This window comes from Apus apus, chromosome 3 (genome assembly GCF_020740795.1).
Source record: "Apus apus isolate bApuApu2 chromosome 3, bApuApu2.pri.cur, whole genome shotgun sequence".
Classification (NCBI taxonomy): domain Eukaryota; kingdom Metazoa; phylum Chordata; class Aves; order Apodiformes; family Apodidae; genus Apus; species Apus apus.
In genome coordinates this window covers 48,126,750-48,248,645 of record NC_067284.1, presented here as the reverse complement: position 1 = coordinate 48,248,645, position 121,896 = coordinate 48,126,750, and the positions used below count along the sequence as shown (strand labels likewise).

Below are 121,896 nucleotides of genomic sequence, written 5' to 3'. Positions count from 1 at the left end.
GACCCCTGCCCAGGTGAAGACCCTTCCCCTGAGCATGTATGATAGTAGAAATAGTGATGTAACCATATTATAGCTATATGGAAATCACCAATAAGGAGGATGGACTTGGAAACATACTAACTCTATTGTTTTATGTATAAATATGTCATGAAAAATCTTGTTTAGTGTGCTTGATTTATGGGTAGGCACCAAGCATCGAGCTTTGCACAAACCTGCAATAAATAGCAATGTCTCCTTCCTAAACCTAGTCTCTTTGTCTGTGTTTTGGGGAGCTGTCTTAAAACAGTAACATTGAGAAGTAGCAAATGAGGAAAATTGCTCTCACTGTTTCATTTCTGCTTAGTGTGAATGGTGCTATGGGAAGCCCTGTCTCCCTCCTCACTCAGTATTGGAGAAGCAGTGAAAGCCCATAGCTGCTGCTAAACTCCTCCTGACTAGGAGTGATATTGTGCTAATGCTGAGTCCACTTCAGTGTCAATAAATAAAGGCCAGACTTACACTCAGGCTTTAAGGAATGGTTTGATCAAAACCCAGATTCCTCGGGAGAAATATGGGAGTAATGTAAAGAGCCTCATAAGACAAAGTGGCAAAGTGTAACAAAATCCAGGGGTGGGAAGTCCTACTGTTTCCCCTACTGGGGGGGCAAGGAGGGTGGGGAGTGTGTAAATGTTTTAACAACAGGCCTTATTAACTTTTGGAGTAAATATTAGAAAACTCTTCATCCCAAGTTACTTCCAAACCAAGATAGTCTTCAGAAAATAAGAACTAATTTCCATATCACACAGGAAGGCAGCTTTGACCTGTCCAGTGATCTCTTCTTACTTATTCTGGTCAATTTATAAGGTTAACTAAGGAAGCTGACTGTCCTAACTGCTATTAATTGAGAGTGCAGTCATTCAGAGGGACCTGGACAAGCCAAAGGAATGGAGCTCACAGGAGTTTCATTGAAGTCAAGGAAAAGCACTAAGTTCTGTGTCTGAGATGTGCAAAACAATGCATTGGGATAGACGGTCTTTCTGGCTGGGGCAGACAGTCTCCTGGGGCCCTGGTGGACACTTGATTAAACATGAGTGCAGCCTGACAGGGCTGGTGGTTAGCAGCATCCCAGTGGACTGAGTATTGCTTCTTTGATGAGGGTGATTAAGGGAGTGGAACACCTGCCTTATGAGGAAAGGCTGAGAGGCTTGGGGTTGTTTAGACAAGACTGAGAGGGAATCTTATTAAGGTATATAAATATCTGAAGGGTGGGTGTCAAGAAGGTAGGGCCAGCCTCTTTTCCAGTCACATCCTGTGACAAAACGAGGGGCGATGGATGCAAGCTAGAGCACCTTAAGTTCCACCTCAACATGAGGAAGAACTTTAAGGGTTACAGAGCACTGGAGCAGGCTGCGCAGAGAGGCTGAGGAGTCTCCTGCTCTGGGGGCCTACAAGACCCGCCTGGATGCGTTTCTGAGTGACCTGCCCTAGACTCTGTGCTGGTCCTGCTCTGGCAGGGGGGTTGGACTCGATGATCTCCAGAGGTCCCTTCCAACCCCTAACATTCCTAACATGACTCTCGGCGCTTATAACACGGTACCTGGAGTGACGCATCCCGCCACAGGCCCGGCGACGAGGGGGCTGCTCCCCGTGAGGGGCGGCACGAGCCCCGCCCCGCCCCGCCCAACGGCCGCGCCTCCCGCAGGCCCCGCCCCCGCGGCGCCGGCTCGCGCCCTCACTTCCTGGGGCGGCGGGTGCCGGCGGAAGATGGCGGCGGGGCGCTGCGGCGGGCGCCCGCTTCTCCGCGCTCTGCTCGCTCTGCTCCTCGCAGCGGGGCTGGGTCCCGCCGCCTCCGCCTCCTCCTCCCCCCGGGCGGGCAGCCCCGGTGAGCCGCGGAGCCGCGTGCAAGTGCTGAGCGGCTCCAACTGGAGCCTGGTGTTGCAGGGCCAGTGGATGTTGGAGTTGTGAGTAACGGCCGCTTTCCCGCCCGCCTCAGGGAGGCATCGTGCCGGGGAGTGAGGGGAGTCCCTGTGAGGGCAGCCGGCCTCTCCTCGGAGCCTGCCCTGGGGAGCTGGCGTGGCCGGTGATGCCTGCCCCGGTGGTGGGGGGAGAAGGGCCGGGCTCCTTCCCCGCCTCTGCGGTGGCTGGCCCGGCGCGGGGGAGGCACCAGGCAGGGACACCTAACGCCCGCGGTCACCGCTTCCAGCGAGCGTTGTCTGCTCTCGGCATGCAGGCACAGGCTCGCCTTATTTGAGATGATCTCAGAAAAGTAGTTTTCCTTCAGGTTCTAGTCCCGTGCGGGAGCTGAGTGCCCCAAGGTTAAACTGGGTAAGCCTCAGTAAGCCGCGGGGTCACTGGTGACATTTAAGCGGTGTTATTCAAGACTGCTGCCTGCAGGGAAGTAGTACTGCACCTCGCACGGGCCTTGGCTGTTTGGGGCTTTCACTGGGTTCTGTGCAAGCTAGAAATGCTGGATTTAGTAGGTGGCATTTGGTAGGTTTCTGAAGTCGTGTTAGGTAATACCCCAGTACACCCTCACATCCAGCCGTCCTACTCTGCTTTTCTGGTTCTTCAAGGAAGATGCATCAGATTTCATTAACTTTTCAGTTCTACTCTTGCTTTATCCTGCTGATAGCTGGAGAGCTTTGCCTATTGCCATCTAGGGTTTTAAGTGCTTCTAACTAGTGGCATCATGGCTTCACTTGTGATACACACTGTTCTCGAAATGCACATGGCATTTTGACTTTGAAGGCTAGCTCACCTGCTTGTATTTAGAAAGGGGCAAAAGGAACTTGAAGGGTTTTTTAAGAAAGCAGTTTTAAAAAAAAACAACAACAGACCAGTAGTTTAAGTAGGCTCTGTGCTTACATGGCATTAGTATACTGTTCAGCTATGAAACAGGTTTTCGTTGTGGCATGTGTGCTGTTTCTCTGTGGAAGTGCGTGAGTTTAAACAGTTTTAAATTGTGTAGCCTGTAAAACAAAGTAGATTGCTCATCAACATGTGAACTCATGCTCCCTCATGAACACCCAGCTGCTTAAGTTTTGTTTTAGTATTGAATTTATCTTCAGCCTCCTATTAGGGGCAGTAACTATCACTTCCTCTACGGTTTTCCTGCTCAGGATCCTGCTGGTATTAATCAGTGAATAGACAGGAATAATCCTGGAATAGCTGATTGAGAGACCCACCCTTGTGGCTAAATATTTGGGTCCGATTTTGAGTGCATATTTTTCCCCTTTTCATTTATTTTGTTGTAAAAGTTGGGGGAAGATGTGATCTTGGAGTGAGGGAATCTAACTTTTAAAATGAATTTTTCCACTTCTGACATACTAGTCCTGTTTGGAATCTTGTATGCAACTTACTGATTCATATACAACTTTGTGAATCTTAAGGAGGAAGCAGGTTATTAATGGTGGCTCAAAAGTTTTTATTTCAAAGATAAACTATTTAAATAATTAATGGTGCATGCCCTTAAGGAAGAGAAAGAAGAGGGGAACTGACTGAAATCGGAAGTGGTTGCGGAACTGAACAGTTAAAATCCTTTGTGAGTCTTAACTTCACTTGAAACACTATAGTTTAGAGTGACAGGTAGCTGTGACAATAGCAATGGTGACCAAGTTAGCTCAGTACTAGCTGAGTATAGTACATGTTGTGGCACTGAGTAAATGAGACTTCTGTGTTATGTACAGTGTGTGGAAGATCCTTGGTTCTTGTTGCTTTCTGTGGTATGTTTTTAGGGCTTTCTGCTTTTCTCCTAGCTGACAAGGAAGGAGCCTTTGTCTTGTTAGAGGATGCTGACTCAATGCTACTGTTCTTGAATTAGCAAGAGTTTGAGACTCCCAGTCATGTCTAAACAGGAATTTGAGATCTGATATTGATTTCTTCTCATTCTTGCAACAGTTTTCATGTGGATGGTTTTTGGCTTCTCCTGACTTTATCTGGTTTAGAGCTGGTGACCTGGGCAGGAGTCCTGCATTGTCTGTTCATTGATCCCTTCCACATTGTGTGGTAGGTCTGTTGGCAAGATTACGATATCACTCATCAAAACCTCATTTGCTCAAATAGCCTCCTGTTTATGTGTAAGACTTTGGTTTTCCAAGCAGTATTAATTTTTATTTTTTAATGCAAATGGTATTGTGGCATCTTTTTTTAAAAAATACTTTGGTCACCTGCTCTAGATTACTGAAGCCTGCTGCCCTGGTAGTAACAGATACTACTACTCCTACTTAATGTCAGTTTTTTCTATTTGTGAAAGTAGTGTAAGTGAATTTCTGTGTACTTCTTTTTTTTTTTCTTTTTTTTCCCCTCTGTTCTCAGGTGGCCAAAGAGAAACTTTAGTCAGAAATTACTTTTAGGGGAATTTGTAGTGCAAACAGGATTTTTATTCCTTCATCGCTCCTGGCTGAAGTGTGTATACTTGAGTGAATTTTTGCAAATACTCAGTTTTTCATGCTGGCAAAATTGCAGGCACAGGAAACACTGCTGTATTTAATTGATAAAAATTTTCTGGATAACTTGGTGTGTCTGAAAGGCATTACAACATGTTTTGCTTATGTTAAGAGATTATTTAATATGATCCTATTGCACCTGCAGTACTTTAGGAACTTGCCCATTGGGAAAATCTTTAGTTCCTATGCAGGGTGTTAAATGTTTTGGTTTCCATTTGTTTCAGCACAGACTTTGTGCTGTGTGTACCAAAAATATAATTTCTTGGTTTTCTACAGCCAGGTGAAAATTGGGAGAATGGTGTAAGTGATAGAAATGCTTCTAAGGCTGGCTTATCATACCTATAGCATACTTCACTTTCTTATTTTCAGTTATCATTAAACATTGTCCTGCTACCAAGTAGGCCAGATTATCAGAGAGGCTCGTTCCTCACAGTAGCACTTTTGTCTGTAGTTGCAAGGGCGTGTGCTAAAAATCTGGCTGAAAAGTCTGGTTTTGGTATTTACATATTTGATGTTTTTAAAGGGTTAGACACATTGTGTAAATAAACTTCTGAAGAATTCCATAGATTATTTAACAACTACTATAAGTAACTTATATTGGCAGTTCAATAAGATTGGTAGTTTTCTGACACAAGAGTATAGTCTCTTACTTCCTCTTGATAGTATCCAAGCTTCTCTTTTTGTCCTGTTAATAAAAAAACCCCACAAACAACCCCCCCAAAAACCCACCAACCAACCAAAAAAAAAAACAAAACCCAAAACAACGAAACAGAACAAAAACCAAAACCCAATCCAAAACCCACAAAAAAAACAACAAAGCCAAGAAGCAGGGGAGAATGAAAATCAAGTTATCGGAGCTTTGGTTTGGTTCTGAAGCTTCTGCAGCCCTCCTGAGTGAGTTCAGAGGAAGTGACCAAATTATGTATGGACTGTTACTTAGTAACTGAACATGCAGGTAATTACTGTGCTATGCCAGGGCTGAGCAGAAACTGATAAACTGAAATATCCTTGGCTGCAGATGCTTTACTGTTATAGAAAGGGACAAAAACGTGTAGAATGGTGGAACTTAATCTGCTGAAGTTCTGGAAGATTTAACATAGTATTTCAGTGATTTGCTTTCTATTAAAAAATAATCTATCTTTAAATAAATGCTTATGAGTGGAAAGTTGTTGGGGTTTATTAATTTTTTTTTTAATTGCGGATGATACTTTTATCCTTGTTTCTGAAACTAGATTGCTGAGTAGTTGTGATATATCTTCCTTTGGTTCTCAGTTTTTTTCCCCCTCCTCATCTGTATCTTTTTCTCATTTTGAAAATAGCACTTAATATTATCTTAGAGAATACAAGTTTTTGGGCTTGCATCACACTATAATACTATGAAGTTACTTTTCCCTTTATTCATGTATTGTAGGAAGAGATACGCATGCCAGGTTACTGAATTAAATAAAGCAGAATGGGAATTCTTAAGGTTGAGCTTACACCATGAAACAACTCTCCCAGAACAGTGCTTTAGTGTATTGTCACTTCAGCAGGGCCATCTGTGGATTAAGGCATTTGAGTGAAGCTTGGCAGGAGAATCCAGGGAAGAAACCTCCCTTGTGTGCTCTTTGAGGTAGTTAGGGCTTTGGCAATTTGTAAAAAAAAAAAAAAAAAAAACAAACCCAAACAAACAAATTTGTTCTAAGTATTGTGGAGCAACTGCTTTTGGATTAGGTCTCCTCTGTCTGTTTTGGAGGAGTTTTGGCACACCAAAGGAGGCTTCTTATCAGCTTTCAGAGCATGTACTATTGAGTTATGGGTCTTGGTAGATTTACAGGGATTAACTTCTACATCTTTGGCTGCCACCTGTTCACTTGAAAAGTAAACTAAAACCATGTAGTTACCTTCTGAAGCTTATCTTGTGTTGAAACTGCAAAGCTGCCTATCCTGCCTCAAGACCTGTCTGTATTTATGAACAAAACCAACTAAAATTATAGTCTTAAGGTAACACCTAAAGACATCAAACACTATCCTCTTTTTTTTTTTTGGTATGTTTATGAAATTGTAGCAATAAGGCAAAACTACTTAAGAGAAGTAATAATTATTTCATTCTGATTGTGTTTATTTTTTTACCATTCTATTTGGGTACTGTCTCAATTTTTGCATCTTCGTTAGTACTCCCAATTTGAAATCCAGCAAATAGGTTGGTACCAGTACCTTTATAAAAGTTGTGCGTCTTGAATGGAGAAAAACTAGAGTAAGCAGGAAAACTTTAAATCTTGCCTGTGTGGCTGTTTTCTCTTCAGCAAATACTCTTGTGCCTGTTACCATAAACTGTTTTACCTTTGTTCAGGGATTCTTGCAGCTTAGTGAGGTCACCATTATAACAAAGTGTAGAATAGCATTCCAAATTATATCTGTTCAACACTGATAGTTACGGATAATGGTAGTAAAAAAGGAGTCAGTTATGTTCACATGACAATGAGTGAACTGGTGAATTCCCTGGCCAAGCAATTATAAGGAGAGAGGAATAGTGACTTGAAGTTGGAAATTGTGTATCAATAAATCTTAGTAAAGTCATTCGGTGTTTACCAGTCAACTTTTTAGTGATATGACTGAATAGCATGTTTGCTCAACCTGTTTTTTTGTTTTTGTATTGCAACCATCAGTGAAATTGCTGGTATTTGAAAGTGAAACTTGATCTTTTATGCTTTAGATTAGAGATAGACATACACTTTGCTTTTGACTTTTTAAGAGTTTAAAATTTTGATTTTTGGATTGCTTTCTTTATGCCCTTTGAAAAAGCTTTGGGTATTGTAATAGATTGGAGTGAGAACTGTAAAACACCTGTCTACCTACACCTGTACCATAGTGATTTTAATCTTCTTAAATTAATTGTTCTTGCAGTGGACCTCATAAGATGTTGTCTGATTTATGGAGGGTAAATAGTGCATGAGGTATTTCAATTGTAAAACTTTATGCTCTGTAAGAAGTCTGGTAATGCCACAAACGAGGTCTTTGTTGAGAGATGTGCAGTAACTGCTTGTGGTGAATAACTTGGCAATGTGTAATTTATAGGTTTATGAATTTTTTAATCTGATTTTTAAATGGTGGAGATCAGTAAATTGCTTTTTAATGTGTAGCAGACTAGTGAAAACATTCTTTCCTTAAAAAGCTTTCCAGGTCTTGATTTAAATTGCAGTGAACTTTGATTTTTTAAATTACTTTATTTTGTTTAATTGGAATTACCTGAATGCTTTTTTCTTGGCACACTTGTAGGACACAGGGCAAGCAACAAGTAGGCAGTTAAGTGTACCCTCTTGTGCAAAGGGAGAAGCCAGAGGAGTAACAGCCCTAAATCTGGTGATGTTGATGAGGTGCTAATTATTTCCTGGTTTGTCTGTAGAGTATGGCAGAAGAAATTTGGCTACATCTGCTTTTGTAAGTGACCTGGTCTTGGATCTTGTGACTTGATGCAAAGTAATCAAGACTGATTTCATAGTGCACACATGGATCTGCTTTCCTGCTTTGACAGATTTTACAATTTATTTTTTTTTCTGGGGAATATAGGAATGGTGTGACTCCTGTAGAAATACGAGGCTGTTCTGAAGGAGTCATTAGAAGCATGAAACAAAGTATCTCTTTAGGCTTCAGTTCTTCAGGGTGCAAAAAAGTTTTCTTGAAACTGTCGATAAAAGATAAAGGTAGCCTAAGTGTGAAGTATTTCTGTATCTTACTGAAAGAGGAAGTATAAAGGGGAGGTATTTTAAGACTGGGAAGGAGCTAAAATAAAGCTTTGGCAATAGAATGTTACTGGTATTTCCAGGTGTCACTCTTGAATTCCTCTTACTGCTTCAAGTGCTGCATAACAAATGTGGACATTAAAGTTTCAGAAAAGCAAGGACGTTGAAGTAACAACTATAATAGCTCTTGCAAAAGTCTGATGCCTATTGCAAGTTCTTTCTTGTATATATGGGGACAGGGTGTTTCCTGGCTGGCAGAAATTGAATGTGTAATTTAAGGAGTGTTAAGCAAATAATATAAGTCTGACTGGCAGTGCCAACGTTCAGCTTGAAGGACTGGATCTTGTAGCATCATATGTGACTGTTACCATCCCACATCCAATATTGGCAATAAAAAAGAAGCCAATTACTAAGGCTTTTTCTGAAGTTCATTTTAAAGTTTTTTCACTGCCAAGCTGTGGTATAGGTGGATTTTAATACTTCTTTGAGTTAAAGAAAATGTTTATAGTAGTATGAAAGTTAGCCACATGTATTGGATATTCCACTTAATTTCATTTAGAAGTTCTTGTGTATGTGAAAGGTAAACATAAATGTTGATATGGGTCAGACTTCTATTTCAAGATCAGATAGTACATAAAACAGTCTAAAGGGTGTACTAATCTTGAAAATCTCACAGCATGAGTTTGAATATCTGGAGAAGCTGTGTTAAGAAGACAACCCAACCTGTGTCTTTAATTTTAGAGCAACATCAGCAGCAATATCTGATGGATGTGTGCAGTTTCTTACCAGACAAGCTGTAATAAAATAATACTCAAATACAGTATCTTTTGAACTATTATTAAAAGCCCTCTATAGACCAACAGCACAGTGGGAAACAATGCTGCATACAAGACATGTTTCTAACATATTTCTTAAAGATACTGAAGGGCTGTTCCTTGGCAGAGTATGATTTATATACTGTTCTCAGATACTCTTTTTAAATCAATACCACTTCATGTAAGACCCCATGGTATTAGTTTTCCTACTTAAAATAATAAATTCCTAACACAGTAAAAAACAACATGTATTTTCAAATTGTATCCTTTTAACATCCAAATGACAAGATTTCCTTTTTTAAATAATATAAAGCACTCAGAGTAAATTTGATTCTACCTCTGCTTTGAGAAATGACCTGTTTTAGGTTTGGTCTTATTTACATGAAACATCTGTGGATGGCTGGGGAGATCTCTGTCCTCTGCTGTTAAAAAAGCAAGCATTCCTGATCCGAAGAGAGCCAGAGAATAGGAAGTGCCACTCTTCAAGTCAGATAGTTGTACTAGCAGACAAACTGAAGGAGTAAGGGAGTTCCTTGTAGAGGTTCGCAGTTGGTGTGTAGAGGTTATGTGGGCTGTTAAGGGTACCAGCCTTGGCCTATGAAGAAATTTGTTTTTATTGTTAAAAGTGGATGAGGAGCATGATAGCATGTGTGGAGTACTGTGAGAAGTGCTGTGTCCCTAGAACCATTATTTTTGCTCCATTTAATTTTAAAATATCAGAAATCTGTATATATACATTTTCATCTCCCCAGTAAATCAGGTTAAACCGTGTAAAGGCCTCTTTAAATTTGTGAAAGGTTAAGCCTGTGTATGGGCAGTTGCTACAGCCTAGTTACACGCTGTACCTAGCTGTTCTGTGTTACTTTAATTGTATATATGACAGACTGTTGTTGCAAGCTGCACAAGTTTGTCACAGACTTTGTCAATCAATTAAGGTAAAATACATCAAGATGGAAAATGGGCTTTTATGAGTATTTCAGCATTATCTGATACTGACCTTTCATATTAGCTGTTCTGTCTCCACATTGATATTATCAAAAACTGCAAACTTGGTTTGATTATTCCAGTTGGTAGTACAGAAAACTGAACTCTTGAAGCATGTGTTCTTATTTTGCTGAAGTTCTGAGGGGAAAAACAAGGATTGAAAAAGATGGGAAGTATGAGCAGTAGGAATTTGATGTGTGCCCTTTTTATATCTCTAAATAATGTTATCAAAAGGGCATGCTTTCATGTATTGAGTAGTAGGCTAAAGGCAAATATAATTTTTGAAAGTGCTTGAGGTGTGAGAATACAAACTCTTACATGGAAGGACACTTCTTTGGACAGCTTGGCTTCAGTAATTCAGATAGCTGCTATGGAAATTGATTTATTTCATGTGTAAATAGAATAAACAAGTGGTGAGGGGTTGGGATGTGAATTTCTCAAATCTGAAGATTTGGTTTTGTCTCAATAACATGAGGAGGAACATAGAGATTTATACAAAATAACTTGATTGTCTTACTCAGTATTAAGAAAATCTGTAGGTTATCTTTTTTTGTGATTGATGTGTTTGTATTTTCTCTGTACAATTTAAACATCTATAAGTGTAAGAATATTAAAATATTTAACCTGTCTTCCCACTTTAGCTATGCTCCTTGGTGTCCAGCTTGTCAACAGATTGAACTGACATGGGAGAGTTTTGCAAAGGAAAGCGAACATCTAAATATCACTGTGGGAAAGGTGGATGTCACTCAAGAGCCAGGTATAGTATGAAATAGACTGTTTTAATAAACAGAATTAATCGTTATAAGTACCACTTTGTGTCTGGGAGTGTCTGTTGTTTTACTGGAGCACCTGGGATACCAACCAGGTCAGAAAAGAGGTTTCTAAATCAAAATAATATTATCCATGTTTTATTTTTACATACAGTTGGTATCTGTGAGCCTAAGTTTACAAACTGAATTGGAAGGATTAAAGAACTGGGGGGGTGATCTGACTTAATCCTGTATTAAAAGGGGCTTATTTTCTATTTTAATCTACTTCACTGAAAGCTGTTGCCTGTCTCATTCCTCTCACCTACAAACTGCAGAAGATGCCAGTTCTGTAGGCTCCAGATTCTGAGAGTTTCAGGGTGTTGTAGCATTACCACAGTGGGAGCCTGCCTTAATAAGTTCTTAACCGTTTCCATGATGGTGCTGGTTTATTGTCTTCTTTAATTGTAGTAACCGTTTAAAGAACAGATGTTACTGTTGTTTTCTGTTGATGATGCACATATACAAATGTGTTTACAAAAGTGTTTCCTAACTACCCAAAGAAGCAGGAATACAATCTTATCTAATCCTTTAGTGACTCCTTTCAAATTTTTGAATGTGTGTTTGTGTAAGCAGTACCAATATTGTTTAAACCTCTGCCTCTCTTGGTTATGCTTCATGCTTGTTTTGGCTTTGAGGGGATAAAAGATTTTATCAGCAAAATCAAAAGACCGATGGAGTTAGGAGGAGATGTTCCTAAAATAAAAAGGCTGAGCTTTACTAAGGGTGGGGTTTTTTTGCCTTATAAAATATGTGGAAAATATGTCAATTTTATTATTCGAAAACATGCCAAGCAAGTTAGCTTTATCAAGTTAACAGCAGGGAAATTACTTAAAACTCTGGTCTCAGAGCAATTTCACAAGAACAAGTTCACAAGAGAATACTAGCTGTTCTAGACCTTCTGTGGGCTAGGTTTTGTTACGAGTTTAGAAGTATACAAAAACACTGAAGCCAAAAAGCTGTTGATGTTGGACTCTCCTTTAGTGCATATTCTAATAATTAACAGTTTATTAAACAGATGAGTTTGAGTATTTTTTTTTTCCCCTAGATATAAACTTCAAGTGAGCTTCTGCACATCAGAACAGTAGTGGTTATTCTGGAGTTAAGGTGGCAAATGGGGATCCATTATAATCCTATCTTGTTATTTTCTCCCACTTAGACAGGGATTCTCATGCTGTGTTCAAATTTCAGTCTTGATTGTGGCATTTGGATGTGACCGTAACTTAAAATGCACTTTCAGAAGTGAGGCTGTAAAAATAAAATACTTGAAATATTTAATTATTCTTCTTGGTAAAGGACTCAAATGGTAGTATTGGGTCAGGTTCTTGATACTTTCTTTTGGTCTAAATGGACCTTAGATGTGACTTTAAACCAGAAGTTCCTTAAATATTTGAATTTATAACGTTGCAGAGAGTCTTGATCTCTCAGGGTGTTTGACTTCTATGAGTCAAAGGACTGACCCAAAATGATGAATTTGTGTCAAAAGCATGGTTTCTACCTACATAATATCCAGTAATATGCCCACAATAATACACATACAATATTCAGTTTAGCACAAATTATGAAAAGTATAGCCACTTCTGAGTATAATGAATATGGAGCTTCTTTGGAAGCTTGCTAAAGTTATTGAGGTATTTTTACTACAGGCTTATGCTTCAGCCATCCTTTCAGTTGGTGTGCTTAAGTGCTCTAGCTTCTGCTTTTGGTTGCACAATGGTAACTTCATTAGCTTTGGTTATGTAACCCCTTCATCAAATGAAAGTAGTTATGATGCGTTAAATTGGGGAAAAAAACTAGATGAGTGCAGAGTTACATAAAGTTCCACTTCCAAAACTTCTGGGAGAAAGTAGCCATTCATGGTGCTTAATTACAGCAGATGCCCAAATAAATCCACCAGAGCCTTAATGGATTTATGGCATATTTCAGTCACTTGATGTACTTGTCTTACAAGTGCTTATTCTTTCCTGATCTTTTCTATTGAAGCACTCTGTATTCCAAGAGGAAGTAATGGAGGTACTTCTGGATCTGAAAGTTGTGTATATTTGTGATGTCTTTCTTAAGTTTCTAATCACAACTTTTACCTGTGATTTAAAACAAGACAACTTGAGTCTTCTGCAGTCTTGGAGTACTTGTTTGAAAGGAGCTGCTTTTTTTAAGATGGCACCTACATTTTCTGTGTCTTTTGGTATGTGTGTATGTACAAATACTGATGTTTTTTCCTATTGTTGCTTATCTGTTGATTTTATAATGGATTATGTCAGATTTGCAAACCAAAACAGTTGAAATTTGTATGGAACACAACAAAACAACTTACTGTCTGTTCCTAGCTTCTTGTAGCTGGCTCACATCTTGATTTACTGATCTAAGGAGGTGCCTTAGACAAGCAACAAACCTCCAGCTGAAGTTTTGGAAATTCTTAAATGCTTTTTGGCAACAGATTTAATATTTTATACGGTATGGATTTCATTATTTATTCTGAGACCATAGCTACTTGCTCTAGGGTAAACTAGTGGTAAGAGAGATTTAAGGTAGCTTTTTTGTTTTCTGTTTGCCTGACTAGCATTTGTAAGAACTTCAGAGAATCTTTCAGTGTTCCCATGACTTTCTCTGCTCTTCGGCTTATCATGTTCTTTATGGCTCTCCACCTAGGTTTTTCTTGTGCAGCTGTGCTTTCTGCTTGACTAATTCTACTGTTACACTTGTGTTTTCATTTACTTTATATCTCCCTGTGCTGACACAACTTTTAGCTGTTTTATAAAGTTTTTCAGCACCCTGCCTTTTGTAGCAATAAATGCAGAAAACTGAAAACTTGAAATTAAAATTACTTCCTTTTTGGAACTTTAACGATGCTTGCACTCAGCTTTACTTAAATATCTTGAAAAAAGCAAACAACAAAAAGCCCAAGAACCCTTTTTTACCTGTTCTGTAAAAGAATTCACTCCAGGAAAAGCATTACTCCTGAAACTTCTAAACATACCTGGCTTAGTGCAGCCTGGCACATCACTGTCTCCACAGGCAGAAACTCTAGCTCAAATACTTTTCCATGGCTAGCTTCCTGATGCAAAAAGCTATTTACTGTAAGCTGAATAAAGACTTAGTTCCACAAAAGATTATCAGAGAGCTTTTATAAAAGGAGAAATTAAATACTCCATTTATACTCTTTCCATTGGTACTTTGTATGGATGGTAATTGCTAGCTGAGGAATGTAGTTCTTAATAATGAAGTTAGGTTGCCTATCTAGGAATTGATAACCTTTGAAGTCCATTCTATTTTTTTCCAAAATAGATTGAAATAGTAGCATGTTTTTAATTTCTGCAGTCTGTAGGTTGGATGTGTTGAATTGTAAATAATAATACTAAACACTAAGGCAAGTTCTTCCTCTCAGTTGCAGATTTTCCATTTGTCAGGAGGTGGTAGTGTCAAATAGCCCTGACTTTTGCGGAACAGAATGCTGTCATCTCAAGATTTATTACCAATATGTTGGCATATCTAGAGAGGAATGGTGTTTGGGAATGAAGGATAAGAACCTAGAAACAGCCAAAATATTGTCTTGCTACAGTCTTGTTTATGAGAGAGATTGAGCCTTCCTACATGATGTAAGAAAAGACTGGTTGTGCAGTGTACATGGATTACTTGGAAGAAGCAAACAAGCAAATCCAAATAGAATTTATTTAATGACTTGAAGTACCTGAGATCTGAAATGTGTTGCTCTAAACAATTCAAAATCTGCTGGAGGATGAATTTTTTTTTAATCAAGGGCCACTGTATTATCAGGGGCCAGAATTTGTAGGCCATTGTTGTCATTGCTATCATTAGTGGCCCAGCTTTCCAGGTGAAGCAAAGGTCATCTGGAGAAGACTACACACAGGCATAAGCACACAGCATCCTGTAGGACTGTAGGTGCATTTGTGTGGTTCTTTTGGTTGCAGGTGCACACTGCTGATCTGGTCGAAACTTTAGCTGTGTGTAAATATTGATTAGTGAAATCCATTTAGAAAAATTACTTTGTAGTACACGTTCTGCAAGGTAAGCATTTTTCCTTAATTTGTCAACAGAATTTAGTAGCTGCGGCTGTTTGTAGCATTTCTGAAGACAAACTGTAAACCTGTATTTAAAAAACAGTGGTAAAAGCTATGCAATTTGCTGTTTTCTACTCTACAAATACAGATCTGTAGGTATTTATAGGTAAGTCAGAATGCTGAGAATTTTCAGTTTTAATTAACTGTTTTGTGTGGGTTTTTTTCTTCCCTTTCTAGGCTTGAGTGGTCGTTTCTTTGTCACAACTCTTCCTACAATTTACCAGTAAGTGTCATACTAGAAACAGTTGTCTGTTTCAGTATATACTTTTTTTTTCAAGTCTTTTTGACCAGTGGCATGGAAGATGTGATGAGCAACTGGCTTATTTTATTTTTTTGTCAATCTGTAAAGCTTTTCTCAGGAGCTCAATGCAATTAATGAACATTAGGTATGTATTTTTAGTTTATAGTGGAAGGTTCTCCTAAAAACAGTTTTGTATCTAGATAAGTGATACTTTTTCAGTTTGCAAACAACATTTAGTTGCATTTGTAAAAATTGGTGCCAGCTTGCAGTACTGGTTTCTAGAAAGCTGACCATATGTGAGCAGACATACCTGACCTTACAGAACTGTCACTGAAATTTCCCATTTGAACAAATGACTGCATAGGCCATGTGTAAAACAGTACAGAATTTTCCACTGTTGTGCCACTTCTCTTACTACTGAAATTCTTAAATCTGTTGACTCCTACTTGTCACTTGTTTTTAACTGTAACTCTGAAATGCAGGTAAAAATGAAGCAATGCTGACTTTATTTCAATTCAGGTTATTGTTTAGAGCTTTGATTGTATTGAAATAGTCCTCATTTGAGGCTTTTATTTAGTTTAAGTATCTTAAGTTCCCCTGTTATCAGTACTGCTAAAAACAAATCAGGAAAGATTTGCTGTATCTCTTCTCCAATAAAAAGAGGTCAGACTTTAAATATTGAACCCTTTATTAAGTCATGGTATCGTGAGTTGTGCAAGTATATATACACACACACATATGCACGTTCCTAATTCTGAGTTGTATCTACAAAAATGGTTTGGTCATTAACTTCGTGTGCTTTGTATTTTCTGTAGCATGTGTGAATATTAAAGAAAAACAGCAGTTTTAATACATGGCAAAAACTCATGCTGCTTAAAAACTGAGAACTTCTATCATGGATAGCTGTTTTGAGACATTGAAAATGCTTAGGTGTTCAACTTTCTGAGCAAGTAAATTCTGTAATGTCTACAGGGTTTCTGGTTGTTTGGGTTTTTTTCATCATAGATACAGTTTAAGGGATTTGTGTTAATGTGTTTTTCTGTTTTTTAGTGCAAACGATGGAGTATTTCGCAGATACCGAGGCTCACGGACATTGGAAGATCTTGAAGATTATGTTTTAGAGAGAAAATGGGAAGCTGTGGAGCCTGTAGCAGGATGGAAGTCTCCATCTTCTATAATGTAATACTTTGCTCTTATTACCAATAAATATGTTTTATAGCTCATTATCATTAAAGGTGCTTAGCAACAAAAGGCCTTTATTCCCTCGGCATGTAGGCTTTGCAGAAGCAATCTGTAGTGATAACCAGCTTTCCAGTTTCTCACCTTTAAAAGCAGTTTATTTTCTGCACTTGCTTATGTGCATGCTTGCTGAGACTTATTTATATCGTCTTTGAAAATACATAAAGTACAGCTGCTGAGCATTAGATGTCAGTTTCAGCATCTGCTGAGTATCAAATGAATGTTTATGTGGATTTTAACATCATGATTTCTGGCTACTTGGGGCAGGCAGCCCTCAACTTCAAGTATTTATTGTTGGTTTACAAGGAAGTCTTGTGTCCTCCTTTGGAATAGGAAACAGTGTAGTGCTTGCACAGTAGATCAGAATTTGTTTTCAGAGCATTGAATTTGCTTGGAATTAGTGTAGAATGCTTGCATGATATGAAGAATGAACATAAGATACGGATGGCCTGCATTTCATTCTGGTTAAAGCTATTATATGTAAGTTCACGTCAAAGATCCAGTGGATGTCCTTATTTTTCACCTGAGAATGATGAAGAGCTATATGATATTTAGCAATGGGGAGAGGAGCTACGGAACAGGAATTTGTATTTCTTCGTGTCCTGGTTTCACTGGGATAAAATTACAGAATAAATTTTCTGTTGAGGGAGGCTGCAATTCTTGAGAGGACTGCAGCACCCGATTCTGTGAGAACAAAGTTGATAAGACACTTTGTTTCGGTGCACGGCTGGCCATGGTGTGGAGGTTTCCAAAGTGATCAAGGTCTTCAGGCAGCTTTGAGCTAGCCTGTTGCTTGGGCTAGGAGAAGTGAAAGCCAGGGCAGTTGACCCAAGCTGGCCAACGCAAGTATTCCATACTGCAAACATCACTCTCACTATAAATGGGGAAGTTCTCTGGGGACAGGGCTTTTCCTCAATGGCTGCCGTCCCTGGAGGGTCTTGTCCATCCTTCTGCCCCAAGTCCTGCTCTTGTGTGTGCTGTGATGGTCACACTCTCACTAGAGCTGTGGTGCTTGCAGTGTTTGACATCTGGCAGCTGCTGTGGGGAGCTCTCAGCCTGCCACCACTATGTGGGCTGAGTATAACTTTGTACTTTGTATTAGTTGGGATTAATAGTAGTTTGGCAGTATTTTATTAAAGCCGTTTTCATTTCAAGCCATGGGTCGTCTTTTTCCCTGATTTCCCTTCTTGGGTGGGGAGTGGTCATTGGGTGATAAAACAACTGCCTAAATGTAGACACTTGATTATACTCAAATGTCATCTTTCAAGTTCCTGTTTCAGTGCTTTAAAATCAACTGGATTACATGAACATAAGGCAGATAAAATGTCAGTAGCCTCCTTCTGACAATTACTAGGGCCTGAATGGCATTGAAAGTCTGTAGATAGAATCTTTTTCTGGTTTCTGGGCAGTTTGCTGTGTATCTCACCTCCTATCTGTTTTAGAACCTGTTCCTTCCTTTTCTTTTCTAGGATGCATGGTATGGCAGGGCTATTTCACCTCTCTGGATGGATTAGGGTAAGTAACTATGTGGTATTGTTTTCCATACCGCCTTTTATGATTAGAATAATAATCTGTTTAAAAGTCCAAACCTAACTGGATGTTTTTATTCTTTTCTGAGAGTTAAATTTTCCTTACATTTACTGTCCATTTGGTGTATAGTGTCTGCACTATACATTTTTTAGTATTAATAAACTATGCCAAAAATGGCAGTTTTAATGATTATTATCAATACCGAGAATTATTGCTTGGGTATAGTTAAAATGTTCTATCAATGTGTGATAACGTGATAAAGTAGTTTTTTGAGAACTGCTGTAAAAATGGTTGTAAATATGGGGAATTCATTTAGTATCTATCTCTCACTTAATACAGTTTCTGAAGATCATATCCAGGTTCATTTTCAGATTTGTAGATCATGCTCTTCTGCAGTTCATTGGCATCTAGTGTATTGTACAGGAGAAGAAATGGTGATTGGTTTTATTTTTAGGAAGAATTTCTGCATCTGGGTTTCAAGCTGCCAGTGCTGTTTGCATAGGAACACCAAAAATTTGGACAATAGAGTAATTATGAGAAGTAAAGGCAAAATGCTTAGGGTACAGTGAAGTTTGCTTAGAATTTAAAAATATTTCAAGACACTTTTCATTTGTCGGCTATCAAAGCTTTTCCTGTACAATGCAAATGCTGAACATTTTCAGACCTTTCAATTTTTCTCAGGAAACATTCACTTTTTCCTAAAATCTTCCAGTGGAGCCAAGATTGAGACACTGTACTTGATTGGAGCAAAATGTTTTAATATTGTAATGTGCTACAAAAAATAACTGTAGTAGAGAGTGTGAAATGAATTTGTGTTGCTTCCAGTAAGCATCTAGCTAGCTCAGAATCAAACAAAACTTTCAATTATTAGGTTTCCTCTGCAAGCTATTTTTGATTCTTGGTTAGTATTAAGATTTATATAGCCTTTTGGTATTTATTTTCTATGGTTGCTGTGTAATGATGTTGTCCCTGTCTAGTTTCCTTCCATAAAGATTAAATGCTCTAGGAAGAAACTGTGTAAATTGCTTTCCATTTCAATGAATATTTCAGTTGTCTATTTCCTCACTTTTCTTGCTCTGCTTGAATATGCTTTAATAAATGTTGAAAGCTGTTCTGACAAAAAAGAACAAACCAAACAAAAAAAACCCCAACAACAAAAAAACACACCACCCTGGAATTTCAGTATTTAAACTTTCGTAAATATTGATTGTGGTTTGTTTTCTAATGGATATACTCTTGAAAGAGATCTAATGTTCTGATTTACTTCCTACCAGACTATCTGACTTGGTGTGATGCTTGGCTCTGTCAATTGAATTTGTAGGTTTGAATAACAAACTTCAGTTTCAAAGAAATCTTAATTTTGTGTTTGGATTATTCTCTTTAAATTTATATGTGAAGTCATCTATTCAGTGTCTGCTTAAAATGGATGGCTGTTTTTAAGAACTAAAGAGCTTGAATAAGCACTAAATGGCTCAATTTAGTTACTGAATTAATTCCCAAATTTAAGTATGTATTTTGATCTTGTGCATCTGTTAAGTGTGTACCACCCTGCTTCCCAGCTTTAATTATAAGGATATAGCCCTGCATGAAGTTACATGTTTTTCAATTGGCATTGTGTTTGTGAAGTGGGTATAAAAGGTCAATTGTTTTTAACCTTACTTGGTTGGATTTTTATGTCTGACATGCTTAATTCCTAAGTTACCTTTTTTTGAAATAATCAATTTCACAGACTTCTGTTTGTGCTGTGACTGTCCTTACCAGGGATGCTTTCTGCATGGTCTTCTTCCTGTGACAGAGACCACATGAACAAATGTACAGGTTCATGCTGTGGGTTCATCTAGCCCAATAGTATGTCTCTGTTGCTACTTTTTCAGAGTGTAAGGATCAAGGCTGTTGTGGTACTTTCCTTTATGCTCTGAGGCTTCCTCATATTTATCTGCACTTAGATTGTATATGGCATCTCTAAGGCTCAGTATCTTAGGAAGAAGGAACTGTACATCCTTTGCTTAAAAAGCATTTTAATATGAACAGCTTGGTAAAGAAAAACAATACTTAGATTTAATGGTATAAAAAAATTATTGTGTGATGTTTAAGGATGACTAGGGCTTGAGAGGGAAGACTTTAGTATAAATACTGTTAAATGACAGGTCTTAATTAGTTATCAATTTATGTAATGTGATGGCAGTACAAATTACAAGGGAAGTTAGGTATGAAGTTTTATTAAGTATCATCTTCTCGCTTCCAGCAAATTCATAGCTACCTCACTGGCACTCTTGGAATTCATGTTTGGATTTCTTATGCAATCTTCATCTCAGCTACCTTATTGATTGGCCTGTTCCTGGGTTTGGTAAGAAAGCTTTCTTTTTCTCAGTTACATGGAACTTTCACTTTGCATTAACTTGTAAAAAAAAAGAATAAACTTCAATGGTAAGATACACTGAAGTAACTTATTTTAATAATGTATCTCTTCCCTCTGGTATCCAGTGATAGGATGCATGGGCATGGTTCAAAGCTGTGCCAGGAGAGGTTTAGACTAGACATAAGGAAGCATTTCTTTACTGAGAGGGTGGTCAAACACTGCAACAGGCTTCATAGACAGGTGATTGATTCTCCAAACCTGTCAGTGTTTAAGGGACATTTGGATAATGCCCTTATTAACATGCTTTACTTTGATCAGCCCTGAATTGGTGAGGCAGTTTTGATTTTTGTTGTCCAACTGAAATAGTCTGTTCGCTTTTGTTAAAATTTAAGTATTCAGTACTGCAGATCCACTCTCTAGTGTTGTTACTTCTGGTGAAGGTTGGCTCGTTCACTGAAATAAATTAACCTTTTTATGAAATTAATTTTTCAGTTTAGATTTGTTTAGTCTATCCACTAAACAAGGGATCTTTATAGTGGCCTGTTGTATCTAAGACTTTTGTACTCAAGGATTGAATGTGTGTGGTCAGAATTGTGTAAAAACTACAACAAAGTAAAAACACAGGCTTTGAGGAGGGATTTTTATTAGCTGGAGTGGGATTGTATTTGTGGGAGTTAGCAATGCAAGTATTCTGCTGCACTGTTACTCAAAATAAAAGGATGAAAATATTTTTAAAAGACTTTGAAGATTTGAGGATTTAATTGATTGACTCTATTCCAGGGCATAGCTTTGTCATTACAGCTTGGTCTTAATAAAATCTGACTTCATTTCTTTCTCCCCTGTGATCTTTTGGTTTGAGTTCTTATTAGTAATTGAAAAATCTTTTGACCTTTCTCATTCCTAACCAGGACTGTTGCATTCATATACCAACTTCTAAAACATCAGGAAGGTTATTCAAACAAACCTGTTAGCTATATATGTGAATGGGAAAGACCATATCCTGAGCCCTATGTTGTTTCATCAGTGGAAACTGTTCAAAGTTGCTTTACCTGTGGAGCTGGGATTGTTTTCTCTCAGAACATTTGGATGGTGTGGCTTATCATTTGACCTCTCCAATACCAGTGTTACATAAGAAACTGAGCTGGAAAAGCAGAAATAGATGGGAATGGAAGTTCTTAGACTCATTGCTTGATGCACAAGCATGTTCCGCAACTACAAGAAAACTTAAAACAGTTATACTGATAACTGGTTTAACTAGCTGCTGGATTGCAGGAAGTGTAAAGGTTGTTTCTGTCACTTGGATCTCTGGCTTTCAGCCCAAATATTAGTGCTAGTGAAATAAATCAAAATTGCATGAATAGATTTCTCTGTAATACAGGGAAGTGTTTTCAAAGTAGTGTGTGTGTGTTTAGCCAAAGCCACATTTTTATATATAAAATATGTCCAGAATTGGTATATATGAGCAAATGTCTTTCATTATGTAATTCAAACAGCTGCATTTTTCTAGGTGATAGTCTTTCATCACCAAATGAAGTGCAAATCAAGTTAGTGTAACTAGGAGCAAGTGAATATGATTATTTTAAAAAGCCTTTCCTTCTTGTTGCACTAAAAAAAAAGGAAAATGCTAAAAAAAAGGTACAATTAATCTCTCAGCTTTTTCAAAAAGCTTCTCAGTGACTTAAAAATGTTCCTTTAACCTGGTATCATCTGTCTCCTCTTTCCTTTGCATCACTCTTAGCACGACAATGAGACAAGTATCTTCTTTGCATTTTGATTGTATGTGTTCTACATTAGCCTGCTTTAAATAATAGCAAAAAAACCCACTGTAAAACACAAAATTAAGCACAAAAGGTGGAACTACACATCATGTATTAGTGAGTTGGGTAGGAATTGAATAACATTCCCAAAAATAGAAAATCTTGACAGTTTCATAACTGTGTTCTGGGCCTCTCTTAAGATGCAAGCCACTTCAGTACTGAATAAATTAAGGTAAGTAGGAGGCAGAAAACTTGGAGTAGAAAGAAAGTTGGTTGATTGGTTGCTGCACACTGAGAAAGAACACACTTCTTTTCACTGTTTTTATTTAGCTCCTTAGGACAACTCTTATCTCTGAGCAAGACAGTATAATTTTCGAAGTTTTATTGTATGCCTGTCTAAAAAGGAGGAGTAGGAAAATACTTAAAAGCGCAGGGGCTGCTGGGATGGTTTACTAATAAATGCCTTTTTTTCATGTACACAGATACTGGTTCTGATTTCAGACTGCCTTTGCCCACCCAAGGCAAGATATGGAGCTGAAACACCTGGTAAGAACTCTGCAGTGGATTTACTGTAGGTTTAAATGTACACTTGTAGGAAGGAGGGAGAACTTAGATGTGAACCAGTGTCAAGAAGTTCTTAGATGTCAGGAAATTAGATGAGAACCAGTAGCCCAGGTACTTATTTTAGTCACACTGACACAGGTTAATATGCTGGCCTCCGAAATATCGACATCAGTCCATCTGGAGGACAGCAAAACAGACCCCAAAAAAACAGGAATTTGTTGTAGCTTCCACACCTGTGAAGAGGCTTCATGCATTCAAAATGGGGAAGTCTTGAAGAAAGGTACTAGGGTTTGTGCCTCTTATGCAGGTGCATATTCAGTAGACCTGTTGCATAAATACAGAAAGGAGTTTGTTTTGATAGGACACTTGCATCATAATGTGCACTCTACATATTGCATTAGGAGGTGCAATATTCTTAATCTGTATAATTCTCCATGTAATTTGTGGTTGGGGAAGAAGGAGACAGAGGGTATTGAATTAATCTAGAGACAGCAGATGTGGGGATGGGGGAAGGTGTAGATTCTCCTTAAAATAAAAGAAAACATACATTCTCCTCCTGATCCTTCGTGGGAGGGCTTATGAATAATATTTTGGTCCCTATGAACATGGGAGGCAAAAGCTTGCACACAAAATGAAGTCTCTTGTCAGCACCAGATGTATCTTAAGCTCCATTACACCTTTTAGCAAGTTACTGCTATTAAGTGGAGTTAAAACTTAACTGTAATTAAAAAATATATTTTTCAGTTGTGTACATTTGTGTGTATTGTGTTGCTTTCAAAGAGGAAGATGCACTTGTGACACTTGCTAATCTATACACTTTAGCCAAATCTAGTATTCACAAGAGTAGAAAATTAGTCTTCAAAATATTAGATGTTTATCACTATCAAAAGTGCACTGATTCATACTTGTGCAGTATGCTGTCCAGTTGGCTGCTTGACTTGAAAGCTGTTGTAACCTGACAGAGCTTACCAGTATCTTATTGCTTTCTCACTGATCTGTTTGATAATTAAGCCTGTTCAAGGAGCCAGGCAAACCTGATCTGTCTTTTGATTGTAATGTGGTGGAACAAAATCAAAGTTATCTATACCTGATGTGCAGGAAAAACAAATGATAAATATTATTGAAGTTTTATTTGAAATAATGGAAAAATAAGAAAAATGCAGTCCCCTGCAAGTTTTCAATAATAATGTCCATGAGTATTTCTGAATACCTACATGGTAATGTCAGTTTAAAAGACATTGTTCTGAGATTGAGTCTTACTTCAGTGTTTGAAACTCTTCTTTTGTTTGGTAGAAGCAATTACCAAGGATAATGTGGAGAATGCATTGTTAGAAGAACCAGAGGAGGCTGCAGAGCTTTCAGCAGATGATGCAGAAGAGAATGCAGATATAAAAGATCTCTCAGATGGAGAAGATGAAGCAAATTCAAGTGCTGATGACTCAGAGGAGGATTTAGCCCTTGGAAAAGAATCAGAGGAAGAAGATATGGAAGACTTAAGTGAACAACCTTTAGTTGATTCAGAGACTGAAAGCACGGTAAGACAGCGTAAAAGTCAGGTGATTGATAATGGACTATAGTTGTTTCAGTGCTGCATTTTCTACACTTGGACCAAAGAAGTATCATGCCCTTTGAAGCTGAGGCTTACAGTTGTCATTTGTGTTTACGCAAAACCTCTGTTCTGTCAGCAGGTGTCTCTTTTAAGCTAATACTTGCTCTTTTGGTTTGTTTTATAAGCACATATGCTTTGTGTTGTATAATGTTAGCCATGACAATCAAAGTAAATCTATCTTATCTGTTTCAAATCTTCTAAGAGAAAAGGGGTATCAGAGTCTTAGTTCAGTGGCTATAAAATGGTCATCTATGCTTGTGTTACTTTTTAAGTGTTGGCCTAAGCAAGATCTTTTAACTCTTTACAGTACCTTGGCAGGACTGTGACTTTTCTGTGTGAATGTTTGTTGTTTCTAAATGTCACAGAAGCACCAGATAAGTGGTAAAGTAGTGAAAGAAGGCACCTTACTAGTCTTCAGTTAAAAATGTTGTATATTATGGTTTTGTTTTTATTACTTCCAACTGAAGTATCTTTCTCTTTAATTTTTATCAACGTTTGTTTTTAAAATGTATCATACATTACACTGTGTGCCCCCAGACTTTTCTGCTTTTGGTAATTTGGAGGCACGCACCAGACCTCAAGTGTGTCAGCTGAGATTTTTTTACCCAAGGAATTTGAGCTATTGAAAACCTGAGGCTGAGAGAGTGGTAGCTAAACATGTAAAATTCACTCAAACTTTTAAAAGGTTTAAAGGAAATTATTTTGGTCACGGGGGATTTTTGCCAAAGTATGACTGTTGGTTTTTTTTGTTAGCCTCCCTCCTCACCCCTTTAGGTGATTGTAGCAAGAAGTATTCATTTTGCAGTCAGTAGGTTGTATTTTTCTTGCCAAATAAAAGCTTGTCATATGCAGTGCAGTTCTACCATTTTCAACTCAGTCCTTTTTGGCAGAACTCAAACTGCTTGTCACTGGAATTGGCATGTTAGAAAAAGAGAGGGGCACAAGGCTTTTGCTTTTACTGCTTTTATCAAGATAAGCATGTGTTTATTGAACAGTGTGAAGTGAAAATGGCTTACCAGGTAGACAGCATTAGGTGTGGTTAGAAGACTTAAGTCATAAAAGATCTCAGTATTTTCCTCCTTTGACTTGGTTAATATATAAGGCACTTTTTTTTTTGTTAAGGAATACCTACAGTGAGATCCTGTATGTTCCTGTTTTCTTCATCATGTGCATAAGATGGTGTCTTAATCTTGATTTGTATATATATATATATATATATATATATATATGTATCTGTATACATATATTGCAAAACCTTGCTAACATGCATGAATTTAATCTTCTTCAAGAATACAGAGTGATTGGAGATGGAATTATCTCTCATTAGAAGAGATAAGTTGCAAGTGCAAAATGCTGGTTTCCTTTGAGACTGAGATTAATCGGGCAAATTTGTGTTAAAATTGTTTTGTTGTGGTTTTTTCAAATGCTCATGAACAGCATATTTACTAAGAAGCTTAACTTTTCCTGTCTGTGTCCTGTTGCATACTGTATCTTGGAACTTGGCATTTGTCTGTTACAGCTGTGCAAAGAACAGAATTACTAGATTGAATATGAGTTTTCTTAAGGTATGTTCTGGGTCTGGAGCTTGAATTTCATATAGTAGACACATGTAAACATGCTTTCACATATCTGAAAACGTACAGTTGGTTATATATATATATACACACATTGCACTATAATGAGAACAGTTTGTCTTGTGCTGTTTGGGCAATGTCCCATGTAATCGAGCAGTTTTAGAAGCTCACAGGCAGCAGGATTCAGTAGCAGTTGGGGTACACAGTGTCTTTATAAAAAAACAAACACCAAAACAACAAAAAACCAAAACAAACACTCCAAACTCAAGCTTAAGCTTTTATTTGCAAAAATTAGGAAAACCTAGCGGCCGTTGTGGCCTGCAGGGAAGAGCTGTGCACCTAAAAGCTGAGTATAGATTTTTTGTTTCCATGATATATTTGCTTTTTGCATTATCTGTGCATCAGGAGCTCATAAAAGTTTAAAAGAAAACCAAGACCTTAACCCTATTTAATGAGACAAGTAGGAGTCTGTGTGTATATTCAGTTATATGAACTTGCGTAAGATAAGAATGGGCATAACCCATCAGTAATAGATCCAAAACTACCAGACACTGAAAAATAGATGGGACTGTATCCAGTGCAGATTGAGGGCAGTGATGCCTTTGGTTGTGTACCAAAGAGGATATTTTACACTGCATAGAGTCTTCTGATATTCCTTGTGTAGGAGGGAGCGTGTCAATATTACATTTTTATTCAGTTCCTTTTTACTTTTGTAATACAGTGACAGTCACCTAATGTCCTCTTCAGCTGTTTAAAGAGGTCTTAACTTTAAAAGATACAGAACATCCATACACCTAACACTCTTTGTATGCTGTTGGGAGTATGAAGTATTAAAAAGTCAAATGGAGCACTTCTCAGTGCTCAAGATGAGATATTTGTGCACTTTGAATGTGTAGACAAATCAGGTGTTCCCACAAGAGTTGGATTTCAGTACAGCCTCAGTGAATTTAAAACAAACAAAACCACAATCCACAAGCAATACTTCATGCTTCAAGTTACGGGATGTATGAGATGCTGTAGGAAAGATCAGAGACTCCTTTGTGTGGTGGTTCTTTGAAATCTGTTTTTGTGTGTCACTGTTAAGTTTGAATTATTTAAAATGAAGATGTTACATACTTTTCCGTCATAGTAGACCTAATTGTAAGATCACTCTCTGAGCAGGGATTAAGTAAGCAGGCAGCAAGTGACAGCAGTTCATGTCTTCATAGTTCTGTCTTGTGAATGTGGAAATGAGCTGTACTAGGCTTTTAAAGTGTCTTGAACATAATTTGTATGTGATTGCTCCTGTTTTCTTATTAATAAAGTAGGGAATATTAATGCTGACTTGGGTTTGACTGTATTTGACATGTTTTAGAGTATATTGTTACAAAGATCGCTAAATTGTGATTTAATACTTCAGAGAAACAGATGCTGTGCAACCACTGATATCTCCAACGTAGTTTTACAATTGTAGGAAAAATATTTTAGCATGATAATGGAGACACTCAACTTTAACTAATATAGTTTATCTGGCAAACAAGTAGCTAATACTGTGAAGACTAAAGTTGTGGTTAATCAGACTACTAGCTATGCAGTCAAATAGTAATGTTAATGTACCTTCCAGAATAGTTTTTTTTTCCCCACTAAAACATATTTTAATTGAATCATGCAAGTACAGTACTAATTAGATCATTACAGTAAGTACTAAACTTGGTGTGTTTCCAAAAAAAAAGTCAGTATCAACCTTTTTTGCAATCTGCGTGTTCTGTTATCTGGGTTCTGTTACGATTAATTAAAAAAATGGAACTTGTTTTTGCAACCTCAGTATAGACAAAACGCCCATGGAGAAGCTGCTGTTAAGTGTTAAAAATGTTTTGTTCAAGGATGGGGCTGTAAGGCTTGAAAAGTAGAGCTGTATGTCAAAAATAACTTAATGTTTTTGAGAACCAATTTAAATTCCAAATGCGATGGCATGCCACTCTTGAAAACCATTTCCTGATGGAGCTGGGCGTGAATGCTCACAAGCAAGTAATTAAAAAAATCTGGTGAGTTACTTATTAAAGAGATTAGAAATACATAGAGCCTTTCAAAACTCCTGTTCTTGAGATTTCTGTGAAACTTGTATGCATGTCTTATAATTCTGTATATATGCTGCAACCCTGCTGGGCAGCATTTTTGATGTGGGTTTTCTTATGGAAATGTTATACAGGATTGTCATTTATATGGAATTGTTGCAAATTTATACTGTGAGTATTTTTACAGAAATTCTGTATAAATATTGTATTTTTCATTACCTCGTAGTTTTCATTTTCACAATTTGAAGATTGCTCGTCTGTGTAATTAACAAAATATTTCTTTAATACTGATCTTCCAATTAATGATAGAAGTTGTCTTGTGAAGATTCCTTAAACTTTTCAAGAAAACAAACCTGTACACTGACAAGTCCTTGTTATATGGGTGGGAAGAATGTTTGGAAGCTCACCTACAGTGAGGTTTTTGTAGCAACTCTGGAGGACTTCATCTCTGTGTTAGGTTACTTTTCCCCCCTCTTCAGGAATCAACTGTCTAACTCTCTGCACTAATTTTTCTGTTCTAATTTTCTCTGGGATTTGGAGGACAGCACTATATTTCTCCTTACTTCTGTGGTCAAAAAGAGGTGCAGATCCAAATGGCACATCTTCTGGTTGAATTTTGCAGCAAGCAGTCATAAATAAAGAAATTTGCCTTAGAGCCAGGTGTGCTGGTGGAAGAAGTCACTACCAGGAATCATAGCTGCAGCGTGTCTGGCTGATGTGAACAACTGTTGGATCCAGTACCCAGGTTCAGTTTCTTCAGGTGAGTTTCCTGACCTGCCTTTCACTGTGAACAGAACTGCTGCGTGGATTGGGTGACTTGCTTTTCACTTGGGTCATCTTTTCCATTGCATTGATATCCTGATGTAAAGTTGAAGGGGGACTGGTATCAAATGAAGCCCTTTGAACATTTTATTGTTTTACTATTCAATTAGCTGTTTCTTGCTCAGTCTCATGATACGAGAATATGAAATTTTCTCCACGAAAACAGGCAGGTGGAATACTACTTTCAGAATCTGGTTGCTTAAACAGAGTAATTGTCCAAACCAAATCAAACATAAGCTCTATTTTTATAGAGAAAATAAGATAACTCTGACTGTATTGGAGCAGTAGTAAAGCTTGAGCTTCTATTGGAATGTTGAGCTGGACCAGTAATAATTCTCAGCTCTGACAGCAGGGCTGTCAAGTTGTGTGTGCCTGCTCCTAGCAGCTGATTATAGGCTGAAAATGAAAAGCTGCATGGCTTTGCAGCAGGCTTTTTGCTGACACTATGGTAGTGGGAAGGAAATGGATCCCCTCCTTTTCCCTTAGATTCTGAGTATTACACACACACACAGAGAAAACACTGGGAAGCTTGGCTGTGAAGGGCTGATATGCATTTCCCTTGTGATGCTTTTGTAGCTCTTCCTGGGAGCCACCTGCTTTTTTTGCAGTTTTCTGCTTATTCTTCCACTCCCAGCCCATCATGCATCAGCACTTCATTTGTAAGCTCACTTGCCAGAGAACAAAGTCTGCTGGTACCTTTATTTCATTCCCTACCCTGCAGGGAGGAAAAGGAGTGTTGTGTTCTACTTGAATGAAGATTGCAGTGATGACTAATTTTAGCCAAATATCTTCATTTATTTCTCAGTAGAAAAAAAGGCTTTAAAAACTCTGTGCTTTACTTTCACTTTGTCTTTCCTGAGGAGGAGAAGCTCTGTATTTAAAAACACAGGCAATAAATGGGGATTCAGTTATCAAATATTTTCATTTAAGTTTTCATTTTATATGGAGGCCCTTTGGTTTGTTAGAATTTCTCAAAGCTTGCTAGTACTTCTGACTTTGACATCTGTGAATCTGAATTCAGTGGAGTAAGAGAGCTGAACCTAGGCACTGCTGAACTTCTCAGCACAGGCTGTGCTGGTAGCTCATGTGCTTGCAGAGGCTGAAGAAATTATAGTGGTTATTCAGAATGTTTCACCGTCAGTCCCACATCAAGGACATTAAAAGATCATGCTTGAAAAGGGCACTTTTAATATTTGGTTATTGCTGTGTAGTTGGGAGGCGCCCAAAAATGTCACTCAGAACCTCTTTATAGATCTCCCCTAGATTGTTTTCATTGTAATCAGTCATCCAGATCCTCCCAGGAGATCTGGTTCTCCATTTCATGCTCTAGTCCCCCTCCACCCCAGCAGTCCTCAGACTTCTGGACTCACTTCCCAAAATAGACATTCAGGTGCTTGTTAGGCCACCTGCTCACTGTCTGTACTGCATCGAAGAATCATCATAGAATCACACAATGGTTTGGGTTGGAGGGAACCTTAAAGATAATCTAGATCCAACCCCCCTGCATTGGCAGTGGCATCTCCCACTAGATCAGGTTGCCACTAGAGCCCCATCAAACCTGGCTTTGAACACTTGCAGGGATGGGGCATCTACAACTTCCCTGGGCAACCTTTTCCAGTGTCTCACCACTGCAGTGCCTGGCAAGATTATGGAACAGATCATCCTTAGTGCCATCAAGCGGCTTGTAGGTCAGGTCCGTCAGGTCCAGCCAACGTGGGTTTAGGAAAGGAAGGTCCTGCCTGACTAACCTCATTTCCTATGACTGGGTGACCCGCCTAATGGATACGGGGAAGGCTGTGGATTTGGCCTACCTTGACTTAAGCAAGGCCTTTGGCACAGTCTTCCACAGTATCCTCCTGGAGAAGCCAGCAATCCACAGCTTCGACAGGTGCACCCTTCACTGGGTTGAAAACTGGTTGGATGACCAGGCCCAGAGAGTGATGGTGAATGGAGCTGTGTTCAGCTGGTGTCTGGTGACCAGCGGTGTCTCCCAGGGATCAGTACTGGGCCCAGTCCTATTCAACATCTTTATCAATGACCTGAATGTGGGGATGGAGTCCACCCTCAGTAAGTTTGCAGATGACACCATACTGGGGTGGAGGGTCGGTCTGCCGGAGGGTAGGAAGAAGCTGCAGGAGGACCTGGACAGGCTGGGTCGATGGGCTGAGGCCAAGGGCATGAAATTCAACAAGACCAAGTGCAGAGTCCTGCACTTTGGCCACAATAACCCCAGGCAGCCCTACAGGCTGGGGGAGGAGTGGCTGGAAAGCTGCCCATCAGAGAGGGACCTGGGAGTGCTGGTTGACAACTGGTTGAGCATGAGCCAGCAGTGTGCCCAGGTGGCCTGGAAGGCCAGTGGCACTCTGGCTTGTATCTGGAATAGTGTGGCCAGCAGGAGCAGGGATGTAATTCTCCCCCTGTACACAGCACTGGTGAGGCCTCACCTGGAGTACTGTGAGCAGTTCTGGGCCCCTCACTTCAAGAAGGATATTGAGGTGCTGGAGCAGGTCCAGAGGAGAGCAGCAAGGCTGGTGAAGGGACTAGAGGGAAAGTTTTACAGGGATAGGCTGAGGGAGCTGGGGTTGTTTAGCCTGAAGGAGACTCAGGGGGGACCTTATCACTCTCTTCAGCTACCTGAATGCAGGCTGTAGTCAGGTGGAGGCTGGGCTTTTTTTTCAGGCAACTAACAACAAGACAAGAGGGCATGGCCTCAAGCTGCTCCAGGGGAGGTTTGGATTGGATATTAGGAAGTACTTCCTCATGGACAGGGTGATTAGACATTGGAATAGACTTCCCAGAGAAGTGGTGGAGGCACCGTCCTTGGATGTGTTCAAGGAAAGGCTGGATGTGGCACTTAGTGACATGGTCTAGCCGATGTGGTGGTGTTAGGTCATAGGCTGGACTTGATGATCTTAAGGGTCTTTTCCAGCCTTGGTAATTCTGTGGTTCTCAGTGAAGAATGGGAAGAAACTGTCCTCATTCCTGCAACAGGTCTTGTTTTCAACTCGGTCTAATACTGCAGTCACAGATGGCTGCAGGAAATAAAGCCACACACATTTTCTGTTGATCCTTCTGACTGACTTGGAAGGGCCAAAGTAAATTGGTTAAGCTCTGACTGATGTGAGGTACTCACTGAAAACACTTCACAGTCTGTAAATAGATAATTTTTATTTAATTTGCAGAAATTCACAGATGTTCATGGGGAAACGGGAAGTCAAAATATCTGTTTACTTATGTAAGGAAGTTACTTAATAAAATAGCTTTACATAAGTCTTGAGAAATAGATAATCACTGGGGCATTGAAATATTTTAATTATATATTGCAGTTAACTTTTCCAGTTAATCTTTACTGCAGTTAACTGAAGTGAGAAAATCCCAGCTGACTCATCCTTCATCTGTAGCTTTTTTGTGTGTTCTCAGGATACCACAGACATCATCTCTTTGGTCCTGCAGTAGGACATAGTGGTTTAGACTAAAATGCTGTGTAGCAATCTCTTTCTCTAGCAAAAAAAGATGTATCAGGACAAACATGTTGTGATACCTCTTGGAATGATTTTATTGGCTTTTTATTGGATTGCTTTCTAAGCCAGTAGTTCTATCTTTGCGTGTAGTAGTTGTATTCGCTACTGGAATTTGTGATACCCCTTTTTGAACTAAAATGCAAAGTTTCCTTTGCCAGAGCCTGGTTCAGCGTAGCTCCAGTTACATGATGCTCTTCTCCATTGGTAATTCTCTGGTGACCTGCCAAGGGAACAAGTGAGAAGCAGAAGATATGGGAGAGGATGTTAATGCTACCCTGATTGTGTTGGTTTGCTTTCCCCCCCCCCACCTCTACCCTAATTGCTTCTGAAATTTTCAGAAGAATTGTGCATTGACTTTTATCAGCGAGGTTTGCCATGGCTGCTTTGGTAAACTCTTTGCTGTTAAGTCAGCTGCTGTTCTTTTGCTTCAAGGTTAAAGTTCAGACAGATAATGTCTCATTAAGCAGCTGGAGGAAACCTTTCATCCAGAGAGATTCATTAAACAGAGGAGCCAATTACTTGGAGGGAAGCTGTGTCTGAGCTGACCTGTGTCGGTGTCAGATGTGCTGGGGAGATGTTGGCTGCACTCTTAAGAGGTCAAATAGTCCTAGTTCAGCAGCAAATCCAACTTTTAATTTTGCTTAGTTTTACCTTATTTGTGGTGATATTGGCACTTTCCACTGCACCCAAGCTCATAAACTGGCCAGCAGTGGGGGATGGGGAAGATCCTGCTGGAGCAGAGGAGTTCCTAGCTCCCAGTGGACTCCTGAGGTATGTGGAGCTTCCCAAGGCATGTTGGCTGGCTGGCAGCAGGAAGTCAGTGACCCCAGTTGGGCTTTGGTGTATGGTAGGCAGACTTGGGGATCTGAAAAGAGTGGTATGTGAGCAACTTAATGATACCAGAGAGAAGAAGAACTTAATGCCTGAGTGGGAAATAATGACCAGTAAATGAAATCACCAATACTGTGTGAATACAGCAAATTAATGTATAAGTGGAGAGAAAGATCAATGTGGGAAGTGTTTTGCAGAGCTTAACAACTCTTTTTAAGTGAATACAGGCATGCAAGATGGAGGGGAGAGCAGTGGTGAAACAGTATTGTTACCTTCAGAAATTTTTGTGAAACTTTCCAACATAAAAAGCTTTTGAATTCATTAAGGTTGAATTCAGCTGCAAGTATTAAAATGTTTAGCTATTGTGCAATGTGTACTGAGTCACGCTTAGGATAAATATATGGTTTTAGCACAGGCAATGTAAATTTTAAATAAATGAAAGCAGATGTGTCCTCAGTTTTGTGCTGGGAGCATGGAGAAATGTCAACGTTAAGCCAGTTTGCATTTAAATTTTATCTGACACTGATTTGTGATAAATGCCTCATGATGTAACTTTCTGTATATTGATATAAATTTCCACTAATTTCTCCCATGAATATTCTGACTAGCTAGGAAAGGGACCTGAGATGCCCTCAACTGATGCAGTTGGAGAAATAGCTGCAAATCTTAGTGCCATTGTTCTCTTTAAATGATTCCTGAGACTGAGTTTACAGCTGGTGCCATCCTTCCTGCCTCAGCCCCTGAGATATCCTTCCAAAGATATTTGACAATCTCCTTTGAATCTTAACCATTTTTCTCACTCTTTGCACAATATCATGTTCCTAGTGGCTATTTATAAACCAGCAACAAGGAAGATAGCTGTGGTTTACACAGAGATATATCTATATTTAACTTGATGTTATCTGAATTCTTCAACATTGCTGAAGAATGGGGAAAAAAATCAAGTCACTTAAAGCCCAAAATTACTGAAGGGAGTGAGGCATGACTGGCACTTGCATTGCATTTCATTTCTTCCTCTCAGTGTACCACAATTAACAAAAAAGTGAGCAAAATATATGGGCTCTCTGGTTTCCTTGCACCAGAGAGATTTGTTGTGAGCACTGTATATGCTGCGTTGCTCCTATGCAAGCTGCAAAGCCTGCCACATCTTGCACCATATTTGGGGGGATTTGTTTCCATTTAATGTATTGATTTCTCCCTTTTCCCCCAGATCTGGTTGTAATAAAATGGTATTGTTGCTAATTGAAATGTGTGCAGCCAGAAAACTGAATTATATACACGTGATACGTTTGTAAGTTTTCCCTGTCAAATACTGTATACCTGTTGCAAGCTATGTATATATGTTACATTTTAAGTCAAGATTCAAACAAGAAATCTTAACTGGATATGTTACATTTTGGATAAGTGTCATCTCTTTGATATGCTGGTTTTATTTCTAGCTGGTAAGTGCATCTGACTTAATAACATTTTAAGAATAACTAGAGCTCTCTGGATTGTGGAGGTGGAGTTACCTTAAACTCAGGAGCCATTTGCCTGAGGATATATTAGATGCATGGAGCTGCCTGACAGCTGGATCCCTGCAACTTGATTTGGTATCCAGTGTTTTAATGGAAAGAATTGGAAACAAGCTTGTGTTAGGTGCTGTCCTAAATATTCAAGGTGGGCATCCACTATTATAAGTTATCTAACTCAAGACTTTGCTTTTTGGGCATAAATGGTATCTTGTTTCAGTCTCCTTTATATTACGGATGATAAAGGCAAACACCAGAGACTGTACATTTCTGTTACTGCAGGTTTAAGTCATTTATGCTGCACCTACAGATTTCTCTCCTTGCTGATTAATTTTCTTTATTTTTGCTCTATTTTATTGAATTATATTCTAGGTTGGCCTTGATCACCTGAAATAAAATGCAGTGCTGAAGTCCAACATGACACATGAAGTTGGTGTATTTGTGTATTAAGTTGGATACTGACAAGGTCCCATATTAATGATTTACCGACAAAAATACAGAGCTTATAAAAGAGGGAAGAAGGAATAAACTAACCCTGTGAGATCTGCAAACATGTCTGGAAAACCAGTTTGCATTGCTGATTTTGAAGAGTATGCTAAAAAATTCCTCCCCAAATCAGTCTATGATTATTACAGTTCTGGAGCAGATGACCAGGAAACGCTAGCAGATAACATAGCAGCATTTTCAAGGTAGGAGGATGATTTATGGCTGGGGTGGGAGGTAGGGAGTGTCAATTCTTCTTTATTAGGCATAGTGCAATATTAGATTTTTTGTGTGAACAACATTCAGTTATTCTTCAATTTTTTTTTCCCAAGAAGACTTATTTTCAGAGCAATCATCTCTCCATTTTCACTCTGCCTAATATTTTCTGTCAAAAGGCAGTCTCTAAAATCTGATCCTTGAGTATCTTTTTGGCTTTACCTGCATTTTGTTTCTTTTGTTAACTTAAGTTCTCTAAAGAGTCCTTCAGCTTCAATATTAAATCAGCTGATGAAACTAGTTTCTACGTTATGTGCTATAAATGCCAAAAAGGGGTTCTTGTGGTGGGATTGTACCTTTTAGTTCCTGGGGCTCCTTTGCCTTTTACTTGTTCTTCCTAAACTAAATTAGTTATGCAGACTTACCTGGTAAGGGCTAGTGCAGCTTTCCTAGATCAGAGCTTTCAGGAAGGAGTTGCCTGTCCCAGCTCTGGAGTGAGCTGTGAAAGTCAGGGCTCAGTACAGGGTGGCTAAGCTGTGCACAGGAGTTTTCCAGCAGGAAGGTCTGCACTTCACAAAGAAATACTGTAAATGATGGGAAGTATTATAAACCAGTTTTGACTTACGAAGTAGCCCCCAAACTGTTGTCAAAACCCAGAAGGGAGTCACCCTTTTTCTCAAAAATACAAGGTCAACACAAAGTAAACCAGCATTTGCTGTCAGATTTGGTGGGAGAGTGTCAAAACTCCTGTCAGATGAGTCAGTTCCCCAGCCCCTTGGTTTCTGTTGCCCCTAAAGCACCAGCCCAGGCTCTGCAAAAGGAAAGGAGGCAGCTGGAGGCTGATGGCCTCAGCCCAGCTGAGCCCCATCAAACTGCCTAAACAATTGCTGGCTTCTTTTTCCTTTGGGTGCTGTTGGTGCAGACATTTAACCCCCTTGCACTTGTCTTTGCTAATCTCTAAGGGCATTGTTTTCAATTGCTTTGAGTCTAACAAACCAAAACAATATTTTTCCAATTTGTCTTTAGTTTTTCTGCTTCTCCCCACTTTGCTTTTCTGCTGTAGAGCAGCAGTCCCAGTTACTGCTCCAGATGCTTTTGTGCAGGCTGTGAGCAATTCAGCTGGAAATCCCAGGAAGCTTTAGTAAGGCTCTAGGAAACTCAGAAGCAATTAATTTAATGGGTTCTCAGTGGTCAGAGCTCAGAAATCAGCTCAGAACCCTCATTTTAAGGGCATATACAGAAAGCTTTATAATGCCAGGAGAGGAAGAAAACTAACCTCCCCTGTGACCACTTACTCCAGACCTCTTAGATCCATGCAGAAGTCCCCGTCAAAGACTGGATATCTGGTTGTGCTTGCTCAAACAAAAGCCAAAGGACAACTCCAGCTCTAAGGAGTAAATAGGAGCAAGAGGGGATATAGTAGTGCTCACCTAATTATTGGTTTTATTTATTTAATGTTTCCAGATGCTATGATCTTCCTTGCCCTCATAAAACCAAAATACGATGTTAAGGAAAGGACACTCAAAGGAAGAGCTCAGAGGCAATAAACTCTAGGAGCAGTGAACTTTGCTAGAGCTAATAATGGTTAAACACAAGTTGGATCTAATCTGCCCAGAGACAGGCTAACAAAAAGCTGGGTATATCCACTTGCTGTTTTGGTGTTAGTGGTGAGATAAGACCAGCTCTGCTCTGAAGCTGTTTTCCACTGTAGGGGCAGATTCTTCTGATAAGATGATGTCCTTCCACAGAGCTGATCACCCATGGGGGTTCAGGCTCATCACCTCTTTTCTGGCGTCTTCTATCATATCTTCAGCAAGATCCTCCAGTGTTAAAATTTCAAACTTCAGAGCTTGCAGGCAGCCTGGAACTGAAGGAGGTATTAATTGGCAGTGCCTTGAAAGAAAATTAAATTTGCCAGGTCCTAGTGTGGCTAGAAGGGTTTCTGTTCCTCAGCAGTGAAGGTATGAAGGGAATAGAAGCTGTATTTCTGTCTTTGCTCCTCCTCCCTTTGTATATTTGTCTTAATGAGATCTGATGTCTGCAGTAGCTTTAGGCCATCTGAACATCTTCTAAAAAGGCAGTTAATAAAATCAAAAAGACTAGATGATGGCATTTACTCCATTAGATCATCAGACAAAACTAAACTTTTTGGCAGCCAGAAAGAGTGGTCATAGGGCAGAAATTCTGAAGTCAAAGCTTTGCATGTTACCTTTCCATCACTCTACCTCTTTCTGAGTGTTCACGAAAGCACAGGAAAGTGTCTTATGCTGGTGGTTGCCCAGCAGATCAGTGGGAGAGCTAGGTTCAGATCCTAAAACCCAGCTTCCCTCATGAGACACACAGTCCATTTCTTTCTGGTCACATGAAGGGGAAAGGATGCAGGGCTGGAGCATGAATATAGTGATTTACAGCTTCCTGGACCAATGTGCTCTTATATCTGCCCATAACAAGAGAGAGATGATAGTATAGGTGGTCAGAGTTAAAAATAGCTGCTACATAGCACTGTAAAGCAAGAGTTGAATGGTTCTCATTGTTCAATTGTTCTCAATGTTCCTAGTTCCTTCCTGTACCTGCCTATTTGCAAACTGAAATGTATCCAATAAGCAGTATGCCTGCAGCCAGATGGACCTTTCTTTCTCAAAAGGTGACCACTTGAATTGGTTTAAGGTTTGTGGAAGCCTCTTGAGCACAGGGCTGCTGTGCTGCTTCATCTTGATAACAACAGGAGTTCCTACTTGTCACTGCTGAGGGACAACACATGGTGGTGATTCCCATTTTCTTAGCAGGTGGGCGTTAACCATTAGTTAGACCATGTTTGCAATGGCTTCCTGGCAACACATCTAGAAAAGGTGGAAACCTGACATAAAGGCTTCACGGTATCTTGGTTTCTAAGACCTGTTTGATGTAAGCAGCTTTTAAATTTTTTTTTTCTTTTTCGTTTTTTGCTGTTGGGAGAAGTATGGTCTAATTGTTAAGGATGCAGGATTCACTCTGACTCTCACACAGTCCCTGTGTGCCTCTGAGCATTTTATTAGATTTTCTCCCTGTTCCTGACTGCAGCTTGTAGGTAAATATAAAGATGGACTTTACACCCCCAAACCACAAAGTTTGATAACTTTGTGAAAGCAACAAGTATGTTCAGCTTCATTTCTTATGGCCAGAGAACTGTTAATTTCCACTAACAGGCGCCCAGTTGTAGGGCTGTCTGATTAAGTGTTTACAATTTATGTAAATATTTATAGATGTATGTATGAATGTTTACATTTAAATAGAAGAAAGCATAAAACTGAACCAGAAGCCTGAATTTTAACCCACACCTTTGTTGTGCAAGATTACTCAGGTAAGTAAGGCTGATAGAATGGATTGTATTTGGAGAAAAATCAGTGTTGGATTTGTCTCTGAGCCCTTTATTCTTTGGCAACAGAATGGTTGCATTTATGGAGAAATAAATGCATCATTATTAAGGACTGATCTAGCAAATTAATGGTAGTTTTGATAGATGCTGGAATACCTCTGGAATGACCCATGCAATTTTTTGAGCAGCACAATCTATACTCATTAAAATACAAAATGAATGTCCTGACCTTTTGATAGAATAGGAGCTTGAAGTACTTAGGACCTGTAATCAGATACCAGAGCAGAAAATGTCTCCAAAAGACCAGTGTTTAAGGTTCAGTTAACACTCGGTACAGTAACTTTTCTGTAGCTTCCAGCTCTTCTGGGATTGGAAGGAAGTACTGGAGCTCACGTTTCAACATCAGTGTTTTCCTGCTAAGCCACTTTATTAAGTTTTTATTCATGGTTTTAAAATGATGTGGAGATTGCACTGGTATAAGTGAGGCATTACTGCCAAAGATGATTTGGGATGTCAGAGCATACGTTATGCCCTATGACATCCAACTGCATTCATCTTGCATTTGCTGTGCATCCCAAAACACCGTGTGTTCTTCCCGCGCTCTGCTGCCTGACAATCAAATTCCCTCTCAATTTGTCAAAGGAACCAAGGAGCCTGAATGGAGAACAGATTTTATGACAAGGTCAGGATTCCTTTAGCTTGATGGCATTCAAGAAATCAATCTGAAATCTCCCCTTTTGGCATTTTAATGAACAGGGACATCTGTGTGTGTAGGAACACATTTCTGCTAATCTGCCATGACATGTTCTGCCACTGACTCCCCAGTGGTCTTTGGAGAAGATGCATTTTGTGGCTATGTGTGAGGAACCACGGTCGCTTGCTTATCCGTGACAGCATCGATGTGTATTTTTCTGTAGATATCTTGTCACTGGGTATTAAGGGTGTTAAAATTACTGGATGCATAAATAATTTAAAGTTCAGTTAAAAAAGCAAGGCTGAGAATGTGATTGGGGTCAAACAAGCATGTGAAGTTGTAGGGGGGCGGAAAGGCAAGGAATGCTTGTAATAATAAGTTGGTTATATTTCTGTGACATCTTTCACCTCGGATTTGCAGAGTGCTGTGAAGAGAGTTGCAGTGTGGATGGCAAAGACATCTTGGGAGAGAAAATTGATTTTTGCACAGCAAAAGCAGCTGTTGCTTGGCCTTGCACAGCTCTAGCACCTGCTCCTGATGATGGGAAGTGGAGATGTAGGGGAGACTGAGGCAGCCAAATGGGTAGGAGTTGGGGTGAAGACTGCCTGGACAGTGTGTCCTTGCCCAAATGTGCTGCTTGTAATGTAGCACAAAGGGATTATTTAGCGAGATCTTGGAAAGGAAACAAGAAGAACAGCTTCAAAATGTGTTGCAATTTGAAAACTTCAGCATTTTTCACAGCTGAAAATGAGTGTGGAAAGTGTGAGTGCTTTCCTTTTGCCCAACTGCAAGATAACTTACGTTCTGATTTACTGTAAAGGAAAAAAGAAAAAAACTTGCTAATCCCCCCCTCCTTTCCTTTCATCCCTTCAAAACAGCATTTAGTTGAAGTGGGTAATCAAAATATGAGTAAAAAATAAATAAAAGCTTTTACAAAATATCCAGGAAATCTTTGAGTAAAAAGACTGGAAGGAAGCAAGTGTTGTGTCTAATGTATGCACACTCTGGTTAGTGGGAAATAGTCTGTTGCGTTTTGCTTGCTGTTGTTAAGGGCTTGGCCAGAAAATGCCTTGCTTCAAGTGTCCAGCAAACTCACAGCTGCAAACACCCATGTTTCCAAAGTAGGATCAGGTTTTATTTAGAATCTAAAACTAAGGTAATGATCCCTTTGATTTTGTTTTATTTTTTTTGTGGGACCCAGTAATTACTCATAAATGAGTGTTGACTTGATGTTGGTCTAGAGGATGCAACCTGACAAGGTGTGAGGGCAAGCCACAGAAGACATTGGAAGAGACATTTAAAATCTGGGGCATAATGAGCCTGAGGACCTCAAAAACCTCATGGATCGAGTACTTTGGTGGTACATGAAGGTATGTGGGAATGAGGCCATACTGCTGCTTGAAACAGCATAATTTTTCTTGAATACCATTGGGAGGATTTCTGTTCTTTGTTTCTTTCCCAACTAAAAGCACTACAGAAATGTTGGTACTTCAGGGCTGATCCTCACGTGTGGGCTTTGAGATGGCAGTGGTTTGCACCAGGTAGAAATCTGGCAGGTCAGAGAAACTAGGAGACTGGGGAAGCAGGAAATACATCTTCATGCTTTTGAGTTTGACCATAAAAATGAGTAAGGTTATTAAAGGATTTTTGTTTTCTTTATATTTGCTCCAATGTCTTGGAGATTGGAGATAGCCTATGGAATGAGGCTTAGGAAGAAAGGCAGTGGGGGGGCGGGAAGTCATGTTTTCTTTTCCAACCCGAAGCCTATCCTCCCTTGAAGAATAACAAACCAATACGATAGCATGAAAACAAATCTGAGGAGACATACTTGCTGTGTGTGTCTTGGCACTGAATAATACAGCTTGCTTCCACAACTACATGTCTCCTTCCAAGCATCATAACTATCTTTCTTCTCCCTGAGGAGTGCTTCCTGGAGAGCTGGCACAGCCCTGTGCTTGAGGGCTTCAGAAACTTGGGTCTCATCCTGCTTCTGTCCCAGGCTTCTTATGGAGATGCTTCTTGATCTTTCTATAAAACAAGGAGATTGTATTTTCTTTTTCTTCTCATCTGTCATCTTAATATGCAAACTCAAGCTGGCCACTACTCGCTGTCAGAACATAGTCTGAGGGTAACAGTGGCTCTCGTTGCAATCTCCTTGCTAGTAATAATAATATCAGTCTAGTGCTGGGAAGGTAGTCAGGTTCAGCAGAACTAGAGCTTAAGTTTGTAATTATTTTCTGTAATTAGAACTCAGCAGCCATAAACTAAAAGTGCAGAGGTCTTTCAGAGGGAGGGATGCTTAGTGGCAGGTCGATGTGTACCCTACTGGGGCTTGCAGAGAGCCTTGGCCTGGCTCAGTGCACGCCGTGTCCAGAAGCAGCCCCTGCTAATGCACACCCTCTGGTGGCTTCTAGGAACAGTGGCTGCACTGCAACGTTGCCTGAATGGTCAGAAAAAGTCCAATTTCACAGGTTCACCCCAGGAAAGTGACCCTATTAAGTTTGGATACTGTGAGGTCATCTGTTTGACCCCATTATAAGAGGGATCATGATCCTGTTGTGCTGCTGTTGTGGGGAGGAAAAAAGATACATTTCTGAATGTCCAAGCATGTGGTATCCAGCTTGGCCATAATAAATTGTAATTTCAGATGAAGTGTGGTTTAGTTTGCTCTGGTTTGGAGTCAGCTTCCATTTGTACCAAAGCTGAAGACCCCAGTGGAGAATAAAGCCCTGCCCTGGGTGGATGTGGTTTCTGGTGGACACATTTGTCGTGGTCCGAACCCGGTTTTGGGTTGAAGCTGCCTTATCTCGGGGCACAATTGCCCTGTTTGTTTATCAGGATTTTCTGACACCAATTACATATATTCAGGATAGCCTTTGAATTACTTTGGTGGGTGCATCCCTGGCTGGGAGCCTATTTGCTTCCACCAGATATAATCTATTGATAAGCTCCTCTTGGAACCAAATACACACACACGGATTATGTGTTTCAAATACCACTTTACTGTAAAAGTTTTCAAAGTGTGTGTGTGTGTAAAACTGGATATGTAAATGTACCCGGTCAGTAAAGAGAGTGAAAGAAAGACTATTATAGTTTGGGGTAGAGGGGGCCTGAAGCCTTTCCCATATAGGGTCGATGAGGTGCATGTGAGTAAGGGGCCAATGACACACCTGGGGGGAGAACGCATTAGAGATGAAAGGTTTGAATGGTGATGTTGTGCTTACGTCCTCCTGGAGCTGAGGGGGTGAGGTGAGTGGTGGCAGATCCAGCACAGAGACAGCAGGGACGGCGAGGCTGCAGCAGCTGCTTCTGTTGTCCTTCTGGTGCCTCGGGCTGGCAGCTGAGCTGCTGTGTGCCTGGGCACACGGGGGACAGCTCTTTTTGGAGTCTGGGCACAGCACGGGTGGCAGGGCCACTCACCGCTATCGCCCTGAAGAGCTTTCTTCCATTGATCTCAGGAGCGCTGGAGAGGTGAGGAGTCTGATGCTGTTTTTTCCTCACTGGACCCGGGTCTGATGGCAAAGTCACGGCCTGTGGTGGTCTCAGCGAGGGCTGCTTTCATCTTGGCTCCTTTTATTTGGTTTTCCTTCTCCTCTCTCTTATGACTTCTCTCCTTTGCACCAGCAGCAGCGGGCAATGGGCGTGGTAGCGACCCACAGCGATCATCATTACCAGCATTCCTTGCTGTGCAGTCTTAGGCCTCCTCTCCCAAGCCTACCTGCAGCTCCTGATGAAGTCCCAGCCGTGGCCACTACCCCACAGTATTGCCACCGTTTCTCCTTTTATTTTTTTCTCTTATGTCTCTCTATCACAGTCAATTTCAGTGAGAGACATACTTTTGGAGGCCAGTTCTCCACGACATTGAAGGCTAGGGAAGGTTGGGAATGACTCAGCAGATGATGGGCCACATCATTCAAGCAGTAGATCATAATTTGCCCTATTGGGAAAGCATTTGTGCTACTCAGTCTTTTCCTGCATTAAATTGCAGTGGCTGTGTTTGGTGTTTTCCTGAAGGTCTGGGGTCCCTGTGGTTCTCCCTGGGGCTGTAGCTGTACTCCCAGAGACTGTTGCAGAGCAGCTGGTGACTGCTGGGGACAGGATCTTTCTGTGCACAGCGACTCCATACCTGTGCCAGCAGAGATGCGGTGCAGTGGATTTCCACACACCCTTGAGCTGAGGAAAGCCAGGGCAGCCATCCTGACTCCCCGCTTCCCACGTGGCAGCTCATTTCTCTACAATCCCACAGCGTGAGACCCACAGCACAGGGAAGTGAAGGGCTAAACAAGCTGGTCATGATAGTTTTATCAAAAAAAATCCTGTCTTTTGGCTCCCTAATCCATAAAAGGAAAAACTGAGGGGGATGATAAATTCTGTTCCTGCACACCCTCTGTCATCCAGTTCTGCCCTAGTGCTTTCTAGGAGACTGAGACTCACCACAAACCTTATTATTTTGCAGTTCTTAACTTTTATTTCAAATTATACCAGCCAATAATGTTCAAAGGCTCCTTGCCTTTTCACCCTCCACAGGCTCTGGTCCCTCCTTGCCTACTTCCCGCTGTCTTTGTGCATTTTGTGGGTCATGCAACAAGGTTCTGCTCCATCCCTAGCACAAATTTCACCCTATTTCTCCTGACAGCAGGAAAACATGTTCTTGCCCATTAGGAGCTGTAAATAACCCTGGTCATACAGGCTTTTAAATTCTGTTTATTTGCCTCTCTGTCAGATGGAAGCTGTATCCCCGGGTGCTCAGGGATGTGTCGGCTATGGACTTGTCAACCTCAGTCTTGGGGCAGACGGTCAGCATGCCAGTCTGCGTTGGAGCCACCGCTATGCAGCGCATGGCGCACCCTGATGGAGAGACAGCGACCGCTAAAGGTAAACCCTGCCACGTCCCCCTCACAGCGAGTTGGGGATGAACAGAGTAAATCCTGCGCCTCCTGGTTGTAAAGCTCCTGATGCTGTGGCCAGGATGGCTTTGAGTTGCTGCTCAGAGTAATTTGATTGATTTCTGGGTTTGTGTGTTTTGTTGCTGGTTTTGTTTGTTTTTGTTTGGTTGGGGTGTTGTTTGTTTTACTGTTTTCCTCTGCCTGTTTTATATGAAGGTTGTCTCTCACTGTGAAACAGGAATGAGAAACACCGTATGTAAGAGTAGAATAATTTGTAACAAATACAATTTGAAAGGTACATCTATCCATGTATCTGTCTATACATTCTATACATATAACTACATACCTTGGTGCAGCAACTTTTTTTTTGTTACTGAACTGCTTGCAGAAATTCAGAAGCCTTTGTTTGTCTGGGAAAAATACTCGTTTTGAAGAGAGCTCTTTGAGCATCCCAGGGAGCCAGCGAGATAAGAGCCTTTTTTTTGGGGCTTGATGCTGCACAAAGGTGTTGCCAGCATAGAGGCTGCAGCCGTAAAGGCTGTGAGGAATGGAATGTTAACTACAATTCACATGTGCAATCATTTCTTACTTCTTTAACCTGAGCTGCAGGATGACACGAATTCAGAGAAAGAGGTCACACGGTGTGCCTGTTGCATACCAACAGTATGAGGCTGTGTGTTTCCATGCTCTAGCACTGAATGAAAAAGGATACAAAACATAAATAGGCAATATTTTAAAAAAATAATGATGTTGTGCGTGGTCGAGCTATTAATCTAATAGTGTTTCCATGACCAATGCAGCAAATGCTTTTGTGAAGTGAATGTAATTACCTGTTCTGCAGTGGGAGCTGGTCTCAATTCTCATTAAAAAGTGCTGTGATGTGCACTGTGATGGGCTGCAGCCCAGCTCCCACAGCAGTCTCTGTAAAAGCAGATTTATCTAGTTCTATAGTGTGTTTTGGGATGCATTTTTCCCCTTCCCAAGAGATTTATTGCGAAGCCTAATGTCTATTGTATGTACAGGCCAATTCCACACGAGGGAGCTCAAATACTTTGAATAGGTTTGTGAGGCGGTGTCTGGTGGGATGCCTTGGTGCTGTCCTGTCCTTTGGCAGCTCTTGTGGATTATTCTGGCCCAGATTATGCTGGGAGGAAACTCTGAAGCATTATACTGTTAAGTGCGAGCATACTAATGCAATGTTAAGAGCAAGATTCCAAACACAAAATTCAGGATGTCTCTTAGCAAAAATTCCCACTGATTCTTTGGTCTTGCCATGTTTTAAAGCATAAGTCTACAGTGGTGTGTAAAGTCGAGTGGTACAATACGGCTGACTAATGGTTGTGGTAGATAACTTACTTTTTGAAATTCCTGATTTTTGTGCACTTATATTGTCTAATTTACATATTTCATGTGCTTGGGACTTCAAGCTTGGTGTGCTGGGAATGATTTGAATATGAAACAAACACATCTTGCATGGGAGTTGTTAAATTTGTCATCGCTTTCAAAGGAAAGTGTAATTAAATTCACAATCTCTGTATTGCAGTAGTGTTCCTTGTAAAAAAAAAAAAAGAGAGAGAAGAGGTGGGAGTTGGGCATTCAGTGCCAAGCTTTTTGTTTGACCTTACAAGATGACAGGGATTAGTTGCAAAGTACATGTTTGGTTTAAAGGTTCCCTTAAACTCAGGACATTTGGGATTGGGGGTTTGCCACATCCAAATTCTCTTAAGCTCTGCAATACCTCTGAAATTAAGTGATTAGCTTGTTGGTTGCTTTAAACTGGCTTGTGCTTCAGCTGCACCAGTTTACACAAGCCAAGAAAGTCTGATCCATATAGTCTTGTGGCTTTTGCAGAGCCTGGCATACTTTGTAAGCTTGACTTTCTGGTCTAGTGTGTCGGAAGTGACATATGTGGTGGTGCCTCTGCTGTTGTGATGGCCCTGAAGAAGCATGGTGTGGTCTGAATCTTGCCCCTTCCCAGCCAGGGAAGCAGGCAGCATGCCCCCTGCCTTGTGCTGGGGAGCCTGACAGCACCCACAGTGTGTGCATCTGGGCACTGCTCAGCAGGTGCCACATGTCTGCCTGGTTGGGGTAAAACCCTAAGAGATCAAGTTGGGTTCACCCCATCCTTGCCTGCAGAGCAGGGTAGTGCAGGCAGCAATAAGAGCTCCTTCCCATGCTTTTTGTATTTTGAGAATGATGCTTAATCCTGCCAAGGAATTCCCTTAAGTGACAGCACTTGGCTTTGAACTCCAGTCTTCCATCAGGTTTCCCTGCAGGTTGCAGTGTAAATATCCTCTCCCAGGACCAGGGCGTGTCATGGTGTGTTTCACTAGGTGAAACTCCCTGCCCTTGCAACCCCTCGCTTTGGGACTTGTCAGGGCTGCCCCTCACTTCTCCCAAAGTGTAACTATATATAACTAATTTATATGTATGTATACATAATGTCCCTTCTCCTCGAGGGACACAGTCCTGCAGCAACCAAGCTGATGGAAAGAAACATACATCTTACTCAAAATAAGTTAAAGTCTGGCAGTTTGCCTTAAACACACCTTCCTTGGCAATTCTTTTTCATTAGCAAAGGATTTTTTTCCGGAAAGTGTTCAATTACAATTTTAAAAGTTGCTGGTGATGGGCCATCCAATGCCACATAAGTTATTCCAAAGGTGAACTAACTCCACTCTGAGCAGCCTAAGCTGTGATCATGGTCAAAACTGGTATGGCTTCAAATCCAGATGTTACATTTTGAGTTAATTCTGTCAGCCTAGGGAAAAGAGAAAGGAAGAGAAGAAATACTGCTCGTATAGACTATAATAAGGTTGTTCCTCAGGTTTTTTTTCACATCTAAATGGACTTGAAGTTTCTCCTTCTAGACAACACTCTCTCATCCTTTAAACAATTCCAGAGACCTTGGCAGTTGTTTCAGTTTTTCTAGTTCTTTCTTCAAGTATATTCCCTAGCATTTTAGTTGTAGTTCATCAGGGTATGTGGCAATTGTCCAAATAATGGATTTTCTGTTCAGTAGAAACTGAAAAATTGGGAGGAAAATTGTTTTGGATTAACTTAAATGTTTAATTTGATCCAAAACACAAGGTTTTATTTCATTTTCCTACTAGCTAATGCTTTTAACCATAGTTCTGTTTTGAAACAAAAGTGTTAGCTCAGAAGCAAACATTTCCATTTTGAAAATATCAACACAAGACATTTTGACTTAGGTGATTTTTTCTTGTCCTTCCCACTCTAATTTCAACCTCTTTAACTAAAAATACTTGCCAAATTTGATGAATAATCTTAGCCACTGTTAAAGAGCAAAGGGCTGTTCTCTCAACACTTTTCAACAGAACTTTTCAGATTCTGCATGTTTTGGTTTTTTTCCACTTGTCCATCAGAAGATTCACTGTTTCTCCATGCAGAGACATTAATTTGCCATCCTGACTTCATGCTGGGCTTGCAAACCAACATGATCCCTGTATTGTCTCCCTGCCAGTGCAGTTGTACTCAACTCTCCTGTAAATAGGACCCACCTTCAAGAGCACTGAAATAAAATCATGTGCACCATCCAGTTGCTTAGCAAGAAATAGAAATTTTTTTGAAAACTTAATTGATTATAAACAGATAGGAAGCACTTTTGTTGGGATTTCTATTCTGTTTATATTGCTACTAATTACATAATGTTCATTACCTCATATTCTTGTGTTTTGGCCCAGAGGGTGTATTGCAATACCTGACTTCCCTCTGGCTTGCTGAAAATCAGGCTGAACAGTCTGACTGTTTTCTTGGCCAGATCTTTTGAAAAATTTGAATACTACTTGTTCAGATCTGATGTTTTTATATTTAGCCTCTGCAGTTGCTCTCAACTTTCTGAGCTGATGCAAAAAGGGTATCACCATCACCTGATATGTGACTGCACCATTTGCTTTGCCAAATAGTAATATTGACTGAAAAGCTTTTTTTTTGCTTTTTTTTTTTGCTTTTATTTTTTCCTCCTTCCCCCTGGTTTAGTTTAATTACTGGCAGCTCTATTTCTGCTAGAGATGGAGGCACACCTTTGCTCCTTTGACTTCTGATGTGCTTTTTGTTTGCTGCTGAGCATCTGAATTCAGGTTCCTTGTGCTCATCAGATGTGCTCATGACTGTGAAGGAGGCATTTTGCAGGCTGTTGCTCTTTATGCTTAGCCACAATGAAAACAGCAGGACTTTGTACCCATCTTTCACCTGTTTCCTATGTGGTGTTCCAAAGAAGTGTTAATGTTATGATATGGCTACTCCAGAGTCATTGAGAGAACAATATTGACATGGGACAACATGGGCTGAAGTAACCTCATCCTGACTGACCCCAGAGACAAGCATGGCCAGGGGACTTTCTGATGCAAGTGTTTGCAGGCACTCTGGCATGACAGCCCTCCTAGACCAGCCAGATCCATTTTGGCCAAGTGTATTTTTCTCTGCTGCCTCCAGCCTTTCTGCACAGCTGACAAAATGTGTTTTGTCAACAGAAGGATCTTAGGCACAATTCGCACGCAGTGTTTTGTAAGGGGTACATGAGGTAAGGCTGGGCAGGGGATTTCTCAGCCAAGTGTGTTTTGTCAAGAGAGTAATGTTAAGTACTTTAAACAACCCTGCTTCTCAGGAGATGCAGCTCCAAGAACATAGCTACTTCTCTTGAGAAATACCACCATGCCAAAAGGACATTGTGTTGATCCCGAGTAATGTCTGCTGGCCTTTAACTTGGGGACACTGTATTCAGGGAAGAATGACCACAGTATGGAAGTTTGGTTGTCATGCTTTGGCGAAGCCCCTAAAAGGGAAATGATGGGAATTCGTACAGCTAGAGGAAAATAGCAGGAGTTCCCATTCCCATGCAAGGTAACCCTGACAAAATATGCAGGCTTAAATTTTCTCTAGTGTCCTGCACTGATGTATGTTGCCTCTGAGTTGCCCACAAGGACAAACTCCATACCAGTTAATGGAGTAATGTCCTATCAGAGGTGGGAAGGTGACTCTGGTTTCAGGATGAAAAAAGGGCTTAAAAACATTATTGCTCTCTTCTCCTGTGGACTTCCCAAGTGGGTCCTGTGCCACAGAGATTTGCTGTTAGGTAAAATACTTCTATTGAATTACCCAAGAATGAGGAAAACCCCATTTTTTTGAGGGTTGTGTTCTCTGGTGAGAAGATATTTTTCCTTGTTTGGGGCTTCCCTGGGCTAAGTACAGGCAGGTCGCAGTGAGGCTGAGAAACCTGCGCCTGCTGAAGGCAGCTGTGGAGTGAAGACTGTGAAGCTCCCCTTTCCCAAGCATCCCACCATATCCCAATCCTAGTTGCATTTGGCTCTGAAACAAGGTGGAATACAAAGAACTCAAAGCTTAATCATCCTTATATCAAAAACTTCCCCAGCCCTCCTGTGTGTGGCCACTGCTGTGCCCTCTGCACCACATGGCCCTCAATGGGAGCCTGAGGTGTGTGCAGAGGGAAAAGTGTCCTTTGGGCAATGCTTGGGATGAAAAGAAGGAGGAAAGAAAAAAAAAAAAGAAAAGAAGACTAAAAGCAGTCTGAAATGGTATGAGGAAAGGCTGGTTTACAAAAATCTGATATTTAAACTCTGGCAAATGTCGCATGTTGCTGCAAGACTGTCTTAAGGGAATATGGATCCAGGACTCATTTGTAAGAAAAATATTTGCAGCGCCCCAAAATTGAAGTGTAAAACATAGTTGCTGGAGGAAATGAATTGCTTCTGTTTTCTTCAGCTGCAGCTAAATGTGTAAGAAGTGGAAGTATATTTTTAGCCTGATTTGAGGTAGAAAAAACACCCAAGAACCTGGCAACACTGCTGGAGTATGTATCACATGTTTTTGAAAGTCTACAGAATTGTCAAAGTAAGCTTAAAAAATATCAAGATAAAGCACAAAATAATTAAAATTGAAACTTGGCATCTCTAAAACTTTGCTAAGTTTTGTGTGTGTGTGAACTACAAATTTGACTGTGCAGATGCAATATATGCGTGTTGGAGAGTTGTTAACTTTATAGGACAGATGAGAGGAATTTTGTTAGAGTGCTTTCATGAAAACACCAAAACTCAGTTTGGGGTAGTTGAACTCTGGTTGAACCAAGCTGCTTCAATCTAATCTTAAATAAGATGAAAGCATTATCTTCTCTATTGTCACGTATGCGATAAATTGAAAAGATATGGTGTTATTTTGTGTTTTGAATCTTCCTTTTACTGAATATATTTTATTGTGAAGTTTCTGTTTTCAGTTTTGCTTTTGCAGCTATTATGTATCCTTAGGGCTGTGGAGGTAGAGTTGAGCATGAAAGTAAGGATAGAAATAAATGGATACCTAAAGGCAGATTGAACCATAACATTTACATTTTTCCCTTATCTGATCTGAGGGTTTTGCAATTGCTGGGTTAGCCACCCTCCCTCTCATTCACGAACTTGTATTTGACAGAGCACAAGGAATGCAGATCCCTTTTTTCTTGGAATCACTTAATGGACTTGGTTTGGCAAATCACTTTTACTGGGATTTGCAATAACCCACCACAGCTGATTTGAACAGGAATTTAGGCATTCAGTATGCATGGCTTCTTCAGAAGAAACTCATTTCTAGATGCTTAATCTGTGAGAGGGAACTCTCCTTGGTAATTTTAAGGGGACAAATTAAATGGCTAAAATGTAGAGAGTTTTGGTTCCTTGCCGCTGTATTTTCACTGGTTGAAAGCTGCCTGATGGCTGTGGGAGGGTGTAACCAATTTGTTTGAATAAGCTGTTCATAAGTTTCCACTCTAAGAGACTTGTAATCCTTATTTAATAAAATGTTGTCATAAAGACCACTTTTTAATTCCTCGGTGGGCTGGAGATGACGTTTTGAAACAGAGATCCATTTACATTAAAAATATGCATACTGCGGTAGACCAAGAAAAATAAGGCTTTATAAAATATTTTTGAGTTTTACGGTGTGTTTTCCTTATTTTACATTAAGTGACAGATTACTCCAAAAAGAATAAATGATAGATTCATAAAAATATAATTGTATGAGGTTAGCTGGTTTGTAGTGCAGCCCAGGTTGGAAATCACCCCTGGGGAGGCAGCTGGAAAAGAGCCTCTGGCTGCTTGACCCCATCTGGAATTGTTCCATGACATTTAACCTCGGGGCTGCCCACATCTCAGGAGTGGTTTTACTCCACAGCTTTGGAAGGTAAAAGAGGAGGGATCAAAACACATAGGACATGAGCACCATCCCCTTTGGTCTCCGCAAAGACTTTGGAGACCACTTGTCTGTTGTACTGGCTCATGTTTGTATTTACTTTTGGGGTGTCCTGGGTGGGAGCTGCCACCTGGGATGTGTTTGTCCCACCCTTGGTGAGATCAGAACTTCTACTTTTTATTGCCAGAAGTGTGAAGCTTTATATGGGGAATCACACAGTGAACATGGGGTCCCTCTTCTTCAGGTCAAGAGACAGGAGGTGAAGAATATGAAGCAAAGAACAGCAGAGCTTCCCACCCTTAAATAAGGTCATCTACTGGATTGTGTCCTTCTGCTTTTCTGTTCTGTTGTGCCCCAAAATACCCTGTAGGGATGAAGACAGGCTTCTGCTAGAAGGGCATGTCAAGAAACACAGGTTTCATACAGGTGGATGTTTTGGGGTGGGAGAAAGCAGCCAAAATGCTGTGATGGAAATGCTTGAGGGAGAGCGTGGAGCAGTCGTGAGAAGGACTGAAGAGCAATTTTGAGAATGATAGATCCAAAACACCAATGTGCAGCAGTGCAGCAGCATTCAAGAAGCTCAAAGCCTTTAACGCTGGGGTTTTATAATTTAAAACTCTGTATGTATGTCCTTAAACATACAGGCCAAAATTTCTGACAAATAGTAGACAGAGAGTAGGGTCCCCATAGGAAAAAGAATTATGAATGTGGGTTAGGCTAAGTTTGATCTTAGTATCTTTTATGTCCAGTATTGGAGCAAGGATCATCCCAAGCAGCATGCAGACAGCAGTCACCAGAAATTTATGAACACAGAGATTAAGCTGGAAAAGTGCTCACAGCAGGCCACTAGCTGCTATTAATGTGGGATTCCCTGGAAGGTTGAATATGTATTAACACTGAGGAAAGGCAGTGTAAAATTATGTGCACTGACACACTCTGAGCCAAGCGCTCCTGTTTAGAGAAGCCTTTGTTTTGGATAATCTCAAATATAACCTTGTGTTACTCCAGCCTGCCAGGCAATGGGGACAGGAATGATGCTGAGCTCTTGGGCCACCTCTACAATTGAAGAAGTGGCTGAAGCAGCACCAGCTGGCCTTCACTGGCTTCAGCTTTATGTATACAAGGACCGGGAGGTTACCAAATCCCTGGTGAAGCGTGCGGAGAGAGCAGGCTACAAAGGGATCTTCGTGACAGTGGACACACCGTTCCTCGGCAGGCGCATTGATGATGTGCGCAACAAGTTCCAGCTTCCTCCCCACCTCAGGTAGGTTCCCACTGGTGGGATGTGGGATGGACCTGTGGCAGTGCCCATGGTCACTGTGAGCTGCTGTGGGGCAAATCTGTCTGTCTCTGGTGCAAGGAATTTCTTCCAGGTGCCACACGCTTCACTGGACGATAATTCCAGAGAACTGAGCAAGTAAATCTCTCTGTGTTTGGGCTATCATAGAATCACAGAATAGTTTGGATTCAAAGGGAATTTAAAGGTCATGTGCATAGACAGGGACACCTCCCACTGGATCAGGTTGCTCAGAGCCCCATCCAACCTGCCCTTTGAACAATTCCAGGGATCAGGCATCTACAACTTCCCTGGCCAAACTGTGCCAGTGTCTCACCACCCTCGCTATGATCTGCTTTGGATCAAAACTAAGCTTTCTTGGCTGTTTGCAGACTGTAAAAGACTCTGTGTCATGAATCTGCAGACTGACAAAATTAGAGAGATAGGGCATTCTTTTTTACATCTGTCAATATATTCTTGGACATCTTTAAAACTCGGCTGGACACAGTCCTCTGCAATCTGCTCTGACTTTGGACTTGGATCCAGCTGCAGAGTTGGCTGTACTCTGAATGGCAGCCTGAATAAGTGCACTAAAGGTCCCTTCCAACCAATGTTATGGTCCCTTCTAACCTTTGTTGTCCCATGACACTGTAGTGGGTCCAGGGCCATGCTGCTACTGACCATGGAGCCCATTTCCAAGCAACTTCAATTATTTTACTCAAATACAGAAACACATGGGGATCAGTCTTTTTAAATTCTTCGTGGGAGCAGTTTCCACCCCAATGTGTGTTTTGGGACATTTTCAATATTACAGAAGAATTTGTGGCCTCATGATTGACCTCAGCACTAATTCTAGTTCCCCTCTACTGCAGGGCATATGCAGTGTTTAATTTTAATAAAGTTATCTGGTGGTGTTGAAAGGGCATGGATTTGACTAATCTTTTGCAAATATAAATTGGTAGACTAGAGAGACCACACTGATAAACATGTGCTGCAGTGCTGGGACAGTGTTAGTAGCCAGGGACTGGCTGGTAGAGTATTTAGTGGTTGGGGTATGCAGGGAGTTGGCAAAATGGAGCTAAAAATCTTGCCAGGATCTTGCAAGTAGCTCTTGGTAGTAACTACAGTCAGCCATGGCATATATTACTCTTATTCAGAGCCTGCAAATGAACACAAAAATGGAAATAAAAAAAATAAAGGATAATAAAAAGTATTTTGAAGCAGATTAACTTTGATTTGAGTTCTGGGTGAAAGCAAGTTTTGAATATTATCAATGGATCTGAAATGCTCTTTCTGTCTTCTAAGACTGTTAAGTTATATCATGTACATTCCATAAGTAACCTGTACATAGCAAGAAACACAGTATCACATCCTGGGGTATATTTTTCATAATATCCAGAGTGACGGAAAGCCATAGGGCTGTGCAATGAATCTGATTCTTCACCTCGCAAGCAAAAAAACCTCCAGAGCTTTGGAGGTTGGACATTTGGGTGTTGGATCACCTCCATACACTTGTACTTGAAGCTGATAGATTATGTGATGAAGGTTGACAGAGCAACTTTAACTCTGCCTGTGATTTTTGTATTAAAAGGAAAGCACCAGAAAACAAAAAATGCTGGGCATACCTAACATTAAGATGGAGTACACTGGGATGAATATGTCCTTTATAGTAACCCTGCTATAGACCTGTGATAGACAAAATATTATTGATATGCATTGTCATTTTACCTAGAACTGAAAAAAATAATTATTAAAATAGCATTCTTTAGAGGCAGTATCCTAGTAAGGCCTGGGATTAGAGAGTTTTTGAATGCAAGTCAACGCAAAAATATTTGAGGAGAGCGACAGAGCATTTCTGAAACACTTTGACCCCACCTGGCTGAGCCGTAACAAAGTTTTGTTTGAGTGAAATAACAGAAAGTTGGAGTAATCTTTAAAGGTTCAAGTTAATTACTTCAGATTTCAGAATGACTCGGACAGTATTTTGTTGCAGAGTCGGTGGTTAAACTCTCCTAGCGTGGGGCTCTGCTCAGTTATGTGATAACTTTTTCTTGGCTTCAGGTTTTCAACAAAGTTTCAAAGCAACAACAAGGTGCCATTGTGCTCAGAAATGTATGTAAGGCAACATTCATTCAAGTGTTGATCTGCATTTCACAGGCCAAGAAAAACAACAGTTATTTATATAATCTTATCCATGGTTCTGTTTTTCTCTGGGTACCCCACCCTCCACAAACGAACAGCTGAGAAGCTGGATCTTGCCGAGAGCCTGCTCCTTTCTCCTTTTCTTCTGGTCTGGAGCTGAACAGAAAAACCTTCTTGAAATGCTGCTTCTTGCAGGCACGAAATCAGCAGTGTAACCAGCCAGTTTCTATGCAACCCCCCCCTTGCATTTCCCAAAATATGGAATATACATATAAAATAGCACAATGTGGAATGAGACACAGTTTCTGAAGAACAGAGTAATCAGCCATCTGTGGGACACGGGTGTCATGTGGTGGTTTAATGTTTGTGAGCACTTGGGGCTGCTTTAACTTTCTAATAGATGCACAGCCTGAATTCCTCCATTTGCCTTCCTCTTCTGCTTTGTCTAATAAGCCTGTCAACTACTTGGTGCAGGACTTGTCACTTCCCATTCTGTACGTGACCGATTTGATGCTAAAGAGCAAATAATAGCTCATATTTTCATATGAATATTATTCCTTCCCCCCTACATTTTGCAAGCAAACATGCAAAAAAACCAAAAGGTGAACTGGCTTGATGTTGGTCTTATTGGACTGATGAAAATCCTGAATTATTTGCAAGGCTTCATACAGATCCACCTAACTCACGGACCTTAACAAAATTTCCCTTCTTTCTTCTCCCCTCCTACCTACCTAGTCCCCTATTTCTCCAGCAGCTGAATCCCCTGGATTTGAAACAAAAGCAAAAGCAAAACCAAATTTGAAAGCTAAGGGGATTTTTGCGGGTAAGTAGAGGTGAACCTCCTGACTTCCCTGTCCTGGGTTATGCCAAGCAAGACTGATAGCCTCTTCTCACATCCAGCCCGTACCACTCTAAGGCCTGAATGTCCCACAGCCTCCAATGGATTCATCCATCCTCACAGCACTCCTGGCAGATGCTGTTGTTCCTATTTCATAGTGGGAAACTGAGGCAAAAGGAGTGGCTAAGTGTCCTGCCCAAAGTCACATGGGAGGTCCACAGGAAGACATATGCTTGAGCCCAAATTAGTGCTCTCAGGGCTCGGTTTTCCTTCTGATTGTGAATTTGATGCTGAACCTTTAGATTTTGGAGCTTATCCTAATTCTTTTGAAGTAACTAGGACTGTTGCCTAGGGCCAGAGAAACTTGCAGCAGTGTTATCAAATGCTTTGGTAGCCAAATTTTTGGCTTACTAAAGACCTCAAACTGACATGTCAGGAGAGGCTTTTTTAGCTTCTGCCCTGCAGTACAGCAGAGGTTTAATGCAGGTATATTGAATGCTGGCCTTAGGGGCTGATTCATGACCACAATTAGTCTTTCTCAGACTATTTTTTTTATGTCTTTTTTTTTTTTTTTTTTAGATTAAAAAACTTTTCAAGCAATGACCTGGCATTCTCCTCAGGGAAAGACTTTGGAGAAAATAGTGGACTGGCTGTGTACGTAGCCGAGGCAATTGATGCAAGTGTCAATTGGGAGGACATCAAATGGCTTCGAGGGCTGACCTCACTGCCCATCGTGGTGAAAGGAATCCTCAGGGGTATGTGCCTCTGCTATGTTCCATGGGCAATGCAAAGTGTCCCTCCTTGCAGGTGGACCAGGGAAGGAAATGTGCATGAGCTGTGAAAATACACAGAAGTAGTTGCTTAAAATAAATACTTGGAGCTGTCAGGTGGTTTGTATGGCTGTGCTACAAGGTATGTTTGCTTTGATGTTCACTGACCAGAGCCACTGGTCAGTGGCAGTCTTGCATCACTTCAGTTACATCTGAAATCAGATGCAGCCAGGAAGATTGAACTTGCTCTGTTCTTTACCCCTGTAAACACTAACTCTGATCAGAGTTGTATACTATGTAAAGGAAAGATGGATTTCCATTCTGTCAAAAGAGCACTGAGCCCAGTGAAGTGGGTTCATTAAGTATGGATTATTACTGTAACCATGCTGATAATTTTGGCTTGGAGGAAATAATTTAGCAAAATAATTTCTTAGTGATGAGTTGTGAGACATACTAGAGAAAATAAAGACTAGCAACTGAAGTGTTTGCTAATCCAAAGAGATAAAATGTTCTGCTCCAACATTTCAAATTACTTTTCTGGTCTTAATGCCTAAAGATACTTTTTTTCTGTGTTGAGATGGAGCTTTGTCAGGATGAAGCATGAAGGTGGCTTTGCATTAGTTTGCAATGTTTTGTTGGCAATGCCAAAATTTCCCTCGTTGTGGTGTCAATAAGCTCCCTATGATGAAATGGTATATCTTGTTTGGGTTTTTTTTTCTAGCTGAGGATGCCAAAGAAGCTGTAAGGATTGGGATAAATGGTATCCTGGTGTCAAATCATGGAGCACGACAGCTTGATGGGGTTCCTGCAACTGTAAGTACTGGTCCCAATATGCACCAGCACTCTCTGGTTTTCTCTGCCTTTTAGCTTCTTGTTTGCTTTCTCTGAACATGTGGTAGCTGGATGAAAAACCTGTAAATATGTGTTATATGTACACCTTCCCCTTGATCGGATGAAACACTAACACTGGGGAGTTTACGTGTGGCTGTTTCTTCAGTCTACTTGGGCACCCTGTCTTTGGCTGCAGCACCCTGCAGGGAAATCCTGGGGAGCCATTTCAGATAATGTATTCTTGTCAGTTAAATGTCTAGAAATTGGAAAGTATTTAAGAAATGTTTTCCTGTCTCCTCTTCTATTTCTCCATTCTTATCCTTTTTTGAAAACCCACTCTTACCATTTGCAGCCCATTGAAGGTTGTACTAGAGTTGTTTTCCCTTTTAATATTCTTCAGAGACTTCTGAAACATTACAGAGTTACAGGGCAGAATGAAACTCTCCTTTTTTCTCCTTTCAAACATTTTTACCTTTGGAAAAGGTACAGACTGGTTAAATTACACTTTTTTCCTTTTTCCTTTTCCTTGTTGTGCTACCCCATGCCTTTTCCAAAGGTGAAAAGGGATTTGAGAAGTTTTCAACTGGAAAAAAAAGAAGTGAAGGAAAATGAAAAAGTATGTGTTCAAGCTGAAGGAAAACCCCCAAAATTCCAGTCATCACTCATCTTGCTTCATTTGGTGTGGGAAAGCTGAGCAAGGAAAAATAGAATGAAAGGGAGGAGAATCAAAGCCCAGCTGTGACTGTTTCAGTATTCCTAATGTGTTCTTGATGAAAAACCTTTCTGTGATGGTTTTCTGAAGGGAAAAGGGGACAGGGAAGCCCTTTTTCACCACAGAGTGTTTTTCAAGTACTCTTATCTGCTCTGCTGTGCCACTGGCTTGTTGTCCCCTCCCTTGGAGCACTTCTGCTTCTCTCCTTCTTCAGCAGCCAAGCCCTGCACTGGGAGGCAAATGCCAGGACAAATGGTTTTCTAAATGGTTACTGAAGTTCAGGCATTATCCTCTGAGATGCTCTTGCCTGACTGTCTTTAGGTACTCCTGGAGACTGAGAAGAAAAAAAAAAATCCCTATGTCAGAACTTCTGTAGTTTCAAAAGAGAGATTGAGATTTTTCTTTTTCAAATGTGATGTGCTGTTGGAGAGTTTGCGGCTATTCAGATTTAGACACCTTAAGGAGAACTGAATTTTCAGAGTGCGGGTACCTAATACTTCTGAAAGGAATTTTTCTTCTTCAACTTTTGTCATCTTTATCTACTTGTCACCTTTTGAGAATGTATTCCCCAATTTCACCAAGAGTATTTGAAAATCCTGGGCAAGTCTCCATGTGAGGTAATACAATGGGAAGAATATATGAGGTTATTAAAGATATAATTTTGATAAATGAGAAAGCTCAAGAAACATGATTGTTGTTTTTGTGGGTTTTTTTCCAACTGCAGTAGAACAGAAATTAAAAGGGGTTATTTCTTTGCTATGCTGGAGTGCACAGGAGAAGATACTATTAAAGCTGATGTGTTCCCTAGATTTCATCATACAAAAAACTACATTTCACGATGCAGTTTTTGTAACATAAATATCTGAATCAGATCATGCTAAATACTTAACTTTTAAAAACATAATAATTTGCTTTAATTTCATGGGTTTTCAGAATGTGAGTTGAACCCAAGCTGGTTAATACTTCCAGTGTCTAGTTACACATTGAGGAAATCTATGTTTTAATTATGGTTTGCATCATACTTTAGTTATTATAGCACTTTAATGTTGGTACAGTTTGTCAGGATGTAGAAAGTGGTCTCCGTATGTGGAAATAGATCCAAAATATGTTTGGCAAGAGAGTAAAACCAAAGAGAAGGGAAAAAAATCACAGCAAGTGCCAAATGTCAAGAAAATTTAAATCCAAATCTAAAAATCCCCTGCACTTTCAAGTTTGTTTGTTTTTTCCCCATCTCCTAGTAATTTTTAATCCATTAGAATAGAAATTAATTACATCCGTCTTTGAAAGACATGAATTTGTGTGCCTTTTGTCTTACTAACACATACTGCTTTGAGTCTCCTTAGTACTTTTCTTCCAGTTTTGTGTCTTTCCTGATTTTCATGGATAGGAATTACTTGGGCATTATAGAAACAGCTACCCAGTAATTAATGCTTGAGGATTTTGTTCAGGGGGCTTATCTCTTCATTGGGACTGCTTGTGTAGCATGGACATGTTACTTAACTCCCTGGTTACTTGTAATTTGGGAACAGTAACAATCCTTTTCCCCCTTATCTTTATCACTGATGTATGGGATAAGTAGAGCTTGGTGGAAGTAACATATACATGCATTAAAAGAAAGTATTTCCCACCTCATGTAAAACTCTGAAGAAAGTTATTTTTTCTTATATGAAGAACTTTACAACTATCCCTGTCATCCAGATGCATTTTCAAAGGAAAAATATATTCATTACAATTTTACAGCCAACTCAGTTCCTTGGGGCACATCTTTCTCTTTCTCCATGTCTATAGGTACAACGTCTGCCACGGGGCTCTTAGTTTCTAGCTGGCCCTTAGTATAAATGAACAATAAACATGAAAATTAATGTGATTATTTTAAAAGTGACAGTACCTCTGTTTCATCCCCAAACCAGTGAACACTGGAACCTTGAGGGGTAAGGAAAGGCCTCCTCTGTGTCTGCAGTTTCTTGTGTTCTTCAGAACTATCTGATACTGGCTTTTGTTGGATACGTGTCATGGGATCAGATGGAGCTTTTGTGTGACCCTGATTCTTGTTCTATTTATGTGACTCTCCAAATAACTTTGACCTCTGTATAGATCTGCTAACATCCTAAGTCACTGCTGTTTTTCAGTACAAAGCTATGTTATTTGTGCATATGGTTAGACATGCAATTGCTCATTTAACTTCTTTAAAGCTTGGATCCTGTGTGTTCAGATTAATTAAAAAAATAAATAAGGTTACAAAAGTGGACAAGCTGCATTCCTGGTTTCACTCTTTTAGATTGATGTCTTGCCTGAAATCATTGAGGCTGTGGAGGGAAAGGTGGAGGTGTTCCTAGATGGTGGTGTAAGAAAAGGCACAGACATTCTCAAAGCGTTAGCTCTCGGTGCCAAAGCTGTGTTCATCGGGAGACCTCTCATCTGGGGATTGGTTTATCAAGTAAGTTAGAAAAAACTCTCAATTTTTCTGTTCTTATATAGCTTCTCGCACTGTTGAGGCTTAGTATATGCATGTATCTGTGTATATGTGCAATCAGGGCTGTGTGTGTGATGGTGTCTGTGTGTATCCAGAGCATTTAATCTAAAATTTGCTATGACAAGTCCTTGGAAATCACGGTTGTGCATAAAACTTTGTTGGCGCATGTGTACATGTCTGTACCTACATTCATGGGCTATATGCACACATAAGAGTACGTATTGTCTCCTAATCTCCCAGGGTGAAGAAGGAGCAAAAGAAATTCTCCAGATGCTGAAGGAAGAGTTTCGCCTTGCGATGGCACTGTCAGGTGAGGCATCAATGTCTCCTTTCAGTAATAATCATTCCTGTTTTGCATTTCCTCATAGCTTTCATTTGCCCTGGGCAAGATGCTACAGGAACCTCCTGAACGGAGATGGAAATGTTTGCAGTATAAACAGATTAGTCTATGGAGACATGGGAAAAGGAATCTTTGTTATCCCTGTCTCATAGATGGGGAACTGAGCAGATTAAGTAAAAACAGGAAAAAATGTTTCCATAAGGAGAGCAATAAATCTGTAGAAAAGTAGTGGCAAATCCTTGGTCACCAAGGGGTGGATTTCACCTGGCAGAATGTAGATTTCTGTAGGATAGAGAAAGAAAAGGCTTAGAGTGGGATAGAAAAGCAGGGCTTTCAACTGATATGTAATTTCTCCTTTAGGATGCCGGAGAGTAGAAGAAATTGGCAGGACACTGATACGAAGACATCAAGTATTATTTTCCAAGATTTAGGGCTGAAGACCATTGCCTCCTGTGTTGCCTGTTGTACCAGAACATGTGCTGCCAGACAAAAAACAACTGCATTCACTCTTTGGGCCTCATCCTGCAATCCTGACTGAGAAGGTGTGGTCTGGAGGAAATTACTTGTAGAATAAAGTACTTGATACAAATTTTACAGGTGTTTCCATATTCTCCTGAGCTCTTAAGGAAAGCTGTTTTTCTGGGAGCTGTGATTAGAGATGGGCCTTTAGACAAGACCAATGTAAATGCCTGGAAGTAACTTAGCTATTAAAATGAAACTATAAACAGAAATGTTTTGGTAGCAAACAGCCATCAAAATGCAGACATTTAAGATGTAAAAGATGCTTCTTGCTCTCTGTTTAGAGAAGCTACACTATTGATCATAGAGATTAAATCTTGCTTTCTTATGAACATGGTGTCATTCCCCAAACAACTATGTGCTATTCCTTTCTGAGCATGTGGGCTTGTAGCATGTGGGCTGTAGGAGCTCAGAGGACTCTTAGCTGTAATGAACTGAAACAGCAAAGCAAAGTTGGTGAAGTTCTGCTGTTTAAGTGACACTAAACCCCTTTGCAATCAGACAACCATGTACATCAGGTATTAGTCAGATCCTTGCCTGGTGCAAATCCCCTTAGCCCTGTTGCCTTCACCAGGCTGTGCTGACTGCACCCAGCGGGAGCCTAAGTCACCTTTTCCACCTGGATTCCTTTGCTGACAGTGGCAAGTGAAGGCTGATGCTACCTGGGAGAGTTTCTAGGATTTGTAGACATGTGCAAGAAAGAAACTCCAATTGAGGTATTAACCCATAACTTGGGAAGATTCTAGTGGCTTTATTCCATTTCCATGAACACCCTTCAGACAGATAAATCTTATTCACTCTGCTTATGTTGAGGATATAGAGACATCCAGGATCTGCTTCTCTATTCTCTGAACAATCCAAATAAACACTGAATTAAGGAGAAATTTTACAACTGTAAAGTACATAAGAATAGCTTCATATTGCAGACTGACCTTTCCCAAAGCAAGCAGGCAGAGCAGGTAAGACACTACTCATCTCAACTTGGGTAAAGCTAAGGGTGGCTCTTATCTGTCTCACTTTTATTACAGGTATAGCAGTGTTACTGGGGGCATGGAGGGGGCACTGCAGAAAGGTTTTGAAAATCTTGTGGAAATTTAATGCTCTTTTTTAGGTAGGATTGAAAAAAAAAAAAGCCTTGATTTCACTATTGCATTGTCTCTGACATCACTGGCTCCATTTGTTTCCCCTCAGTGTCAGGAGTACTCATGCATTCTGACTCTCCTTTTTTGCTCTGAAATATTTCTCACTGAGCTTTAGTGGCAGCTTTGTAATAAAATGATGGAATGTTACAATGTGAACTAAAGCTGGATCTGGAACTCAAAATGGGGAGAAAACCCAAAAGGCCGTATATTTGCCCTTCAGTTGTAAAATTTGTACTCTTATTTACTGCAGTATGTAGTGTGTTGTGTGAGGGTTGCGTAGCAACAAAGTAAAGTTTATCTATGTAAGGAAATATGAATGTTTCTCAGAGCATAGAGAAGCATAATTTCTGCTGTTTACTGCACTTATCATATCTGTTGCAATGTGGACTGTGTCAGATGTCAATTACAGAATAACTTCAGAAAGACTGTTTATTTTAGATAATATAAATGTTACTTAAAAGATAGGGGCATAATATCTTATGTTTACATGTTTAAGATCTATTTCTGAAGTTTAGAAGATGCAGTTTCCTGTCTTTGCCCCAACCAGATTCAAGGAAAGTTCTGTAGCTCTGTGGTCCAGGGTAAATTCTGCTTGTGAGGAAACCAGTTTCATTACTTGTGCGTCATTAACTATTTCTAGTTCCTCTGGGATAACGGGTTTACATTGTTTTTTCCTGCTTGTTATCTGAGAATTGTCTGACTGCCTTCCAGTTCAACCCTAGTAAGAACAGACATGCATTAAAAATCAAAATTAGAGCCAAATACTGAAAGGCTGTGAGACAGTGTTAACAGAAACAAAATTAATTGGCCTGATAGACTTTTGTTTTTAAATTAATCCCCAGTAAAGTAAATTTCCCTTGATTTTGGGACAACCAAGCACAATTAATTCTGGAAATTATTAAGAAAAGGTAGAAATTCTGTTTGGTTTTGGTTTCAGGCTAGAAAGCAGACAGATTGAGTGCTCTTGACTATTTTAAAAGCTGAACAATGCCCAGACTGAGAAAAAAAACTACATCACAGTTGCTTCACCTGAAGAAGCTGGGAAAAAAACATACCAGCACGTGGTGGTGATAGATTTTTCTGCAGTTTGTGAGGGTGTTTCTGAGAAGAATATCAGCAATGTAACAGAAGAAAATAATAGGTCTTTGTGAGATATGTGAAGTAGAAAAATACAATATTTATAACAAGTGAACCCAACAAACTCTAAAAACAATTGGTCACAGTACTCAGATCATGGCATAGAAGTAGGGGGTAACAGAAGCTATATTTTGACATGACGATGTATATCTGCCTATCAATATGTCAAATAACAAATACAGTGTCTTGATGATTTTAGCCCTGAAATTATTTTCTTACTTTACCATGGCTCTATATTCAGCCCTAGATACCAAGTAAAAATGTCTACATAGAAAAAGTTTTAATGAGGGAGGAACAAACAGTGAGTGGTATTTATGTACCCAGAAAGACAGCACTCAACTGGTGTGCTGGGTACCTGAGAATAAAACAACACATTTGAGAGGCTGGTGATTGACTAGTAACTGAATCGGGTTCCCTAACCACCTCTGAGGTAGAGCAGGAATGTTTTCTGGAAAAGGAGATTGCAGCTATTAATGAGATAATATTTTTCAGCTCTTTTGAGGAGGGGGAAGAGGCCAAGAGCAAAATCTCAGAGTATGAAAGAGGAGGATGATTTTTTAGGTTTTAGGAGGCAGTGGTATCTCCCAAGAGGCTAAGATATGAGGCTGGCTGTTACATACTGATGTTTTATATTCAGCCTACATGTGGATTTCTCTGGTGCTGTCATTTTGGAAGATTCAATTTTTAGAAGTGTCCTCACAAAGCTGTCTCCTTAGCCCATGTGTGCTGACAGAGAACTAAACCCACTGAAAAGAACACGGGAAAGTATGGCACTCTACAGAGGATTTGTAGAAATCACCAGGGAGATTTAGAGAGGCTTCAGCTCTGGTTTAGGATCTAAGCAACTGGAGACCTTTTTCTAGCACGAAGTTCTAGAGAAGGCAGTCTATGTCTGAGTGATAAGGTCAGTGCAAGTGCCTGTGACATTGTCTGGACATCTGATAGAGCACATCAAGGCTGAACATGCAAAGAGCAGGATCCTCCTAGTAAAAAACTATATGCTTCTGGAAAAGACCACTTTGAGCTGCAACGCATGGGCAATTTGTGCCCAGAGGACAGGTCTGATTGCATCAGGACTATGTTTGAGATGAGAGCCTGTCATTTAAATACAGCAGAAGAGAGAGCAGTGGTGGTCTGGTGAGCAGAAGATGGCAGAAGTCACCCGAGGGTTGTGAGCTCATCTGACCTTTCAGATAATAGGTGAAGGAGGAGTTTAGTGTAGCTTCAGGACAGATTGTACCCTCTCTCTTAGCCTGTCAGTTCTTTGAAGCAGAGACCTGCTGCTTTTTGAATGCCTGGAGCCTGTGCCTAGGGTGGGGAAGCCCGTAAGTAAATAATAGGAGTCATAATTCAGTACACTGAAGCTGAAGAGCTGTGAAAGACATGATCTGTTTTCTTGTGACCTTCACCTCTCGCTGTGACTCTGGGACATGTTATTGTGTTTTATTTTTACTGGTGGCCAAGTCAAACAAATAGATCTGGAACTGGTAATAACTCCACCTCCATCCTCAATTTTTCAGGTTAAGCATGAAACTTGTCTGTCTTACTGGGAATTTCTGAACATAAATAAACAGACACTTAGAGTAACTCACTTTGATAAATGGGCAGTGTAGGTCAGGGCCTGTTGGATATGCAGGCGACTCAAAGATGAAGCAGAGCTGGGGAAGTAGGCAGGAATGGCTCTGCTTTTCTTGGCTTCTCAAATGGTTTTCAGGCTGAAATCAAATACTTGAGAGCACGAGGAAAGCTGGCTTCTGAAGTAATGATTTTGCACTGAACCTCACTGTAAGGATATCTCTTATAAAGCTACTTTTGATGTGGAAATTCGGCTCCAAACCACACTGAAGGCCATTATAAATAACCACTTCATCACAGGACACACAGAAGTTGGCATCCTTGAACGCTCCTAGAAAGCAAGTCTAACCTTATTGAGCCATAACCTCAGCTAGTGTAAATCAGAGAAGCTCCATTGACTTCATTAGTTTATTCTGATTTACACCAGCTGTGACTGTGGCCCACAAGACAGCAAGATATGTCAGCTTTTAAATTCTGTCACTGAGTGTTGAACAAAACTGTTTATAAAACAAGACTGGCAATCCCAAATTTAGATACTAATGAGACCCAGCACTGTAATTGTTTCATGATGCCTATATGCTCCATTTTGTTTTCATTTTTGCCTTGCTTCTGTTTTTCTTATCTCCTGCCAAACAGAGGGAGAGTACCACATATGTTACATTCATAACAAAGATGTTTTGCTGCTTTGAGAACGTGTCCTCCAGATGCAAAAGGCCTTCGTGTTGTAGTTCAGCTTCTTCCTTTGTATAGGTACATTGGTCATGTGCCAACATAAGAATGCCCTTGAGGGCCAGCCCCATGTTTCTCCAGAGCCTAAAGCTCTCAAAGGGGCACCCAGAGGCTGCCCCAACTGAATTTCGAATATGTGATTCATCCTTAGGGCTTTCCAGCTCCTAAGCCATTATTTCAGATGGGTAGGATGAATTGTGTCCAGGAGCAACCTGACAGGAATGCCCTGAGACCGTATATACACCTTCTTTGTCACAGTCCTGCAGGGTACCCCTTCCTGTAATTGACCGTATTGAGCAATAAGTTGCACTGGTGGCACCTTTATGGTATGGAAGGCTGGTAGACACATATAATTGGTTTGTTCAGGCAAGAGGAAGACATTTGTATAACTATGCTGACAACTATTTATAATTATTATTTTTTATGACAACAGCAGCTATAAGTTCCAGTCAAGGTCAAGACAGCATTGTGCACTGCAAAGATTCTTTTCTGCAAGCAGCAGTCTCTAGTCAACAGAGTCTGAAGTGTAAGTTGATGGGCACAGGAAAAGAAGGTCTCTCTCTATAAAGCAGGGATAGAAACAAACTGATTTCCCCTGTTAAGTGGAATTTCCATTCCACTGCCTTAGTTATAAATTGTGCTGTCCTCCCTGAGGAAGATAACTCTGAGGTGGACATCACACATCACAAATACCCAACAACCATGGGAAAGGTTCACAGATGAGCTACAGAGCAAAGGCAGAGCTGGGCCACAGCAGAACCTTTAACCTGTGTATTTTTCCTGGAGCTCTTTACACAACTGGGACTGTATCTTATGCTCTGCCAGTTTGCTAGGCAAAATCTGATCATGGTGGCTTTGCTGTACAGGAATGGGAGACCTCTTATTTCTTGTTGGTAATCTTTAATTGTATAACATGATTTTACTTGGGTTCTCCTCAAGCCCCTCAGTCTATTAAGCCCTTTAATTCCGTATGCTGTGTTTTATTAGATTTTCCTCTCCGGACTGAAAGTATTGGTGTCTTTAAAAAGGTTCCTGCAGACTGGGTACTCATGGTTACGCTCATTTCACATTTTTCTCATTTTCCAAAATGGTCACAAAGACTTCAAGGAAAGGTGCAAGGATCCTACAATAGGGCAATGTGGCATACATTTAGCTCATATACAAATTCAGGATGTGTATTGTATGTATTTCCACTTGGTGTGGTTAACAAATAAGTTCAGCATATATTGCTACTGGACCCAGAAATCTAGCATAGCTGTGGGAAAAGCAATCTTCATAAGAGTTAAGACCTGAGTATTAATCGGAGATAGGAATTTGAACCACAGGATCATCTCACATACCTAAACTTTCCTGAGTCTGTATACATGCTCTGTCAAAGATCATAGAATCATAGAAGAATCAAAGATATCCTAACCTGGTATGTTGAGGAGTATAGGAGAGGTGTCTATTATAATTTAAATACAAACTGTCACTGACTCTGGAGTTACACATCTACAGCCTTCCCACTGGGTAGTGAAGAGCAGCAAAATATACTGAATTTGGTATAAGCAAATTCCGTTTGACAAGCTTACATCTCTACCTAGAAATTTGGAAAAGCTGAAAAAGTGCCCTTCATACAAGAAGCTCCACTGGCCAGCTCTTTGAAAGAGTTACAATCAGAGAAAATTATATTAGGAAAAGAGAACTTGGTCACAGTCTTAGGAAAGCATGACAGTAGAATATATATGCAAATAAAGAAAAAGAGCTGGCAGTAATCCACCTCGTTTCCTTACTGTCAACTGGTGAGTTTGCTCCACAGCTTCTAATCCATGGCTGGAGGTCTGGGTTTGCCAGCACCCGTTTCTGCTTTGCTGTGGCATTGCATCTCATTGCATCCTGCAGATTGCTGCTGTGTCTGCCCCAGCCTTTGCTGTGAAGTATTTGGAAATACCTTGAAATGAAGCCTGGACAGGTGTGAGTGTTGGTGAAGGGCTTTTGGCCAGAAGGTAAGAGCTGGTTTTGTTTTGTCAAGAGCTTCCTACCCAGGCTTAAAGTTGGAGTCTATTTTTAGCAGTTTGCCACATGGGAGCCTGCAAAGGTGGGTGTTTAGTGTAAGCCATAGGTGGTCCATGGTGCTTCAGCAGCACTTCATGTCAGTAGAGAAGGCACCAAGCACCTCCTCAAGGCAGAGGAACCCAGTCCCTGATTCCTAGGCTATGCATTGCCTATAGCTATGGTAAAAAAGTTAAAAAGGAGGCTAGCAAATACCTTCAAGTGCTGTTGCTGACGTCATGTTACTTGCTCAGTAGTGTTGTCCTGGGGGCCATGGGGTTAGGGCATGTTGTTCCAGAACTTCTGCTGTAATGATCATGCTTCTGAATGAATAATGAAGCCCACCACCGTTACAACATTCTTTCCACTTCATCTGTTTAGATGCTGATATGATCTTTGTCTAAGATGTTTAGGGCCAAATAGTAAGCGAGCAAAGCTCTGTTGCAATCTGTGGAGTTGTACTGATCTATGTCAGCTGAGAATCTGAACCTACAGTCTCATCTCTCACTACCCTCCCAAGAGGCACCAACGTTTTCATTGCTTTCACTGGCAGTTTTGTGTACATCCCATAAGGCCCATGGTATTTGAATTTGTGGAAATTTTGAGATAAAAGCTGGAAGAAAAGCTCAAGTTCTGCATTGAAGCCAAGATGATTCTTCTGAGTTTGGAGAAGTTCATACAGTTACCTTCTCAATGCTGCTGATATTTCCCAACCAAAATTTTCCTGTTACACAGTTAATACTGGACATCAGACCATCTTGAGTGAATGGAAAAATGAACAGTCTGGTGCATGACATACACACTTTAACCTATAAATAAACAAGTACCTTCTGACTTCCCTACTTCACTCATCATGTTAGCTATCTATAAACTATACCTTACCCGGAATGTCTCCCCACCTTTGCTTTTTTGTGAGCTCACTGTTAACCTGGAAGACTGCCACAGCTGTACAGCAGGCCTGAAAGACCTCTCTGACAGCTCTAGCCCCAGCTCATTTTCTGATTATTTGGTGGTGCCAGAGAAACTTGGAAGACGTCGTGATGCATCATTAAGAGTATCTTCTTAGTATATGGATAGTCACTTGCAAGTAGTTACGCATACATTTGTAACTGCTGCATAACAGACTACAAAACCACACATGATCTAAATAATTTGCTGGCATGCTAATGAGCATTAAACCCAGACAGTCTAACCATCTGTATGCTCTGTTTTTTATCAGTTTCCACTGTGTTGGGTTTGGGTGTATGCATGTCCCCCCTCAACATAAAAACATACTTTTGATCTATCACAGAAAAGCCCTTTTACCATAAAGATTAAAAAGTATTCCTTTTGATTCTCAATCTTTTCTCCATTATTACTCTGATATGGATAGGAGTTGTATTGTCAGTTATTATAGAGAATGTAGAGTGCATTCAAAGAACAAGGAATTATAGAGCTCATTTGTTCATTTGTGTTGCTGTTTGCTGTTGTGTTTGGAAATCTTCAGTACTGTATGAGGAGCAAAGATGTTGCCTGCAATGCAAAGCATCTCTAAGCCAGCACTGCATGCTGCTGCCATGGTCTCTAGAGCTGTGATTGCAGCACAGTCATGGAGGATGTTTCCATTCTGACTGAATCTTCTGTGCAATGAACTGGATGATTTACCTTAGAGGATTTTTCTTGCCTTTAACATTAAGTAGCTTTTTGGTTGTTAATACAGGAAAAGTAGTATGTGTATTACTGAATATACTAATACATGGGAACCAAGGAGATAATATCCCAAGCTTTGTTGCTTTTGATGGTTGGAAAAGTGCAGTGACCAACTGACATGATCGAAAGACTTTAAAATCTTGATAAGATTTATATAGAACATGATGCATCAAAGTAAAAGTGTCTTTGCAGAGCAGGCAGCCCTATTAACTAATATTCCTTTCTCCACAGCTAACCCTTTTCAGTCTCACTTTCTCACTCTCTTGAGAGAAAATGGCTAAGGAGAAATTCCATGTAGTTTCTCTTTCCTTTTCTATTCGACATTGTTGTATATGCCTTTCCTCTCTGCCTCTTCAACTGTGAGAAGGTGTTACTGTGATCAATTTTTTGCCCCTTGTTTTTGCTCCTAGTGCTGGTAGTAGTTAGACCATCCTGCAGTGCAACGTCATCATTGTAAATGCCAGAAGGGCTCATATCAATATTAGTGTGTTCAGTGAAGTGCATCAATTAATTACTGATCACTTATGCTGTCATAAGGATGCTTTCATTGCCCAACAAGATGCTTTCGAGCAGCACAATATTATGTAAACAACTGAATAAAAGCAAGGTTGCCAGCTACTAAGAACTTCTGTGTGACCTGCCCTAGGTGGTTCCGCTCTGGCAGGTGGGTTGGACTCCGTGATCTCCAAAGGTCCCTTCCAACCCCTACCATTCTAGGTTTCTAGGTACTTTGCATTTTGGGCCGTAGTGTAATTTGCTGCAAGAAAACAGAGTGTAACCTTACGGGACATTTAGCATCAAAAGGAGCAATTCCTGATACATTATTTTCTCTCTGGGGGACTAAAATCTCTGAAATTAAGTGATCCCAACTCAATTTCAGCAGGTCATTTAGGTCTGAAAACAAAACTTTGCACGTGTGTCTGGCTAGGGGCTGCCTTTTGATCTTTACATGTATAAATACATCCCAGACGGGCACACACAAAGTAGTTGCTTGTATGTGGAAGCAGAGGAGCCATACTAAGGTATGTATCTAATGTCTGCCTTGTAATTTTCCTGCCCCGATCATTACTTTTTGGAATTCATTTATGTCTATAATTGAGTGGCTCTAAAGAATAAAGCCAGAGCCAATGTACAGCTCCCTGGGCTCATTGGTTTTACTGTTCTTCAGACACATTAGCTGAAGGCTGCCTGAGGGTCCTCACTGAACCTCCTGGTGAACTTGGGTCTGATTTCACAGAGATGAAGCCTGCTTTTTGCCTGTAGGTGGAAGTCATGCAGGACCCAATGCTTTTGCAGGCTTCATAAGGAGAAGTGTACATAGCTAATTATTAGGAAAGTGGAGAGAGTACTTGATCCTGGTTTGGAGGTACCAGCAAGATGATTTGGAGGCTTTTTCATCTCAAAACAAAGGTATGCAGTATCCAGTGGCTGAAAGCTGAAAGTATTAAAAACAAAGTGTGGTGTTTGGGTTTTTTAGCAGCAAGTTTTAGTATTGGAATGCTTCCAAGATACACGGTGAATTGTTCTTTGTAGTATTATATGAAAAACTGATATCTATTTTTTTTAGAAGGCATGCTCTATTTTGGCCAAAAAAATACTGGAGCCTTGTTTGGTGAAATGTTCTGGCTTTTCCATGATGAAAATTGAATTAGATGATTGCAACATCCCTAAAATGTACTAAGCCTATCACTTTCCTTTTGATATTTTTGGTGTTTGTTTGGGGTGTTTTTGGGTTTTGTGTTTTAGTGTGGTTTTTTTTTTGGTTGTTGTTTTTTTGTGTGTGTGTGTGTGTGCCTTGAGCCTATTAGGCAAGACAGAATAGTTGCAGGACTGATTTGTGCAACCCGAGCTATGAAGAGGTGTACCTTTTCCCTGACCCTGAATAATGCTGACCCTCTTTATCAGACCTTCCCTGTAATTGTGGGCATTTAAAAGTTTTAAACCTTTAATATTCAGTTATTCTTTGGTTTAAGATCCCCATCTGTATCCATCAGTACACAGATCATCTGGCTGGATTGGTCCCTTGCTAAATCAGAATCAGTGAAGCTCTGGGCCTGGAATCTGGATTCTGCTATCTCTGTTTTTGCATTAGCTGGTGTGGATATGTCAAATGCCTCACTGTCTTCCTGACCCATGGTAGGTTAGAGAACAAAATTCCAGGCTTTGTGAGAAGGGAACATTTGTAATGCAGCAGCCCCTTGCTAATCTGCGGAGGGAAAGCATGTATGACAGGCAGCGGTGATCCCATTTTTCAGGGTCCAGGGTTTAAGACAGCTTAAAGAAGCCTTATTAAAAGTGTTTTCCAGTGCATGTGGCTCCTTCTGACAGCACCCAGGTGGTTAAGAAACCGGCATTAAGAATAAAAGCTGTTTCTCTTTTCTGCACAACAAATGGTTCAAGTGTCTGGTATTCGATTCAGAAAGGAAACTTGCAGCAGTCATGTCCCCTGAAATAAACCCACTAACATTTTGAGCTGCCAACACTTCTGTCTATTACGTCAAGGCATCGCAAAGTTTAAAGAGTAGAAAAGTAATATATATATTTTTTTTTTCAGTAATCCCAGGGTAAATATTAGGTAGACAGTATTTCTGCTTTGCGCATTAAAAACCTGACTGAATTTGAAAAGCCTGCAAGTGCACTTTGGGGATTTTGGAAAGTGTCGTTTGGCCATGAGCTAAGACCAGAAGCTGCCATTTTGCAGATGGGGCAGCAGGGAAAGGCGTTTGGCCTCATTCATAACTTCACAGCTACTGCAAATATCAGCTGATGAATATTTATGTTATGACTGGCAGAGGCCCGAAAGGCAAATGGGGGGAGGAACCAAGGGGGAAGCTTAAGTTAGGAAAATGGTTGTCTGAACTCTGTGGGATTTCTTTACCAACACTTTCCATGCTTGAACAGTAGCTGCTGAATGAAATCATTATGTACTGAGCCCCTGTGCAGGAAAGCAAGGTTTGTCAAGACTCTGTTCGTTAGCACCTCGTACTTTGTTTGAACCTTGGACGTTTGCTGGGCTCTGTAAAGGGAAACTTTTTTTTCCTTTTTTTTTTTTTTTAATTCCTTTTTCTTTTTTTCTCCCCCAAATCAAATGCATTACAGAGCTAACCAGTTTTCTTTGTTTAATTATTGCTGGGATGCCACTAATTGTAAAACAGGGTCTCATCCTTAGGAAAACTGGGAGGAATGTGAAGTGCTACATGGTGGTGTGGGTGCTGAGGAGGTGCTGCTGTAAGGCAGACTATGATAGCAGATAGGGAAAAGGTTAAATTAGAGGTAACATTATTGAATTATTGAACAGACCCATAGTGCTTGACTGTGGCCAGCCATGTTGGTGTCTGTAAGCTCATCCCCTGTGCCAGGAACGCAACTGAAACTGGAGCTCTGCTGTGGAAGTGTCTGCCCAGCTATTGGTAGGCAGAGGAGATGAGGAGAAGTACAAATTGAATTATTTTAACACAGAGCTAGGAGACATTAAAAGCCAATTATGCTTTCTTCTTTGCACAAATCCTCAGCACAAATGCTGTGTTGCATCTAACTGCTGCAGGCTATACATGTTTAATTTTAAAGTTATGCTGATTTTTACAAGACTAGTAGTTCTCCATTAATTCCTGCATCTATCAGCGCTCTCCAGTGTTACTGTGTTAGCTAGTGTTGCATCCGAATTTTAAAGAAACAGAAGTGTGTGTTCTTCCTCTAGATAACATAATTTTGAAATAATGTATTTCTTCATACTTGAATTATCTCAAGTCAATCACTGAGGGGGGAAAAAATCCAAATCTCTTATCTCTGCCTCCTTTACAAAGAAGAAAATCTTCAGGAAATGCTCCTGTGCAGGAAAACACACAGGGGCATTGCACCCCATGAAAACTGATCCCAAAGCCCTTCCGCGCTCCTACCAGCCCCGTGGCGAGATGCCCATGTGTACAATTTACAGAGACCAGCAGATGGTGCTGCAACACATCAAGTACTTATTTCCTTAAACAAGGAAAACTTGTGACAGGCACACAAGTACTAGGGGCTACTGCCTCTGACCACTCCCAAGCCCGGAGGCAGCCCGCTCCCGTCCCGGCTGCCTTGTGCAATTGCAAATGCAGACAGTGCAGCTCCATCTCACGCTGCGAAGGACAGACATCTCACTCCTCAGTCTTTCCAGACGTGTGAAGGAGTTTCTGATGGGAAGGGGTCTTCCGGATTGATTTTGCCTCACGCAGCAGCAAAATGGGGCAGACACGGGGATGCCGAGAGCGGTTGGGTGAGGGAAAGGCACATGCCTCTGCCCCGGGGTGGTTGGTGAAGGGATGGTGAGGCAGCCGTGATACCCCCTGCGCCTTTCCTGCCTCAGCATTCCTCAGGGCTTGCCTGGCGGCACAGGTCTCAGTTTGGCAGGTGCCCCTCAGAGAGGGCAGCTACGCCTCACTCCCTCCCCCGTGCTTCTGTTGGAACCAGATTTGTGCCCACAGCTTGGAGTGGAGCTGCTTGGGGTACAGGGTAAGGCCTGTTTTTCCTCAAAAAAATTTAAAAATACCTCAAAAACCCCCAAGAAACTATAGTGAATTTGTGCCCAGCACTGCAGTCCTGCTGCCAGCCCAGAGCCCAGGAATCATCTGGTGCCGTCTGGAACCTTCTGACACTTCCCTTGTCAGGGCGGTGGGGGCCTCGAAGTGCCACCTCCACCACCAGCCTCTAGCCTGTGTGGTGAAAACAGTGAGGGAAAAAAGATAACAGAGGGATAGGGGGACTTGGGACAGAAACACATGCACTACACCCTGAGCAAGCAGAGGGTGTGTGTTTGGGGGAAGGGCTCTGTAAAACATGGTGGTGTAAACTGGGACAAGAGGTGAATGCGATGTGTTTATCCCCTCCTTGGAGGAAAAAGGAAAGTCTCAAAACATTTGCTATTTATTTGTAAGATTGTCCTTTCCTGGCAGTCAGCACCTGGTGCCCTGCAACTAACAAGGTGCTACGAGGAAAACGCTCCAAGGAGCCCTTTGCACTGCCCTACTTACTGGGCAGGCAGCAGGAGCAAGGACAGGGAGTAAAATATGCTCAAGCAGATACCCTGCAATGCTGCGCAGCTGTTTCTGTTATATCACCAGGCTGTAAAGTTGAAAAATTATTTGAAAGGCAAAGGATGTGCTGGGAGTACTGGCGTGTCCTGCTTATGGGCGCTTGGGGCATTCTGTGTAAATTGAACTTTCCCCCTCCCCATTTTTCTGGATGGCTTAATATTGCAGCGGTGGATGAGAAGAGCAACAATGTGCTTGGAGTGCAGAGCCTCTTCTCTGATCCCTCTGGCATCGAGCTGCACCAGAGTGAGCTGAGGACAGAGGCAAAGCCTGGCTGCTCTATGTCTTTTCCTTGCAGTAATCCAAAATGTGGAGGTTATATCAGTGTGGAGGTCACACGTGAAGAGGCCTTCAGTTTATTTTATTTAAAAAAAAAAAAAAATTAAAAATCAACTAGGACAGGAAAGATAACTTGTGCAGGGTTTACCAGGCAGCAGGGGAGAGAGTGGAGGGACCTGGTATGGTGTGGAGGGGTCTTGCTGGAGGTGAAGCCATTCACACTGGGAAAACGTCTGGCCCATCTGCTGTACCCAGGGGTTTGTACACTGACGCTCTGCAGACTGCGGTTGCAGCCCCCGTGAGCGAGACTGCCTGCATCCCTTTCACAAGTAAATAGCATTATGCAACATTCCTTTGTTTCTAAAGGATTATTTGATAATTATGAGTCAGGGGTGTGTGATAAGGTTTCTGGGCTTTTTTGGTTGGCTCAGGAGCCTGTTTAAAAGGTGAGCCATTTGTTTCCAACCAAAGGCACCTCAGAAAACCTGCCACCTAAGAGGAGTTACTCATCTCAGTGAGGGAAAAGGGATGTAAAGACGATTAGTGTGTCTTGTGACTAACATAATATGTGACTCAAAACGTTCAGCAAGAATGCTGCCTCTTCCCCAAAACTTGAATTCAGTGTGAGAGGCATCAAGGTGGAATGTGAAGTTGAAATGGAACTAGATTGCTCTGGCTTTGCATGCAAAGCCGCTGGAGTTGGAAGTCTGTTGGTAACCTAGAAAAAAATGAAACTGCTTAAGGGGTTTGTTCCTATTACAAATACAAAATCTAGAGGTCTCTGCTGTAGTCTTTGTGTTTTATTCTATCTAAATACCAGGTAAAAGGTGGATTTTATGCAAGAAAGCAAGAGGTTGCTGCGGAGGTGAAGCAGCCTCATGGTGTCGGTGCCTACAACCCTACTGAAAGCTCCTGCTATGTCTCAGGCAAAACCTGCAAAGTAATCTCATCTTCTCTTCCTCACCAGACTCTGCTCTGTTATTCCTGAATTTGTTGTATGATGCAGATTTGCATTTAATCCCTGTGTGGGAATGGGTGCTGATGTTCCTTTTGCAGAATAAGATGGCTTTGACCTGTTTTTTTCTGAAATGCCGGTCCATGTCTCTTCTGTGGGAGGTCTGAGGAGTTTTATCTGGTCTCTGAAGGAATGTATCCTCGCAGGACCTTCTCATATGCAAGGTCTAGAGAAGCTGAGCTCTGCTCAGAGTACAAATAATGTGCTTATCCTGGCATTTTTAGGTTTCAGAATGTGACTTTAGGCGGAGTCTGACAATAAAAATAATGATTTTATGAAAATTGGAGAGTTATGGGAAATTCAGTAAGTCTTCTGGAAAATGAAAGATTATTTTGACAAAAAGAAAACAAAAAGAGACTTGGACTCTTTATCTTTGTGTTGAAATAAAAAAAAATAAATAAAAAGAAAGGAATAAACCAAAAAGTTGCTATGACTTTTTAACTGTTGATGAATTTTCCTGTGGGAAATATGAATATAGAGATTTCTTATGCTACTAAGGGAATCTTATCTTCCTGTTCTGCACATGATCTAAGTCTTGATTAAGATGACTTGTTTCTTTAGGGTATTCTGCCTAGTGGTATTTCTCCTGGAGAGCAATTGCCTGCTGTGGTTTGCTGGGTACATGAGAAAAGCGATGCTGTGTCCTGCTAAGGCAGGGGCCTATTGCTACTTAAGTATAGTGCTACCAGTTGGAAAAGGATATGGACTGAGAAAATAAAATGCACTAGTTCTGTCATTAATGGCTCAGGTCTGTATTCTTGTTCAGGAATGTTTTTTCTTGTTCCAGTCTGTACTGGGACATCTCGCTGAAGCATTAATAGCAATTTTATTGGTGGTATGTACTGAGGTGGTCTTGATCTTGGAACTGCCTGCATGCACTTGGTTTCTCTAACTTGTGTGCAGTGATGCACTGATCTGGAGTTATGGTCCTGACACTTTATATATAAAAAGTGTAGCTGGTGCAAACACTTCCTACAACACATAAGGTTTTTCAAAATTACATGTTGCAAAACTTAGTTTAAAAGAGATAAGAAATTAAAACTTTAAAAGTGTGAATTATAGAAAAGTCTCTCCTCGTCATTACTCTCTTTCCTAACTTACATCTTTCTCCCTTCAAACCATGCATTTATGGTTTGGCCTCCGAGCTCGAGCACAAGTTTTTTTTATTTCTTCAGGCAGCAGATATGGAAACAAGTGAAGATTTAGGTAGATAAACATTAATTTTTTTTGTGGAAACCACACGCTGCCTTTTGCATAAAGTGTTTTCAAAGGGTGTTAGCTGGATGATTCTACCTGTGGGAGAGCTGCCAAGAGGCTGAGCTCTTCACCGTGGGGGCTAAAGGGGTTGAGGTCTGACTCAGGACAAACCAAAGGTGAGCGAGCGCATCTGTGAGCTGATGTGCTATAAAAAGGAGTGTGCTTCCTTCTGCCTCCAAAATGTTTTGTTGTGACTGTCCTCACTCTTACTTCAGAGCCAGTCACAGGATGTAACACATTTGTCTGACTCCTGTTGCATTGTACTGCCCTAGACAGTGTTTTTTTAACGAGGAATCATTTCCAAAATACGTTGTACTATGTTTTGCAATAGTGTGGCAAATGCTGCTTTGTTTGTCAACTATGGGATGTTGACTGTGGATGGCAAATGATTCATTGCCTAACAGGCAAGAACTTAATTTGTAAGAAATTTCTTTAGTTTGACTTTAAGAAAACTGTATTTTTTGGACAGAAGTCTTGTGAGAATAAGAATTTGCATGAGCTTTCACAACGGTAGTTAAGGTAATTCGGCAAATTTGGCCATAATTTTGTGCAGTCACATTCAAAAATAAAATTGTAGCTGTGACTTTAGTTCTGACTTCAAGGAAACTTAATTTTATACCTTGCTTTGTGTGACATAGACACTTGTTATCCCTTTACTTGGGTAACAGAAAAGCAGAGGGGTCTGCTTTGGAAAGGATTTCAGTTTTCTTGTGGAAGTCTGTGAACTTTAGCAGATCACAATGTACCTCCCATCCACGAAAGTGTTGTGTGGTTTGAGGTTTTCTTATAGACTTTTCTACAGCTCCACTCAGAGTAGATTCATGCTTAAATGGAAGCCCAGCAAGGCGAAAGCCAGGTGTTTAGGATGTGGCATTGGTGACTCAGTAGGTGGTACACTTCCTCCTCCATCAACATTGAACAAGTGTCCTTGTGTGGTAACAGGAATGAGTTCTTTCTTGGCTGACATGAAAAAACACAAGGTCACTACAAAGACTTTGGGACTTGTACAGGAAGCTCTTCTGTTCTCTGTAGTGAATGGGAAATTAGCCTCAGGATCACTTCAACTGAAAAAAAAAACAGAAACAAACCAACACCCTTTAAAAATTAAAGCTGTAACAGTTGCATTGCAATGAAAGCAAGAAATTCCAGCTCATGTCAGGGTCCTATCGTGCCTCATGTAAAAGTAAGGATGGGTAAATGGGGAATTCTCCCTGCTCATGTGCAGATGGAAACACAATTGAATGACCTCCAGAGTTACCTGAAAGAGCACGGGTGAACTTAGCCAGGATCTCAGGGGGGTGCATTAGCAGAGCTTTACCTTTCCTGCCTCTGAGCATGTATGTGAACGGTATTGTCCACCCAGTTACATATCGCTGACATGTTTCACCTTGAATGAATTTGGTTTGATGATGCAACTTGCAATTTGCTACTAATTTGGGAGTCTGATTTGTCTGCCAGAAGATAAGGGAAGGACAAATTTTATTCTGGCTGTTCATTTGTGGCAAAGCTGGATTTTGTATGTCAGGGAAAGTGAGAACTGGATTTGTTTGAGCCTCTAAGCTGTGTCTTTGGGTCGAAAGGGGCCAGTCTTGATTGTGCTGCTGCTCAAAGTCACCTGGTGCCCTAGTGCTCAGACCCTGTAGAGTAACACAGGAGAGGTCCCTTTCTCTTCCTGCAGCAAGCCTGCAGATGCAGGAATAAAACTGTATTTCCCACAGAACCTCTCTGAAGTCTCCCAGGGCTTACAAATGACCAAAGCATGCATGATGCTTGTTCTGCTTAAAAAAAAATATATATATAAAAAAAATTTGGAGCAGTAAAAATGTCTTTTTCACCTTAAAGATTGTTATTTCAAAAGACATTTTCTTAGTGACTGAAAAAGGAACTGGAAATCCCATATAATTTCTCCTTCCCTCCCTCAGCCAGATCCTTTCTGTGCTCAGAATTTTATCGGGTGAGAACAAAAGGCTCCCTGGATAGACTGTGAGATGTTTGACCACAGAGCATTTAGAGGGTGCTTTTCACCTGGCCTGAGTGTAGCTGGATGGCTGCTGCAATACCATATCCATTGCACATGTCACAGAAGTTTTCCAAACTCTGCTTTAAGGGACAAAACAGGAAAATTCTTAGAGATTTTGATTATAGGATGGAGAGAATAGTATTTCTGAAGTAAGCATGTCAGATGTAGGAAAATACAGAAGGAGCTCACTGCTCTGTGTGTGTTCCCACAGACAGTAAGATAAACCATTGTTTCTCTTCAGCTGTCATTGGACCTAGAATATGGAATTAAACAGCAAAATTAGGAGTCCTGAAAAAAATGAAAAACTCTTCTGAGCTCAGTTCACATTTAAAATCTGCTCTATTGTAGTCTCAGAAACTGAAAATTATTATAATAAACTCTGATTCTACAGCACAGTTTTACAACAAATCTGTATCTTCAGACTTACAACTTATGTAGGCTCTTAGTACGTCTCAGTACACCTCAGTGTAAGGATTTGGGCCTCATTGCCTGTCAAGAAGATAGTACCTAATTGTTTCTTCTTCCTGTGGAAGTGGCATCTGTGCTATTTTTTTAACTACATTTAATCATTCTATGGGATTATGTAGCATTACATTACGGAGTGTCAAGAAAAGATATGTGTCTTTCTGAATGCTTTCATGGCCTCACTCGTGTTTTAGTGGAAATCTAGATGTCCTAAATATTTGTGCTATCAAAGGGAGTTAGATCCTTAACCTCTGCAGGGACCTTTGAAAACTCTTTTAAATGCTTCTCACTGCTTAAACAATTTTGAAAAGCTGATTCTTAATCTCTCTCTGCCTCATTTGCATTTTTCTGTAGTAACTTAAAGAAATACCAAAGGCTAATATTGTTCTGTTCTTTCTTAGAGTTAGCCATCTTCTTGACTTCCATGAAATTGGCCACAGATAAATATTTGCTGTTGAGTGGAAATAAACTTGGTACCTTTCCCTTTGTGTTTTATAAACAAAATTCATTAGTTGTGCAGCTTGAAAATATTTATAAAAATACATTAAATTTATTTTCTCCTTTCACACAGCTGGATAAGCAACTGTATCAGTGAAACATTGAATGTGTTTATCATGTGGCTTACTCTAGAAAAGAGGAGTGACAAATTACTAATCTTGGGGGTTTTGAAAACCCAGGTGGTGGGGGTTAAAAGCTGATACTCTGGTTTATTGGGACATGAAAACCTATGCTAGGGTGCATGCAGAAGTAAGGCTCGTTTGAAGAGCAGACCAGGAAATCTGGGCGTGAAAGAAGGTAGTACAACATTAGGGAGCGCTGGTTGTGATGATAGTTTTGTTGGCTGTTGGTTCATAGGTGGATGTAGCTCTTCTGTAAGCAACTAAATAATCAGAGACACTGCTAGTAAGCTGTTATGTTCAGGACAGATTGGAGGAAAGGAGCATGTGTGTTTTTACTGATAAGGGCAGAGTTGCTGGAGTTTTATTTCTGCTGTAATGTTCTGCCTATATTTTAAAAAGAGAGGGTAGGAAAAATAACTTGAGCTATACTCTGATTAGTCATGCACAAAGGAGCATATGCTGAGGAAAATCACAGAACTATAATGCTTACTCATGGTGGGTGTTGTGTTATGATTTCTTAGCTGGACACTCAGCTGGAGATTAGTGCTACAGAGAGACACCCAGGGAATGACTACAGATGGAAACAGTGGCCCAATTAGTCTTGGGCTTTCAGAGAATTTGTATCTGGTGTAGCTGGTGCTGATTTTGGAAGAAACATTTTATTTTTATAGGGAACTTCTGTCTTCTTGAAAAGCTTAAAATCTTTTTGTTGGATGGATTTTAGCTCTTCTGATGAAAATTTGCTGTTTTCTGTGGAAAACAAAGCTTCCATTTGGAGGGAACTGTTCTGATGGTCATACAGACAGCTTTAGATGGAAAAATTCCTACCAGCTCCACACACTTGAAGGAAACTGTTTCTGAATGAGCTTTCCTAGTGACAGTGAAGCTATTCCAGTAAGTCTCATGCAGGGAAAACATCCTGGGATTGGCATATGGCTGTGTTCATTGCAAGCTGTTAAAAATAAAATTACTTTTAAGATAATTAATTTTCATTCCAAGACTTCTTCCATTGTGCAGGAGCAGCCACAAACTATCTTGTTTTCAGTAATAAATTTACTTTTATAGCTAATAACTCCTGCAAAGTGAGGTATTATATTGAGCTATGTTATCTAACAGCTATGTTTGCTCGGACCTGAGCTAAAAAAGTGCTAGTATTATTTTGCAAAAAATGAAACTGATTCATAGCAAAGTTGTATGAGTTTCTGCATGCTCTACTGTTAATGATTTGAAGGTGGTTTGTGGCCTTTCACTCTCACTGAAATTTAAATGGTTCCCAAATTTGCAGCAGAACAGTTTTTTACATTTGAGTGCTGGTAAAGTCACAGGTCTTTAGAGCTGACAGAGAATATAGGTAGTTTGAATAGCAGCTGAGCCTCTCTTCACTGGAAAAAGATGAAGGTGAATGCCAGTGGATGTCAAAGTAACATGAGGAAGATACTACCTAGCTGTACATGGCAAGAAAATCTTCTCCCAGGTTAGTCTGGCTATCTAGGGAAGATTTGGGGTACAAATGATGGAAGATGTGAAGATTAGGAAAGATTGGGATCTGCAGAAAAAATGTTGGAAGATGAAGGGCAGGGAGAAGCATATCCATCAGGGAAGCCTGATTGCTGTAACGACTGTTTTCTCCTTATGCTCTTTTCTTGCCATCACTGAAAGCAGATGTGTCTTTTTCTCCTGGCCTACTCGCTTGTTCTCCCGAAGCTACTAGGGTCACAGCTAAAGTGCTCTTCCTGGCACAGCTATTCCTCAGGATTTGCTCTCCGTCCTGGGCTCCAATCCCAGCCTCTCCTGACGGCAAAGGGCCTCATGGCAATCACAGTTATATTGCCATCAACAGAGAGGAAGCAAAGGTCAAATGAATGCCTGGATTAGCCCAAAAGGATCTCAAAGGGATGTAGCAAGAGTGGTGTCCGGGTGTGCTGTGAACCTGGATTTACTCTTAAGTTTGCCAGTGCTTCATGAGCACTGCTCATGAGGTACTGCTCCCCTTACAGTGCACAGAGAGTCCATCCAGTGGAGGTGAGGAGCACTGGATGGAGGTGGATGGGGGAGAACGAAAGGGACTCGGCAGCTGACAGTCCCTGTGCAGCTGCAGGTTTTCATATCTTTGCCTCAGTCATCTGTTTGTGGTGTTGGTGATTCCCATAACCTTGAGATTTTGCTGTGAGAGGAAAGTTTTTAAAATGGCAGTCATTTATTTATAATTATAAATAGTAATAAAAACAGAGACAGTTTCTGGGCTCAGTGAATTCCTCGCAGCAGGATTCCCCCTTGACACTGATCTCTGTTCCAGGCTGCCCTCCGTTCCCTTTCTGCACTCAGCTTTCCCTCCTCCAAACAGTAACCCTGTGTTGCTCCTAGTAGCACAGCTGCACCATCATGTCACTTCCACTGCCTCTTGCACCCCAGGGCCTCCTGCACTATTGCTGTGATCTGATGGGGAAGGATTTTAGGCAAGAACAAGTCCAGAGTATTGTTTCCAAACAAATAGTGTGTTTTCATAGAGATTTTAAAATGATCTTTGTAGGCTGAGTGTAGCAAAAATCAGTGGAATCAGCAAATACTGGCCTTTATGATAGAATTGGATATTAGCTTTAGTAACTGTGGCCCAGGTTGGGTGTTTTAGATCTGGGAAGAAAATAATTTGCCTCTTAATGTGATCTGATATTTCTTAACATCTGACATCTAGGAATAAATGTCATGTCATAAAGCCACAAAATTACGACCAGAAAAATAGCACGGAGATTTGAAAATACAAAAAATTAACTTTTTTTCCTTTTTTCGCCTGGGCCAAAATCTTGTGATATTTTAAAAATAATAATAAAAAAATATTATTGTAAGTATGTGGTAAGCCTGGAAAAGTGCTTTATTTTCTGAAAAAAAAAAAAAAAAGGAATCAGATCTCAAATGCCTTATGCCTGAGTTGTTTTTTTAAAAAGCATGTAGTCAGTACATATGTTTGAGCTATACTGATTCACTTCAGAAGAGAATCTGGCTACTTAGTGGTTTGGGCTTTTTGGCTGAGTTTTGTTACGATCATGGAAGTTAAATAGTAATATTGACTCAGTCAAGGCATTGTATAAGACATTTCCCCCTTCCCCTGCTTCCCAAATTTGTTAATATGTGTTAGCCTGGACTTTCTGGGAGCAAGTGAAATATCTCTTTTGTTGTATTTGTCTGGATTTAGATAGGGCTGGATTCTTTTAATTCAGTAATGTCATTTGTGCCTTAGAGAGAGACTAGACCTGGGATCCTTACATCATTGTCATGAGAAGACTTACCAGTGAAAGTCTACCAGTAGTCAGAGAAGGTTTGCCCAAACTACAAAGGATAGGGAGGACTCTACTCCCTGAAATGGATGTATCTCGAGTTTTATCAGCTTTCCTTTTTAATATTTGTGCTTTAACCTCAACACACTCAATATTAATTGAAATTAACATCCTTTTAAACATCAGGCAGCTCTATCAGCCAGCACAAGAGGCTGCCTCTAGATAGATTTGGCCTCAAGCATGTAATGAGGTTGCCAGTTGTCAGCTGAGCTGTAGCAACAGTTCAGAAGTGTTTTCTTAGATAAATTCTTACAATTAATATGAATGGGAACTGCATGTACAGCTTCTCTAGTGAGATTTGGACTTCTTGTCTAATTTTAATTATTTATTTATTTATTTATTTATTTATTTAATTTTACTCTAGAGACATCTGGTTGCTTTTATTCCACTGGAATTTAAAGAGCTAACCTCAGTCAAAGTTTAAATTTGTTATTATTATGACATTGTATTTTCAGAAATTTAATCAAGCCTCAGTTCACTCAATGAAGTCAGCTCCTTTTATTAGACTAGCCCCTTTTTACTCTAAGTTCTTCATCAACACGTTGTATTGCATTTAAGTGAGCAGAATTAAAATTAACCTCCCATTCACCTGAATCCAAGACACTAAGCTAAGGCAACACAACCTCAGACAGTCTTAGAAGTGGGTTTGGGAACATATGTTTCCAAGAGATTTCATTTATTACCCCTTGATATCTGTCAGTGATAGAAGCTTATACTTTTTTGTCATATTTCCATTTTAGGACCCCTCCTGAAAAATGGGGAAATATTGGACTGAATTATTGATTTTAATTCTACTGAAATGCTTTGCCATTTTTTAAATTGTTAGCATCTGGATGTCTCTGGAATTGTCAATGGTGGAAAAAGTTATTTCTATGGCTGCACAAAAAGAGTAATTTTGAAAAAAGATTGAATGGAATTGCTTAAGTATTGTACATCTGAGGTCTTTCAGAAATTCCATTAAATTGCCTGGGCCTATAGACAAGCTGAGCATTACACCAACTTTCATGAAACAATAAATACTGGTTTTTGAAATTAAGGAAGTCAGTTGACGGAGAAGGTGAATGGAAGAAGGGAAGTTATTCTGTATAGCTACCTTAACTCAGATTTTACTGTATATAACTCAAAATAAGATTTTGTAGCTTAACGTGCACTTCTGAATTCTTACATCATACATCTTCAGCGTTTCCTCTATAAAAGGGTCAGAAACTTCTGTTAGAGCTGTTTGCTTTGAAACAAGTTATTCAGTACTGCATCCATCTAATCCAAAGCTTTTCCATCAACACTAGACTGAAACTTTCCTGTTCTTCGGTTTTCCGTGGTCTCCCTTCTTACTCACCATAACCCCTTGACTGCCAGGTCATATATGACTTGTAAGTTCAGACTTGTGTTTGATTATAATATGAGCTCCTAAACCCTTTAATTTGGTTACTAATTCCATTGGGAAAACTGAAATATGAGTTGGAAACAAAAAGTTATCTATTAAAAAGTTCATTTTACTAGTATGTAAAAAATGTCTTGTTTCATCTAAAAGCAACTACTTTTTCTTTTTTCTTTTTTTTCTTTTTTTTTTTTTTTTTCTCAGGGTATAACATTCTGGTGACATCAGAAACACACTTAGTATATTAGTTTTGGCCCATTCACAATGGCTTTAACTCTGTCTTGTCTCAGCCAAAATTGTGTCAAAAGGGGTCAAAAAGGAGGATATAGTAGCCATGCTAGGAAAGTAATTTTTGCTTAATATGTTGGGTGTGCTCACTTAAACCCTGCAGCTTAGTATCTAAAGAACATTTGATTTGCTTGGATCAAATACAAGTGCTTCTATACTGGAAACTAATCCTGATAGATTTTACAGAATGTTTCAAGTTACTAAAACACAAAACTCTGGACAACGGCAAGTTAGAAGGAAGACACTGCTGGGTTCACCTCTGGAAGAAACGTCAGATGTAGAACGACTCATTCACTTTAAGGATGATGAGTGAGAGGGCGTTGGGACACTGACTAAGGCTGACAGACCCTTGGTGGCTGGGGAGGTGGGGGTTACACACCATTTCCATTATGTCAATGTCAACTTAAAACACAAAGATCAATCTTTGTGACTCTCTCTGTTCCACATAGTCTTCTAGTAGCTAAATATGAACAACAGCCTGGTTGTTGTGTTCTCCCTCCCCAAACTCTGTGCTGGCACTCTGCTCTTAGTTATGCTTTTTAAGGTGAGTCCACACCACTGGACAGAATTGAACATTATGGGTGCTGTAGCGCACATTCTTCCTGCAAAATAATGTGAAATCTTGACAAAGGCTATAAAAGCTTTCCTCTGACTCCCACTGAGAGTCCTTGACACTGGGAGTGATTGCTGCAGGGAAGATGTTAGAAACAATGGGGTAGACAAGGGGGAATCTTTAGGTTTATGAGAGGGGAAAGAACTGGCTGAAGTACACATGATCAAACAACACTAGAGATGGAGTGAGAAAAAGACATATCTAGATCAGGAGCCTGTTGCCGAGAAGACTTTCAAACTGTATTTTCTCCACATTTCTTTTTTGGGAACCTGCATGTGCATCTCTCCATCTGGGGAGTTGAGATGACAGAAAAATGCTGGTGTGCACCTGAGAGTCCACAATGCTTGCTGGAAAAGCAGTGGGTGACAAAGATACACTTTCTGGTTTTAAATATGATCAGTAATGAGATCCTGATACAAACAACCTGTGGAATGGTCCACTTCAACCTTGTTTCAGATCTGTTTTAAAATAATCAAAAATTTTATATTCACTATTATATTTCTGCTAAAATTTTTCCTTAGTCCTGACCTCTTTTTGCTATAGTATTATCCCTATGTGTATATTTAAGAAATTAGGTAACAAAACATCAGGTCTTTTAACTATCAAAAGTTGCTAGAATTTGAATTATGCTGGCAAAAGATGAACAATCTGTTTCATTTTGCTAGCTACCTACTATTTGCTTGTTCATTATGGTGGACTGGATTTAGACAAAATCTGGAATTAAACAATAATGTTCAAAAAGACCATAATTTTTTTTTTTAGTTGTCTTTAATATCTTAATGCTTCTGATTATATAGGAAAAATATTTATCTGAAGGTATATTGCCTGTAAAACTAACCTGTTAAACACAAACCTAAAGAAATAAAAAGGTTGGCTTCTGGTTGTCATGATCTTCAACATTTCAGAATTATTAGGTGTCATCCTCTCTTAACTATTTCTTATTTATAGCTAAGAGGAAACCAAGATTTCCTGTTCATTTTTCCTTCTTTTTCAAATCCAAATCTCTTTACCAATTCTGAATGAAATAGTCATTTTAGAGAACTGTTTAAATGTAGAATTAGGACAATATTTCTTCTGTTTGCTGAATTTTAATTATTTATTTTTTAAATAGAAGAGGTCCTTTTATCAGATCTATTGATCTGCTTAGTGCTTTAACTTTCTGTATGAATTTGACAATAAAATAAATGCATGTATCTCTTAATACTATTTTTAAAATGTGGTTTGAAATATTTTAATATTTTGGGTGTTCAAGCTTTGGCATGGATTTGTCATTATTGGTAAATATTTCTTTATAAACAGGGAGAATATCGCATTAACATTTAATGGCTGAAATTTTTATTTTTATTTTTTTAAGTGGCTTTCAAGTCCTAAAAGACAGAATCAAAACTAGACCCAGTGTTGATGTAGACAATGTCATCATATAGTTGATTCAGAGCTAAAATCAAAGCCTTCTGCTGCCACTATGAGTGTTAAATGTAGCAGGCTGCATTGATTCTGATATCTATGCAATGCTCTTTCTGTCAGGGTTCCTCTGAATCTGCTGCAGTGTTCACAGCTGTTGTCATAGCCTTGAGGGTCTTCCAACCTGTGTGTACTTTGGTGTGAGAAAGGAAGCCTGGGATCTAGTGGATTGACCTCTTGAAGCAGAAATTTAGATCTTGCTTCAGTCTTTGGATGGCCTGCCTAACCTAGTAGGTAGGTTTTTGAAAAATTTGAGAAACATTCCTTTCTGCTTAGCTTTTGTAATCAATAGTGGTTGCAACATTATTTCAGTAATTCCATGAGCTCTCCTGTTACTGATGCTCTGTTTGCCAAATGGTTGGTTTTAGGTGCCACTTTTATTTGTAGTAGTTCAAAGATAAAAATAACTTGGCTCATGGTCTGCAGATAGTGAACCAAATGCTTGTTCAGAGACTTTGCTGTGAATGTCCTTCTACTCTCACTCCTTCTGTGCTAATGCCTCAGTTGAACAGATAGAAGCAGCATTAGTTTTTAAAAATTATTTCTATTTCTGTTAGTCCTAGATCTGAAAAGAGCAAAAATCTGTCAGATCTCCAGTTTGTGATGTGAGGGAGTCAATTAAACCAAAATCTTGTGTGAAAGATTATGTTTACATCATAGGTTTGGAAAAAACCTTCACAACTCTCTCCTCTGAAAACACTGAAAAGATTTCTGTTGTCGTTTTGTTTTGAAACAGTAATGTCTAAGACCTTACACTGATTTCATTCCAGTTGATTGCAAATCTTGCACTGATCTCAGTTGAAGAATCAGGCCATAGTGAAATTAACAACATAAACAATGTCTCTAGGAACAAATGCCAAGGAAACAGGAAAAGTGACCTAAATTTCTATGTATTTGACTTAGGTCAGGAAGAAAGAAAACAACAGGGACAGTGTTCTTTTCACAGAGAAATGGACAGGAAGCATGAAGTGTGAAATAAGTCAATTATGTATTTCTACTACTGTTTATTGGAAAGCAGTGAGAACCTTTTACCTGCCTACTTTACTATGAGGAAAGAATGGTTGAACTAAAAAAAAAAGAGTTTTAATTTCTCACTTTTCTACTCACCTTTTATGTGACCCTAAAGAAGTAACTGATAATTTTTTACCCTTATTTGTTCTTGATTGTAAAATGAGGTTAAGAAGTCTTTTTTAGTTAGCCTTAGGCATGGGATTTTTCTTATCTAGGACTAAAACCCTAAACCCCTAAAAATTGTCTAAGTTAGTCTCCTTCTAGAGAGTAAAGAGAGATGAGCACCTGCAAAGTCATGCCATGGATGGGATGAGTTGTTGTTTGAATGTGCTCATCACCTTTAACTCTATGAGGAGACTTTACAAACAGTTCTTAGTGCCTCATTTTTACACAGGGAACTGTATGCATGGACTCTCTCTCTGCAACAACAGGTAAGTCTGGGGTCCCTCTCTATTAATTTTTATTTGTATGAAGAAATACGAACTGAAAGCAATGATACAATGGGAGGGTTAGAAAACCTTATCTGAGTAGCTCCTAAGACTCTTATGACTTCCTGGGATAAGTAAGACAAGATCACTTGTTGTATGGTATCCTCAGTAGAAAATTAATTAATTAATCAAAATACTGACCTATAGAATTTCCAGACACTTGGACAAAAGGAGGTTAATAAAAAAGCATTGTTGGGAACCAACTTGTTCCCAAAACATTTTTTAGGCCAGTTTGACCCAGCATCATCTTGCAGGTAATTTGCACCTCTGTGCGCATGTGCAGTGTGACATGTTTCCACTAAGCCCAGACACATTTTCATTTCTGTGCAGAAATCATGTTAAACACATGGTTTGGCATGAGTCAAACTTGAGAACATGAAGTGGGTAACCAACTGGTATTCATACCTCATAGGCTTATTCAACTGGATATGAATAGACTTGCTGTTTTCAGAAGACTGCTGCTTTGAAGAGAGCACTTGTATAAGAGTTGTAATGAAGGAGAAAAAAGGTTCAAGCCGTCATCTCTGCTTGAAATGGTAGGAATTAGACCACAGAGTCACCAGCAGCAGCTTTATCGACCAGGAATGCTGGGTGACACAGTGGGCCTGCAGAAGTCCAAATACCCTGTGTTAAGTGTTCTGGGATTTCATCCACCTCAGCCTGCATAGCTGCAATATTGAATCAACTTTTATTGTCCTGAGAATATTTATAATTGTTAGAGCAGAAGTCTTAAAAACAAAACAAAACAAAAAACCCCAAAACCCAAGGTGGGATTTTCTTCTGTATGTGTATGTGTATTATTTCTGGCTACCATGGAATTTTTCCTATGAAATTCAGCTTTGTTCACTTGATAGCATCACTTTGGTCAAGCCAACTACATTTCCAGACCTGGGCTGCACAGACCATTACTGAGGTGAACAGAAGGGTTTTTAACAAATAACCTCATTAAGCTGTTATGCTTCTTTCTCGGCAAGAAAATGTTCAATGTGCAGTGACACACTTCTTTGGGCTCCTCAAACCAAGTGGAATTTGCTCACCTTTTCCTGAGGTACTTTTTTCTTTCTTTTGTCACACGTTCTGTGCTGTTTACCACACGAGTTACAGATGGTAATTTTAATTTGAAAATCCTAATGTAATAAATTCAGCAGATTAGTATTTGGCCAGGATTGAGTGCTGAGATTGTTCAATTGACTATTATGGAAAACACATCAGCCAACCCCATCCCTGACCAGAGAGCAGTGGTTCCATCTCCTTACAAACAAAGCCTTTGTTATGTCTTCCCTGCACTGTGGCTCTGGTCTCTACTGTGCATTTGTTTCCAAATCAAAACAAAGAATTCATAATCCTTGGCAGTTTGAATACTTCAACTTGGATTTTCCTTTATACAATTTACCTACTGGCTGATTTCATATAAGAGGTGACCTCACTGCTGGGGAACAGTATGTTTTCAGATGCCTTCAGCCCTATTGGTTTCTAGTGCAGCATTACCCAAGAGTGAACTGTAAAGCAGAGACTGAGGATCAAGTGTGCTAGCACTGCTACCACACACTCTATTCTGTAGGAGGACTCAATCCTGCTCATTTGGATACAGTTTGCAATAGATCCCAAAGTTTGGCACTCTGTCATTAAGGTTTGGTTTTGGGTTATAAAATTGTTACACATTCAAGAAAAAAAGAGCTAATTTTTGTTGTTGTTGTTGTTGTTGTTGTTAGATTTGAAGAAAAACCCAACTAGTTATTTTTATTTGGAGTTTTAAAACCTAAATATGTTACTATATATACTCACAAATTTTTATTACTAGATATACTATAGACTCTATCATTTAGTTACATTTTGCGAACTTGAACATACATAAATGCATTCTTTACATTCACTGTGATGAAAGTTTAAATGGCTATTGATAACCAACATGCATCATACAGCTTTTGACTGTGTTACCTGTATTCTGCATATTGCTTTCCTCTTGGTTATTTGTAACGCATTGGTTTCTATTAGATTTAATGAAAAAAAATCATAATGACAGCAAAGATTTCTTTTTCTTCCAAATATTCACCAAGTTGACCCTGGCTTGGAGGGCAGGATGAACACCTTCCTGCAGTGCAGAGAGTCTGGAAGTCCTGTCATGTTGCAGGGCATATGCTAGGGAGAGATTTGAGCTTTTTGGTGTAACCCTCATGAAATCTGAATTTCCAGTGGGTCATGTGATATCACTTCCTTATTATTTTGGCCATTTGTTTAGACAGGTTTAACAGTTTCATTTTTTATTCCCAGGAATTGAAAACAAGATCCAAAGAAGTCTAATGGTCCTTTTTTTTTTTTTTCTAAATTGTCTGTTAATCATTGGCCATGATGGGGTTTTCAAAGAAGCAACTATTAATTTAGAAAGTAGATAGACTACTGGAGTATGGTCTGTGTCAGTATTAGGCCTGAAAGATGAGCAGAGAATGACTCTTACTTTTTGGATGAATATTTGTAGGATTAACATATAAAGTTGAAAGAGAGAGGAAGTGAAAATGGAAAGAATGACACTTCTGTACAGACTCCTCTGCCAACCATTTGGTTTCTCTAAGAGTGCATTTTTTGACATTTAGTAACAATTTTTTGCTTTATTTTAGTATTTGAGGATGTTGAGGCCCTGACCAAGAATGGGGATTTGTTATGCGTTACATCCTGCACATGTAGGGACAGCTCTGCTCATAGGACTTGCAAAGTGTAGGAACAGAAATAAAGATGCACAAAGGTGCTATTTGTTTTCACGGGGTGTTGGAAAAGGTCAAACAGCAGGTTACTGGCATAGCCAAGTGTACTGACTCCTGGTCTTGTGTCCTGCTCACTAAACTTTGCCTCCTTTAGCAGGAAAATAGCAGCCAAACCACTGCAATAGTCTGGGGTGGGAACAGAGGTGGGAAAGATGCAGAGAAAAAAACATGTTCAGCTTTTTATGAAGTTGACGTAATAATGATTTGTCACTAGCTGTGACAAAACTGTCTGTGCAGCTTTTGTCTATTGAGTTCTGCTCTTCGCCCAAATTTGTTAGTGGGTCTTGACTTCTTATATTCCCTTTATTTCAACGTTTCTCTCTGCATAGCGACTATACAGTCTGATACTTCATTTGGTTGTTTTGTAGCTTTCTGCTGATGAACAGTGTTCACACCCAATAGCAATACATGAAATTAGGTGTCTTTAACTGGTGAAATGGTGGAGATTTAAAGCCTGGTAAATCATCTCTTCAGGAGGAGTCAGAAAAACATTCTCTCCATTCTCCTGAAGACTTTACACACTGTCATATGTACAGTGGTTGCAATAATCTTTCATTAGAACTGTTTTTCCATTTCTGACAGTGAACAATACCGTGATATCTGAAGCAGTCATTGATGAATTTGCACTGTAGCAAATGGTTAAATCAAATTATGCATATGGTAGTAAAGCTAAGTGCCTGCCAGCTCCAAAGGCATATCTGTTAAGTGCTACATGGGTAAGGATTAACATGCTCAGAGTATGGCAGTAGTGTTGGGCTCAGAGTCATTTGCCAGAACAGTGAATTAATTTAACTTTTACCATTTACCACTGAGACCTAGATTGATGTGTTTAAAGTAATTTCTATGTCAATACATCAGTGCTTAACACAGATCAGTTCCCTCTCAAGTAGACAGGAATGATCAGATTTCCTCTTTACTGTTGGATGAACTAGAGCCACAGAAAAACTTCCAGACTTATTCACACAACCAGCCAAGATGGAACAAGGGATTCCCAATTCCCTGTTTGTTGTTCTAGTGATTGGTGGAGTCTGTTTCCATTCCCAAGCACTAATGTCTGTCCTAAACCCATTAAGAACACTCCTTCCTATTCTGTATTCCAAACAAGGACAAACTGTACTGATCTGACCCCAGTTGTGAAGCTATAAATTTAATTTACAAGGTCATTTATATGGGAGGAGAGGTAGTGTCAAAATACAAGAATCTATGCAAGGAGAAAACAGAAGAGGCATAGATAACATAACCCCTATAAAATGTCTCCACATGTGATTTGTGTGGAAACAGTTGCTCTGAGATCAGAAGGAAATCTGTTGCTCTTGGCAAAACTGGTAATTCTACAGCTCAGTAGTCATTAGGGCCTCTGTGTGATACTTTTTGAGCTAGGGACTTATCTTAAATGCTTCCTGTTTTGTAGCTTTCAGTCCTGTCAAGATGTATGCCTTAGCATGATTCAGTTCTGTTGTTATAATGATATCAAGATTTACAGTGAACTGGTAAAAGATTAAAAGATAGCATAAAGAAGAACATAGTCTGGAATGGAAAGTAGGAGAGTACAGAAGAAAATTTCAGACTGGATGTTGATTTATCGTTATTTTAGGCACTCCATATTTTCTCTTACACTGTCAGTCCAATGACCCTGTCTTCACTGTAGCACTTGTTAGAACAAAAAACCCCAAACATGTTCTTTCCCTGTCAGCTAGATGTTACAATCCAGTGTGGTCTAAAACAATTGCAGAAGGAGATAGAAATTACCAAACCAATTTTATCAGATTTGGAAAGTATTAACAATGTCATTGCAGATGTAACTAGAGGATATGATATCAGAAATTCTTCTGTGCTACATGCTGGCACAGTTAAGCATGCACACAGAGGTGGTCTGTTCATTGGTAGCTACTCTAAGTGATGTTAATAAAAATAGGGAACAACCATCTCTGTTTTAAGTTGTGGACCCATAGGGCTCATTTTGAAGCTGATAAAGACAATTATACCTCATTCCTATCCAACTGTGGAGAGAACTGAAAAATAAACCATTATTTGGCAAAAGGATCCGATCATTCATGGTATTCCAAAGGCAGCGATGGGTCTGACCACCAGCAGGAAATACTACAAAATCTTCCCCTTTGAAAAACTTGTGAATGTAATACCATAGTGACAGTGTTCCTGTCTCAAGACTCTCCACCCCTGCCAAAACCCAATCTACCTCACACTAAATAACAACAAAAAGCCATGAAATTGAATAATCTAAAAGTCACAAATCAATACACTTTGGGAAAAAATGATGCTAAAGCAGAAATCTTACCTCCTAAAGACAGGGCAGATAGAAACCCCTAGGATCTTCTCTGGACACTGTGTGTTCTTGACTTTGGTCGAGCATCAGGATACTCAGTGCTACCAAAATGTGGCACCCTAAAATAGATCAAGTAAAAAGCATTAAAAACCGTAACAGAAACACATAATTCACAGGCAGTGCTTGAGGTGCTAGGCAGTACTTTCTCTACAGGTTCAACTTGCTTTCCTGAGTAATGTAGCTTGCATCTCAGGGAACTAGATCCAAGCATTAATAGAGTTCTCATCTCTTCTCACACTCTAAAGAAAATATTAGGGAGCAAGGAAGAGAATGGACAATTCCCTTTGATCTGCAAGACAAAGCAGGAGGGTGTTGCAGTTTAACCTCAACTGGCAACTAAGCCCATCAGCTGCTTGCTCACACTCCAACAGCAGGATGGTGGAGAGATGGCAGATTAAAAGTCAGAAAACTCATTGTTTGAGATAAAGAGTTTAATACACAATGGAAAAACCATGCACACAAACAAAACAAAGAATTCATTCACTACTTCCTATCAGCAGGCAGGTGTTTAACCATCTCCAGGAAATCAAGGATCCAGCACAAGTAATGGTTACTTAGGAAGACAAGTGCCATCACTCTGAATGTCTTCCCCTTCCTCCTCCTTTCCCTAGCTTTATGTGCTGAGCATGATGTCATATGGTAGGGTATATCCCTTTGCTCAGTTGGGGTAAGCTGTCCCAGTTGTGTCCCCTCCCAAATTCTTGTGCACCCCCAGCCTACTTGCTAGTGGATAGATGTAAGAAGTAGAAAAGACCTTGACTGTGTGTAACCCCTCCTCAGCAATAAGGAAAATATCCCTGTATTTGTGTTTTCAGCACAAATCCAAGCTATAGCCCCACACTAGCTACTATAAAGAAAATTAACTTTATCCCAGCCAAAAGCAGCACAGAGAGGTGTGTCACCCTCGTACAAGCTTTGTGTTAGAACTAATAGAAATATTAAAACATGAGTTTGTTTCTGGTGAAATGCACACAGAACGTAGTACTCAAAGCAAGAAAACTGGAAGAGATCTGCCCTTCCATGTAGCACCACACTCCATAAGTAACTTGCAATACTGCACAACCCTAGTACTGTAAGTAGCATGTGAGCAGCTATTTTCCCCAAAGCCACAAGTAATGACTGGAGTAGCTGATCAAAACACAAGATTAACTGTTCCTTGTTACGATACAGCTTCCAGTCTGCCTCCAGTGTTTTTGGTATAAGAGGCAGGCTCCAAAATTAAGAACTCTAATGCCTCTAAGTGACAACAGTTACGCTGTTTTACATGTATGAAAGAAAGAAACAAACCAAAAAACCTCAGAATTACTGCTTTTCTAGGCTTCCTTTTCTGAACTTCCTTTTCTGACACATGAGGAGGGAAGCCTTTGTTCTGATGAAATGAGTAAGAATTTTGCTCTTGTCTTCCAAGATTATACCCAGGCCTCAACAGCAGACAAGTCTGAAAGAGAAAGTTAAGTGTCTCATTTGAAGACAAACACATGGGCTAAGCTGGGCATACTTCAGTATTTCTTCTCTAGCCACTGGAAAGATGAGAGCGCTTCAGGCTGTTATGGAAAGTGGAATTCTGACTTAAATGTCAGCAATAAAAAATAAAGAAGTGAGAATGGATGAATGAATGGAATAAAAGTATGGACTAGCTCATAAACTTACAGTTACTCACCTGGTCGCCTCCAGAGTATAAAGTCACCTTCCTCCTTTCAGTGGCAGGTTTTGTTGTCACATGTAGTTAATAGTCTCATTAAATAAAAATAGATTTCACAGAAAATTTATGCTGGCTTCTCTCTCACGTTCATGGAATAAGTGAAGAGATACCTCTCTGACCTGGCCCTGTGACACATGGGACCAATCAGTCAAAGGGTTTGCTTTATAGAGCAGTTGTTTAGATAGCAATTCACAAGATTTACAGAGGAGATAAATTAGACTGGAGTCCAAACCACAGCATCTCCCTTGCATGTCTTAAGGTCAAAAGGGGAAAAAAACATTTACTAACGGATAAAGAAGTGGATGTGAGCTGAGCTCTCGCTCCCACTCTGCCACAGCAGTACTTGTATGTGTAGCTGGTTTAACCTGCATATATATATATATAAGAATCAGAGTCTTGTGACTGTGCTGGTGAGTTTGATGCAAGTGTGGGCACTTGGAAAGGTGCTGATTTATTAATTCTTGAACTTAGTAGAGGTGTTTCAAGAGACCATGAAGTAGTTTTGGAAAAAAACACACTTTTTTTGTTGGTTTTGGGAGAAGAGAGCTTCAGTGGCAGCAAACATTCTGTAATAGGCTGGATTTTTTTATTGTGTTTTAAAAAAAGAGATAAAAATCTGTTTTGAGCTGTTATGAATTGTCACTGTGCAATTGAAAGGTCAAACCTGATGTTCTTGCTCAAGCAAAACCCTTCTCAAAGCCAATGGAGTTTTGCCTGAGAAAATACTGGATAGAAGCATGCACAAATGTCAGCATTGGGACTGGATTTGAACTGTATTCCAGCACTAGTTAAGAGAGTTCCAGGAAAAGCTCTAAATGTAGAAAGAATGCTATCTTTAAAGGGAACTTCTACGTGAGAAATAGGGGTAATATCCTCAGTTTACAAAATCTTAGGAAGGAGAAGCAAGTGGCAGTACTTCATAGCTCTGTTCCATTGGTCCTAGAGGTGCCAACTATCAGAGTGTTATTTAATAACTCTAAGCTCGGTCTAAATGCTGGTCCAAAAAGTGCCAGCTGGCTGTCCACATCCTGACCCCCTTCTCCACTCCTGAGCAGGTGCTGTAAGGCTTACTTTCTATTCAGGCCTGTTCACAATGCCTTTGTACCCATTTTTCCTGAAAATGCATGAAGCAGCAAGAGGATTTATGATGTAATTGAGAGTATATGATGCAGCAAACAGGAAGGTGCTGGAAGAAGCAGGATTTCATTCGTTTAGCAGCTGCCTATGCAGCTCTACTGATTATCTCTTTTCATTCTGATCTTAGGGTCCCACACCAAAACATGTGCCTGCTGCTGTCTGATCTCTTCCCTGTGATACTTATTCTGTAACATGACCATTTTATGTGTGTCTACTCAAGCACTGGCTGAAACATTTCTTATTTCTGTGTAAAGTTTCTGATCTGGCCATTGCAGACTTAGGCTAAATAACCAATCATGAGACAGAAATAGTAAAGACTGATTTTTATAAACAACTTACATTATGCAGCATACTAAATTAAATAAGAAAATGTTAACAGCAAACTTCTTGTAAGTGATTTATGGAGGGAAATGGCAAAGAAGTTCACAAGTCATTTCAAATAAATCTGATAATATCTCAAGCTACTCGCAAACAAAAGAAAAGAAATGGAGATTTTACATGAAATGTAGCTTACTGCTCAACTCTGCTCCTGTCCAAAAGCCTGGGAAAATGAACAGTCACTTCTTGCTTTCACTGTTTTAACTTCTAAATAGGATGGGATACAGAGTATTGAATAGATTGTGCATTGAGTGATGTCTCCTGGAAGTAAGATCAAATGTTTGCAAGTGTCATATCATTCTGATATCTATGAATGAGACCTTCATGCTAGCTGCTTGTGTTGGTATGTTATCGGCTCCACTTATGTTGGAAGGCATGATGGTTGGAAGTGAAGGAATGTGGAGGAGTTCTTGACTCTTAAAATAATATTGAGAGTAATGATAATATAAAAAGGCTAGAAAGACTAAACCAGGTATTGGTTATCCTTGTTGTAAAGCATGACAGTCTCAGTGTAGAGACTGTTTCCTTACACGGGCTATTTAAAGGGTAGGATAAAGTAGAGTAAATAAATAAGTCTTTTGCATCACAAAGGTGAAAGAAGTTCAGGCTCTTCACTTTACTGAGAAGTGCCTGGTTGACAGCGTACAAGTTTCTATCAGTCAAAAGTTTGTAATTGTGGCATTTTCTCTACTCTGACAGATGAAAATATAAAAAGAGCCAACAAGAAGATGAAGGAAGAGCCATTAAAAATAGGAGTAAGGCTGCATTTTTAACAATGAGGTTATTTAACAAGTTTGGAAAAAATTATCCAGGAACATAGTGGATCTCCATCTCTGGAAGACTTTAAATCAAGAATCGATGTCTTTCTGATGACCGTGCTTGTTGCTGCAGCAGGAGTTATAGGCTTTGAAATTCCATGGCTTGAGTCATCCAGTAAGCCAGAGTAGATGATTGCATTTGGTCTCTAGTGACCTTCCAGTCCCCACAAAGCATTCAGCTGGATTGCTACTTGCTTCATGTGTGGAAGAGGAAAAGTAACATTTCTCATATCTGGACAATAGATGACAAGTGGTTTCCACAGGAGTTACAGATCAGGTTTCCTTTAATTTTCCAGGCAGCATACTAATTTTTCAGGGAATAAGGACACTGCCAAAGAGCCTTTTGGTTATTTTAAATTTCTTTATTGCAGCCTTTCCACTCCTCTCACTTTTAATTCCTCTCCAAACTCAGCGTAGAGGTAAACACTGCATAGACGCGTGTACTGGTCCAAATATGGAAACACTGGAACCAAACAACCATGTTTGTATTGAGCATCTTTTAAATGAGATTAATATAATTTGACTGAATTTTCCTGAATGTTCCAAAGTGACTTTTGAAAGAAAACTGTTTTCAGCAGTTTGAAAAAAAAAATATATTTAATTTGCAAATGGCATATATTGACTGTGGTTGGCCATAATATTTATGAATAACCATAGAAACATGGTGAGCAGGATCTACACAGTTACTTCCAAACCTCATTGCCAGAGTTTGTATATTCGCATAACACTCCTAATCTGATATACCAGGTAATGGCAGATATTATGTACACAAAAGAGAAGAAACAAACAGAGGCATTCCTTAGTGGTGGTGTTCTGCAAATAGACCAATGTTATGCACACACTTTGAGCAGATCATAGCCAATTAATTAAACCACAGAGTATCTGCAAATATTAACTTGATGGCTGTGGTTTGAAAAAGGTATAACAGTACATAAAATAGGTTTGTTTTACATTTCAACAGACTAGTTGGTGAGGGTAAATAAAAGAAAAAAAAAGGAAAAAAATAAAATGAGAACAAATTTATTGTATTTCCAAAATCCTACCGAATATGTAGTCCACTGAAATTATCACACTGTTAACTGCTTGTAAATCTGCCTAGACTGGGGTTGTGAAATTATTCTTAGTGTGACAGCAGGACCCTTTCTAATGCTACCACTGTGGCACTGTTTCAGCAGAGTAAGAGGCAGCAAGAATGGCAACCTGAGAACAAGGCAGTTTAGCAATACAAAATTTACTTTCTAAATTGAGGAAGAAGTGTACTGATGTAATTGTATTTATAGCCTGTGAACTTCTGAAATCCTAGGGAGAGTACATCTGAGGACAGTGCTGTGGCTTTTCATAGTCCAACTACCAGCTATGTAATTTTTGAAGAGCATCAAGAACTCTCACTCGGCTCCTTAATAAAGTGTGTTGGAGCTCTACTGTCCTTAGTGGAAGTGGCATCTCCCCAGCATGACAGTTTTACATTCATTATTGCCAGTTTCAACATCCCTCCTCCATTGTATCTTATGCTTTCATAAATTGTAAACTTGGTTTTAAATGAAACAGCTTCAGATAAATGTCTTTCAGTTATTTTTATTTCCTGACTGGTTTGAGAGTTTGGTATTGGTAGAGAATAAGGTTTTTGTGGCCTTGGGAGCATACTTTCTCCTTCAGGATTTTTTGCATAGCCTCTGACTCAGTTTGGGATGTGGTGGCAGCAAGTGGGACTTTCTCTTTGGATGAGGAAGAAGGCAGAAGATGCTGTTGTGGAGGTATTCTGGAGATGCGAGCTCTTCTGCTTTCAGCTGCCTTTTGGGTTTTCAGTTCCCATTGTGCTATAAGTTGTATTAACTACTCCACTGTTTTCAGTGAGCTGTACAGACAGATACTGGGTACATATTAGGAGATGGGGTTTTTTTAATAACACTGAGGGGGAAAAAATGGTAGACTGCAGAAGTTCAGCTGAGCATTTCTGCTGACATTCTTAGCTGTCTACAGAGTTAACAATGTTGACACAAACTGTCATCTTCTGGTTTCAGATTTTCTCTACTAGCATGAGAAACAGGAGTTCACATCACTCAGACATAGTGTTTCAAATTATGGACAGACTGGAGAAGATAACAGTGCATCAGCTTACATTTTTATGGTTTTGCTTGTAATTACAGAAGAGGAAGATTGCATTTTTGAGTGTTGATTTCAGTGGGAGCAAAAATACAGGGACACTTTTGAAAATGTTGTCTGCAATTTATTTTAAAAATTAAATATTAGGTTTTTCATCTTAGTTCTGTGAAAAATGTCAGAGATGGAAAAAAGTATTAGGCCCTACATGTGTACAGAAATAGATATGACAGTTCTACCTGATTAATTCTGAAGAAAACCAGCGTAGCTTTATGCAAATGAAATTGCTCAGACCTATATGAAGCACTGAAAAATTAAACTAAGGGAGATGAAAACTGACCTTTGAACATCAGACTAAAAAGAACTTCTTGCTTAACTTTGTAAATCATAACAATTCAATTTTTCTAAGCTACTCAAACAAATTGAGCTTTGTCTTGCAGGCCAATAGAAATACATTAGACAGTGCTGTTGCAAAGTAAAAAGGCTTTGAGGACTTTATGGAAAGGGGAAAGGTTCCCAAGCTTTCTGCTCCCAGTCCAGTTTAATTTCAAGTTTCATGCTCAGTTTCACTTTCAGAGTGCCCTAAGAGAAAATGTAATTTAGACTAGGGCTGCATTCACAAGTTTATGGTGCTGACTGCAATCCTTCAAAATGATGGATACTGGAATTTTCCCCTTTTTACAGGAGGAATTGCATTTCTCAATGTCACTTAAGGAAAAGAAACAAACATGCAGAAATAGCAACTGACTCTCAGATCTTTGAAATAATTGTGACCTAAATTTAGAACTCCTGTATCTTGCCTTTTGTACTGTGTCAACCTTGTCAAAGATACAATGCTATGTGTTATAAAAAAAAAAAAAAAAAGGGAATTGCTGGGGAAGCAGAGGGATCATCAAGCTGTCTAGGATTTACCTTTTGAGGTAATGGAAAAGCTTAGATACAAAGCTCAGTTCTCTTGTCTGTATCTTGTATTCTGCATTTTGCAAGGTATCAGCACATGTTTAAATGGAAGTATTTATCAATTTTGAACGATTTTGAGTATTGTATCTGCTTTTTTTTAATTTCAGATGGGGTATTTACTGCTGTTGCTCACTACACATTGACACTTATGCTACGCACACAAGGAGGTCCTTGATGAAAGACAATATCCTCAAAATATTGCTATTCAAGAACCTTTGAGGGTAAGAAATAGATGTTTTTGCCTGAAACAGGTAGATGAAAGGATGACACAGAGTCATTCTGATCTCTTCCTGCAGTAGTACAAACACTAGTAGCAAGAAAGGGAGCCCAAGAGGGACCTACTTTTCCTGGACAATGCAGGGAAGGTCATTTCACTTAGACTAATCCAACTGCAGACCTGAACTCCGCATCTCTGCAAAACTCTCCACATTCTGTGCTGGAGCTAGATGGGGAAGGTAATTCTATCATTTTGAGACTATCAGATAAACACAGTCCTCACACCTCAAGCTCAGCACCATTAAACACAACAAAGGTCAGAAACCCCTAGAAACATTGAAAGCAACAGCTGGTAGAACAGCAGCACGTCTCTCTGGCTAATACAAGCAGGTGGAAAGAGCTGTGTGTGCTGTTAATGGAACTACTCAGGGCGTCCCTCAAAGAAGGTGCACATACAACTCCTGGAGACATATAAAAGTTTAGGCCTCTGACTATGAGTCATTAAGTCTTTGCAACATGGGGCATAAGTCAGCATTGATTGGATGCATGTTGGACTCAGAACTATCTGTGAGAGTCTTGACCAAGATATTTCTCTTCCAGATGTCAGCTATTCATGCAGCATACACAGAGTTAGTTTTATGTCACTAAAGAGTCTTATGGTCACAGACAGAGTTGAAACCTCCGTGTTCACATTGCTGGTCTTTGCTGCAGCTCCACTGGAAGAAAGTAGAAAGTATTACTATTATGATGTAGCAGTGGCAAAATCCCCAAGAATCTGTAAAAAAATATTAATTGGAATAGGAAGAGTAGCTCCTCCTACCCCCTTAGTGCTAGCATATCCCATCTGAGACATATCCCAGGATACTAATGTGTTGCAGTGTTGGGTGGAGGTCTGGTAGTGTTCATGTATTTCCCTTATATGTGACTGCTGTGATGTGGTGGGGACAGGAGGGGTGAAATAATCATGTGATTTTGCTAGGCAGTGGGAGGCATTGGGTGTTTTTGATAATTGTGTTCTCTGCTCTTCTCAGGTGCCCCCCTCTAGAAATCTTCCCTTACCAGTAGACTTGTGCCATTTTAAACAGCCGGGGAGTAACACCAGGAAAAAAAAAACATAATAAAGGGAAGTCTACTTCTTTGTTGGTGTTTTGGGGAACATTTTTTTTGCAAAGACTTTAAACATTTATTTTTGCAGAGAGTTACTTTCCTTAAAACACAGACAATTGACAAACAAGCTGGAGTAGGCTACTGGATTGTATCAAGACTGTTTGGTGATGCATTGACATTCAGTGTCATGACTCCATTAATCAAAAATATTTTGGAGGAAATTCTCCCTGGTTCATTCATCCACAAATAATTTACGCTGGGAGCAGTGGGTCTAAACCTCTTTGGCAGACTGAAATGGAGGAGCATGATGAACAGCTAGCCTGGCTCCTGAGCGACCAGACACCCACTGCTTGCCAGGGGTCTCATTTTTTCAAGCATGCAGTTAGTCTGTTGTGCCTGGAGGGAGCTCACAGTAGATACTTGTGAACGACAAAATAGAACGGGTCTGAGGGCCCAGGGACTCAGCGGAGGATCTTAGGTGAAAGAAAGCACAGTTGTTAACCTTCCTGTGCCTGATACGTGGTTTGTCAATTAGGCAGCAGAAGCTGAGTTGGTTGTATATTGACCTCCAATCATTAAACAACTGGCTGGGAGCCATATCCTGTGAAGTCTGTACTGTCCTTTTGATTTGAAAAGCAGCACCACAGTTGTAGTTCCACTTAGGATTTTTGAAACACAGGCTTTAATAAAAAAACCAACATTAAAATAAAAATAAGAATAAGAATAAAAATAAAGAAAAGTATCTTTCACCAGGTGCACTTTGACTATTTATTTGGAAAAAATAAAAAAGGATTTTACACAGAAGTATCCATGGTTTTCCAAGGGTTATTAACATGCATAGCCATGCCTGGCTTGACAGTGCAGTATACTCTTAGATAGAATGACAAAGCTGGAAAAATGAAGTCAAGGAAATATGAGCTGATTTATTTTTTATGTGTAACAAGCTAAACCTTGATCCAGTGCATCTGTGGAGCAAAAGAATATTTATTCAGTTACACTATTGAAAACACAGAGAAACACATGAGGTGAGTGTGAATTGTCTCAGCTGAATTCATGTGTTCTCCAATTAAACACTGGCCCAATTTGTGATGTGGGCCACTTAATTGGATGTCAGAAATTCCACATTTGGAGGTCCAGTTTGACATTTAGTTACATAAAAGAAGCATGTAAGAATCTCCAGTGAGTGTCAGTGTCTGAATGCTGATTCTTTTTTTGAAAATCCTTTACATCCTTTACAATGATGCATTCCAGGAGGAGAAAATCCTGATCCTGCAAACAGTTTGAAGCAGGTTTCAGCTTGCTGCCACTGACACCAGCTTGCTGGAATCCACTCATTCCAGGGAATGGTACAATAGTAATGACAAGCACATATATGGCAGGGGTTACAGGGTTCAGGTCTAAATTAGGATGAGATTTTTCTCCCATCTAAATACACCATAAATTGAGAATGTACTTTAATTTCAAGGTGAAGATTAAAAAATGAAGAGAAATTGCTCAGATAACCATCTTTATTAAATACTAGAAGATTTGTAGAGAAAAAAACCAAATCAATTAAAGTGAGACTTTCAGTAAGTAGTAGAGCTTGTTAAAGCTGGTGTGACCAGGTGAAAACAGAACTTTGATAAACACACCCATTTTTAATCCATCCAGCCTGGAGGAGATAAATAGCACTGAAACCTAGCAAGATCACCTGTAGCTCACACATCCACCTAGGAAAGAAGCAGAGGCTGTAAACAGGTATTTTTGCTCATAGCTATTGGAGAAGTCAATAACCCCTAGCGAAGTGTCCTGAAAGAATGATTCTGAAATAAGGAAGTCTTATGCATCTGAAGGTGGTTGCTTTGTCTGTGGCCCAAGACCTGGAAAGACTCTTGCAGCTCTTGCTCAGTCTTGACTCCTATTGGTACATTTCACAGCAGCATTGAAAACTAAGTGAAGTAGATTATCTGCGCGCTGCAAACACTGCTCCAGTAGAGAGGGTCACACAGGCTGTGGTTCACATCAACTACCTTTGCACAAACTCCGTGATCCTCTTTCTGTAGTTTAAAAAACAGTCCTATTACACCAGAAAATGACTTCAAGGGAAAAGGTTTGCTGACTAGTTTTTAAATGCTATGAGCTGCTTACAAGACTTTGAAATTATGTGAGAATCTACCAGACTGAGGTTTGATTTGTAATATTGTTTGGATCTATATGTACAGGTTCCTGCTTCCTATTACATTATGCTGAAACGTGCAAACTGATGTTCTTATTCCTGTATTGTTGTTTGATCAATGAAGTGAATGTAGAAAAAAACAACAACAACAACAACAAAAAACCCAAAAAGGTAGCTTTAAGGGTAAAAATATCATCAGTAAAAGGCATTGCTCTCTGAAGTGTGTTCCTCACTTGCCAGCTACTACTTGGCAGGAATGAACAGCCAAGGTCATTAGTTGGGTGCTTTCTGGAGAAGGATGCAATATACTTCATACAAACTGCAAAACCCAGGGGGATGCTGGACTGCCAGCATAGAGTTATTTTGTTTGGTGAGCCACAGAGAATGTTAAAAATCTGTAGATAACTTCTCTACTTTAAACAAGTGTTCTTCCTGTGTATTATTTGCAATTCACAGTCCACAGTGAGTATGCTTCTCTAACTTGAATTACATCCACAGCGCTTGCTAGTGCAACTGTATGAGTGTAAATTTGCATTGGTTGGTCTAAGTGTATAAAGTGTTCTAGTAAACAGGGAATTCCCCAGGAGAATTATGTTTTAGAAGTAATTAATTTTCTCATTGTATCTGTTAAAAAAAAAAGAAAAAAAAAGAAAAAAAAATCACAGATAAAGAAATTGAAGTTCTTTCCAGGCAGAAAAAAAAAAAAAAAATTACATAATAAATAATGTGTGGAATGGAGAATTCTAGTGATTTGATTGTAACCTATGGAATATACAGGGGAACAATCTACAATGTTGTTATTTCTAGTGGTTCTTAAATCACAACTTGCTCCTTGCAATATTATGGCTAAGGCTTCAAAAGTAAATATAGTTATAAAATAAAATCTTTTTAAGCAAAAATTCCTTAAGGATCATGTTTCCAGGTTTTTGTTTTGCAATTCTATGGACTAGAATCTAAAGGAACACTAAATTCTCAAGATTCCAGGAGATGAGGCTATCTTTTTTTCTTTTTTTTTCTTATTAGAAAAAGGCCACCCAGTATCAGAATAAGTAGCAAAAAAATCATGAGTGTGGCAATCCTCTTGTCACACTGAATTTCCTGCACTTTTTTTTATTTTAAACAGATGATGGCCCTGGTGAGAGGGTGAGACTGTGTACGAATGTTTGTGGTTTAGAGCCCAGTTTTCCAAAGAGAAGTCCAGAATACACAATACGTCACCTGTTTGTACTCCAGCTCCATGAGGCAACTAAGACAGAATTATACAGCATTTCCAGATCAGCTTTCCCGTGGGGCTTTAGAGCTGAGTTTTGGTCTCTGCAACACACAAAAATGTTTCCCCACATGAATTCAAATATTACTTCTTGGCTGTACAGCATGCTACAGGCTTTATCCACTGGTGTTACACATTTATGCTGTTTTAACTATTCCCAAACTAAGGTGGGGAGCATGGGTTTGCCAGCATAGTATTAGTTTGCTTTTGGCTAAGGAAGTATTTGCATTTCTTGCTATTACTGCTAAGCAGATTATTCAGTGTTTATATGTAGAAAATGTATGATGTCTTGCAAGGTTGTAATATACCTAATGAGAGACAGAAGGGATTTTGCCAAGCAGGATTCCTCTACCTCCAGTTCGATCCACTTGACTGACTTTAGGAGCAGTAGAAATCAGACCCAGTGGGGTTGTTTTTGTTTGATGTTTTGTTAGTTTAGAGCCCAAGTGAATACCTGAGCATGGCCAGAGAGGGATTGCTATTGCCTGCAGTAGCACTGAAGGATATCCAGTGCATAGTACCAACCAAGGCTTTATTAAAATTAAGACTGGTGTTGGCATGTAGCTCTTCCTCAGTGCCTCTCACCTAGAACTTACTTTCAGTCTGTGAAGGGAAAACTTACTGTGTGAGAATGAAAAATTTTGTGATGGTGCACAGGCTGTGCTTCCTGAGAGTCTGCAGGAGAATCAATCAGTGTCAGAAATCCCAGTGGACATGTTTATTCATCCCCATGGTCATCCATATTGGGGCACCTATTGTCTACTTTCCCACTTTTGCTGCTTGGCCCTGCTCTGAAGACACACATGACATGCAGGCCATGTGCTGGCTCCCAGGACATGGGGTAAGTCCAACTAAAGTGGACATGAGCAGTCCTTCTCCTGTATCGATTTCCAAATGAAAACACAGAGCACAGAGCATGACTATTGCATACAGAAATGAAGAAGCAGGCAATAGATAACTCAAGTTTTTGTTACGGTTTTTACCCACCCACATATCGTGTAGTTACATTGATTATTATTATATTTTTAGTTTTTACAACTATTCCTAGTTCTTTAGTTGTAAAAGGTTTTTTTTTGACAGTTGGCTTTCAGCTCCCAAGTGATATTTATGTGAGAGACAAGCTGTGGTCATATTTTCAGACACACCGTGGTCATATTTACAGTCAGGAATTAGGGCAAGAATAAGACCATTCTTCTCCCCTCTCTAGTTAGAGATGTTGGACAGAGGCATCTTTCTGGTGTCATTTCATGTTTGTTCATTTTGGTGTGGACAATGGACAGTGTCAATCATGCTGCCGTGTCAGTAGAGCAGAAAGACTAGACAAGGAGGTGAATTGATGTGCATGCTTGGACTCAAGGGAGTATCTGCTGTACAAATAAATGGAGAGGGAAGGCTACTCACAGCCACTGAGTGTTCCCTTTGTACATCAGATTGTGATTTTTGGCTTTTGAAGGTAAGTAGGTGGGCAAAATAGAGCAAAGGAGAGAGGTTTCACTAGCCGCCTCCAAGCTCATTTTTTCCAAGAAAATAATTCTAAGTGCAAATGGAAATCAAATCATATACAACTGCATTTTGAATTCCAGGGGATGGAAATGTTGTGTGAGACTCAGAGTCCATGTTTACTTTCTTGGTGTCTTTTTTTCCTCTGCTCTCTTGAAGAGGAAAATTGAATTCAGAGTGGGGAAAAGAGGAAAAGAAAACAGGTGGCAGAACTGATAAAGCAAAACTTATATTGACACTACCTGATACTAATATGCATTTAACTGGCAACAGAAGGAATGCTAAATAAATATGGAGCTCTTACCAAATGCTGCTGACAAGATTTATTTTTATTTTGCACTCTTTTTTTTTTTTCCCCTGCCCTCAGTGTTTGTTTGCTAATTATAAGCTGCAGCACCAAGAAGAATTAATTTTGTTAAAATGATGTGTGTTTTATTCAGTGGTGGGAGTAAAGTAGACAGGCATATTGCAGACAAAAAAGTGTCCCAAAGTAAAGTATTTAAAGCATTCTCTGTCCACCTAAGCAAGCACCTTGTGGTGTTGGGACTTTATATATAGCTTTACCTCTAAGGCTGGCTTTAGAGTGTTATCTGTGCATACTCTTACATTTTCAGTGATGAAATTCCACAGTTGAGCAAGGTTGATTCAGTTTTGCCAGCATAAATGACCTTATTCCAATTTTATTTGATTTGCTGAGATATCTGTATTGATTTTGAAACCTAAATTCAGAATGGTGTTTAGTGACACTTGTACAAAAGCTGCAGAGTCTGGACCTGCATGACTATCTTTGTTGAGTATCCTGGTTCCTCTTTTTCTACACTGTGGTTGCATTCATCTGATTCTGGAGGTATCTGCTGTAACCTAGAAGAGTTTACTGGTTTAAATGTGGGGCATCAGGTTTTCTGTCAGTCTCCTTGGGAACTTCAAATGTTTGTCAGAGCAGAAAGTGAAGAGGAAAGCTGGGACACTACTGAATTTTCAGGAGATGTTTAAGCCATGTGGAGCCCTAGGCAGCTGATGTACTTTCACATCCTTTAGACAATTTTCAAGGCTGAGACTGACACAGGGAACCTGAACTGGCTCTTTTTCTCCCTACCTCCACCTGGGTTACCAACTGGAAAACTTCCTGTAAGGATCACTCAGAGCAAAATAAGTCAGTCTTAATTCACTTGGCTCATTCCACTGCAGCCAGAGAAATCATTGTGAAAAGACAACTTGAAACTAGTCACATGGATACAGACTTCTTGTTAAGTGCTGAGAGGCTTACACTCTTTTTTTGGTTTGGCTTTGTTTTGTTTTGTTTTGTTTTAACCTTGAAACCCCTCCAAAAACTTCATTTCGGAGACCAACTCTTATTCTGTCAAGGTTTTAAAAAAATATATTTATGACTCCTTATAGTCTGCACAGAGCTTATCTATTGGCAAGAACCAAGACAAAGTTCTCAAGCTGACTATTTTAATTCTTGTTTTATTTGTGAGGAAATGGCTGCAAAGAGGTAATGTGGCTTCTCCAGTGAAGATGTGTGCCTTGGCATTGCCTTCAGGAGACCCATTAGTTGCTCAAATAAAAGGTTCTGGTGTGTTACTAGGAACAGCTGTTCTTATTAAACTTGTTCATTCCAGATACAAATGAATAAGCTTTTAATCTCATCACTGATCAGTGACAAGTCAGCAAATTCATTGAAGGTATTACTAGCCAAGGTGAAATGTGTGTTTGCTGCTGCTGAGACAAAACAAAGTGGAGTGTTTGTTGGTTTGGGTTTTTTTAATTGCCTTTGAATTATTCTCCAAATTGTGAAGTGGATCCTGTCCCAGACTCATTTTGCATCTCTTTGGTTATAAATGTGAAGAAAATATTAGAGGTTGCAGGTAGCAACTGTTATGGTTTATCAGTAAACTGTACCAGATTCAGTTGGATTCTGAGAGGACTTGGTGGTATCAGTTCAGGAGAGGAGGGCTCATGGCATGTAGGGATCACAGAGTGTAAAAAGTGCTGACACAAGGCTTATCTTTTTTAAAGTCCTTTCATGGATTTGCCATGTAATATTTACAGGGTTCAGCACCATAAGAGCTACAGGGGAATTCTGATGGCGAAGCTCCTGCTGAAATGTTTGCTGACAGAATATATTAATATCGTAGAACTAGTGAAGTTTCTGTTACAACTCTGTGTATATAGATAATGATCTACTGATGGTGAGTGGTAATCTGTGGTTATAAGCTAACTGAACCAGCTGAGCTTTATCCCTGTAGTCCAAGAATTCTGTGGTCACAGAGACTGGTATCTCTAGCAAGTATCTCCAGCGGTAGATGTTGTCTATCTTCCTGCTGACTGCAAAGGAATAGGAGGCTCCAAACATAAGCATGTCCTTATAAGTTTCTAACTGTAGATAGAATGAAGCTGGAACTAGGGATCTTTTTTCTCTCTCCCTTTTCCTCACTTTTTAATGTAAAAAAAAAAAAAAAAGTTAGAAAGTAGTTCTACAAATAGCAGCCAAATTTTAATACTATTTTCTTCTTTCCCCTGCTACTATGAAGAATACCTCCATTTCTTTTCCTTTGTACAATGGGCATGAAACTGAAAGAAACATTAACTTAAGAGTAACTGTGGCTGGAACATGTAAGAACCAAAGTCATGCTAGCTTTCATGATTCAGGTTTGGAAGGAAAAAGTGTTGACACTAGTCACAGCCTTGGTGTTTCAGAGTCAGAGATGTGGTCTTTTAGGGTGATGTCTGCTCAAATGATCTTTAACTGGCCTGTTAAAAACAGTGGTATTTGTATTTTCCAGGTTGATTCTACCTTTGATGGTCTGTTTCTGTCTACCTATACACTAAGGAAATGACAGTCCTGCATCACTTCAGATTCGGTAAGTTTTCTTTGGAATGGGAAAAACCAAAAGCCTTAAGCTAAAAGCTCAAACCTAGCATGAATCTATATCAAACCAATTAAATATTCTGAGAACATTTGTATTCTGATATCTGAAGAATGGTAGAAGTGTGGAATGTCTTAGACATAGCAATCCAGTGAGTCTGTGGTACCTAGCTACTAACTAGGTTGTTATATGATGGGCAAAGCTTCACGGTGTGCTGGTGCCTTTTCAGTTCTCACAGATTTAAAAAAAAAACAGATACCAATCTGTTGACACACAGTACTGTGTTTTTATTCTGCCAGTGTTTTGTCAACATAAAGGCCCTCCAAACAGCAGGCCTGGAAATCAATGTTTCTTTTGACTTAGCAGTGACTGGGTGGTCTGGCTCCTGAACCTTTGTTACCTGTTATTGAAGACCACTGTATAAAGGTGAGTGTCCACAAAAATGAAATACTGGAACTTGCACTTCCTTACATGAAAGTACACTAATTTGTAGCTTCCCTGTATAATTAATAGAAGTTCCCATAAGTATGTACTGTTTAATGGTTTGAGCTGCTGGAAGTCCACTGAAACCTATTTTTCAAGTTCAAAGTTAAAGAGCTGGTACATTGATGTTGCTCTTGTTATGCCAGCACTAAAGGAAGCTGTCATCATTGTTATGGCTGAAAACTGCTCATTGCTTGGTTACAATGACTGCATGTGGGACTGGTCAGAGAAATGGGACGATACTCTTGGGAAGCAATTTAAAATTCCAGAAGTGCTTTTTTTCAGGGTTTTCAGTATAACTTTTCTCTTCCTATTCCCCCCAGGCCCCCATTCCCAAATTGACTTTAGATATTAAACTAGTTTATAGTTTTTAAAACTTCATTAATCACGAAAATTGGGAAGTGTTAGATGTGTTTGTTTTTTTTTCAAATACATATGTTTGAACTGAAATGTTCTGCCAATACTATATATTTATCTATGTAGATAACATATTTACACTGATATCAATACATACAGGCACTTTTGGGACCTTATTTATCCTAGCAATGGGTATAGCAGAGGAGCTTCTGAGAGTCCAGTATGAAAATACAATTGTAGTGGCACAATCAGACCTTTCTATGACTGTGCTTCAGAGCATTAAACATTAAACATAGTGGAAGAAGCAATATGTATATGTACAGAATGTATATGTTATACAGGAAACAATCTCACCAAAGCTGAATCATCTAAAGGGTTGGAAGTGATCTGAAGTGGCAATGAGCAAGGTAATGTTTTCCAAAAATGTTTGCTGAAGATTTTCTCACATTAGTTGTCATGACAATAGGTGGCACCCTTATGCCAATAAATATAACATTGTTTAATTAGGACTTCCTTGGACTTATCCAGTGGAATTCCTTTAGCCAGAATAATTGGAATTAAAAGAAAAGCAAGTCATCAAGGCAAAATATTCATTAGGGAAATGGGGGGCGATCCTGGAAAACAAAAATACTCTGACTGTTGAATTTAACAGATTGATTACTCATCAACCAGTATTGATCTGTTGAAGAATTTGAGAATTTTGAGTGTGGCCATTTATTGAGTGATGCACACAAACTGTGTAAATATATGCTTTAAAACTGATGCTTTTTACTTCTTTGGGATTATTCAGAGTGCAAAAGAAACAAAACATGTCTGGTTTTAATTGCCCTGTTGCACAATGTCACCGTTTGACTCAGGTCCGACAACACAAACACTTGAGTGCATGGGATATCCAGATGACCTGAAACTCACACTTGCATAAAATTAGCAAGGGAATCTTACAAGAATGGACTTCTCTCGGTAGAGGTTTTTTCACTTTTACTTCCAAAGCAAGCCAAAACCTGGGAAAAAAAAAATAAAATAAAAATCAACCAGACTTTGTGAAGCCACAAACATTTTGGCTTGCAGTTTGGATAGATGTTCATGTCGCTTCTTACTGTACCCTGGACAGACTTTATTCACTGCTCCTCTGCTGAAATTGAAAGGAGATTAGGAAGAGGCAGAAGAGAGAACGTTACAAATGCCTAAATGCATTGTAGAATAGTGAAAGGACACCATGTATTAGGAAGTGTGAAAGAACATCTGCTTTTATTGTATATTGATTTTGGTGATATAATTGGGCATAAGAAGTTTTGCTATGCATAAATTTTACACATTTTTTATTTTCAAGAAAATAGAGTTTAAAGATCTGATGTAATTCTAAGGACATAAATTGTCTGAGGTCTGCAGATGGCCCATAAAATTTGTAAAGTCTTGACTATTTATAAACTGAGATTGGATCAGAAAGAGCTTCAGGATTAATTGCACTTCGCTGGTCTTGGCAATGTCTATGTTACTTTTTTGCTGGCACGTTTTTTCATCCTTACCTTGCAAAAGTAACATCTCATGGACGTAGTGCAAAACTGAAGGGGAAAAAGAGTATTGAAAGAATTGATGGAAATAATGAGGTTCTATTCTAATTTATGAGACTTACTTAATGCAGCTGTTCTCTTAGCTAAAATTTCGCTGAGGTAGCTATGATGTTGTAGGAAAAATTAAAATTTCCAGTGTTTCATGAAAGGTTATTTATTTGTACCTCTCTTCATTTCCCTTTCACCATCTCATGCAAAGCAGTGCAATACCTGGACAAATTGAATTCATTAGGATGAATGATGTCTCCAGGCTTCAGTGCCAAATTTGAATTGTTGATTTCTGCTTAGCATTTGCTCCTCAGCAGCAACGGATCTGGTTTTGGGTTGGTGGTTACAGACGCAATAGAACCAAGAGACTATTGCAAGTCAGTCAAGTCTGTCACGTTACACTTCAGTAATATTAAATGAAGATGTTTTACCAAACACTTTCATATGCTCGTCTTGGACTGACAAATGCACTCTTGCCACTGTTAAGTGTTTATGTTCCTTGAATTTCACAGATGGAAGAACTCACGGGTAGAAAATTAAGTGTGTTGTAACACTGTCATATTTTGCAACTTTTAATGAAAATACAAACCTTAAGCCTGTTTGCTTTACATTTAAAAACAGTAATATTTTTTGCACCTGCAAGTGCTCTTTGTTATAGCTTAAGAACAGCTTAAAGAGCTCTCTCATCCTGCAAAGATACATGTTTCCGAGTAGAAATACTTGTAACACAGATTGAGGCCTTTGGTATTATGCTTTTTAAATAATCTTTTCAGTATGACTGAGAAAGAAGGTAGAACTCCTAGATGGAAGGTTTGTGTCAGATTTGCTGATAGCACTCCAACCTGTTTGGAGAACTGTGCCATGCCTTTGCCAGCAGTAAAGAAAAATCAACTTCTATTTTTCTCTTTACACTGCTATTGGGGCAGGCAGAAGCTATTTCATTGCAACATGTGTCCTAGGGAGTGGTGGGGGGAAAGGCTTGCCAATCCAAAACTCTTCCAGTGAGGCTGTCTTTTGGTAGAAGTATGCTCTACTTTTTTATGAGCAAGTAATTTAAATTGAAAAACTCAATTATCTTTTAAGCTTTCACAAACTAACTTTAGATAACTTTTTGAGAGAATAAAGTGTTACTTATCCACAGTTTCTGGGGGGAAAAAAAAAAAAAAAAAAAAAAAAAGAGTTCTCCATATGTTGAGGAAGTTGTGCAGTGGGACAGTGTGGAAGAACCCTTCCTGATCATGTTCTATCTGGCTATACTTATTTCCTCTGGTATTTTGCACACAAAATCACTTTTATCTGACAGAAGCTGTCAGACTTCTGAAGAGCAGTGGTAAAAACTAAGCACTGACGTTGGGCTAGAAGGTGCCATCTGTCTTTAAACAACACTTGTCCTGAAGAAAGTCTCTCTTCATACCCATGTATGACAAAAAGTGCAAAAAAGCATGCACTTGTTCTAAATTTCCTGTACTTTCTTGATGGTAGAAGGACTGCCAAAACAGTGGTGACAAAGTCATCAACATGTGGAATACTTAGTTTCTGGTCCTGGTGAATCACTTACTGTGTGGTTGAAGAACTTGTCCTATTTCCACTGGAAAAAAACTTACCCTGGCAGTAGATCCAGTTGAAAGGCAGTGGAATTTCTGTTCTGCCAACTGTTGATAATGAGGTGGAAGTTTAAGTTTAGACTTCTGTGGTCCTTAGTGAGTGGACAGTGGACTCTGATTTCTGTGATACATATGATACATTACAATTATATGATATCTTTGCATCTGAGGGAATGATTCCCTGAGATGAATATTGTAATGTGAGCTGTGTGCACATCTCTCTGGGCTAATTGCATATAGAGCTGACATGTTCACATCACACAGCCCTTAGTCCAGGATTTCGTATTGTCTGTGGTCCAGGACATAGCAGTTACTTTTTTGTATTTTTATACATAAAAATATCTTAAATACTGTATGTAGGGGCTGTGCTACAGCCCACCAGATTGAGGTTCTTACAGTATGAAATTGTCACAAATCCTTGTACATGTGGTGCTGTCTAAGGATAGAAATCCTGCTGGAAAAATTAAGCCTTACCTAGGGAGGTTGGAGACAAATGTGATGCAGTCTCATTCACTATCATTCTTGAGAACATTACATGAGGTGAAATGTAGCCACAGTTGCACCTGGATTTTTTTTCAGAAGGAATTAGTCAGATGACTCTAAGAGACAGCCTGGAAGGAAGATGATGTTGATATAATTTGTGTGACTGGGAAAGAGAAATTGAGACTAAACTAGGAATTCTTTATTTTAAAGCATTTGTGTCCCCAGTCAATGCTTTAGATAAGCTCCATGAGCAGAGGAGCACTGGTATTGCAAGGGACAGGAGAAAGGAAGAAATGCCTTCCTATTACTAGTGGTAAGAAAATAAATATTTTTTGCCATAAGCAAGATATTGTTGAAATAGAGACTGAGTTCAGGGAGAGCAGAAGGACAAAAGCTCTTAAGATCTGAACTTTCTACATGGCTACTGAAGCACTCTCTGCAATCCTCCTGATTTTAAGAGTTTTTAACTGGAGTATGCTAGGGGTTGAGTCTAAAAATACAAGATTGTTTCTTGAAAAGTGTGAGGTATTGCCTATCAGAGCTACATAAATACACTGTTTTGTGCAAGGTTGGAAAAGTTAATTAGTTTTGAGGGACCTTACTCTCTAATGATTCAGGTACGGGACAAATAGTTTGATTCTTCGTTTCTTTCTGTATAGCAGCTTCTTTAAAGCTTGTTTTTCCTCATCTCCCCAAGTACATCAGTATCAGAATAATATGCTGGGAATAATTTACAGAAATATTATTTAACAGAAGATTTAGAATTTCTAAAATCAGGATCCTACCTATCTAGTGAGTTAAGCATTAGAATTACAAACATTGATGGTTCTAAATACAATTTTTGACTTTGCTTTTGAGGGGACAGCAGTTAGGATGTCTAGCGCATACTGCACCCTGGTGTTGGTACTGGCATCGCCCTCTCTAATTTTCATAGTTTTCCTTCAAGAAAGGAAAGGGTTTTTCACAATGCAGGATTTTTTATTTTTCGTTATTTATTTATTCATTTATTTTTGAACATAGAATAAATTATTTCACATTCATTTCTAGTGGATATTAGCTTAGGAGTAAAAAATATTTACAGAAGTCAATGCCATGGTATATGAAGTGCTTGAAGAATTTTTCTTCATAAAAAATAAGGGACCTATTTACAGTTCACTTGTACATACACAATGTATGAAATATTCTGGCTCACTGTCATCCACTTTTATATATATATATAAAAAAAACAAACAAAAAAACCAACAAAACAAAACAGATTGTGTGGTTTGCAGGGAGCTGCAAAACCAAATGAAGCACAATAGAAATAGCTTTCTGGTCTAATTACATTTTCCAAATCTACAGCTGACAGAGAAGGACCTTGGAGTCCTGGTGAACAATGAGTTATCCATGGGACAGCAATGTGCCCTTGTGGCCAAGAAGGTCAATTGTATCCTGGGGTGCATTATCCTGGGATCCAGCAGGCTGAAAGGTTCTTCTCTCCTATTCTGCCCTGGTGAGACCACATATAGAGTATTGTGTCTGGTTCTGGGCTCCCCGGTTCAAGAAGGACAGGGATTTACCTGAGAGTCCAACAGAGGGCTATGAGGATAGCCAATGGGCCAGTCTCTTTTCAGTCATGTCCTGTGATAGGATGAGGGACTACAGACAAAAACTGGAACACATGAAGTTCCACCTCAATATGAGGAAACATTTCTTTACTGTAAGGGTAACAGAACACTGGAGCAAGCTGCCCAGAGAGGTTGTAGAGTCACCTTCTCTGGAGACTTTTAAGACCCATCTGGACATGTTTCTGTGTGACCTGCCCTAGGTGATCCTGCTCTGGCAGGGGCATTGGACTCGATCTCCAGAGGTCTCTTCCAACCCCTAGTATTCTATAGTTCTATGGATATAATAGCCCAGGTTTCAAAACCAACAGTGTTCTCCTGAGAAATCAGTGTCTTCATTTTCAGACTGTTAAGAGTTTCCATGAGTGACGCTGTACTCATAATACACTGAAATGGTTGTGGGTAGTAGGACACGGGTCTTCATGGAGCCCTATGAAACCCAGGAAACTCTGAGCAATGTGAAAATTAGAGGTAATGTCCACATTTGCAAGATTAATTTCAATTTTCTCAAGGTTTTGATTTTCTTAGCTGGGAGCTCAGATTTAAATTCCAACCTAGACTTTAAGGATGTAAATACTTTTCTAGAAATAGGTTGTAATGCCTCTGTGATTCAGCTCTCTATTTTCTGCTTGTGGGTTGTTCTCTTTTGCCTGTTGAGACAATAAGTTCTTTGGGGCATAGTCTCTTTCTGTGGATACATACAGATCCTTTGTGTGAGTGACTCTGAGCTCACAGGTACAGGACCTCCAATTTTTCTCTCGTTGAACAACTCTCTCTGGTAGGAGAATAGAGATGTAAGTCAATTGAGTGTGTCCCAGTTTTTAGGCTGAGACAACCTACTCAGGCCTGGAAGCATTGCAATGATATGAAGAAGGAGTTGCAGGAGATGCCTAATTACCTGGTGAAGTAGCTGCTGAAGTGAGGTATGCTCAGCCTTTTGTAAGAGTGTGCAGTTTCTGATATGCTTAGTCAAACAAACTTTTTGGCTTATTTTGCTTCCAGCAGAGATGCTATGTGCTTTGTTGATGCCATGGAACAGGTCACCTCTTAGTGTCTCCCCTTTCTGTTACCTCCACGTTTACCAGCAAATGGTTAAATAAGGCATAATACCCTTGCTAACCTTCAGACAGTTCGAGAGCCTTAATGCATCAGACATTTCCACAAGACCTGTGGGGAGACAGCAGTAGGGTTGACCACTAAAATGTGCTATTTTATTGGACATGGGCAAACAAATAAGGTTTTGGTCAAAGTGGTTAACAAAGACCAAACTGGCATACTACTTGCTCATTTTTCTGAAAGTTTTGTGTGTACTTGGGAGCTCTGGGCTTAGTTGGAAACTTTGGATGTCATTAATGAGCCACTGTGCTTTACTTACAAGCCTTCAGTGTAAGCTTGAAAGGGAAAGGAAAGAAATCTGAGACTGTGCACCATGCTGCACAATACACATATTTATCATGCACGGATCTCTGGAGGAGTCTCCCACCAAGCTTACACTAACACTGACAGCCAGATGTGTAGCTCGAATTAGAGCAACAATGAAAATAGACTGTGGTTTACAACTGCTTGCAACAATAAACAAAGCATATCAAAGGATCCCCCCAAACATACTTTCTCTGTAGAAACCTAAGAAACCTACATGGTTTTATTATTCTAGTCTCTAACTTTAAAGCATTTTTTTCATTTTTGTAGAAGGAGCATTAAATAGTTGCAGATTCCTACCAGGGACAATTGTCAAGGAGTGGACTGGGCTTGCTGGTTAACCACATCCATCCCAAAGAGAGTTATGCATAGTCAGCGAAAACTGCTCTAAGGAAGTGTTACTTGCCAAAATCTACTTTCTTAAATTTGTGATGCATTTTTATAGAAGTGTTACATATTACAGGATCTTCCCTCTGCTCCATGCAAATTGTTACGAGTGTCATTTTTTGGTAGCTTCAGTTGGACTGTGCAATATTCAGTCCTTCACATAACTGATGCTTAACAGAATGAAACAAGAGAGTCCATCCTTTCCAAGGAGAGGTAAATTGTTTTTAACAAGGAGACACAAGTATCACAATATGGCACAACAAAATGCCACAGGAAGCCTTTGAGACACATTTCAATATGTAAACATTTAAAATGTTTGAGATGTAAATTGACAGTGTTGCCCTGTAAGAAAATTAGTTCAGCTTTGCAAACTGATATGGAAGAACTAACCTGTGAATGGGACAGTGACAAAAGCAGCTTTAATATGAAAACAAGTAAAGCCTTTGTTTCTGTTTGCCTTTTTCCTGAATCTGTTTTAAATCTTAGGCATTCTTTTAGCCCCCAGATTTCTATAAGGTTGAAAGATGTCTTGTTCTCCAAGGCTTGTATCACCTTACTAGGAAAGCCATGGAGGAGGACTCATAATGTCTTCTATTATACAGTTATATCTTTCCTTAATGTTGACATGAAATTCTTCACTAAAGTTCTGGCAATAAAGTTGGAGAAACTTAGTCCCTAAATTGTTTCAGCTGATCAAACAAAATTTGGAATTTTTTCTATGTCCTGAAACTTCAGAAAGTTAATAGTTTGTGTTATCCTGACTAAGTCAAACTCTTGTCACTTTCCTGGAATCTTTGTGGGCTGAAACACTTGAGTATTTTTACTTTTGCAGACATCTGCACTCTGCCATGGAATTAAATGTGAGAAATTTTTAGGTGTATTTTATTACTTCAGAACAGTTCCCTGTAAGGCACTCTCAATAGAGAAGAACATAAATGTTCTTGGATTAATTTCTTCTATTCTGGCCCTCCCCTTTTCACCTTTGTGTATTTACTTCTGTAAGCTTCTGAATTTTCCTGAATCAAGCTTGGCACAATCATCAGGCAAAAAATGTATAGGTAATAAATTCAGCCATGCATGGTAGGTCTTCAGGTTTCAAATGCCCATGCACAATGTCATAATTTCTTTGCTTCTCAGAGGTCACAATTTAGGAAGCCAGTTGTTAAGGAAGGATATCAGAAATGGAATATGTGCACAGAAATCTGTGAGTTCACTGAATTACAGGAGAATGAAGGGATCTTTTGAGCACCTTGCTAAGAACCCGAATGATACTTCTTGTAGCAACCTTTGACTCAGGTGTCATGGGGTGTTACCCCATGATAGCTCAACAGAACCTGCCCTTTTCTAACGTTGGAGATCAAGCTCTCTAAGAAGGTGAGATGCAGGGGGAAAATGGTAAAAGCAATCAAAACAGATCAGCCTGTCAAAGTTAGTGGCTATGAAATTCTGAGTGTGGACAATTGTGACCTCTTGAGTTTCAAGATTAGAATAAAATATTCAGAAAGTAGAGACAAGGACTATGTGCCCTCCTATGCAGGCTATACAGACCATTTTCCTCTCTGTCCTGAAGACCCAGAGAGCTTGACACCCTTTTTTATACAGTGCATGGCCGTGGAAAGGAGGAAAATAGTCCTGGCTGCAAAGAGGAAATAAAAGCTTAAACATGAGACGGAAGATGACCTAGAGACCATTTCTCCCACGTTCTGGGTGTATACTGGTGTCACCTGTGAGAAGGGCAGTAGTATTTGCTAGGAGTCTTCGTTGTCATCTGCTGCAGGTAAGCTGGAAGCCGTTCCACTGCAGCCCTCTTTTCCCAGTGTTCCAGATAGACTACTGGCTTGACAATGAGTAGAAGTGAGGTGGAAGCTCGAGTACTTCCCTAACTCACTGGGTAGTCTTTACATGCTGTAACAGACAAGTTCTTGTGGTCATGGGATTAAAAAATGACAAGCTTTGTTTTGAAACAATGACACAAGGAATGTTTGCAATGTCTCCTTGTACAGTGGTTTGTGATTTAACTCATGTCTGGAAACCACATATTCTAGATTGAAGGACAGCTCATAGCTTGAGAATTTCCAAAGCAACTATTAACCGGAATGTCAGTTTATATAATGGTGTCTGTGTGAGCTCAGGTTTTGTCCTCTTACAGGTGGTAGTGGAGCTGGGCAGGGGAAGGGAAAGCAGGAGAAAACCTCTTCCTGTTCATTTTGTGTGGGTGAGGTGGAAATTCATACTTTGACTCTCGCCCACCATATCTGGAATTAATCTGTCTAGCAAACCAAGTACAATCACGGCAAGAAGTTATATTTGCTGCACTGAAGCCTTTTCTATGGGGCCAATCCAGCTTTTATGAGGTTTCAGTGGGGCTCAAAACAGCTCTAAGCGGGGTCATCAAGTCTTAAACAGATGCAATGACCTCTGTTCCCTCTTGAAGTTAATTCTGAACTAGACACTGCAAACAGAACAGGGTCAGAAAGCATGAAGGAGGGTGTTTGAGACCCTTTGCTAAGAATGAGAAATAGCAACTCTGTTGTGTCTTGGTCATCTTTTTTATTCAGTGATAACCTAAGGTAAAATACTTAGAGAATCCTTGCAGGATACTGTGAACTAAATATATAACAGCAAGGAATTACTTCAGTCTGATCCTCTAGTCCTGCAGAGGAGCCACAGGGCATCTGTACATCAAGTACCTAACCTCAAGCAGGAGGTGTGGTTTTAGACACACCTCCACAATTAAATGGTTTGCACAGTGGTTGTTAGAAATCTCAGGTTAAGATCTGTATTTTGTTTTGTTTTTATTCACCTTGTATATGAAACTAAGGTACAAGTTCAGCACTGTAACTGCCAGCCTGTACAGTGGTGCACAGCTCTGCTTTTTCCCCGTTGAATACCTGCTGAAGTAAAACCACCAGTTCTGCAGCACAGGACAGTTTCTTAACATGGGACCACATAATGTCAGAAGTTGAGAATGAGTGAAAATGTGTGCGCTCCTCAAAGTCCTCGTCCAAATTCAGGGTGTATCTGAGCTAACTGGACATTAATGAGTTAGAAAAATATTAGGAACAAATGAAAGGCAAAAGAGTGTTCAGTTTGTACTTTGTTTTGCTTGGGTCAGTCTATGAAGATGAAGATGGAAAGATTCTTCAGGCACTTGAAGCTGTGTGCTTTTCTGTGTTCATTGCCACTTTTTTTTCCTGATAGGAGTGGTGTCTGCTGCAGTTTTGGTGCAACACAGAAGCCAAGAAGAGATGCAGTACTGAAGCCCACTTAGACTGGTGGAACAGGAACGTGTGGGGGAGGTGCTTTCAGAGGACCAAACACAGTAACCTATTGAGGACCAAGCTGTAGATAAGCACACCAGGACAAGAATTGCTAATCTGATTTTTTCCAAAATTGTCTTCCAAGGCTCTCAAAATCACAATGCTGGCCCAAATATCAGGAAATAGAAAATCATCATATTACCACTGAATTATTGTATTTGGCTTCTCATCTCTTTCACTTAACGGTGACTAATTATATGTTGTTTTAACCCTTTTGGAATGGAATGATCTTAGACTCTCACATAAGAGGAATGCCTTATTTTCTCCAGTGTCTAATTAGTGCCTCTTTCTTTAGCCACCAATGTTTCTTCAAATTTTTCCTAGTATCTATCACAACTAGAAATCTATGATTTTTAGGTGAAAATTCTGATTGCATTTTAGTGTCTTTGACTGGAAGAGCCCAGTCTTTTCAACAAGCACCACAAATATTGAAGAATTCTTAACACAGTGGTAAGAAATATTAACATTACAGACACATTTACTGAAAAGTGGTGCAAGTGTAGTAAAAATGGGTGGTGAAAACTGAAGAGCCCTGCTGTAACAAATTAAAAGCTGCATTCATATTTGAGCCCCTCATGTCAAGAAATGTGG

General features: G+C 39.8%; 2 protein-coding genes across 3 annotated transcripts; both read left to right on the top strand.

Annotated features, from left to right (window-relative positions):
* The first annotated feature begins 1,733 nt into the window (after positions 1-1,733).
* Positions 1,734-27,975, top strand: TMX4 (thioredoxin related transmembrane protein 4). 2 transcript variants are annotated; one of them, XM_051614990.1, is made up of 8 exons: positions 1,734-1,940; positions 10,587-10,702; positions 15,008-15,053; positions 16,122-16,250; positions 17,780-17,825; positions 20,086-20,187; positions 22,439-22,502; positions 23,817-27,975. In XM_051614990.1, the coding sequence occupies exons 1-8, from the start codon at positions 1,744-1,746 to the stop codon at positions 24,095-24,097; spliced, it is 981 nt and encodes a 326-aa protein (XP_051470950.1). In that variant the 5' UTR covers positions 1,734-1,743; the 3' UTR covers positions 24,098-27,975. The 2 variants fall into 2 exon arrangements, with proteins under 2 accessions (XP_051470950.1, XP_051470948.1); XM_051614988.1 differs by having other exon boundaries at positions 23,814-27,975.
* Positions 27,976-34,982: 7,007 nt separating this feature from the next.
* HAO1 (hydroxyacid oxidase 1) lies at positions 34,983-61,252 on the top strand. The gene is made up of 8 exons (XM_051614987.1): positions 34,983-35,131; positions 43,914-44,065; positions 52,285-52,540; positions 56,112-56,287; positions 57,024-57,115; positions 60,124-60,282; positions 60,559-60,628; positions 61,019-61,252. The coding sequence occupies exons 1-8, from the start codon at positions 34,995-34,997 to the stop codon at positions 61,087-61,089; spliced, it is 1,113 nt and encodes a 370-aa protein (XP_051470947.1). The 5' UTR covers positions 34,983-34,994; the 3' UTR covers positions 61,090-61,252.
* Positions 61,253-121,896: the final 60,644 nt, after the last annotated feature.

Bases quoted from the DNA above. Each gene is read 5' to 3' on its own strand.
- TMX4 (XM_051614988.1), top strand. From the start codon at position 1,744: ATGGCGGCGGGGCGCTGCGGCGGGCGCCCGCTTCTCCGCGCTCTGCTC. The intron at 15,054-16,121 runs GTAAGTGTCATA...TCTGTTTTTTAG, and splicing joins ACTCTTCCTACAATTTACCA to TGCAAACGATGGAGTATTTC. The intron at 20,188-22,438 runs GTAAGAAAGCTT...TCATGTACACAG, and splicing joins TTGGCCTGTTCCTGGGTTTG to ATACTGGTTCTGATTTCAGA.
- HAO1 (XM_051614987.1), top strand. From the start codon at position 34,995: ATGTCTGGAAAACCAGTTTGCATTGCTGATTTTGAAGAGTATGCTAAA. The intron at 35,132-43,913 runs GTAGGAGGATGA...CCTCTCTGTCAG, and splicing joins AACATAGCAGCATTTTCAAG to ATGGAAGCTGTATCCCCGGG. The intron at 44,066-52,284 runs GTAAACCCTGCC...GTGTTACTCCAG, and splicing joins AGAGACAGCGACCGCTAAAG to CCTGCCAGGCAATGGGGACA.